Source organism: Phaseolus vulgaris, chromosome 10 (genome assembly GCF_051622355.1).
Source record: "Phaseolus vulgaris cultivar YP4 chromosome 10, ASM5162235v1, whole genome shotgun sequence".
NCBI lineage: Eukaryota > Viridiplantae > Streptophyta > Magnoliopsida > Fabales > Fabaceae > Phaseolus > Phaseolus vulgaris.
In genome coordinates this window covers 35,272,093-35,411,644 of record NC_143507.1, presented here as the reverse complement: position 1 = coordinate 35,411,644, position 139,552 = coordinate 35,272,093, and the positions used below count along the sequence as shown (strand labels likewise).

General features: G+C 31.7%; 5 protein-coding genes, 1 long non-coding RNA gene and 2 pseudogenes across 6 annotated transcripts; 4 read left to right on the top strand and 4 right to left on the bottom strand.

The window, feature by feature from the left end:
- Positions 1-29,144: 29,144 nt before the first annotated feature.
- Positions 29,145-32,186, bottom strand: SBTI1.1 (subtilase family protein). Its single transcript, XM_068623059.2, has 2 exons — positions 31,992-32,186; positions 29,145-31,628 (listed from the first exon to the last, which is right to left on the bottom strand). Exon 2 carries the CDS (start codon positions 31,621-31,623, stop codon positions 29,329-29,331), a length of 2,295 nt encoding a protein of 764 aa, XP_068479160.1. The 5' UTR covers positions 31,624-31,628; positions 31,992-32,186; the 3' UTR covers positions 29,145-29,328.
- A 17,025-nt stretch (positions 32,187-49,211) lies between these two features.
- On the top strand, positions 49,212-58,609 carry LOC137819009 (uncharacterized). Its single transcript, XR_011082214.2, has 2 exons — positions 49,212-49,495; positions 58,455-58,609. It is a non-coding gene; the product is annotated as an uncharacterized LOC137819009 (long non-coding RNA).
- A 200-nt stretch (positions 58,610-58,809) lies between these two features.
- On the top strand, positions 58,810-62,707 carry LOC137818887 (uncharacterized). Its single transcript, XM_068622529.2, has one exon. It carries the CDS (start codon positions 59,167-59,169, stop codon positions 62,485-62,487), a length of 3,321 nt encoding a protein of 1,106 aa, XP_068478630.1. The 5' UTR covers positions 58,810-59,166; the 3' UTR covers positions 62,488-62,707.
- Positions 62,708-71,489: 8,782 nt separating this feature from the next.
- LOC137817951 (uncharacterized) lies at positions 71,490-73,455 on the bottom strand (annotated as a pseudogene).
- A 2,585-nt stretch (positions 73,456-76,040) lies between these two features.
- LOC137818919 (putative receptor protein kinase ZmPK1) lies at positions 76,041-78,892 on the bottom strand. The gene is made up of 3 exons (XM_068622575.2): positions 78,876-78,892; positions 78,287-78,779; positions 76,041-78,156 (listed from the first exon to the last, which is right to left on the bottom strand). The coding sequence occupies exons 2-3, from the start codon at positions 78,754-78,756 to the stop codon at positions 76,227-76,229; spliced, it is 2,400 nt and encodes a 799-aa protein (XP_068478676.1). The 5' UTR covers positions 78,757-78,779; positions 78,876-78,892; the 3' UTR covers positions 76,041-76,226.
- A 4,582-nt stretch (positions 78,893-83,474) lies between these two features.
- On the bottom strand, positions 83,475-88,908 carry LOC137819486 (subtilisin-like protease SBT4.14). Its single transcript, XM_068623355.2, has 11 exons — positions 88,698-88,908; positions 88,189-88,280; positions 87,987-88,084; positions 87,748-87,891; positions 87,523-87,628; positions 86,130-86,643; positions 85,250-85,347; positions 84,950-85,174; positions 84,677-84,785; positions 84,347-84,560; positions 83,475-84,137 (listed from the first exon to the last, which is right to left on the bottom strand). The coding sequence occupies exons 1-11, from the start codon at positions 88,851-88,853 to the stop codon at positions 83,605-83,607; spliced, it is 2,289 nt and encodes a 762-aa protein (XP_068479456.1). The 5' UTR covers positions 88,854-88,908; the 3' UTR covers positions 83,475-83,604.
- Positions 88,909-105,444: 16,536 nt separating this feature from the next.
- Positions 105,445-115,456, top strand: LOC137818249 (calcineurin B subunit-like protein). The gene is made up of 14 exons (XM_068621548.1): positions 105,445-106,112; positions 107,222-107,402; positions 107,505-107,564; positions 108,121-108,284; positions 108,372-108,435; positions 108,541-108,606; positions 109,414-109,509; positions 110,716-110,760; positions 111,176-111,246; positions 113,929-113,995; positions 114,343-114,393; positions 114,581-114,691; positions 114,774-114,821; positions 114,889-115,456. The coding sequence occupies exons 1-14, from the start codon at positions 105,721-105,723 to the stop codon at positions 115,048-115,050; spliced, it is 1,578 nt and encodes a 525-aa protein (XP_068477649.1). The 5' UTR covers positions 105,445-105,720; the 3' UTR covers positions 115,051-115,456.
- An 18,941-nt stretch (positions 115,457-134,397) lies between these two features.
- Positions 134,398-139,340, top strand: LOC150024755 (uncharacterized; annotated as a pseudogene).
- The last annotated feature ends 212 nt before the right edge of the window (positions 139,341-139,552 follow it).

The following is a 139,552-nucleotide window of genomic DNA, read 5'->3' as shown; positions in this document are numbered from 1 at the left end:
TTTTAAAAGGACTTGCACTTAGTCACACAACATAACAAAATGAAGAAATAATAGTAAATGGAATACATAGTTGTTTTTCTTTAACTACCATAATTTTAGTGTTGAGCAATATCACATCTAATGTCAACACATCTCAATTAGCACAACACATAACTTAGATGAAAAAAATGTGGAGGAAAAATAATAGACCTACAAAATAAATGTAACCCTAAATAACATAAATTACACAAAGAATAACATATCATATATGAAGAATGATTTTGTACCTATCATAAATTTTGTTTTAATACTTTAAAACAAACATACTGTTGAGGTTAACACTGTAAGAAAACATAACATTAATTAAAATGAATTAAGATATATACTACAAGACCATCATGAAATAGAAACCAATTTTCAGATACCAAAATAATTAGTTGCAATAGTAACTAAATTAGAGACCATTTTAGAAACTAAAAAGAATTTTAGTTTCTAAATTAGTTTCTATTATTGTTAAATAGTTTCTAAATTGGTATCTAATTAGCAACCAAGGTTTTAATTACCAATTATTTAGAACCTCAATAAAATGCTCCAGATTTTTCAAACTTCAATAAATAAATATAATTATATTTATTTATAAATAAATATAATTAAATTTATTTATAAATAAATAATTAAAAACTACATAGTTTTATTATATTTTATAACTAAATTCTCTAAACTTTTGAAAGTGTAACTTTACATTACAAATAATTTTTCTAAAGTTTAAAAAATTTATTTTAAAAACTCACCAAAATAACCTTGGATAACAAGAATTTCAACAACTAATCTTGGATAATAAGTATTTCAATAGTATTTACTGGTAGTAGTTGGTTTATAAAATTTCTAGTTTTTTTTTTGTTACAAGCTCATTCTTCGAAAAAACTTAACTTATTTTGTTTTAGCTTTTGATGTACATATCTTTTATGTGCAATTTTAGTTTTAGTTATAATTATTAATATTTAATTCTCATAATTTTGAAATATTTTAAATTAAGGTCTTTTTATTTTAAAATGCATCTAATAATTAATTCACTGTGAAAGTGAAAAGTGATAAAGTTATTTTTTCCTCGCAATATGTTCTTGCAATCTTTGAAGCCCTCGAAGCCAAGAACACACATGGCTTTGAAGCCCCACATCTGATAGATAATGCAATTATTTAGGATATATAAAGCAGTAATAAACACCAACTGTTGTCAAGCTAGTTAACGGTGGCTTGTGACCAAGTTGGGGGGCAGTAAGGTGATGAAAGAAGCAATGGTAGTGCCTTATTTAGTGTTTCTTCTCCTTAGATATAATAGATATAAGTGTGGCTGAATTGTGATTCATTGTTAGGACTGTCGTCAGTGACCATTGAGTCTGTGCAAGAGAGAGTGTGTCTATGATGGAAGAGAGAAGTCATAATGATTGTTAGAGATGGTGGAAAATGGGGTGAAAGTCATTTTACAAAAATTTGGAAACTCATGGTATTTTACTAGGGTTCTTAAACCTACGGTATTTAACAGAGGTTTTGAAATCCATTGTATTTTAGGACGGTTTTTAACCCTATAGTATTTAACGGAGGTTTTTAAACTCATGGTATTTTACGGAGGTTCTTAAACTCATGGTATTTAACAGGGGTTCTAAAAGAATTTTCTTGAGGTTTAAAAAAACCCCAACGAACACCTTTCTCATGGATGGTTTAGTGGGGAAAACTGCAACCCTGGATAAATGACTTAATAGAGGTTTTAATGTAAAAATAAAGCCCTTAAAACCATTTTTCTTGTTCTGTTAATGTGAAGTTATCTAAAAAAAAAAAGTTTTATATCCTCTCCTAAAAAAGTTATTCTTATATTTCAAATAATTTATCTATCTGATAGTTAGGAATGAAAATTATAAAATCCTCTTAAAAATTATAAGTGATTTAAAATACTTGTAAACTTTATCTTTTATTAAGAGATTAACAAATATGCACTTTATGTCTTTTATTAAGAGATTAACAAATATGCACTTTATGTCTTTTATTAAGAGATTAACAAATATGCACTTTATGTAATCAATAAGAAGTAAACTGAGATTAGTTATATATAATCATTTTGATTATAGTGAAATTATAAAATTGTTTTGTGAGGAACTATTAAAATATTTTGTTTGAAAATAGGTTCAAATAGAATTAATTTCAATTTTATTAAAGATTTTTTTTAGAACTAACATTTTGTGAGGTTTTATAGAGGAAGTCCAAGAGTATAAATTGTTCTTTTATAAGTTTCAACATTCAGTTTCATCCAATAATTAAATTTTTTATTGCAAAATATTAAAAGAAATATAGTGTAATTGATTTTTAAAAATACAAAAAATAAAAAAAAACTAAAAAATATTAAAGAGAGAAGGAAATAAAAGTTTAGAAAAATATACTTTTACAGTAAATATATGTTTAATATTGATTTTTAAAAAAAAGTATAAAAATGATAAGTATTTCGGTTGCTTTAACTTTAAAAATGTTTAGAAGATTTAAAAAATAGTGATATCCGAAAACAAAACAAAATAAAATAATTACAATGACTTTTAATATAAATATGGATAGTTAAAAATAAAATAAAAACTACTCATTTATCTTATAAAAAGTTATTCTGAATTAATATGTTTTTTTTCTCTTCCACGAGCTCATCATATTTACCTTTCCAAAATTTCATTTTTCTTACTTGGTGTTTTATTCACACGATGAAGGAAAGACAAATTTGAATATTCCTCTAACCTTCACTAACAAATATACACTATGTTTTGCCAAGTTGGTGCTTTTATCTTCTTTTTTTTCTTCTTCCAAACACCATTGAAGACACACTTTTCATATTATTTATTTATTCAATCTTTAGATGAATTTATTTCACTATACCTTATACCATTTTTTAATGCTACTTCATAAGTTGTTTTGTTCCCATTTTTATCTCTCTACTATTTTCTTTTATCTTATTATAATCTTTCCTTCACCCTTCCGTTTTAAAAAACCTTAATATAACATTATAATAAAAAATAATCAAATTATTAGTTAAAACACAATATCATGTATATAATCTCATTTTATTTAATAACAATTTAAATATGAAAACAAAATCATAATTTTACTATCTCTTTTAAGATGTATTATTTGAAAATGTAAAATGTAATAATTGTTTAAATGTATGAGTAGTTACCAAACTTAATTTATAACTAAAATTTCGTTTTATATTTACGGTATAATTTAGTTATTAATTTGTAAACACTTTTAATTTTATTAGCTAGTTTATCATCAATTTTCTATACTTTCACTTAATTTTTTCCAACTTTAACAAACTAATTACATTTGAAGGATTTTTTATTTTAGAAGAAAAAATAAAATAAAATAAAATTAAAAACATTGAAATATGATTAAAAATACAATTAGAGCACTTCTAACTATTAAGTTAACTTTATAGGATCTAGAATTACAAGAAATGTTCTTTTACATAGACATAATATTAAGCACAAACTTGCTCAGTGTTTACGGTCCTTTCTAAAGTATTACTGGACTCTTGCTCAGTGTTTATGTTCCTTTCTAAAGTACTACTGGACTCAGCCAGAGAATATCTAATGGTAATTACATGTTCTGATTCGGAAGAATTTGATACTGACAATCGACATACTGGACAGGTTGAATTTTTTTTCAGCCACGTATGAATGCAATAAATGTGAAATGTGTGACCACACTTTGTGATCTGCAGTACTTCGTTGTCTTTAAACTCTTCCAAACAAATCACACACCTACAAAAAAAATTCACTGATTTATCAACATTTTGATTCTTTAGAAAATGTTTGTTTCAAAATAAAGGATAAAATACAACAATCCTTAAGAACATTGACTATAAACTAGACTAACTGTGTGCTTCCCGTTGAAACGAAGTGTTCATGGTTGAAACTCAACGTGGGGGTTGCAGCAACAATACCAGGTTCAGGGTCATTATCATGAAATTCTTGCTGGCAAGTAAACAGTGCAGAAGTTAAAATCTGAAGCACCCAACATGAACAGAACACAGGCAAAACAAAAGTTATTGGCTTTAAAAGGAAGTATACATGCTAATTAATACCAAGCATCCATTTCTTTATCTGATTAAAAATTTTCATCACATATTTCCTCTACAAAATTGAATGACACCTGAATCACAATAAAGATTTGACATAACATTGCTATATATCATTTTCTCAAATGAAGTTTAAAAAATAAGCACAATTGAAAGCCATAACTTTTAAGTAATAAGAGTTTAATATTTTGTTTCATTACCTATCACTAATCATGTTACTTAACTATCTAAATGAACTCAAATGAAAAAAAGGAAAAATATCAGTTCTACGTTAGTTCTTGGTATTTCGACTTGCTCTTGATCTCGCAGTAATTCACAAACTAATTTAAGTGTAATGAAGACAATAAAAATTACAAACCCCCCAAACATAATCATAGCAACAAGTGGATCGGTATGAAAATCCATTTCCTCTGATCAATCTTCAAAATTATGAATGACAATATATGTGTACACAAAATTAAATCAGAATATATATGTACACAAAATTATGAATCACAGGTATTTATGGAAGAAAACAAATATGATTTTGTTAAGAAAAATTTGAAATCCGTGTTGCTTTGCTTTGGTGTGGGAAAATCAGAATATATGTACACAAAATTATGAATCACAGGTATTTATAGAAGAAAACAAATATGATTTTGTTCAGAAAAATTTGAAATCCGTGTTTCTTTTGGTGTGGGAAGATGGTGTCGAAGAAATCATAGCATGTCATTTTAAGAAATTTGGTAAAGAGAAAGGACACCTTAAGTTTCATTATTTAAGCAAATTACTTGACAAAAAATTAGGCTCTTGTCAATCAAACACGTTGCCAACACATGTATTTCCTTTGGTATTATATAATAAAAAAATGGTAATGATTTTGTAATTATTTTGGTATGCATATATATTTTTTTTTATCAATTTTACTCTTATTAGTATATTTTATTTTATTATTATTTTGTTTTATTTTGGTATACATATCTTGTGTACACATTTTGATTACTTTTATCTTTTATATATAATATTAAAATATCAAAAACTGGAGAGTTTTTTACTTGAGAAACCAAAAATTTGAATTTGAAATATATTATGATAATATTTTTATAACAATATATAATAAGTCCTGATAACTAATATATAATTAAGATTCTCTTCATAAACTGTTTTGTAAGTGTTATTTTGGTATATATATTATTTTAGCAATTTTACTCTTATTAATATATTTTATTTTTATTATTATTTTGTTTTATTTTCGTGTACTTATATACATATGCTTTTTTCTACTTTTATCTTTTATATAAAATATTAAAATATCAAAAACTGAACCATTACTTATTTGAGAAACTAAAAATTTGAATTTAAAAAAATAATATATTTTTAGGATATATTATTATGATAATATTTTTATAAAAATATATAATGAGTCCTCGTAATATTTTATAACTCTTATTATGGCATATATATTTGTTTACCAATTTTATCATTATTTGTATATTTTGTTTTATTTTGGTGTACATTGTGTGTACATTTGTTTTACTTATATATTTTATGTATAATATTAAAATATCTAAAACTTGACATTTGCTTATTTTTTAATATATTATTTAAAAAATTTGGATGCAATTTTTTAAGATTTTTTTTTTCTTTGTGATTCTATCTATCCTATCAAACAAAATAACCATTGTACTCTTAATATTAGATTTTATACACATATTTTATTTATATATTAATATAAATAATAACTAGTTGAAAAATTCAAGTATATATGGACAATTCAAAGTGTAATATCTGACGCAATAATAATTCATTTTAGAAGTATATTAATTTGTTGTATTATATCGTATCTTTTATACCCAAACATCTAAAACACAAGATCATCTATATCTAATAAAATTAGCAGGGATGGGGATTTGAAGCCAAGTTCCTTCAGCAATCTTTCAATAACCAAAGAAAATTTAACCACTACACCAAACAAATTCTTTAGTTTTATTATGATTTTTATTATACTTATTATTATTAATAATACTAACAATACTAACAATACTAACAATACTAACAATACTAACAATACTAACAATACTAACAATACTAACAATACTAACAATACTAACAATACTAACAATACTAACAATACTAACAATACTAACAATACTAACAATACTAACAATACTAACAATACTAACAATACTAACAATACTAACAATATTAATTATTATTTTACGATCATATTGACTTAATTAAGTTCATTATAGGTAGTTGGTTTTACTTGTGTTATAGTAAAGAATATTGTCAACAAACAATATTATCTTTTAACATAAAATGATGACTTTTACATTAACTATTAATTAAATCTCTAATACATATTACTAGTTAGCATATCATTATAGTTTAAACTATATTAATTATTCCATAAATCTATGTAAAAAGTTGTTACTAAATAACCCTTTCTACTAATATATAAATCATAATGACAAAGTGATTAAATAATTTATAATTTAAAATATTTTAAAAATTATACATTATATCAATTTTAATCTATGTAAGTAAATATTTGAAAATAAGATTTTTTTTATTGACAAAGAATAAAAAAAATTAAAGGAAACATTTTAAGGATATTTCAATCCTTATACAAGAATCTCAAATCAGAAAAGAAGTGTAAGATACAAGCACCTATATAGCCATCTAACAAAAACTTCACAACTACCTATAATAACCTATATTTGAAAATAAGATATCAAATAATTTTATATTAATATATATATATATATAATATGAAAGTAAATTTAAATTTAACCATGAGTTTTAAAAAATTAATGATTAAATAAAGAAATATATTAATCAATATATATGTATTTATAGTATTAAAGTTATATTAATATTATATAATTTCTTCCTTTTTCTCTCTATCTATCTATATCCGGATAAAAGTAATATTACTCAAGTCAAATAAAACTACTATACACACACAATAAATATCTAAATGTATATTTATATCAAAATTAATATTAATAATATGAATATAATATTGATAATATGAATATAATATTAATAATATGAATATTAATACCAATAATATTAATAATAATATGAATATTAATACTAATAATATTAATAATAATATGAATATTAATACTAATAATATTGATAATAATATTAATAAATATTAATAATATGAATATAATGTTAATAATAATATTAATTATAATATTAATAAATATTAATAATATGAATAATATTAATAAATATTAATAATATAAATATAATTTATTTTATTATTATTATTATTAATAATTATATTAATATGTATAAATTATATTAATATGTATAAGTATAATAAAAATGATAATATGACCAAAGAACTTGTCTGGTCTAGTGGTCAATGCTTCCCCTGGTCACTGGAAGTTACCACATAGGTATCAATACTTAATACACATCAAATATCAGTCCATACATTATCCCAAATGTATGAATTTAATTCCATACCATTCCATCATACAATATCATTCAAACACCCCAGAAAATACACCTAACTATTATAATACAAGTTCTACCGATTTTTATACAGACTTGGGGTTTTTCAAAATATTTCTATTATAAGATTATGACTTACAAAAAATACAAATATTAACAATATAAGGTTTAAAACTACATCTTAAAGCCCTCTAGACCTTCCAACACCTGTATGATCATCTGTTTGTGTACGTAGTACAGTTGTTGCAGTTCAAACACAACAAGAAAAACAAGGGTAAGCTAATGAAAAAAAATTCCATAACGTATTTAATTCATGCAAAAAGAACCAATCAAACTAATCATTTATAAACATTTATTTAAATGTTGTCATCTAAAATTTCAATACCAACTCCATAATCATTCATATAGGCCACACATGGATCTATTTTCAATCATAATAATTGGATTTCATTTCAATCCCATAGTCTTCCGGAAGATTTATTAAGTATGCCCCTACTAGAGACTAACACTTGATCCAAAGATTACCAGCAAATCCAATAGAAAAGATCAAGGTAAGTTCAAACATCCAATATCGAATGTCTACAACGGGACCCAGTTTGTATGAACTCCCTTTCAGCTTCTCACCACTTGATATCTTAGTCTATATGACTTAGATCATCGGTGAAGTTAGAGGATCTCTATTAAATGTAGGTTTTTCATACTTAATGTCATCAAACAACAACTTATACATTATCCCAAATGTGTGACATAAATTTCATACAATTTTCATCATTCATATTCATATTAATACATATTATTCAATCATATAACATTTAAAAATTCATACCATTCAAAAACTTTTCCAACATCAAAAATAATATTTAACTTTCTAACTATCAAAATATAATATTTATCAAACAATTTTATCAACTAACATCCCTGCAATAGAAATTGAATATTGGGACAACGTCCCCTCCATGTACAAATCTTCTAGCCTAGGGTGTTATGAAAAATTAAAGTTAGCTTCCCTTACCTTAAATTCCTTATTCTGATGGAAATTCTACCTCAAACAGGGGAGAGCTACTCCAAAATTTAGGAACCTATAACAAATATTACCAAATTTTAGTATGAGCTTAATCAAGTTGAGAGAAACACTTTTCTCAATTGGGCCTGCTAAGTTTGATGACTAATCTGATAGGGTAGAAATGTAGCCTGACTCCTCAGCTACTGCATGGTGTGATTAGATTTAGAAATAGATGAATTATGAAAGAAAAAATTGAAGAGAGGAGGAAAAGGGAAAGAGAGAAAAAAAATAAAAAGAAAAGAAAGAAGGTGAGGGCAGTGGTTTTAGGTTTGACAATTATCCCCCAACAACAAAAATTTTCGTCCTCGAAAATTAGCTTACCAAGAAATATTATTCTGTTATCTTCTTTTATTTTTCAAGTGGAATCACATTACATGAGATTTCACAATACTTTGACTATGTTGATATTTCTACCATGAAGTTACCTTACTTAAGAACCCAAAATTTTAACTGACTTCACTTTAAAAGAGAGATCTTTTATTTAACTAAATCAGAAACTAGGAGATGATTGTGACCAATTATATATATTTCCTTAGTTATGATACACGAAGAACATGATGAATGTTGGTTAACGGAAGAGATAAACAATTTTATAAAAAATAGAACCTATTCTCTTGAGAATCTAGTAAGAACCTATGAATTTTGGAGTCATCTTCTTAGATATGATTGCTCTCCTTACACCAAGGAATGACGTAACTCTCATAAAATCATGCTTACCCAAGGAGAAACTTAATGGTCTTCTTCATTTATCTGCATTAGATTTCTGCCAGATCAAAGATGACTTCAGTCATCATAGTTCTCAAAATTTGGCTCACAGTTGTTGATAATTGAGGTGATGAAAAATACACTAATTGTTTTTTGAAACTTTCTCCTGGTGCATGTTAATGATTGCTTCAATGTCTTTTTTCTCCATTTCAAACAAATCATATAGGTCAACCCCGTGATCTTTGAGTATTTCGCAGTATTTGTGCTGAAAGGTTCTTGTCAAATTGCCTAAGAAATGTCACTTAACTCAATGATACACAACTTTGTTGTATTCTAACATGAACAAAGACATCTCACACCAACCTCTTTGCAAGCATATCTCTAATAACACTCATGTTATCCAATCCAAGCTTGTCCTAATATAGGTAACAAAAAATTCCAAAGAAATGGAATCCATAGAAACCCAAGATAGGTATAATTAAATCAAATGGATTCTTCCCATATTTATTGGGAGAACCTCTTTTACTTTCTAATGGTCATATGTGGTGACAACATCACTAGCTCATTTTATTCCTCTGGAAATATTCTCATATTCAGAAGGACGTGCAACATCAATTACTAGAGACCTCTACTTAGAACTAAGAGTAAAATCTACCACCATCTCACTCCACCCAATACCATGTGCTAAAGGATTCATTCCCAAGCTTATGAAAAATAAGAATGACGCAATCAAACACAATCTTCCTTAACATTAGTTACAATACCTTATGTCACTTCTTCACCACTTTTGTTAAATTGAAACCTCTTATCTCACCCAATTAATTGCATTACCTCAAGCATATCATTATCTTCCATAGGTAGAACATGCATAGTGTTTATTAATCCATACCATATTACTCATAAAATTATTTTTCTTCACTGTATGTGACAAGTAGGTGATAAACTTCATGGAAATATTATTACAGGGAATGTCAAACTATGTTAACATACTTCTTAGTCATTATTTTTCGGTCTTTGATTTTATTTTATTTTTAAACAAACAAGTAACTACATACTTGACTATATCTTCTTTCGTACCATGTCACCAAATAAACTTCCTTAAATCTCAATACCCTTGGTTCATACTTAGATGTAGAATGAGTTTGCTTTCATGACTCTTAGATAACCTGATGGAAAAGGGCCAAGCATCACTGCTACTGATCATGTCATATTGGGCCAATCACAAGGGCCATGGCTAGAAGGCTTGAAGAGCATTGGAACACTGCTACTGATGGCAGAAAGACTTATCTCTACATGCTCCAAGATGTCCAAATTCAATCGTAGAATAGCTTTTACATTTTTGTCAAAAGTAGCATAGTTTAATTCTTTTGTATTTGTGTTGAAACATGCAAAGTGGTACCTAGAAGGCTAACCTAAGTTTAATTAGAATTTCCTAATTCTAATTCAACCTAGGTCCGACCCACATTTAACCTAAATGAGCGTAAGGTTCTAGCACATGGAAGCATTTTAGAACCTACCTCACATGTGCTGAAAATAGGCGCCACTTTCACATGTGCAAACACTTTGAATTTCCCTCTCTTTTTCACTTTGTAAACCGGCCTCCTAGTGCTATTTAAGGAGTGCCCTGGCTCTTAGTTTTGCAAGATTAATACATGAGTGAATTGCTGCCAAAATTGTGCCAATATCACTCTTTGCCCAAAACCTCCTAGGTTAAGCTCTTAATCTTCCTAAACCGTCCCTTTCCAAGAAGAGTTGGCCTCACCACTCTCAGATCCTACTTCTCATGCACCTTTAAGGTCACCATCACTCTTAGGAGGACCTTGTTCCATCTTCAAACCACGAAGCTTCCGCAATTCATCTACAAAACCAAAACTAGGAAGGCACAAATCCATCATTTGGTATCTAGAGCCATGGTCTTCAAGAGCTAAGTGCCTTATTTCGTTTTAATTTTTGTGTTCATCTTGTTTCCGTGTTGTTCTTCAATTTTCCATATTGTCTTGCTGTTTTTGACATTTTAATTTGATTTAGGTGTTGTTTGGAGAAATCCAATCGGTGCATTGTGTTCAAATTGTTCTTGAGCTTCTAATTTTCACATTTGTGTAGGAATCCATATAGAATTGTGTTGTTGTTCTGTTTTTAGTTTAGTTGAGTCTTATTTGCAATTCTAATCGGTTCATATTGTGTGTCTTGAGTCATTTTAATTTTTTAATCCAATTGTGTTTTGTCTAGTCATGTTTCTCCTAAAATTGTCATCAATTCCATGTAGTTCTGTTTTTGATAATTTTGGTTTCTTGATTTGATTTGAGTCCAGATTTATATTTTGTGTTTGTTGATCCTTTGGGGCATTTTTATTTTTAGTTTGAGTTCATATTTCTGTGTTAGATCCATACAAATTCATATACATCCATTCCATTGTGTTTTTGAAGTTTCTTCAATCTGTTTTTAATTCTAGAATTAGGATTACTTTGTTTTTCAATTTTGTGCTGGCTATTTTTTTTGTTATGAAATTAAAATACGTTGAAGAAAAATTATGAAAATTCGGATCTATACAGTTTGATGTATTAGAAAATCAAGAAAAAAAAGAATCAGATCAAAAGACAAAATAGAAAAAAATGATAAATCAAACAAAAACAGTGTGCATTCTGGCGCCAAAAGAAACAGTAATTGGACAAGAATTTTGAAACATTTATCACAATTATTTGGTGCATAATTTTGGTGTGATTTCAGCGCCATAAGTTTTCTAGGACCTTGAATTATTTGTGGTTCAATTTTCAGAATCAGATTTCAAATAGCCAGCTCAGCATAAATTTTATAAGTCACGTTTTTTGGACCTAAAATTTCCAGTAGTACTGTTTTGGTTTTTCTAATCAATTCTAATGCCAATCTCTAGGTTCAATTTGTGTGCTACCTTTTGTTGCTTTTCCAATATTATTCAATACTCCTTCTAGTGGTATCTTATAAATCAAATCCATTTGTTGTTGTCCTAATTTTAAATTTGAATTGTTCTGTGCTTTCATTTCTTGACCTCTAAATTGTTGGTGGACAAAATTCAAATTGGTGCTTGATTAAGTGGAATTAATGTTGTGGTGAGTTCAATCCTACTTAGTAGGTACTATTTTGAAGATTTTAATTGGCTAACCATAAGAGGTTAAGGTAAGGAGCTGCAGCAAATACAAATACAAATACATACATTTTGTAGAACACAACAAGGAAGATCAATCACAAGACAATGAGTGCATAGTTTAGGAAATTTGAATTTTATTTTGTGTAATTCAATTTTATTTTTTTTGTATTTCCTTTGAGTTGTAATTACATTTAACTTTGATTAATTAGTGGATTAATTACGTATAGACGGTGAGTGTGTCTTCAATGGCTCCAAGTGTCTAGAAGCCTCACCTTAGGAATCGTCTAGCTTAAAGCTTTTTAGTTAGCAATCTTTAAGTACTTGTTTTGTATTGTTAATTGCTTTGTATTGTTTTCTTTGCATAAAATTGTGTTTACATTCTACTTGTGACTCACGTGGTTTACTTAGAAAAAGGTGTGAGACAAGTTTTGAGGGATAGTTTTTGGCAAGGAAAGACTTGGTACTTAAGAAGTCCTAGTGACTCACCTCTCTTTCCTGGAAAGTTACCTTCACTACTATCTTTATCTTTTTTGAGGTAAAATACTTAGGACACAAGTCTTTAACCATGTTTTCTCCATCTCGCAATTCTAATGAAAGTGACATGACAACTTTTAAAAACCTTTTGGAAAAAGTTGCCCAAGATGTCCAAGCACTTTCATTTAGACAATTGCATCATGAGGTTCCCTTAATATCTTTAATATATAATTATTCATATATAAGACTAACATTGGATCAAGGATCCACCACACTAGATTGAACACTAGACAATCTAGTGAACGAAATATAGAATATGTAAAGATAAGAAAGAATAATGTATTTTACACTATCTTCCAAAAGTCAATCAATGTTATAACCGGTAGAACATATGACATCAAACTTGAGACCATTTCAACCATGTTAAATTTTAGATAATGTTTTTTTTTTGTGATTTTATCTTTAAACCAAACCATGCAAGTCTTGTTATACTCCATCATCATTCATTTTTTTCAGTTGTCTCAGGTTTTTTTGGCTAATCTCATGTGTTATTAAGTATATTTATTGTACTTGCAACACTTTTTAATGAGATTTGGTTATCATATTTATAGATCATGTTGTGCCAAGATTTGGTGTGAAATCCTACAAAGTTAGCTTTCAATATGTACATTGAGTAAAACTTAATAGTTTCTTTTATAATGTAACTTTCAATTGTGAAAGCTTTTGGATTATATTGATTCTACACACACTTTTCAAAATCTTCACATAACAATTAATTGAATACATGCATCTTAAGTAGACTGGTCAACAAAATTTAATTTCTCTTATCGGATAAACAAGTAAAGTCACCATGACATGAAAAAATGATAGAGAAAAAAAACATATATAATTGACACGAGATGACATTCAACTTCTAAGTGTTAATGACTACTTTTAATTGAATTGAAGAATGAACACAAGTGAGTTCTAGTATGTCACTTTGTGTAAGATTTCATGAATAGTACAAGTAGTAATTATTACATAAAGGTGTGACAATCATCAAGCTTTAAGCCAAAGCTTCAAGTCCTACATAGACACAAAGTTTTTAACATTTAAAGAGTATCCTTACGGGTACCATCACACACTTTAGACATGACAAAAATTTATTTTCTCCTTTTTGGACAAAGTGTAACTTGTGCAAGCAAATATGTGCATTTACCTACCTCCCTTAGTGTCAAATTCTCTCGTATCTTTATTTCAATCGAATCAAAATGAGAATTTACATCATTCTTTATTTTCCATTTATTTTTAAGAGCAATTAAACTATTACATACATTTTGTTCTATATGCACTGTATTTATACAATATCTATCTTTTAACTTGCGCCAATACAAAAGATCAAAGAAAGTGAACTTCTTATTTCACATGTCTGACACAAGATTTGACTTCTTTTTCCATTTTCCAAAGACATTTTGCATGTTCTTTACCTTTTTATAAATTTAATTAGTCAATGAAATTGGCATATTGTCATTCTCTTGATGTCCATAAAAGGTTTTTCTCAACATGTAGTATGAATGATAACTTTTAAAAATCTTCAACGTTGAACGTATATTGTTTCAATTGTTGATATATAATGTCTTTTTCACGTACATATCATAATTTATGATCATTTGACAAATTATCATACATAGAAAAGTTATTGATAATACATGATAACATGCATTTGAAAAGATTCATTGTCAAACTCATCAAAGACTCCAACTCCCTCATTCACAACATCTTTAAATTTTCAATCAATGGACTTCGTAACCATTTTTCATTTTTCGATTGTTATGTATTAAAGATCACCATAGACAACATCATGTATTTTTCACTTTATACAGAACCTAAAAGGTAAGTTGTAAATAACAAGCAAAGCAAAAGTAAACCATGTACTGTGATTAGTACTAAAATTACCAAATAGATTCATTCCATTTGTATCTAGACAAAGCTTAAAATTTAGTGACTCTTCAAAATTAGGAAAACTTATAATCAATGTTCTTCTACTGCATAGAATTAATTGAAAGACATAATAGTTTATCACATTTCGTCTTATTTGCATATCATCTTAAGCTTTTAATATTACCTGGGTGTCCAAACAAAAGATTAATCCCTTGAAATGATTAGAAGATACCACAATCTTCATAAGGGTACATCATTTGTCATCTCATCACAACTACTGTTTTGATTTTTGTCCTTCACCTTGTAACATTTGTGACATTTTTTCAACCATTCAAACTCTTTTCTATATGATATGCAATAATTAGAACATGTGTGTATCTTTTTATATGTCATACTCATCAAAGAAAATACCTTCTTTGACTCATAATTATGATTAGGTAATTTATTTTTTTAGAAGTATGTATTTCAACAACTGAAGCAACTATGTGAAACTTTATTAGTCTACCTATTAATTTCCTTCAAATTGATCAACCTTAACATCGCTAAAACCTATGTCAAATTAGTTGAACCGAGATACAATGAAGTTTCTGCATCCCTGAACATATTCTCATATACATGCATTTGAAATGAAATAATGCTCCAACATCACAAATTGTGTCTTTGAGTTGTTCGTCCACGGTTGAATCAACGAACTCCTTAGCTTGACACATAATTGAAAAATATAATTTCAAATAAAACATCACATAGAAGATGTTCGTTAATTTTTGTAACAAGTAGTCACCTCATATTCAAACAATTTACACAAGGTCACATATAATGCAAGCATTATCTTGCACAAATTGTATAAACTCTTATACTCCTTTCTTATAGTCATCATTCAATCCATCTTTATTTCATGCATGTAATTATCATTTTTTAATCAAAGTTGTGACTCTATTCAAATGAGGAAGTTGTGTTATATTGCACAAAATTTTGGCAACATTTAACATTTAAGTGACATGAAATGAAAGAAGTGAAACAAAACCAACCATAATGATATATGCAACCAAATATCAACACAAAATACAATCGACCAAATTTTATGAAGTATATGAAATGTAAACTATAATATATGTACTAAGGAACTATTAAAAAATTATTATTTTTCTTAAGTTGTTCAATTAGGCAATTAAAGATTCAATAAATTGACTATAAGTACACCTTCTTTTTATTTTTATATAAAATAAATCGTACAAACATTTTAATTGGAGGTAATAATTAATCTTTGTATTGAATTTTAAATGAAAAACTAAGATTCACTTAATATAATATAATATAAAAGAAATTTCATTAAAATAATACTTAATTATGAAACTAGGTTTACTCCTTTAACAAATCAATCATTACAAACAATTATATTAGAAACATGGTTATCAAACTTGCTATTTAGAAAATTGAAAATGCAAACATGAGAAAACCTAAAAAAAACTTCTATGTTATCATAATTATTGAGTTCCTTTCATTTTGTAAAAGTGTTTTACTATGCAGTCTTTTTTTATTATCAATTTATTTCAATATATCGTTTTATTTTTATTTATCTATTAAAAAAGTTATTTTTTAAAAAATTGTCAATAACTAAAAAATTAATATCATAATTTAAATTATTCATTTTAAATATTATATTATAATTTATATATCCAAACATATTTACTATGAATTTTAATAATAATACAAGGGAATGCAACTAGTAACATATTCTTTTTCATGTGATTGCGCTCTAACTTGTGGAATTCAACAAAAGGATCATCTTGCCTGGTCATCCGGGTCTATCTTGGATAATACAAATTTTAATATCGAACTTAAGAGTTTATGATATTATGAAACTCTTTCGTATTTACATAGACTATTGAGTTTGATAATTTTTCCAAGATTTTGGCAAAATAAAAAGTAAAATACAAAAATCCCAAAAATAAAACAATGTAATTTGTCAAGAGTCGGACATCCCTGAACCCAGTACCAATGTGTTAAGAAAAACTAATCAATACAATTCAAATATATATGAAAACTTTACAAAAACATGTTATCGAAGTTCAACAGACCTTTTGTTTGGTTTTGATTGTGTGCTTAAATAACTGAGTGTAAAACTTAATTTTATGTGTATTAAATAATGTCAAAAACAATGGATTCAGTCTAACCCAACAGACACAAGTTGTGTGGTTGAAAAATTGCAAGTGCTACTTAAAATTTGTTTTGTCTAATAGACGCAAGTGTTGTGCACATGCATCGTCTGATAAACTTTAGCTCGAACAATTGCAAGAGAGCATACTTAGTCAAATAAACTTTTATTTGAATAGATGATAAGTATATTTCATTTGATAGATGCAAGCCTTAAATATTTTATAGTACATGTTAAACTTTAATAAATGTTTATTTTATGCTTGCAAGGATTATACGCTTCTCTATTTATTCAATAAGATCTCGCAATGTCTTATCAACATCAAGATATATTGAAGAATGTGTTGAGAGTTGTTTCATGCAAACAACTTTTCTGGAAAAGGAAAGATGTTAGTGGTTTGAAGTCAATAAACTATTTCAGGCCTTGCACTCCGCACAAAAGATGAAGAGAAGCAACATGTCCAAGCTTGTGAAGCTTTGCCATGTTTTAAAGGTGTTGCCAAAAAACCACACACATTCAATGGTAAGTCAAGAGTATTTAATCCGTCTTGAAGCTATAAAGCAGGTTTAGATGCAAGAAGAAGTAGTAGCCAAATAAGACCCTCACATTGACTACAAATGATGTTCAATAACTTTTTTACTCTCAAGCTCTCTATAAGGAAGGTTAACAAAAGTTTTGCTACAAGAATAAGCACAAGATCTTAAGCTTCTTAGCCTTCTAATTGTGAGGAAGAACGCGATAATGCTTGTCTTGTAAAACAACCTAAAATAGTGAATCTATCTTGTATTTGTCATGAGATGTAACTTCTATTTTAGTGATCAATCCAATGATTTTTTTATCACTTTCTTTGTAAGCTTTTTGGTTTCAACAAGGAGCGGATATTATCCATAACATACTTAGTCTTAGACATGAGTGACACGTTTCAAAAAATACTCCATGAATTGGTCAAGAGTGATTAAGTTCCAAATAATACATAGGATTTTAGCTACAAGTGGACGCAGTCAAAATAATACTATGTGTCTATAACCAAAAGTTATTGTTGTCTATTTTTATCAGGGGTGACCGAGGTTAAATAATACTCATTTGTATTTACACATCGTTAGTCTATTTAGAGCAACTCAATATTAAGAATTAGAAGTGGTCTCTATGAAGAGATAAATATGTATAAAAACTCATTGTAAATCTCTTTCATCCTTTTATCTCTAGAGCCTGCATGTTATTAATTTTCATCTAACTTTATAAGAAGAGATTTTATCAAATTAAAATTCCGAAAAGTTGTTAAAGAGATCTTCTGTATAATTAAGTTGTATCTCAAACATTATTATTACTAAAACAAAAAAAAAACATCTTTCACAATTGAAATCTTTGAAAATGTGTTCATCGACTTATTAACATATATTGATTTATGAAAATTTTAAAAGGTTGAAAATATAAAAATTTAATCATTCTTTACATCATAATATTAAGACACGCTTAAAAGAAATTTTAAAAATTAACACATTTTTTATATATAGAACAGAGGAGATCACATTTGTACAAAGAGACTGACACTGTAAGTAAAATGGGAGAGAGAGAAAAAGAATATAGTGAGAGAATAAGTGGGAAGAGAGAGGCTTTGTATTATTTTTCTATGTAAAACCAATTACACCAACAGTGCCATGCATAGTTATATTTATATATGGGTGTGAGTACAGTGGTTGGTATAACAGAGTAACAGAAGCTGTTACAGAGACTAAGTAACATCCCCCCGTAAACTAATGGTGGGATTAGAGACAACCATTAGTTTAGCCATAAACTTGTGAAAGGAAGACCCAGTGAGAGGCTTGGTGAGAATGTCAACAAGTTGTAGATGGCTTGGAACATGAGAGAGTTGAAGTTGATGTTGTTGAAGGGAGTCGCACACAAAGTGTAGATCAAGGTCAAAGTGTTTGGTCTTGGAATGCATAATGGGGTTAGCAGCAAGAAGAACAACTCCAAAGTTGTCACTAGAAATATTTGGTGCTGGAAAAGAGATGCTCAGTTCTTGAATCAGATTGGAAACCCATTTGATCTCTGCAAGGGCAGCGACAATGCTTCGATATTCGGCTTCAGTTGTACTGCGGAAGACTGTCTTTTGCTTATTGGAAGACTAGGCAACAGGATTGGATCCGAAGAACACAGTATAACCAGAGATGGACTTACGATCATCTGGATCAGACCCCCAGTCAGCATCGACAAAGGCGACAATGGTGAGATGAGGTGAAGGCTGCAGAAGAAGACCATGAGACCATGTTCCAGCTAGGTATCACAGAATGCGGTTTATAGCTTTCCAATGGTGAAGTTGAGGATTATGAAGATACTGGCAGACTTTGTTGACACTGTAGGATAACTCAGGTCTGGTGATTAGGATGTATTACAGTGAACCTGTTGGGAAAAACGGGTAATTTCCCCACTAAAACAAAACCCTAACAAAGCTACCCGACAAATAATATTGAATAAACAGAGCGGAATAATAAAAGAGATAAAGAGGAAAAAACACACCAGAAAATTGTTAACGGAGTTCGGCCAATTTAGCCTAATCTCCGAGCACAGCAAAAACAGCTCACTTTTGCTATTATGGGAGAAGATATTACAAATTGGGATATATAACAGTGAAGGAGGAGAGTTTAATTTATAACCCTCAAACATCCTTCCCAAACAATGAACCCACCGATGTGGGACTTGGGATTAAGCCAAAATCAACAAATCTCCACCTTGGCTTAATTTCAAGTCCCACCTAATACAAATCTTCTCAAAACATTACAAAAACAAACTTTGCAGTGCTTCAAATTTGCGCCTCCGGGCGCCAACTTCAAATGTGCAAGATATTAACCAAGTCTAAACAATGTTCAAACTTGGCCCTTGTAACCAACTTGGTGAGCATATCTGTAGGATTCTCCGTAGTGTGAATCTTCTGGAGAACAATCTCATCTTCTTCGAGAATCTCATGCACAAAGTGATAACGAACATCAATGTGCTTCGTCCGTGCATGAAAGACTTGATTCTTTGCTAAATGAATAGCACTCTGACTGTCAGAATATAACTCAAGTTGTTTCTGACCAACTCCCAAGTCTTTAAGTAACCCATGAAGCCAAATTGCTTCCTTCACAGCCTCTGTAATCGTCATATACTATGCCTCTGTCGTAGACAAAGCCACCGTAGACTGCAAGGTAAACTTCCAACTAACTGGCGCTTTTGCTAAAGTGAACAAATAGCCAGTTGTAGACCGTCGCTTATCCAAATCACCTGCATTATCAGAATCACAATATCCAACTATGCATTGACCAAGTGATTCATCTTGCTCAAATGTCAATCCAACATCTAAGGTATTTTGGAGGTACCGTAGAATCCATCTCACAACTTGCCAATGTCCCTTGCCCAGATTATGCATGTACCTGCTAACAACACTCACAGCCTGTGAAATATCTGGTCTTGTACACACCATTGCATACATCAAGCTTCCAACTGCATTTGCATATGGGACTTTCGCCATATATTCTCGTTCTTCATTAGTCGTTGGAGATAAACGACTACTCAATTTCAAATGAGGAGCAAGTGGGGTACTTACAGGTTTTGTATCTTCGTGTATACCAAAACGTTGTAGTACCTTCTGCAAATACTGCTTCTGTGACAGCCAAAGTTTTCCCCTCTCCTTGTCCCTGTTTATCTCCATGTCGAGAATCTTCTTGGCTTCCCCCAAATCCTTCATCTCGAACTCTTTACTCAACTGAGCCTTTAACCTGTCAATCTCAACTTGGCTCTTTGCTGCAATCAGCATATCATCAACATATAAGAGTAAGTAAATGTAGGAACCATCTTCAAGTCTGCGTAAATACACACAGTGATCATATTTGCTTCTCTTGTACTTTTGATCCTTCATGAACTTATCAAATCGTTTGTACCACTGTCTCGGAGATTGTTTCAGTCCGTACAACGATTTGCTAAGTTTACAAACCCAGTCTTCTTTACCATCAACCTTGTATCCTTCTGGTTGAGTCATATAGATTTCCTCCTTCAAATCACCGTGTAGGAACGCGGTCTTTACATCAAGTTGAGCAAGCTCCAAATTCAACTGTGCTACCAAGGCCAACAAAATTCAAATGGAGGAATGTTTAACAAATGGAGAAAATACCTCATTATAATAAATTCCCTCCCTCTGAGCAAAGCCTTTAGCAACCAACCTTGCCTTGTAGCGAACATCTTCTTTATTAGGAAATCCTTCTTTCTTTGCAAATACCCATTTGCACCCAATTGCCTTCTTACCTTTTGGTAATTGTGCCAGCTTCCACGTCTTGTTCTTCTTCAAAGACTGCATCTCCTCTTCCATCGCACCTGCCCAATTACCACTCTCTGAACTCAAAATGGCTTATGGGTAAGTGGATGGAATGTCATCAACAACTGGAAGTGCATAGGCAACCATAGGCAACTCAAAATACTAATATGTGACATCTATGTAGGCCAAACCATTTGCGGCGAAATGGCGTGTGAATCCCATTCGCCATTATGACCTCATGGAGGAGTTGTGGTCTAATGATAGAGCCACGGGAAGTCGGGTCAGGAAAGCCCGTGACATCAATTCACCTCCTGACATGAGCAATTTCAGTATCAACCTTAGGGAAAATAATATGGATTATATCCCAAGCAACCGAACTATGAGGAGGCAGATGACTATGTCCCACGATCACATGCTCCTCACTTCCAATCTAGTGACACTCCTTCAGACACCCCGTCAAACACTCATTCTATGTCGTCTGTTGGCTCTGCGGGCACATCCTCATCTCGAGGATCAAAGAGAAAAGGTCCTACTATGGATGACATTGATGAACATTTCGCAATGTTGAATACTAATCTTCAACAATGTGTGTCATCAATGAAGGATGGAAATGAAAATGCCTCTCAGTTGGTGAATATTGCTCGTGCACAGGCAACGGCAGCTCAAGATATAGCTGTCGAAATTAGACGAAGAAATGACCTATATGTTGAGCATGTACACCACCATCGACGCCATGCCTCATACCAATACTCAGAGTCTGATATTTGGGCAATGCTCGTGGAGCTTAACATTCAGGATGAACACGTCATGGATCAAAGCTACGAGTTTTTATGTGACCATCCCGGAAGAGTTAAGCAACTATTTGGGATGCCATATGAGCGTTGCATGACAAAGTTCTTTGGATTTATGACCAGGCGTTGATTTCATATCTTTGCGTCGGCGTTACCTTTAATTATTGGACATGTAATATTTGACTGTGTTTGTTTATTATTGGACATGTAATATTTTGCTTTGTGAACTTGTACTATTGTGTTTGAAAAGACCTACCATTATGTTTATGATATTATGTTAACTTCTGTTTAGTTATTTATTGTAGTAATTGCATTATACATGACATCATTATCCTAGAAACGTAACAGAACCCATAAGGGTAAATCTCCAGCAGAAGATGTTGTCGTTCCTCCTCAGCCAGCAACGAGGATTGAACAAGTTCTTGATTATTCAAGATACTTTAGTACAAGACGTCAAATGGTGGTGTTTGAAAAAAAGTTTCACGCAAGACTAATATTACCACCAAAAGTTATGCATACTCCATTTTTTGCTGCTCCAGGATTTGAATTCCAAAATGTTTTGAATTGGCAAGGTTTACAACCTTTCCTTAGAATTAATCTTCTGTATTATGAGGACTTCGTAAGAGTATTTTATACAAATGTAAAGATCACACTTGTTGGTCACCTTGCCATTGAGATTTGCGGAAGGATGATACATATTAAAGAAATGGATTGGATGACCATTGCTCATCTCAAGTATGACAGTGTTAAGTTAACCCCTGGGACGATCCCTGAGGAACTGAATTTTGATCGAGTACTGGCATTATCGTCCATGATTCGTGAAGATGTTGAAGGTGAAAATCTCAGAAATGTCGGTAGTTTGAAAATGAATGACCGACTGTTGCATTACACTTGGGTGCATATCTTGTGCCCTCGTGGAAGCAACTTCGCACAACTACTAAATGAAGATATTTTGATGTTGTGGTTAATAAAAAATAATGTAGTCATTAATTGACCTCATTACATCATGCAGCACATTATCAAATGTCGGGATAACAACATGCCTCTCCCGTATGCAAACTTGATAACGAGCATTTTGCAGGTGTATGGTTTCGACTTGTCGAATGAACAACCAATAATGCTAGGATGGAATCATTACTTTGGGAAAAAGAGTATGACAAAATTAAATATGTTCCAGTTCAATGGCGTATGACAACTTGGTAGGCCTCACCAATCAAACGAAGAAGATAATGAAGAGGATCAATTGCACAACATGTTGAAGGTGGTCAACCTGATCCGGCAATCCCCAATCAAACTAAATTGCTAACCCAAATTTTGTCCAGGATACAAAACATGAATACTCACATTGACAGGGTTGATCAAAGGATGGACCGAATTGAGGATACTCTGAATGACATTCGACGTTATTGTCATTGTTATTTTTATTTATAACTTTCATGTTGAACATTAATAAATTGTTATTGTTATTGTTATTTTTGACGTTGAACATTGACAAATTGTTATTTAATATTAAGGTTTACGCTACTTTTCATGCTACTTATTTACATAATCATATTGTTTTTTAATGTAACTTTTTTAACATGTTATTTATATTATGCATAAATCATATTTGGGTTCCATTACCTAATACGGAACTTCGACAACATTGGTTAAGTGCCCTTCAATGTCTGCGTATCAGAACACATCGTCATCTAGTTGTACTGGTTGCAGTGTGCAAAAACGTGGTACTTTTAACCATGCTACTGGGAGCACAAGTGCCTTCGTTGCTCTTATTTGTGATTGTGGACAGTTTGTTGTTTTGAGAATAACAACAGAAAAAAAATGCTGGAAATTTTTTTTGGGGTTGTCCCAACTACAAGGTAAAATTTATTCAATTAGGTTTGATACAAACTTAACAATGTTATTTTAAACTTATTCATTGTTCAATTTTATTCTTTTCTTGAAAACAGATTAGAAGTGACATGGTTCTAGGCTGTAATTTTTTCAAATGGTACATTGAAGACGTTGTCGATGAAAAAGATGCAATTATTATCATAGAACGGAATAAGATATGTGTTTTAGAAAACCGTTTGAAGGTCTCCACGTGAAGGATTAAAATTTTATTACTGGGGATGTCTTTTCTTCTTCTAATTAACATTATTATGTTCTTCATCTTTACATAATTTCTAAATTACAAACAAATTAAAATGTCTTTAATTATATCGTTTTCCGATCAAATGTAATGACTTTATATTATATATTTTGACAACTAGTTAATATTCATGTTTTGTTCTAAATATCTATTTTCTTTTTAAAATATATTCATTTTGTTATTCATAATAATGGAAATCTTTATTAAAATTAATTTTATATATTTATATATATACAACATAACATAATTTAAAGAATCATAAATAATATTAAAATTATGTAAATAAATTAACTTAAGTAAAAAATAATTTTCAATTAATAAAATTATAATTCATTATTTCTTTCAATTTAACATTTTTTTTATTTATAACTAAAATATGAAAAAAAATTAATCATTATTTATTCTTCTTTTATATACAAGGGTAAATTTGTAATCTTACAAATTTTACTATTCAAAATAATTTATAATATTGTTACAACCATCGCATCATTCACCAATTTCAATAAATTTTCCTCACACATCCACTCTAACATACCCCAATCCAAACAACCTCAACTTTCTTCACACTTCCACTCCCCCACAACCTCAACTTTCCACTCCCCCACAACCTCTAATCCAAACAAAGCCTAAGAGTGAAAGAAGGTATTTTCTTTGATGGGTATGACAAATAAAAAGATACACACATGTTCTAATTATTACATATCATATAGAAAAGAGTTTGAATGGTTGAAAAAATGTCCTAAGTGTGGGTTATCATGTTACAAGGTGAAGGACAAAAATCAAAACAGTAGTAGTGATGAGATGACAAATGATGTACCCCTATGAAGATTGTGGTATCTTCCAATCATTTTAAGGGGTTAATCATTTGTTTGGATACCCAAGTAATGTTAAAAGCTTTAGATGACATGCAAATAAGATGAAATGTGATAAATTGTTTTGTCTTTCAATTATATCTATGCAGTAGAAGAACATTGATTATGAGTTTTTCAAAATTTTGAAAAGAGTCACTAAATTTTAAGCTTTGCCTAGATTCAAATGGAATGAATCTATTTGGTAAATTTAGTACCAATCATAGTACATGGTTTGTTTTTGCTTTGCTTGTTATTAATACCTTACCTTCTAGGTTGTGTATGAAGCGAAAAATACATGATGTTTTCTATGATGATCTTTAATACATAACAATCGAAAAAGGAAAAATGGTTATCGAAGTCCATTGATTGAAAATTTAAAGATGTCCTGGATGAGGGAGTTGGAGTCTTTGATGAGCTTGACAATGAATCTTTCCAAATACATGTTATCATGTATTATCAATTACTTTTCTATATATGATAATTTTTCAAATGATCATAAATCATGACATGTACATGAAAAAGACATTATATATCAACAATTGAAACAAGTAAGTAAGACAATATACACTCAACATCGAAGACTTTTAAAAGTTATCAGTCATACTACAACTTGAGAAAAACTTTTTATTTACATCAAGAGAATGACAATACGCCCATTTCACCACTAATTTTCAAATTTATAAAAAGGTAAAGAACATGCAAAAATGTCTTTGGAAAATTGAAAAAGAAGTCAAATATTCTATAAGACATGTGAAAGAAGAAGTTCACTTTCTTTGATCTTTTGTATTGGCACAAGTTAAAAGTTAGACATTGTATAAATGCAGTGCATGTAGAAAAAAAATGTATGTAATAGCTTAATTGTTCTTAACAATAAATGGAAAGTAAAGAATGATGTAAATGGTCATTTTGAGTTGATTGAAATAAAGATACGAGAGAATATGACACTAAGGAAGGTAGGTAAATGCACATATTTTGCGTGCACATGTTACACTTTGACCAAAAAGGAGAAAATAAGTTTTTGTCATGTCTAAAGTGTGTGATGGTACCCCTAAGGATACTCTTTAAATGTTAAAAAATTTATGTCTATGTAGGACTTAAAGCTAGTTGACTTAAAGTCTGACGATTGTCGCACCTTTATGTAATAATTACTACTTGTGACTATTCATGAAATCTTACACAAAAATGGCACACTAGAACTCACTTGTCTTCATTCTTCAATTCTATTTAAAGTAAAGTCATTGACACTTAGAAGTTGAATGTTATCTTGTGTCAGTTATATGTTTTTTTTTTCACTATCCTTTTTTTATGTCATGGTGAATTTGTTTATCTGATAAGAGAAATTAAATTTTGTTGACTAATCTACTTAAGATGGATGTATCCAATTAAATGTTATGTGAAGATTTTGAAATTTTGAAAAGTGTGTTTATATAATCCAAAAGCTTCCACAGTTGAACGTTACATTATAAAAGAAACTATTAAGTTTTACTCAGTGTACATATAGAAAGCTAATTTTGTAAAATTTCCCACCAAATATTGGCACAACATGATCTATAAATATGGTAACCAAATCCCATTACAAAGTGTTGCAAGTACAATAAATATACTAAATAAGACACGAGGTTAGCAAAAGAACCCAAGACAACTGCAAAAATAAATGATGATGGAGCATAACAAGACTTGCATGACTTGGTTTAAAGATAAAATCACGAAAAAGTCAACAACATCTAAAATTTAACATGGTTGAAATGGTCTCAAGTTTGATGTCATATGTTCTATCAGTTTTAACATTGATTAGTTTTTAAAAGATAGTGTAAAATATATTATTCTTTTTCATCTTTACATTTTCTATATTTTGTTCACTAGATTGTCTAGTGTGTTGGATCCTTGATCCAATGTTAGTCTTATATATGAATAATTATATATTAAAGATATTAATGGCACCTAATGTTACTATTGTGCCAAATTAAAGAGATCAAATGCTATTAAATTATGTTTGATAGTTAGGTATCTAAAATTTGATGGGACCTTTAATGTATGTTCATTAAGGGGTAATTCTACTTTGTAATGGGTAAATAGAAATATCAAAGGAAGATTTCATCTGTTTATAAATCGGTTAGGTTTCCAAATCACAGTACATTGTTTACTATGATATCTCATCATCAATAAGAGATGGCGGAAATTTTTAAAGGTTTTTTCAGCATAGTACATGTTAGATGTGGAAGGCAAACCATTCTGCTCTCTCATCTTCATGAATTCAAATATGCTTTCGCATTTAGGTATAATGATTAACGTGATTATATAATTGATAGTTTTTTCATCAAAAGTTTTAAGTTTGCTTCTAACAATAGGTATCAAAGCTTGGATTATAATCTTGCATGCCATATCCCTATAGAACCCTTTTAATATAACCTTTTTGAGATAATCCAAGAATACATCGAGAAGAGCTCGACATATTTATGTGCCCATTGAAAAAGATGAATTACCAATATCTTTCATCCCAAAATTCTTAGCTAAAAATATCATGTTTCATGCAATAAATTTATATCATTGCTGACAAGAAAATCATCAACATACAAAATAAAAAATATACGTACTCCCAAAAGACTTATGGTATATACCGTCATTAACTAAATTCACTTCAAAACAACACGAGGAAATCACATTGTGAAACTTGAAATACTACTATTGAGATGCTTGCTTAAGCCCATAGATGAATTTATTATATTTGCAAATCAAATCATTTGAATCTTTTGCAATAAAGTTATCTGGTTGCACTATGTAAATTGTCTCATCGATGTTACCATTGAGAAACACTATCTTTACACCAATCTGATATAACACAAGATCGAAATGTGTCATTAATACCATTATTGTCCAAAAGGAGTCTTCAAAAGAAATTGAAGAAAAATTTTCTCTATAGTCAATGTTCTTTTTTGTGTAAATATTTTTGCAAAAACATGAGCCTTGAACATTTTCTATCACCTTTCGAATCCCTCTTGATCTTAAATATCCATTTGCAACCAATAGGTTTCGCTCCTTTTAGAAATGAAACAAGATCCCACACATCGTTGTCCCTCATGGACCTAATTTTTTCCTTCATGGCACCAATTCACTTTTGAGAATTTGAACTTTCCATAGCTTGACAAAAGTTAACATGATCGTCTTTCGTCAATCCAATTTCGACCTCATGTGATTAGAGATATACAACATAGTCATTTGTTATTGCATTCTCATTTCTCTAGTGGATTTCCTTAATGACAGAGGTTCTTGAGGAGTAAGAGTTGATTCTTCTGAAACAACTTCTTGCATAGAATGTTCTGCATTGTCTTGATTTGTTGTGTCTTGAATAAAGTTTAAAAAATGACCTTGAATAATGCCAATAACACATGTGGGAATATCAACATATTCCTCTCAAAGAAAAATTCTTTAATTATATCTCCCTTTCCCAAAGAACCGAGCATTTCCTGATTCAAAAATCGACTTAGGTACATATAAAACTTGTACCCCTAGATCTAGATCTAACAAAATAACAACTTATTGTTCTTAAGTCTAATTTCTTTTCATTTGGCCAATAAGGCCTTCCTCAATTGGACAATCCCAAACATACAAGTGTTTTAAACTTGACTTTTTGTCTGTCCAAAGTTCACAAGGATTTTTTTGAGTTGCTTTTGTCGGTACCCTATTAAGGATCTAGGCTGCAATTTTAAGCACTTTTCCCCAAACTGATTTTGGAAAAATAGAAGGACTAATCATACTTCTTATCATGCCTTCAAGCGTTTTGTTTCACCTTTCAACAACATCATTCAAAGTGGGTGAACTCGACATAGTATACTGTGGGATGATACCACGTTCCTCTAGAAATTTAGAAAATGATCACAAAATTTGCTCACCTAAAGTGTCATATCTACCGCAATAATCACAACCACGGTCAAATCTAACAAAAAAAACTATTCTGTTGCGTTGGTTCTCAACTTCAGCCTTATAATTCTTGAACACATCTTAGTGACTTTTCCTTCTTATGAATGAGATAAATATAGTCATATCTTGAACATTATAAAGTATTGTTGACCATAATAACCAAATTTATCCAGAGCAAAAATAGAAATAAGTTTCGTCTAAAAACGGTACAAATGTTCTTTTATTCAATAAAGTTTAAAGATGGTAACAAAGTTACAGTAATAGTGTGCTGCATCATAATTCATCAAATAAAGTTCCCCTACTAGCTATGAGCTTAAAAGTTATTGTTCTGCTTTTCTCAAATACCATTAAAAAGACCTTTCCTATCATTGCCATGTCACTGCTATAGGACTTCTAACAGCATATTTACCTGATACCCAAGTAATTGATCCAAAAGATGAACTTCCACTAACTGTTGTATTCTCATTTGAAACAAAACTCACCTTATAACTCAGTTTCTCACCAGTTTTTCTGAAACTAATATTCGTTGGTTCAACCCTGACAGATACTCCCTTTGGTTCTTCCACTTTCACTGCGTAAGAAATTTTTGGGTTCCCTACATTTGTAACTATCCTCTTGTATCTCACACTAGCATTTAGAGCACTAGTACCAAATAGCACAGCAAATGAGGGGTAGTTCAAGTCACCAGCCCGAAGAGCTGATTTTTTGGCGCATTTAAAATTACCTTTTGACAATAAAGCAATCTGGGAGGATGTGTATTTCAGGCTGCACAAGTAATTTAAGTAATCTTTGGTGGTGATGTCATAGACTAATCCTGGATCAGAAGCTCTTTCAGGGTTAACATGGCCTGAACCAAATGCAAAGGGGTCTGCAAATGCTGAATTTTTTGAACCATAATCAGCAATTGCAGAACCTTTGTTGTTTGATATAGAAGCAGTAGTCATCAGAGCAGATTTGATGGCTGCAGGTGACCAACCCTTGTGCACAGATTTGATCAATGCTGCTATACCACTAACATGAGGACAGGACATTGAGGTACCTGAGACTATGTTATATAGTGCACTTCTTTTGTCGCTCTTGAGCATGCTTGGACTCGTTGTGGGAGGCCAAGCAGCCAAGATGTTCACACCAGGTGCAGTAACATCTGGCTTGATCACATCTCCTCCTACTGCACTTGGTCCTCTGGAAGAAAATGCTGCCATAACCGGTGCAGGGTCTCCATATGCTGTCCCTAGGAAGGAAATTGAAGCTGTTGGTGCTTTTTCTGAGTGAATGTAGCTTCTAATTATTTTACTTGCTGAGGCCCCTAAAGATGTGCCTGGCAAAACATGAGGGTCAGCGAAAAGTTCTTCTCCCTGGTTTTCTGAGTTGAGTAGTATCATTCCTGCTCCACCTGCCATCTTCACTTCTTCTCCCTTTCCAGTTCTACTGTTTATTCCACGTTCGCAGGCAACTATTTTTCCTTTGACAAACTTTGGATCAAGTGAACCTTTGGTGCAATACTGTGCTGTCCTTTGTGCTTTTGAGGAATTTCCATATACAAGAGGCAATTGGTTTGTTTGCTTGCCCTTGTACAATGATGACCCTTTAAAAAACTTTCCATTTCCAAGCTTCACTTGAGTTGGAAAGCTCCTGTCAGTGTAGCTAGCAGCAACAGTCATGATCCACGGGGCAACATTTCCAACAGTGGAACTAGAGGGGCCTGAATTGCCGGCTGAGCAAGAAACAAAAACACCTTTTTGTGTTGCTCCAAATGAGGCTATGGCAATGCTATCGTTGTAATAAGGTTTGGCAATGCCACCTAATGAGAGTGATAACACATCAACACCATCAGCAACAGCTTTATCAATAGCTGCTAATATGTCAGAGTTAGCACAGCCTAAACGCCAACATACTTTATAAGCAGCTATTCTTGAGGTATACCTCATTCCAGTGGCTGAACCACTGGCCAAGCCGAAAAAGCTGGCATTATTCACCGTGTTTCCAGCTGCAGTTGAGGCTGTGTGTGATCCATGTCCTTGAGCATCTCTAGCAGAACGATAGTCCAGTGTTTCATTGATTCTTCCTGCAAATTTTTCATACCCTTGTAGAAAGACTCTTGCACCAACAAGCTTCTTGTTACAACTTGAGGCAGAGAAATTGGTGCCTGCTTCACAAGCTCCTTTCCACCGAGAAGGTACTTTGGACAAACCCGTGTCTTGGAAACTGACATGTTCAGGCCATATTCCTGTATCAAGGACTCCTATGATCACATCTGAAGCCAAGTTAGAAGCACTCCAAAGTCCTTTTCCCTCCTGTAGGCCAAGAAAATGTGGGCTGTACGTTGTGTGAAGGGTTAATAGTTCGTCAGGTATGGCTGCAACGAAGCCATCCACTTGGTTCAAGTACTCAAGCTGCTTATTTGAAAGTTGAGCAGCAAAACCAAAAAGGCTGGTTTCATAAACATAAAGGAGTTGAGGGGCTCTCTCTTCTTCTTCCAACGAAGCTTCAGAGATGAAATCAATGACTGATTTGAACCAAGGTTTTATGTTATCTTGGGAATGGACCGAGGCTTCGATCTTGGTCTTGTCCATGTGTACTATGTATGTCTGCTTCTCCATTACAGCTACTGATTTTACCACCATAAAGGCCAGGAAGAGTAGGAGTGCCCTGAAGATCATGTTGCCTACACAAAAGTGACACAAGACAAAAAAGAATGAACACTTTATATAATATTTTATCTAACAAACAAGAGTAGTATACCATATTCAAACTTCTATGAACTCTTTATTCCTTATTGCATATTTTTTTGTTTGGCCTTTACAGACATGATTCTTAGCAATTGAAACATATTTCCTAGTCTAGAAACATTGATAACTTTCAGTAAAAATTTCCCTGATTGTGTAAATCATACTTTATAAGTATACTATGCAAGGAACATTGTAAACCATACTACTCAAGTAAATGATACATAGCTAATTAGTGTTTACTCAAAAACTAGAGGCTATCAATAAATAGTGACATAGAGAATACAGGTAGAGGGCCAAACCTATGCTGTATTTAACACAAGAACACTAGAGAAAAAGATATGGGGAGTGAACAATGCCAGTAGCTGCTAACACTGAATCTTTAATAAGCACAAGAAGAAGCCAGTTCTGAAAAAGTGAAAAGCATTAAAATGTTGTGTTCATTGAATTGCAGTTCTGCAATGGCAATGAGTTTACCTTTTGTATTCTTATCTTCTACTTCACGACTGCACCATTTAAGTTCTTATATACTTATTGTGATGGGCAACAGGTCCAATCATGGGCCATTGTATATTAAATGGTACAAGTATTTTTCTACATTCTGTTGTAAGTTATATTATTGACCATGATGGTTGTTTCCACTTTTAATTTTTTCATTATTTTATCCTCTTATGAGAATCTTTTTAATTTCAAATTTACATTTATAATTATGACATCATTTCTTAATTATAGAATATTGTGGTATCTTAGAGACAGTTCTAACAATGTTCATGTGGGCCAAAAACAATCTTATTTTACTTAAGTCAAATAGTAAGCTCTGCAATTGGAAATGGCTCTACCCCATCATTGTCTTGCCAAGAGAGGATGTTGACACAATAAACACCAGTTAATTAAGTTCTAGCTAACAATTTACATTATGTTGACTAACCAGATACACCTCAGATTGCAACAATGAGTAATATTCATAAAAAATTTCATCTCTTATTGTCAAGAAAGAAAGAAATAATATAATTAATTAAATAAAATGTATCATTTACATAATAACTATATATAATAACAATAACAAACATACTAATAAATTAAACAGAAAAAACAAAAATGGAAAACATGGTTATATATAATATCTAGAATACCTAAACACTAAATAACTAATTATATATAATACTTAATTATATTTTATTCTAATATCCCAAATTAGAGAATGACTATAGATGATTCTCAACTTGTCAATGAAACAATCGAAGGTGGTAATAAGAATAGTCTTTATGAATATATCAGTTATTTGATATTTAGTTCTGACATGAATAAAAGTCAGGAGTTTCTTTTCAACAAGTTCATAAATTAAGTAACAATAAATATTTATATGTTTGGACATCTCTTTGGTAAGAGAAAAGGGATTAGAAACAATGTGCATGACAAATCTGTTGTCGTAAAAGAGTATAGGTGTGTATCTATTGAAACATCAAAATGTTTGAGTAATCTTTGTAGCCAAATTACTTCACTAGCCACTAAAGATAAAACACGGTATTTTGATTCTACTGAATACTTGGACATAGTAGTTTGTTTTACATATTTTCAAGCAATTAAAGAATCACTAAGAAAAAACACAAAAAATAGTGGTTGATTTTCTTGTGTTTAAACAACTTCCCTAGTATGCATCAACATATGTTGAAAGATGAAGTTTGTTCTTGGTCGTAAGAAAGAGACCTTGACTTGAAGTGAAATTCAGGTACTATAATAAGTGACGAACTGCAACTAAATGTGTGGTTAATAGATTTTGTATGTACCGATTAAACTTGTGAACAACAAAAAAGTAATGTTTGGTCTGGAAATAAATAAGTACACAAGTCTTCTAATAATATTCTATACAAAGAGGGATCTTAATAGGGTCATCATCATTGAAGCTAAGTTTAAATTGAGATCCATAGGTCATTAAGGATAAAAAGTAATAGAAATTTGATTGATAAAAGTTTTGTACTCATAGTCAGAAAAATAAGTTTTCTTCAAAATTTCCAATGCATACTTGATGAGAATCAACTAAAGGTGGCTTTTTATAATGAAGAACAAGATCATTCGCCTTCACATTTAAAGTTTTTCTTGTTAATCTTTTCAAAAGATAAAGCCCAAGCCCAAGCCCAAGCCCAAGAAGGCCAAAGCCCACAAAAGCCCAAAGACCATCCCATGAAGGGCAAGGCCAAGTTTTAAATAAATATTGTTTAGAAAGGTGCTTAGAGGGAAACATTAGAAACCTCTATTGTTAAAGCATCTTTTAGTCTTTAGTTAAGAGTCTTAGGGGGGGTGTGTTAGTAGATAGGTGTAGGAGTAAATAAGGAGGTGCCAAAGTGAGAGAAAGGATCACACCTTCCTCATGCTTTGTTTTAGGCGCAAATTCTAGAAGCTTTTTGGGAGGGAGTTTTTTGAATTTGTGTAGCTTACATTTCAGCACCTTAGGCTATAAATAGAGGTGCTCTCTTTGTAAAATTCAGATTGGAATTAATCTAAGAAAACTCTACTCAAATTTTGAGTGACCTTTGGAGAGCTTTTGGAGCCTTCTTCTCTAGTCTTATCTTGATGGATCAATGGAGTCCTCAAGTGGCGGCATCACTCTCATCTAGGAGCATTCCACACTTCTAGTGGCGAGATCATCCATCCTCCTTCCATCTTCATGAGCATTCTCTTCTCCTTCCTTTCTTCTTCTTCAATTGTTCATGTTGCTTTGTGTTCTTGAGTTTTTCAGTTTCGGTTTTTCTATTTTCCAGCACTATGTTCTGTTTTGTTCTTAATTCTGTTTGGTTCATATGAATTGTTGTTTAATTCTGTTCGGACATTCCAGCTTTCATTCCCTTTGTTGATTCAATTTGACAATATTTGGTTCATCCAAATGAGTTTGGGATTTGGTACTAGTTTTTGGTGAGTTCTTGTCTTAGAACAATGATCCAACTCTAAGAAAAGTGCCTCTATATTTTCCAGCTCAAGGTGATTCCTAAGAATGTCAAAAATCTTGTTCTATGTGGCTAGTGGAATCACATCAATACTTCCCCTCAGAAAATAACAATACCAATGTTTAATTGTGCTACCTCAATCCCTAAGAAATATTTGAGTTTGCTAAGATCTTTGGTCTGAAAGTGTTGATAAGGTGTTGTTTTACTTATAAGATGTCATGGTGATCACTGCTTGTAAGAACAATGTCATCAACATATACTACGAGATAGATGCACCCAATACTCAAGTGACGATAAAAACTAAATGATCCACTTCACTATGAGTCATACCAAATTGTTGAACAACTTTGCTAATTTTCTAAACAAAGCCCTATGAGACTGCTTGAGGCCATAAGGATTTGCGGAGACGACATACCAATCCAGAAGATTCCCTCCTGAGCAACAAAGTCGGGAGGTTGCTCCATATAAATTTCTTCCTGCAAATCCTCATTAAAAAAGATATTTTTGACATACAGTTGATACAAAAGCCATTGTTGAAGAGCAGTCATGGCACGAATAAGTGAACTGAGGCCGTCTTTGCTATTGGAAAAAAAGTATCACTATATAAACCAAAAATTTGGGTACAACCCTTAGCCACAATGCGAGCTTTGAGACAATCAATAGTACCATTAAAACCAACTTTTATAGCAAAAATCCACCTGCAACCAACAACAAATTTCTCAGAAGGTAAAGGAACAAGGTCTCGAGTTCCATTATTTTGAAGCACACTCATTTCATCAATCATGACCTGACGCCAACCAAGATGAGCTAAGGCTTCACCTACAGACTTTGGAATTGACACAGAAAAATATATGAAAGGCAGGCATAAAAATGTTGAGATAGTCGATGCTAGCTTAAAGCATTATAATGTGGGGAGGGATTACGGGTATAATGCATACCTTTACGGAAGGCAATGAAAATATTAGGTTTAACTATCGAAGCCGGAAGGGACGGGAGATCTGACAATATAAAAGAGTCATCATGTGGACGATGGAAGACTGACAACGATTGTAAACTTGGAAAGGTGGTGGAGGAGGAGAATCTTCAAGTATACTAGACATAACATAAGGATCAAAGACAACTGGAATATGTATTTGTTCATATGGAGACACATGTGGAGAAGATAAAGACTTACAATAAAAGAAGACTCAGTGAAGGTGACATCTGCAAAAATGAAATAATGATTAAGAGAGGGTGAAAAAATGTATATCCCTTTTTAGATCTGTTAAACCCTAAGAAAACACATTTGTGTGACCTAGCAGATAATTTATCAAGACCAGGACAAAAATTGTGAACAAAGCATGTATACCAAAAAAGTTTATGTGGTAAGGGATATAGAGGTTCATGAGGAATTAAAATAGAATGATAAATTTTATTCTCTAAAGCCAAAGATGTCATACAATTAATTAGATAACATGCACTAAGAAGTTGACTTTAAGTCTAACTCAACCTTATTAAACCAACTTATAAGGTGAGATTTGCACTCACTTATATACTATGAAATGTCCTTATCTCTAGTCGACGTTAGATCTCCAACACACTTCTTTACGCCGAGACCCCTAACTCGTGCGTGAGATTATATATTTATGGGTGATCCGATAGTGGGTGACACGATAGACCTAACAAACTCTTGCTATGATAGACTATAAATGACTCTAATACCATATTAAGAATGAAGAAAATAAATATAGGATTATGGGTGTTTATTTATAGATGAAAATAATAACAAAATCAATAACAGAATAATATAAACTATGGACTAAACCCGTTACACTCAATAGGTAACACAAAGGTTTTATTAGTGACACGTCTCAGAAATTGAGAACATAATAAGGAATGAGTAACATGAGTACTAACACCAAAAAAAGAACTAAAACATTGAAAAATTGAATAACATCTAAAATAGACATAATCATATTACTAGGAGGAAATGATCCTGAGACATTAGAATTTCCATCCATGACATCCATGGTAGAAAATAAAAAATTATTGGAATAAATGTGTAAAAATAACTTATAATAATATATCAAGAGAGAAAGAAATACTATAAGTCATTAATCAAATGTATCATTTACAAAAACAAAATTGATAACTATATATAACATCAAACATATGTTGAAAAAAAAAAGGGAATAATTATTTATATATAGTATCTAGAAACTTAATAAAACTTAAAATAACTGATTATATATAATATTTATTGTACCTATATAGGCAAAAGAGGACCTAAATAATACTTGGAATTGATTGTACAATTGTTGATGTGTCGGCGATCTTCCTAACTCCTTCCTTCAAGTCTTCTTCCTCAAGAGTTGATGCTTGGTTGGGGTTGGAAAAAGGTACTCCGACGATCAAGTAAGTACTCTATGTAAAGAGTGTGTATTATAAAATTGATTAAAGCGTACCTTACTCCTCTACAAAGGGTTTATTTATAGAGTTGGTCATGAGTCCTTGTGATGGGTTAAATATCAGTTATTCACTGATGTGTGTCGTAATCCTTGATTTATAGGGAGATATATTGGTATACAGGGTATGTTGGTATATATGAAGAATATCTTTAATATCTTTCGGTTAATCAGTATTTAGCTGATTTCTCATATATAATCTCCGCATAATTCGGGACATGAATATGGCTCATAAAAGACTCTCATAACTGTCATTGTTGTCATTTATTAAGTGTCTTGAAATATGTCATGACACGATCGGTCAGTCACCGAGACTGAGACTGACTCGTTTGGTATCGAACGGTAAATTTATAATATCTAATTATATTCTAATACTTATTTTTGGCACGAATTTCTAATTGACAGATATTTTAGGATTTAAAATCTATGCTTCTAAGTATTTTCAGTTTATTATCCTCTTTATCAATTATATTTTGTTTACTTTAGCTTAAATATCATATGAAGTTCCTTATATTTTGTTATTGGAATTTCACCTAGATAACCTATGGTTATAACTTGAGTTACCAAAGTGAAACTTAACTCCCTAACTCAGATTGAATTACATATAATAAACTGTATCTAAATTTAATATTTCATCTTAATAATACACTTGCACTCCTAATGCCACACTAAAACTAGTGTGCTTCAAACTGATCCATTATTCTGTGTATCTAAACTCAGATACATTAATCTTACACTTCATCTTAATACACTTGCACAGCTAATAGTGTGCTTCAAACTGATCCTTTATTCAGTGTATGAAGGTGAAAAAGGAGTTGATTTGATGGCATTATGCTTGCCCATTTAGTTCAATATTTGTAGTGGAATCTTATCAGATACACAAGGATGGTGAGTCTGAAATTTCATTAGGAGATTTCTAAGTGGGTTGACAACACTTTTCATCAGCACGCTCATGTTACAACTGTTTACTATTATTGTTTGCAGTTCTAGCTTTCTGAATAAGGGAATTAGTACGTGTCAGCTAAGCAAGAACCGAAGACTTTTTTAGGGACCACAGCTTTAGTGCTAGGTAAGCCTTGGAATGTGCTTATCAATCATATGCACTCATTGATGTAAGAACTTTAAGAGCTACAGATCCAAGGAGTTTTCCTTAGTTAGTGTTCTTCAACGTGTATCACGATCACCTTAAAACATATCTGTAAAATGTATAGCACTGGTGCATATACGGTGAAGTGGGTGTTTAGTGTGGAGTTTGAATCCCAAATATATTAAGAGAAGTGGATTTAAGTATAATTCAATTTTATAAAACCAATTTATAAAAGGAGGTTTATATTTACTTATATATTATTAGTTTAATCAGTTCAACCAAATTTTGATAAGATAAACTTTATATAAAATGTAAATTTTAAATCTAATTTAATTTTATAAAATCATTAATATTTACACTAAATTATTATATATTATGAAATATTTTTATTTATAGGATCTCAAATATTTACTACTTTAAATAATTTTTGTTTATTTGATATCACCTGTGTTAGTTCTATGCTTACAGTATTGTGATCATTAACATGTTGACATAAGAGTCTCAATTCTTCCTTTGAGTCAAATTTAAGGCATTCCTCACTCATTCATTCATATGGCAAATGAGGAGAGTGTTAATTGTACTAAGAAATTTGTGAATCAATTAACAAATTTTTTTTTTCTATGCTTGAGCCAATCTGAGAAGTTTTATTTACATGTATTCTAATTTTTATCTTGATACCTTATCAAATTTTTTAGAATTGTTTTTGAATTTGTTCACTACTCATCTTTAATCTGTGTTATAAATTTGGTGGAGAATCTCTAAAAAATTTCAAATAATATTTAATCGTTTGGGAAAAGTGTGATTTACTTTTTAAAAGTCAAAGTTTCTTAATAAAATAATACTATAATGGTTGTTATCATATCATTTCTTATTAGAAAATCAATAAATATAAACAAATTTTAGAAAAAAAAAAAAGTAATTACTTCATTAAATTAAATATTATTTATAAAGTAAAAAATTATTAGTTATCTAAAATAGTTTTATTATTATCACAAATTTATAAACTATTCCAAATTAAGTTTATAAACTATTTTAAATATTAATAATTTTTAATTTATAAAATAATATTTAATTTAATTAATATAGTAATTAATTATTTTTGTTTAATAATGTAATATAGTAATTAATTTTTTTAAAATTATTTTTTAATACGTTTTTAGTAGTGATAGATAGGATAATGTTTACCATATTATCATGTAAAAACGGAAAAGAAACAAAATAAAATGCTGCAAGAACGACAATAATGAAAAGACTTATTAAATAAATCACCAATAGCTAACATAAAAATAACTGAAAATATTATGATACATTTTATTAATTCTTAAAATTCAGGAAATTATAAATGTTAATAGTTTTCAATAGTTAATCTAACTCCTTAAATTTAACCACTTACTTTTACTTTTATTATAGACTAATTTAATTGACGGATTACATTTTATGAAACTTATTTTTAAAAATATACCCAGTAAAAAATACTAATTCTACAGTGTTGCAAGCTTTTAGGAACTAAAATATAGATTATCATAAACATAACACATTTGATAAATAAAAATAATAGATTAATATTACAATATAGCGATATCATATATAAAATACTAATATTATATGTTCTAATTTTTTAATTGTTTTTTAAGTACTTAAAAATGAAAATAAATAGTTAATATCACTATAATAATTAAAAATATAAAATAATTTATAATTCAAATAGATTAGTAAAGAGAATAAATAAAATAGTATTATGAATTTTTTAAAAAAAATCCCAAAAATAGTATATTTTAAAATTTTCAATATTAAATAGTTTCTTAATTACAAGTTTTTCAAATATTTATTTATAACATAGTAAATTAGTAAGAAAAATATTAATTATTAAACAATAGTTCAAAATTTAATTTTATATATTTATATTTTTTATTTATATATATGAAATTTAATTTATTTTTAAAAAGATTAGTTTTTTAAAACTTATACTTTTGGTGCACTCATTTAAATCGAATTTTTTTATTTGAATTAATATTTTAGTGTGTAATTTTATTTGAATTGTATTCTAAATTTGTTTTATTTGAGTTTGTATTTGAAAGTTTGTTTCTAAATATTTTTAAATAATTTTATTTAAAACTAAAAATGATAAAAAAATAAAAAATATTCACAGATATTCATGGGTATTTGCAAATGTAAAACAATATGTGATATTTCTTCGTGGATACCCAGCAAACAGTGGGACAAGTATTGAAATAATTTTTTTTAAACGGGACGGAACTTTTATTAAAATTTTGTCCACTCAATCTAGTATGCAAATAATGTTGATTGTTTTATAATTTTAATTATTTGGTTTTAATTTATATATTTAAAAATGAAGAATTTCAATATTAATTATAACATATTTTTTGTCTATTTTAATTGAAAATTTATTGTGTTCACAGTACAATTCATATAAAAAATTGTATGGTTTTAATAATTTTGGTTCACACATTTTATTTTGAAGAGGAAAAAAATTATATTGAAACACAAAAACATACCAAAAACTTGTTCACCCTTATTTGCATTTGGGAACAAAGTTATCATAACCATTTCAATGTAAATTGCCATCTCAAACCATAAGCTCATGTCTCTATATTATTAAATTTTATTCCATGAACATGACACTTAATTTTATCAAGTTAAGTTATTTAATACAAATATCAATTTAATATTGAATAAATTATAAATAAATTTAAACAATAAAATCACATAATTTCACTGTTGAACTTGAAATAAATTAAGTTTTAATTGCCATGTTAACAAAATTATAAAAAATTGTATTATAAATTAACGGACTAAAATTGTCTATTTTTATTGTAGGATCAAGATCAATAATTTAAAATCATAAATAAGTTTACGTGTAACATTCCAAAAATTAATTACCCATAATTTAAATCTATTAGATAGTCTCTACAAACTTTATATTAAATTAAAAAATATATGTAACCTTAGTAATAATAAAAACACTCACTAAAAATATCATGTTTAGAAAACTCAGTAACAACTCAGAGACACAAAAACAATATGACTAAGATATAAAAGTACGACGATTTTTAAAATCATAAAAATCATAGGACATGATAAATCACTATATAAACAATTCATGTTTGTCCCATAATTGAAGTTTTAAGCAATCCTCTCATTAATACATACTAAATGATATCTTAAAGAACACTTTCTATCATTAGTTGAAATTTCTATATTAGGTGAGACTCACCCTCTTTATTTAATACAAATACTTGTGCTTTCAATCCGTGTATAAAGTGTCTTAGAAAGTGTTTTTTAGGGTTCTTCATCTATTAAAGATTATAAAGTAAATATAAGAAACTGCATCAAATATCAAAGGAAGTTAAAGCAAAGAGATTTCATACTTCATCAATTCTAGCAGAAGGAGAAAACATTCTTAATACCAAAAGGGAAAAGAACAACATACATGAATACATGACATTGGAAAGATTTTGTGGCTTTTTGTTGCAATAGATATGGAAATACACTTTTAGAAAGAGCTATAGAGATATCTAACATGAATTTGAGGCAAAAAAATATTCCTATTTTTTAGTTTGATGACTTTATCTCACATTTTGGAGCAATTGTGAAGACCCATCTAAGTTGAGTAAAGGACTCTAGTAATACCCAACCAATATTCAATCCTACTACCCAACACTCATTTTGGTCCTATTTACAGCAGAAAAACAAAATCTCCTAACCACATCAAATAAAAAAAACACAGAAAAATTCAAATCAAAATTAAACCAACCAAAACAATAAAAAAACAACTTTTCAACTTTTCAGAAGGTGTAGCCCACATAACAACATCAAGAGCAATAATTTCCTGTGGGCAGTCCAACTATAATGGATTGAGAAACTGACAAAGGTGATGTCTTCGAAGCAAATTGAATTGTAACCTGAACTTGCATTCACAGTTTTTTCTATACAATAGAAACAAAAATAACCATACATTAATGAAATCTTAAAAATATATTTACATATTTAAATACATGTAAACAATAACAATTATCATCCTTAATAATAATTAAAAATAAACACACCAGCAGAAGTAAGAGTGACAGAAGATAGTTCATCTCATCCCAACGTGACCTTAAAATTTCAAAAGACAAAGATCTAGCGGTTAAAAGAATCTTTAGTCCATCATAAGTCGGCATATGATTTTTCAAAATCGTTTTAAAGTATTCTTGGATTTGCAAGCCATAACTTCCTGATGTGTTGTAGATGGACAAACATCTTACCTTATAAAATGTATGAACTTTAACTAATTTTAAAACTGAAATATATTTTCGAAGTTGAAATTTTAAATTTTGAAATTGGAATGAATGTGTGGTGCAAATCTCACTAATTGTCCTCCTCAAAGTTCATATCTTTTCTCTTACTGTGATTATTAAAGTCAAACAACAGTCACAATACCAAATGTAATGTATATCTTTGACAACATATCAGAGTGGTAAGAGTAGGTAGTATGCAAAATAGTGTTTCACAAAGAGGGAAGTGTTGTACGTTTTAAGATATAAAAAACAACTTTAAACTGCAATGTAACACAATTTGGGAAACCTTGAAACACCCTATTGTACAACACCACGATAGCATGTTTAGGTACGATAAGATTGAAAAGCTTTGTGAGTGTTAGAAGCTTGGTGAATGACACAGAGGAGGAAGAGAAAGGTAATTTTGAGAGACACGGATGTGGTGTGTGGTGTGTGGTATGACTATGGGAGAGGAAGATGAAGATAATTCTGAGAGAGATAGGATATATAGAAAGAGCTAGAGGAGTATGAGTGAGAGAGACAGAAATGGGACACAAGTATGAGTGAGAAAAAGGAAACATAATGTATAAGTGAGAGATGATATAGGCACGAGATTTTTTTTTTTGCTTTTGAAAGTAGGGACGGTTAGAATTATAGGGCTAAAACAAGAGGGGGTGAATTGTTTTTGAAAGATTTTCGCAAGTATTGAAGATAGAGTGAAAGACTATGAAGAATTAATCAATGAAAAATCTGTCCAGTCAAATATAAAATTGTTTTTAAGCTTGATGCAGAAAATCAACCGGTTGTTTTTACGAAACAGTCGGTTGTTTTTATGAGCACTTTATAAAAACAAAGTTAAAGCAGTTTAAAAGAGTGTAAGGATAGAGAGATTCACACAAAATGTTTATATTGGTTCACTCAACACCTGAGCTACATCTAGTCCTCAAAAACCACTGAGAATTCACTATGTAATCAACCCTAGATTACAAGCTACACACACCAAGAGTGATGATCTTGAACCTCTCAAGAACACACACCACTCCTTGTCAAAAACCACAATAAGAATGTTGATCTTGATCCCCTCAAGAACACACAACACTTCTTGTCAACACCAGTACATAAATACAATTATCAAGAAAGAATGAAATATAATACACCTGGGTAAATCTCAAGATCAAAGTTCAAAATACAAGACCCAATCCTATTCCACACTTGAGATGATCCAAAAGCTCTTTGAAAACTTGAAAACTGTTTTTGATTGATCTCTCTCACTTAGTTAATGCATAGGAGTGTAAAACCACCTTTTTATCTTTCAATCAAATGGTTAAAATAGTTACAACTAAAAACCAGAAGTTGTTGGAATCATTTAAAACAGAAAAACCACTTAACAAAATTCTATTAAGGATTTCAGAAAAACAATCGATTGATTTTTCGAAATAACCGATTGATTTTTGTTTGACAGCATTAAAATTCACTAAGTGTCAAACAACTTGTTGTTTCGAAATTTCAACCTGTTGAAATTTGTTTGACAGCAAAGGCAAAAACAAAGTTTTTCCAAATCATTTTAAAATCCACTAAGTGTCAAACAACCTGTTGTTTCGAAATTTCAACCTGTTGAAATTTCACTTCCTTTTATAAAACCCATCTTTTTACTGTTAAATATTCAAATGAACTTTGATGATCTTAAGGAGTGAATTAACAAGTTTCAAACAACTAGACACACACACACAACAACAGTAAGGTCTTCAAGCTTTCCACTTGCATTTCGAGACATCAAAACATCTTGTTCAACAGGGACATGCGACATATGATAAATGTGCCACATGTAGGTCACAGAGGAGGCTACATCGCATGTATAAAATGTGCCACGTTTTTGTTTGTAGATATTGGCAATTTTTTTTTTCATTTTTTTTATTTGTTTTTTCCAAATTTTCTTTGAATGACACATGGCAAAAGTTTCCATTTGTACTCCCTAAATTGTATATATTTATAGATAACAACAATTCAATTACCAAACCACAACATTGACATATAAATGACACATGGATCTATACATAAAAGATATTCAACAAGCGAAATATCAACTAATGTCTTCCAAAAAAACTGTATTAAGTATGTCTTACTATAGACTAACATTTGATCCAATCCAATACTTAGATTTACAAGCAAATCCAAGAATCACAATACCAGGGTAAGTTCAATTAATAAAATTCATGTTGTGTATCTACATATGTCACGGTGTGCAAGAATTACCCCTTAGCTTCTCACCACCTATTGTATTAGTCTATATGATCTAGATTATCAATGAAGTAAGGAGATCTCTGTTCAATCATAGGTGTCAATACTTAATACACAAATCATACAATAGTTCACATACTCTCTTACGTAGCCAACTCACCCAACAAATTAAGCACATAAATTCACCCAATCAACATGATGCTTGCCCAACCAAAGCCATCAACACAACCAATAAACTTTTAGTCATCCAACAAGCAAACTATTAACCCAATGACTACAACAGGAGGAGTTTTTCATAAAAGACCTATCGCGCAACGAACAAAGCTCTTAGGTTTTCAATTAAATGAATTTTGCTTGATGAGCAAACCATTGAGAGTTTTTATTTAAGCAACTTGCCCAATGAATTTGGATTTCCCACGACCAAAGCTCAAGCCAAAATGGAGTAAAAATTTGGCTTGCTCTCGGGTTTATTTTTGCTTAGGTGAAATTCTCGCTCAAGCGAAATAGTACTGGAACTAGACATGTTAATTTCTCTCAAACGAAGAAATGTTTGTTCAAGCGATGCCATTTTTTCTCAAGCTAAATTATTTTTGCTCAAGCTAAAAAAAAATTAAACTTTGAAATTTTCTTTTGAAAGACTGTTTGATAATTATTTATTGTTTTAATTAAAACTTATGTAAATTTATTTATATATGCAGTTGAAACAATTAGTTTATGTGATTTTCTTTGATATCTTTGGATTGTTTAAAAATATAAACTTTTGTGTGACTGAATTGTGTACTGATGTGTGATATGAAATATGAATGATGTGAAATATGATCGAAAAATAGTATTTTTCAGAAAAAGAAATATTGTGTTAAGAGTGTTAAGATGTGTATTGACTAGGGATTCATCTAGAAGGAGGTATCATAACTCCACTAGTATATTGAAATCATATAGATGAATAATATTAAATGTTGAGAGTCGAAGAAGGTTCATATTGTAGGTACAATTGACTCCGGAAGAGAGGGTTGAATGGAGTCTGAACTCAATTTTCCTTTTCTCAAACACGATAAAACACAAGTTATAAGAGGTAAGGTAATAGCATCCTCTTCCTCCGAATTGGTTTAACCACCAAAGCATCAATGTATAAGCTCAATATGGGCGTTAGAATTTCACAAAGACAATGTGCCAATTAATTGCAATAATTTTTTCAAATTCACTGCTCAATTCAAATTTTTGGAGACAATTATTTTGAAGAATGTCCATTTTTCATTTGTCATTTTTTACTATTTTGAATTTTGAGGTAATTATTGTTTTCACTTTTTCTTAACACATCAAAGTATTCAATTCCAGAGTTTCATATTTTTTTATCAACAACTCAAATTATGATAAACTTTTTCAACCAACATAGAATTTTGAAAAATAGAAGAAAGCTATTTGAATTTAAAAATAGAATTGAAAATTTGAGACATAATAGAATTTAGTGAAATTGGAACTTGTATGGAACTAACAATAGTATAGAACTCAATTATGCAAAAAAAATAAAATGAACCAAAGCTCAAATACATTTAGAATTAAGACTCAAATTAAAACAAACAACAAAAATAAATTAAAAAAGGTAATACACGAATTTAATGACAATATAGGAAGGACATGACTAGACATTACTTGAACTTGATTTCAAAATGAAAATGACTCAAATTAAAATGACTTATACCGAATAAAAATGGAATAAAACTCAAACAAAACTAAAAGCAACACGATATATTCCATAAAAATCATACAAAAATTAAAATGGATGGTTTAAGAACACAAATCATTTGAACCAAATAAAATTAGCACAAACATCATTAGACGGTTAAGAAAATGGAATTGAAATAATAAGACACTCAAGAACATCAATTAACACACAAAATTAAGAGAAGAAAATATTTAGCTCTTGAAGAACCAAAGCTCTAGATACCAAATGATAACATCCTCTTCATTGGTTTTCTTTGGAATTTGGTGAGAGTTTGATAAGCTTAACGGAAGTAGTGAGTCAAGGAGAGCTCCATTGGAGCCATGAATTCCTTGTAGTTGCAGTGAGGCGTGGGGAGAGTGATAGGTTCAGTCATATCACTTGGAAAAGATGAAAGAAGAGACCAAAGATGTCTATCCTAGAGAGGCTAGACAAGAGAGTGCTTAGGCTTGCAATTTGGAAACATAACACTCGTATATCTGATCTATCTTTTCAAGAGCCAAGCAGTCCAATTTATAGATTAGAGGTTCGACCATTTTCAAGCAAAAAGAGTGGGAAACTCAAATGTAAAAATGTTTGAATTAGGCGCCTAAACTTAAGTCACAAGGCATGCATGATCAAATGTGCACCATGACCTAATTAGGTCGAATGATCGACCTAGGGTTTAATGTGAGTTATAATTAAGCCCAATTATACCCTGGGTAGTTTTATGAACCTAACCATAACCCTAATTTAGGGTGTTTTGTGGTGGTGGACACTTTATTTTCTCCAATTACATTGGAGTCTGATGGTTCAAGTGCGTCATTAAGGTAGGTGTTTTATATCTTTATGGTTGTTTTTGGGATCTCAATCACAACAATGCATGGATGTCTCCACTAATTTTGTGTTTCTAATTTGTTGTTGTTATTGTTTTGCTTTGTTTTACTGTTTACCATTTTGTTTTTCGTATTCACTTTTAGTATTATGAATTTATTGTGTTTTGGTGTATTTTTATGCTTTTACTAATTACCTGATTTTGTAAAAATTATTAAAAATAGGTAGAAATTGATTTTTGACCCAAAAGTTTTTTTTTAATTTCTTTTAGTGTATATTTGATAGTAGAGTTCTTATATTTGATAAATTAATCATAGATTTTGAGATGCAAAAAATTATTAGAGAAAAATTCTAAACGCTCGTAACTTTTGATAGAGAACTCGAATCAAAACTCAATAATAAAGAAAGTTTTTCAAAATTATAAGAGAAATTTGTTGTTAGAGCAATTACGAAAGGAAATTGGGAGGCAAAAATATCCAAAATTCCTCCATTTACTACATGTTTTTAATTGTTTATAGTATTTTTGTGTTATTTTTCTAGATTTTTACTTTTTTGGTACATATCTATACTTCCTAGAAATTTTTTAAAATTTGTGTGGTTTTTTCTTATACCAAATTGAGATTTATTAAACTTTTACCTCTTAGATATTCTATACTTCCATCTTAAAAAAATCATTTTATGATTTTGTCATGCATACTTTTGTCATTTGTGTATAATGTATGTAGAACAAAGTCATTACAATTGGTATTTTTTCGGTATTTCAGATTTTAAGTTAAAACTAATTACATTTAAAAAAAAAACACCAAAAGTTTATGTTACGAGAGGTAAAAAACTTTTTTTTATGCTATACTCAGGTGTACGTTAATCATAAGTTAAATGTTAATATTATTAAATGTAAGTAGCTCAATATTTTCTCCTAAAGATTCTCGAGTTGTGATTTTGATTGCTTTTGAAGCAAGGAATGTAATTAAGATAATTATAAATGATATAGTATAATTATTAAGGTTTAGGGTGGTGGAAGTGTATATTTTGACTCTTTTATTTTTATTTGTAATGTATCTCTTGTATATTATTTATGTTCATACTATAATAATAATATATTAACATATAAGTAAAAGATGGTCATGGTTCAAGATAATCACTTCCAAGAATATCACTACAAGAAAAAAATATTTTAATGAAGGTTATTTAGTGGAGTTAATATAATCTTAAGAATTGAAGGTTTTTTCTAAAAGTTCTGCAAAATAACAAAGATTTTTTAAACCTTTATTAATTTTCAAAGGTTTATTTTAAAACCTCCACAAAATAACAAAAACCTTCATTAATTTTCAAAGATTTATTTTAAAATCTCCGCAAAATAACGGATGTTTTTTTAACCTTCGTTAATTTTCAAAGGTTTATTTTAAAATCTTCCATAATAACGAAGGTTTTTTCAACATTCGTTAATTTCCAAAGATTTATTTTAAAATCTCCACAAAATAACGGTGATCTTTTAACTTACATTAATTTCTAAATATTTATTTTATTTTAAAACCTCTTTAAAATAATGGAGGTTTTTTAAACCTTCATTAATTTCTAAAAAAATTATTTTAAAATTTTAACAAACTAACTAATAATCTTTCTTAAATTTCAAAGATTTATTCTAAAACATTAAAAAAAATAACTTAGTTCTTTTCGTAACTTTGATTAAGTCTAAAAATTTATGGTAAAACCTCAATACAATATTTTATATTTTTAAATCTCAAAATATAAATATAATTACCATTTTTTATATATAAATAATTAATTTTTTTTTTAATATTTTGATAACTAAATTATTTAAAGTTTTTTAAAAGTGTAAGTTTAAAACAAAAATTTAACTTTTTATCAAAGATTAATATAACATCAGTAATAAATTTAATTAAGGGAAGTTAACTTTTTAAACCTTCATTAGATTCCTGAGATTTATTTCAAAACCCCAGAAAAATTCTCCATTTTAAATTTTATTTTACTTTTAATTTTTCTTTCCATCGTTCTCATTCCCTTATTTCCTTCTCTTCCCTCTCATATACGAACTTCTTCCCTCGCTGCAATTGCGTGACTCCCATTTTCGCCGCTCACAATTCCGATCTCCGAAACTCGTGCAACACTGATAGAAACAAAACAGGATCTAGGGTTCCTTGCAAAGGGCACGGAAGATAAAGATTGCAGGAAGAAAACCCAATTGGGGTTTCTACACAGAGAAGAGGAGCATAATCGAGAATCGGGTTCGCACAGAGAAGAGAAAACAAAGGAAGAATCTAGAGGTGAGTAAAATCTGTATTATAATATTTCTTTCCATGATTAAAATATGTATTTTTATGTATGTAGCTAAGCGGTGAAAGCGGAGGATCACACTCACCGCTCACTTTACATCTAAAACTCACTTTACTTTATATGTAATAATACCTCTCCCATGAAAACATTCTTGTCCTCAAGAATGAAATGAAGGGTATTTTCTTTTGAAGTCATAGTAAAACTCCCGTGTAGCACTTTGGTTATGCTTCCTTTTCACAAGCACTTTGGTGGCTGTCATAGGAACTAGGCAATCCTTCAATGAAATCCATAGTAATATGATGCCAAATATTTTCAGGAATGGGCAAAAGGGCTGTAATAAACCTGGACTCGCAGCTGTATCACTTTTATTTTGTTGGCACATTGTGCAGCGCTGTATAAAATGTTTTATATCTCCATTTAACCCTTTCCAGTAAACCATTGCTTTAACTCTCTTTATAGTTGCATTTACTCCCAAATGTTCCCCACTAGCTGAAGCATGCAACCACTGCAAAATTTCTTTCCTCAATAGGGAGTCGTTTCCTACCACCAATCTTCCTTTTCTTCTCAATTCATCATGCTGCCATGTATAATGCTTGTGGGCAGTTACATTTTTTTGCACCTCTTAATCAATTTCTGTAAATTTGAATCAGCAGTCCAAGATTGTTTTATTCTAGTTAGCAGATGTGACTCTAATTGAAGAGTGATAAGGCTTTTGCATTCCACATTTTCCAGTCTAGAAAGGGCATCAACTACAACATTGTCTTGCCCTTTTTTGTACTCTATTGAGAAGTCAAATTCCATCAATTTCACTAACCATTTTTGCTGAAAATCAGTGGTCCACCTCTGGTCCAGGATGTATTTTAGGTTGTAATGACCTGTCTTGATAATAAAATGCCTATTTAATAGGTAATGCCTCCATTTCTGTACCGCAAAGACTACTCCCAGCAATTCCTTTTCATAAGTTGAATAAGATTGTTGTTGCTTATTAAAAGCTTTGCTAATATAAGTTATAGGATGACTTTCCTACATTAAAACTGCCCCAATTCTGTATCCAGAAGCATCTACCTCGATAACAAAATTTTGTGTGAAGTTTGGAAGTTCCAGAACTGGTGTGCTACTCATTAATGTTTTCAGCTTGTCAAAAGCTTGTACAACTATATCAGTCCATGTATAATTGTCTCTTTTTAACATATCAGTTAAGGGTTTAGTGATGACTCCATAGCCTTTAACAAATTGCCTATAATAACCAGCTAGCCCCAAAAAAACCCCTTAACTGCTTTAGGGTATGAGGTAAAGGCCAGTTGACAATGGCTGTAGTTTTATTAGGATCAGTAGAAACACCTTTACCTGATATGATATGTCCCAAGTATTCCACACTATCCACCACAAAATAACACTTGGATCTTTTAGAAAATAAAGAATTGAGTCTATGGATTACCAAGACTTGTCGCAGTTGTTGGAGATGTTCCGTCAAATTCTTACTATAAATGAGAATGTCATCGAAGAAAACTAATAAAAAATTCCTAAAAAATTGTTGAAATATTGTGTTCATGAGTCCATGAAAAGTAGCAGGTGCATTCGTGAGGCCAAATGGCATTACCAAGTATTCATAATGTCTTGAGTGTGTTTTGAATGTTGTTTTCCATATATCTGCAGGGTCCATTCTGACTTGATTGTACCCTTCTCTCAAGTCAATTTTCGAAAAGATTGTGGAGCCTTTAAGTTCGTCTAACAAGTCATCAACTAAGGGAATAGGAAACTTATTTTTTACTGTACCCTTATTTAACTCCCTATAGTCCACGCATAACCACCATGATCCATCTTTCTTTCTCACCAGCACTACTGGACTTGCATAGGGGCTACTACTGTTATGAATGATTCCAGACTTCAAATATTCCTGTATAAGTTTGTTAATAATGTCTTTTTGGGTTTTCGCATACCTATATGGTCTCTTATTTACTCGGTCTACTCCTTGACTCAAGGTTATTTGGTGATCATGTTCTGTCCTGAATGGAGGTAATTGAGTGGGTTCTTGAAACACATCTTGAAACTCTTCAAGTAACTCTTCTACTTCAAGCGGTAATCCTTATTGGTCCACCTGGGCGTGGGCATGGGTTGTTAAGGACTGTAATAAAGTTCCTGTTTCATCCGCTACTTGCATCAACGAGAGGTGCACTCCATCGATAAGTGTTTTACAAAACTGTTGTTTCTTAACATTTTTTACCTTATTTGTTGTCGCTCCTCTTAACACGTGTCTCCTTCCTTGGACTCTAAACTCCATAGTAAGGTTATCAAAGTTACATATGATATCTCCTAGTTGTATTAGCCATTCAATGCATAATACCAAGTCGCAACACCCTAAGGGAAGTAACAACATATCTGTTGTCTGAATAGTCCACTTGAAATTCTTGACCATAGAAGAAATTGAGATTTTAGATCCATCTGCCACCACAACATTCAAAGGTTGCATTTGTTCAATTGTACACCCATAGTTTTTAGCAACTTTGAGCATCCAAGAAATCTTGGGTACTGCCACTGTCAATCAAAATGTGCATTGGTTTTTTCTAATAATATCTCGTAATTCTCATGGTTCGAAATCATGTTACCCTCGTTAAAGCATTAACAAAAATTTGTGGTTCAACCGACTGTGTTGGCTCCTCCTCCTCACCTGCAGTGTCCTAAACGGTAATGTCATCGTTGTCCATCTCCATCACATGAATTTGCAATTTCTTATGAACCAAACTATGCTCCATGGAATAAGGATCATCACAAAAATAACATAGTCCTTTCGCTCTCCTCTCTGACATGTATGTCGGTGTAAGGTTTCTCTGAAATTTGGGCTGGGTATGTGAATTTGGTTGAGACCCCCTTGGAGACGTCAGTGCAGGACCCAATACTCCTCTTGGATTCTTGTTAGAATTAAAGACAGGAGTAACAACCTCATACATCCTTGCAAGGGCAAAAGCCCGACTCACAGTTGGAGGCTGAAACATTCTGACAATCATTTGTATATCTTTCTTGAGACTAGTTTAAAGCTTTCTAGTTAGAATTAAATTTCAATTGTGATTAATTGCTTTTAGTATTTTTGTTTTCTTGTATAAAATTGTGATTTCATTCTTGATTGTGCTCTAAGTGAATTACTTAGAGAAAGGTTTGTGAAAGTATTGAAAGATAGAATCTAGTTAGGAAAGGCTTGGTACTTAAGTGATCCAAGTGATCCACCTCCCTTTCCTTAGAATCTACCTACATTACTCCACCTATCTTTCTTGTGGTAAATTGCTCTTAACACATAACTTTAACCATGTCTTCTCATTCTCATCACTCTAGTGAAAATGATGGAGAGTCTATTAAATCATCTCTTTTGAAACAACTAGCACAAGACTTTCAATCACTTTCATATAGACAATTGCAACATGAGACCCAACTCAAAGAAATGGATGCCCATTTTTGCTTTGATGGAAGAAGAGTTGAAAATGGTTTAAGAAAGGAATGAATACAATAAATCCAAAAAAAATTCTCATGCATCTAGCTTTAGGGGAAATGATTCTTTTAGGGAACAAAGTCCTAGAATTAATGAATACTATCAACCACCCCCTAGGAGAGCTAGAAAAGAAAGCACTAAGGAGGTTAGGGTAGATCTACCTCATTTCTATGGGAAAGAAAATGTAGAGAAGCTTACCTAAAATGGGAAATGAAGGTAGAACAATTATTAAGTGAGGAAAGAAAGGTACCCTTAGCTACCCTAAGCTTTCAAGGAAATGCTATATACTGGTGGACTGCCCTTGAGAGAGAAAGGCGCCTTCATAAGGACCCTCCCATAGAATACTGGAATGATCTTAGGGCAGCCTTAAGATGCCAACATGTTCCTTCTTATTATAATAGGGAGTTAATGGACAAGCTCCAGAGACTCCAACAAAAACCATGAGTGTAGAGGAATATAGGCAGAAAATGGAATTATACATTATGAGAGCCTCATTAGAGAGGAAGAGACCACCACCATGTTAGAATATATGGCCTTTAAACAAGAGGGGGGGGGGTGAATTGTTTGAAAGAGATTTTCGAAAACTTTTGAAGGTTTAATGAAACTTAGTGAAGAAATCCAGAAAAGGAACTAAGTTAGCCAAGAATACAAATTGTTTTAAGATGAATCACAGAAAACAACCGGTTGTTTCTTTGATTCAATCGGTTGTTTATACCAGAGAATTTAAAATGACTTAAAAACATAATCTAAAAGAGATCAGAGTAAGAGAAAAACACACAAGCAATTTATACTAGTTCACTCTTAAGCCAAAAGCTACATCCAGTCCCTAGAAACTTCTGTGTTTCTACTAAGCAATCAAAACTAGATTACAACACAAACCACCAAAAGAGTGACGTTGAACCCTTCAAGAAACACACTCCTTTTGGCACAACAATCCACAGAAATCAGAACACCCTCTGATTCTGCACTTACACTCAATTACAGAAATACAGTAATCAAGAAAGAAGAGAATAGAATACACCTGGGTATTACAAAACTTAAAGATTAGAAGTACACCCCAATCCTATTCCACACACTTGAAAATCCAAAGCTTGAAGTGAATCTTGAAAACTTGAAATTCAATTTGCACTATGATTTCTCAAAACTGTTTCTTTCACATTTCAGAAGCGTGTAACAAACTTTTTATACTCCAAAGAATATTTAAAAACATTTAAAACAAGAGCGCATTCAGTTAGAAATCATTTAAGAGAGATTCACGAATCAAAACTGAATTTTGTTAGGATTTTCAAAGAAACAATCGGTTGAAAACACGAAACAACCGATTGATTAAATTTGACAGTTAAGTCAACCAAGTCAAACAGCTTTCAACCTTTTTCAAAACCTTCTAAGAACAAAACAATTGGTTGATTCGATCAAACAACGTGTTGTTTTTCCCTTAGTTGAAAAACATTCCATTTTAAAAAGGTTTTCAAATCAAATTAGTTCTGGATTCCAACAAGGAGTGGATTACAAATGATTCTACCCCAGACCCCACACAAACACACATCAGCAACTCCAGCCTTTCATCAAACACCTTGGATTTGGATTCTTCAAAGCTCTTGATCACTCTTGATCAACACACCATAGCAAGGTTTTTGAGTGGACTCAATCTTGAGATTGAGAAAGGGTTGAACTTTTACCCTATAGAGACTTGAATGATTTAATTCAACTTTGTATCAAAGTTGAACAAAAAAATTTGAGAAAAACTTCAAGTTGTATGGAAGGTTCATATTCTAACTCTTATCCCAAGAGAGAGTATAAAAGGGAGGAAACCACAAAGGAAAAACCTAAAGAAACTTCCAAAAATATAGATAAAGATGTGATAACCCCACAACCCCGTAGCAAAGACACCAAATGTTTTAAGAGGTCATATAGTTGCCCAGTACCCAAATAGGAGAACCATACTCTTAAGAGGGAAAGATGAATATAGCAGCCAAAGTGATGAAGTTAGTGGGGGAGAAGAAAAAGAAAATAGTGAAGGGGTGTATCCATGTGAGGGCGAGTTAATGATAATCCATAGAACCCTCAACTCAACAACCAACCTAATATGAATCAACAAACACAAAGGGAGAACATTTTCCGCACAAGATGTAAAGTTTTTGGAAATGTGTGTTCTCTCATTGTGGATAGTGGTTCTTGCTACAATTGTTGTAGCAACAGGATGGTTGAAAAGTTGAATCTACAGGTAAAACCTCATCCTAAACCTTATAAACTTCAGTGGATAAACGAAGATGGGAAGTTAACTGTAGATAAGCAAGTGAAAGTCGAGTTCTCTGTGAGAAACTATAAAGATAAAGTTTTATGTAATGTAGTTCCCATGGAAGCTTGTCATATTTTGTTGGGTAGACCTTGGCAATTTGATAAGAAAACTATGCACAATGGTCTTACCAATGAGATTACTTTCACTCACAAAGAAAAGAAGTTTGTACTTTATCCCTTGTCACCTTCACAAGTGGTAAAAGACCAAGTGCAAATGAGAAAAAAAAAAAGAGGAAGAAAAAAAAATAGAAAACCAAGAAAAAGCCCTTCTGGAAAAAGAGGCGTGGGAGAAGAGTGTTCCTTCCCACAAGGTCATTCAGGAAGAAGAAAAATTTTAAAACAAACTTCTTACTGAACAACCTTCAGGCCTCTTGATTTGTAAATGAACACTTACATGCACTGCGACACTAACTAAGACTTGTGTTCTACCTCCTCAAGTAAAAGAACTTTTAAAAGAATTTGATGATATATTCTCTAAGGAAGGCCATATTGGACTTCCACCTTTTAGAGGTATAGAACATCAAATAGATTTAGTTCCAGGAGCTAGTCTACCCAATAGACCAGCTTATAGAACTAACCCTGAAGAAACTAAGGAGATAGAATCACAAGCACAAGATTTGTTGGAGAAGGGCTGGGTTCAAAAGAGTTTAAGTCCTTGTGTTGTACCTGTCTTGTTGGTGCCAAAAAAAGATGGCAAGTGGAGAATGTGTTGTGACTGTAGAGCCATCAATAATATCACCATCAAGTACAGACATCCAATCCCAAGACTATATGATATGCTTGATGAATTGCATGGGTCCATTATATTTTCCAAGATTGATCTTTAAAGTGGATATCACCAAATTCGAATTAAAGAAGGCAATAAGTGGAAAACCGCTTTTAAGACCAAATTTGGATTATATGAATGGTTAGTGATGGCTTTTGCCCTTACTAATGCACCCAACACTTTTATAAGGCTTATGAATCATGTCTTGTGAGATTGTATAAGTAAATATGTAGTAGTTTATTTTGATGATATATTAGTGTATATTCAAAGCCTAGATGACCACCTAAGTCACCTTAGGGAAGTTCTTTTAGTGCTTAAAACTAATAGTTTGTTTGCTAATGCTGATAAGTGTACCTTTTGTGTTGATAGTGTAGTGTTTTTAGGTTTTGTAGTTAACAAAAATGGGGTACATGTTGACCCTGAGAAAATCAAAGCCATCCAAGAATGGCCAACTCCACAAAATGTAGATGTTAGGAGTTTTCATGGGTTAACAAGTTTTTATAGAAGATTTGTGCATAACTTCTCGAGTCTAGCTTCACCACTCAATGATTTAGTGAAGAAGGACACTCCATTTTGTTGGACTGAAAAGCAAGATCAAGCCTTCAAGAGGCGTAAAGCTCAACTCACTAATGCACCCGTTTTAGCTCTACCAAACTTTGCAAAAACTTTTGAGCTAGAATGTGATCATCAGGAGTACGCATAGGTGTAGTGTTGTTGCAAGGTGGCCACTCAATTGCTTATTTCAGTGAAAAACTTCATGGTGCCACCCTCAACTACCCTACCTATGATAAGGAGCTTTATGCACTTGTGAGGGCCCTGAAGACTTGGGAGCACTATCTGGTTTCAAAACAATTTGTAATTCATAGTGATCATGAGTCTTTAAAATATCTGAAGGGTCAGCATAAGTTGAATAAACGTCATGCAAAATGGATGGAATTTCTTGAACAATTCCCTTACGTTATCAAATACAAGAAGGGAAGTACTGATATTGTGGTTGATGCTCTCTCTAGGAGACACGCCCTCTTTTCAAAACTTGGTGCCTATATTCTTGGATTTGAAAACATACCTGAACTGTACAAAGAAGATCGAGATTTTGCATCCACTTTTGTTTAATGTGAACATAGAGCACAAGGAGATTTTTATGTGTCTGAAGGGTATCTTTTTAAAGAAGGAAAACTATGCATACCCCAAGGAACACATAGAAAACTTCTTGTAAAAGAAACTCATGAAGGGGGTCTCGTGGGCCATTTTGGAGTTGATAAAACTCTAGAGCTTTTAAAAGTAAAATTCTTTTGGCCACACATGAGAAAAAATGTTAAGAGACATTGTTATAGATGCATTTCTTGTTTAAAAGCCAAATCTTAAGCAATGCCTCATGGACTCTATACTCCTCTACCTTTTGCAAGTGCTCCGTGGGAAGACATTAGCATGAATTTTATTTTAAGACTTCTTAGGACAACAAGAGGTTTTTATTCTATTTTTGTGGTGGTGGATAGGTTTAGTAAGATGACACATTTTATTCCATGCCACGAAATAGATGATGCAAACAATATCTCTAGGCTCTTCTTTAAAGAAGTGGTAAGAAAGTGCAGGACACCTCCATGTTGATTTAAGGATGGTGAGAGTGTGCTGATTGGACCAGAACTAATACAATAAACCAATGAAAAGGTCAAAACGATTCAAGAAAAATTAAAAAATCTCTCGGTAGGCAAAAATCTCATTATATTAAATTTTAAATAATGAGATTGTTATATTTAAAGTGTTAAAAAAATTAGTCCAAATCCAACTAATATTAAAATAAAATAAAAAGTTTAAATTTTGAGAAGATTTGTTCACTTCAAACATTACATATTTAATTTTAAACTTAAATTTTATATATAACTTAAAATAGTTAGTTATTTGTGCATAAGAATACTAAACCCATAGTGTGGGTTACGTAACTTCTGATCTAAAAAATGTCTGCATCTCTGTGTTCAAATATTCTGTGTCGGTTATAATTAAGTCGTTACTCATTCATTCTTGTACATAATTTCACAACTCAGTCAAAACGTGAAAGATGGACAACTTCAATGTGGTCGAGAGTTCTTCAAAATTCTGATTTCCTCCAAAACCTTCCTACACTTCAAAATTTCACATGTACTTGGATTCATTCCACAAATGCTGACTTTATAATAAATAAATAAAAGAATTTTAAATATACAAATATTCAAATAAAATAAATATTAATAAATTTAATCTTAATTTTAAATAATGACTTGGTATATAATCTATGGTACATGTATATATTTTAATAAAAATCACTTTAATTTTTTAAAACATAATTATTAGCTTATAAAATGTGTTAATTCAACTTAAGTTTTTAGATTTTAGATTAATGTCTAACATGATTTTATTTTTTTTGCAGGTTTTTTGAGATCGATTTACTGGGTCAAATTTATTTTAAGTGTTCTAATAATAAAAAATTTGTATCGAAATATTAATTTATTTTCGTAAAATAATAAACAAATGTAAGATTATGTTAATGTTTGGTAACTATAAGAGAACATTTATTTTATGACATCCTTTTTATTTTTAAGGTTAGTAATTTTAAATACTCGAGAATATATTTACATAACCAACAATCAAACATGGGAATCGAAAAAAATGAGGAGAAAAGAAACACCCCTAAATGCATAAATATAATTCTTTTGTTCTGGTATTGACGAATACAAAATCTGAATCCTAAACAGTAAGGTAACTAACTAAGTTTAATGTTTGGTAGTTCAAGATTTTGCTGGTCAATAGTTGAAAGATATGAATTTCAAATAATATTTCAAAGTTTAGACTATATTGTTAGTGGTGGGATTAGGGACTCTCTTTTCTCCCCTCTAATTTTATTTTCAACATCTTATTTGTTGGAAATAACCTAACTATGATCATGAATCTGATTAATGTGATGTTTACATATATCTTGGACTTCCAATGAGACCAACACATCAAGTTAGATTTAGTCAACATATAAATTGATCATTAGGATCTATAAAAGGGAGAGATCATGTCCTAAAAGGCAAATAAAAAACACCTTCAACCTTAAACTTTGTTATATGTTACGGGGTTGAGTCTCATAATTATATCCAATGAGTATTATCTTGTGGCTTTTCTTGCTACCCTTTTGCCTCTTAAATTTGAGCACCAACATCATTTTGGTAACTGGTCATTGTCTTGCCCATCAACAGTCTTTGTTGCTCAATTTGAGAAACAATCTCGAATTCAATCCAACCAAGTCCAAAAAGCTGATTCATTGGAACCAAAATGATGATTGCTGTGAATGGATTGGAGTGACATGCAACAGAGGTCATGTTATAGCTCTTGACCTGAGCCAAGAATCCATCTCTAGAGGTATTGATAATTTAAGTAGTCTCTTCGAGTTGCAATATCTGCGGAGTTTGAATTTGGCTCATAATGATTTTCATTCTGAGATTCCTCCAGAGTTTAAAAAGCTAAAGAATTTGAGACATTTGAATTTGTCAAATGCTGGATTTGAGGGGCAAATTCCAATTGAAATCTCTTATCTGACGAAGTTAGTAACTCTTGATTTTTCCAGGACAGTTACTTCAAAACAAGCTTTAAAACTTGAGAGACCAAATATTGAAATGTTTGTACAGAACTTCACAGATATCAAAGAGCTACATTTGGATGGTGTTGCAATATCAACCAAAGGAGAGGTGTGGAGCCATGCTTTATCTTCACTTACTAGCATGCAAGTGTTAAGTATGTCATCTTGTAATCTCTCTGGTCCTTTTGATTCTTCATTAGGAAAACTACAATCTCTCTTAATACTTCAATTGGACCACAACAATTTAGCATGTCCAGTTCCAGAGTCTTTGGGGAGTTTGTTTAATTTGACCACCTTGCAACTCAGTGGTTGTGGTTTGAGTGGAGTCTTTCCAAAAAATATCTTCCAAATACCATCATTGCAGGTGCTTGATCTGTCTGATAATCCAGGTCTTCGTGGCTCTCTACCAAACTTTCCAAGTCAAGGTTCTCTCTACAACTTCAACCTTAGTCATACAAATTTTTCTGGACCGTTGCCAGAGTCTATTGACAATTTGAAACAGTCGTCTAAATTAGACCTATCAAATTGCCAGTTCAGAGGGACACTTCCTGGTTCCATGTCAAATCTCACCCAACTTGTTCATCTGGACTTGTCATACAATAACTTTACTGGTCCTATTCCATCTTTTAATAGGTCCAGGGCTCTGGTAGTTTTATCCCTTAATCATAATCATTTTATGGGTACAGTTCCATCTACCCATTTTGAGGGCCTTATAAATCTCATGAGCATTGATTTAGGAGATAATTCTTTTGATGGAAGAGTCCCCTCATCTTTATTCAGACTTCAATCTCTTCGACATCTCTTGCTTTATTACAACAAATTTGATGGTGTGTTGGACGAATTTCCAAATACTTTTTTGTCATTATTAGAGATGCTTGATTTGAGTGGCAACAACTTTGAAGGGCCTATTCCTATGTCTGTCTTTCAACTTAAAAGACTTCGTTTGCTTTATCTATCCAAAAATAAGTTCAATGGCACTACACAACTTGATATGATTGGGAGGCTGCATAATTTGTCTTCACTTGACCTTGCACACAATAACTTGTCAGTTGATGCAAGAATTGACGATGTGTCATCCTTTCCCAGTTTGAAAACTCTTTGGTTGGGTTCATGCAATTTGAGATCATTCCCTGACTTTTTGAGAAATAAATCTTCACTTCTCTACCTAGACTTGTCTAGCAATCACATTGAAGGAACAATACCCAACTGGATTTGGAAATTTGACAAAATGGTTATTTTGAATGTTTCTTATAACTTTTTGACAGATTTTGAAGGACCTTTCCAAAACCTTACTTCAAATTTGTTCAAACTTGACCTTCACTCAAACAGTCTCCAAGGGCATGCTCCTACTTTTTTGAAAAATGCCATTTATTTGGACTACTCAAGCAATAAATTCAGCTCTATTAATTTCGCCGACATTGGTAGTCGCATTCCTTTCTTGTACTTTCTCTCCCTTTCAAACAACAGTTTTCATGGAATAATCCATGAATCCCTTTGTAACATTTCAGATCTTCGAGCACTTGATCTTTCCCATAACAGATTCAACAGCCTCATTCCAATATGTTTGACAAGAAGTAGCAACCTCAGGCTACTAAACCTTGGTGGAAATAAACTCAATGGTTATATTTCAGATACATTCTCAACTTCATGTTCTCTAAGGTTTTTGGATCTTAGTGGGAATCTTTTAAGTGGAACCATCCCAAAATCTCTGGCTAATTGCCAAAAACTACAAGTTCTAAACCTTGGAAACAATCAACTAGCTGACGGATTTCCATGCTTCTTGAAGAGCATCTCTCCCCTCAAAGTCGTGATTTTAAGGTCAAACAAATTGCATGGGCATATCGGATGTTCCAATAACATTGGCAATTGGGAGACACTTCAAATTGTTGATTTAGCGTCTAACAATTTCAGTGGTACATTACCATCATCACTCTTAATGAGTTGGAATACTTTGATGCTTGATGAGGATGGACGATTTGGTCATCTTTATTTTAATCTCTATGATGACTTCAATCCTTTGAATTTCATAACTGCAATTGTAGATCTCAGTAGTGATCTACAAATAAAGTTATCTAACATTATAGCATCAGAGCCACGCCTTATAATAGACCACATAATCATTCATCTCTTTGAGGAGGGTGTTGGTGTGCGCACATATGAGGATTCAGTTACAATTGTCAACAAAGGTAGGCAGTTAAATTTGGTTAAAATCCTCATTGCCTTCACTTCCTTGGATTTCTCATCCAACAATTTTGAAGGGCCAATACCAGAAGAGCTTATGAATCTCACTGCACTGCATGCTCTTAACTTGTCACAAAATGCCTTCTCAGGTAGCATCCCTTCTTCCTTAGGCAATTTAAAGCACCTTGAGTCTTTAGACTTGTCAAAAAACTCTTTCAATGGAGAGATTCCAATAGAGCTTGCAAAGTTATCATTTCTTGCTGTCATGAATCTCTCTTATAACCATTTGTCGGGAAAAATACCCACAGGCACACAAATTCAGACATTTGAGGCTGATTCATTTGTAGGCAATGAAAGATTATGTGGACCTCCACTAACCCAAAATTGTGATGATGGAGAGAAAAAGTTTTCACCACCACCATCTGAAACACCTGATTCTCATACAAAGGGTTTAATTGAATGGAATATTTTAAGTGTGGAGTTGGGGTTTACATTTGGCTTTGGAATTTACATGTTCCCCCTCGTTTTCTTCAAGAGATGGAGGATGTGGTATTCCAACCATGTGGAAAACATCCTTTGCAAGATTGTTCCTCAACTTGATTTTGTTTATGTGCATAGTGGGGGACAAAATTATAGAACTATGAGGTGGAACCCTTATTGATTTTAATTTGCAATTTTTCTACTTTTTTATTTTTTGTATTTGGCATTTACTTGATATTATTTGTTTATGATGAATTTGGGAAAAATGAGTTCATCAATACAATATAGGTATAACCTACTAATAAGATGTAGCATGAATTGCTTTTCTAAATATTTTAGGATTCTCATTTGAGCATGTTCAAGACTAGTGTGTGTATACATATGCTTTAGTGTTTAGTATTGTTCTGCATCAACCAAAAAGCTACAATTTAGTAGCTTCTGCCTTATTTTGTTGGAAACGTGCTTATCTGTGAATCTACACAAGAGACTTCATAATATAGACTTGATTTGTCAATCATTAATTAGACTTTGAACCAATTTACTTCCTCTTTAAGGCCTTATTTTCTTGGTCTCCAATGTTGGAATTTTGAGTGCTCAAGGAAAAAAAGTGCTTTTGACTTCTGTGTATAGAAAAATATTTATTTAACCTCTTTAAAATAAATAATATTTTTTAAGTCCTTCATTTATAAAAAAAATATCATATATATAATTCTTATTTTTATAAATTAGCAAAAATAAAATAAACATTAAACATACTAGGCAACAAAGGTTTAGGAGGGGATACTAACAAACAAAACGTTAATATTTTAAATATTATTCCACCTTTTCATCACAATTCAATGACTTTTAAAAGATAAATATAGCATGTATATAAAAAACTAACACCCCACTCAATCAAATAAGTAACAAGTAATTAACAAACAATACACGCTACATCTCAACAATATAAAATTTTACAACATAACTATCATTTAATTATTCACATACAACTTTCATATATACATATACATCATAAGTTATGATTATATTCTAAATACCAGAACAGTAAATTATTTACGTAAAAATATTTTGTTAACTTATAATTCACACCCTTTATAATTAAGACTGATCAAATACAATATCTAAAATTATATTAATTCTATTAAATTAGTTTTTATTTTATTTTAAATATATATAATATGTTAAATATGTAACCTCTAGTTTAAATTAAAATGTTTCAAATTAGGCATAACTTAAATAAAAGCAAAGAATATCATAGTCAAATGTCTTACACAACTATGTTTACTAATTTTAATTGATGTCCTCGTTTGGGTATTAATCATCTAGATTTGGTTAACACAGAAAATATGTTTTTACTTAAAAACTATCTCAATTGTGTATTATATATATATATATAATGTTTTAATTTTCAATAATTTATTTAGACGATGTTTTAATTTTTCGAAAGTCCAAAGAAAGAGACACGAAACATTTAAAAACTTTGAAAAATATAATAAAGCAAAATGACCTTGTGTTCTGAGCAAAGAAAATGAATATGGTCTTACTAAAATAAGATTGATAGGATATGAAAAAACTCAAGTAAAAAGTACCATAATTTCACAAAGTATAGAATTCACCAACAACTTTTCTGATGAAAAAAAAAAAACTCAATTACAGAGATTTTCGGGATGTCTAAATGTGTCTGACTATAATCCAAATATAAGAATGATAGCAAAACCACTATTTAATAGATTAAGAAAAAACTCAGCCATGATAGTGGAAACCGATGAGAAATATTGAAACAAAAAATTAGGAGAACAAATAGTTAAATTTTATTCGAGAGCATGGAATGAAACACAAAAGAAGTATAGTAAAGTAAAAAGGGGAACACATCCAATAGTTTTATGTATTACTGAATTTCAAAAGGAATTAATAAATAAATTTTTTTGTTACGAATTGATTGTAAATTTGCAAAAGAAATTCTTGAAAAAGATGTAAATGTAGCACGGACACGGATATTGATACGACACGAACACGGACACGGATATTGATACGACACGAACACGGACACACGAAGATACGTATAATCTCTAAAATATAGGACACAGGACATTGACAATAAAGATTTATGTGCATTAAGTATGTTTCAGTTTTTTTTAGCAAAAAGATGTTTTTTATGGCTGGTTCGAAAGGATTTGTTCCTTATTTTTATAATCATAATAAAAGTTTATACAATAAGTTTGAGTTTTTCGAAAATTAATGTATTTCTCCTTTTTAAAATTGGGTTATATCCGTGTTAGAATTGTCAAAAATCAAACAAATATTTTCTGAATTGGACACTTAATCAATAAGTGTCCTACTAGAGTCGTGTCCGATACGAGTGTCTAACATTCAAATATATTAAGTATTATCGTCTAGGTCAGAACCTTAGAAGTACTTTCTAGTCAAATCTAAGATTCTAAATCATGGTAAACCAAGCATTACAAACAAAACAATAATATCAATCATCAATCAAGAAAAGAATATTGTGTTTAGATATCGGGTAGAATTAGCCACAATGATGACTATTACAAGCAGGGAGAGCAAGAAAAGAAGATGATCTAGGATGTTTCTCCTTAACGACTGCCTCCTTTAATGTTTCTAACACCTCATATTCCCCCAATTGAGTTATAATTCACTTAATGGTGTTTTCCCCTCGATCTTGCACACTAAGGTTTTGCCTCAAGCCTCCTATTTAACCTAATTTGCTTGGGCTTAAGTGACTTCTCGCTTGGGCGCTAATGGGCTCGCTTGGCCGAGTAAAACGTAAAAAGACCCAACGTTACTGGTGCTTTCTCGCTCAAGCGAGATTCTACTCGCTTGAGCGAGATCCACTGGTGGCATCTTGGCTTTTTGCAAATTTGGGCAACTTTGGTGAATGTTAATGCATTCCAACTTTCTCTTTTTAGCTTTGTATATTTTCCTTTTGCCCAATTGTCTCCATTCTTCCCTAAAATCCTGAAATTAACACAAATTTGGGAATAAATCGTTCTTATTCAAATAAAAATCATAAAATATGTAAAAAAGGTATAAATTCATAAATTAGGGGTAAGTTTTTACTTATTTTAGAAATTAATACTCATAAGTGCCTATATTTTAATATGAAATATTAGTGAAATTTGGCATTTGTCACCCGTTCGCGGTGTGTGGAGCATGTTTATGGTGGTGGGTGGTGATCGTCCGTACAACGCGTGGAAGGGCGAGGTTTCGATGGAGGAGTGGTACAATGTGTTGTACCATAACTCTGCAAGATGGAGAAGTTTATACCATGAGAAATTTTACTGGTGAAATTGGTATGGTTACTGTCGAAGCAATGGAGGAAAGCTTTTGATCTCCTATTCAAAACCTTTGTTTGACCATAGATTTTGGGAATGGTACGATGAACTGAAATGAAGTTTTGTTCTTTGATCTTTGAATAGTTACGCCAGAAGTTGCTAATGAAAATTGGGTTTTGGTCCGAAACAATGGTTGTGGGGAGTCCATGAAGGCAAAAAATTTGTGTGGAGAACCTGTTGAGGGAGCATTAGTCAAGCCAAAAGGCATGACTAGAAATTCATAGTGCTCATCGGTAGTTCTGAAGGTTGTTTTGTGAGTGTCATCTGGGTTAAGCCTAATTTGGTGGTACACTGAGTACAAGTCAATCTTAATAAAAATTGTAGTTGACCTCGATTCATATAGCAATTCATCAATGGTGGGTATGGGAGAGCGGTCATGTATGATGACTACATTTAGTGCTCTATAATCGATATAAAAGTTCCAAGTGCCATCTTTCTTTTTATGAGATGTATTGGGAAACAAAAGGGGTTGGAACTGAGTTTGGTAAACCCTTCTTGAAGCATCTCTTCAATTAAGTGTGTGATGGTATTTTTTTAGAATGGGGGTAACGGTATGGGCGTACATTAATAGGGGCAATGTTTGATAGAAGGGGAATATGGTGGTCATGTGGTCTTGGTAGGGGGTAGACCTTGGAGTGTTTTGAAGATGAAATGATGTTGGCGTAGGATAGATTGGATGGACGAGGGTAATTTGTATAATGGGGAAGATGGTGTTTGAAAGGTACATTCCAAGGATAGGGCAAGTGGTTTTAGGCTTGGAGTCCTTGATTTTGTCTTCTTTGAGCTTAGCTAGGCCAATAGCTTGTGAAATGGAATAGGGGTTCAAGATGATAATTTCTCTGTGGATTTCATGAATAAGACCTGATATGATACAATTGAGAATGGTTTTAGGGCTCCAATCATGTACACAATTGCATAATTTTTCAAATATGGCTTGGTAACCAATGATTGTTGTTTATTGGTGAAGTTTGAATAATTCTACTTGGTGGTTTGTGTACGAGGAATGATCAAAACATAATTCTAACGAACGTGTAAAGGAAGGCCAGTCAGTAAGAACATCTCATTTCATGTGAAAAGAAACCATAGATAATCTATTTTCTTGAGAAATATGGTAAAAATCAAAGTATTTTTTCTGCTTGGAATAACCAGTTCAATGGTTGTGGTCCTTTAAAAAGAGTTAGTTGTAATTTGGGTGGTCTGAGTTAGGTGTTAAATTATTGGGTTGCTCATGTGGAAAAATAAATGGTGAAGACCCAGGAGGAGGTAATGTAGAAACATAGTCCTATAACATGGTGAGAGAGTAATGGAGGAGGTCATTACATGCCTCAAGGTTGGTCTGGTAGGTTTCATTAGCCTCCGGTTGATATTGGATGGTTGTGGTGCATTTCTGAATGGTCTGAAGAGGGTCTTCGAGGTCTTTGGATTGAGGTTTGGGAGACATGAAGCAAGACAATGAAAGCACCAATAATGGAGTATGCTACAATAGCTAGCTAGTGCAACTAACGATACTCAAGAGAAATAACTACTAGGATAAAAGTTTTGTCTCCTTTTTATTCCCATAATATATCACTTATATAGGTGATGTTTTAAGTTAACTGAACTTGAGCTTACCTGAGTCCATTTACTTTCACTAACTGCACTACACCTATTACATTATATAGTCATCCATCCACATCGGATGTTTCTATTATCTAATGGGTCTTCCTGTGGCATTACTTGATATACTTTTCCATGGATTTTTAAACCACCATCATTCTGATTATAAATCATTTAAAATATACCACGAAATGTAGTTTATGATGGACAATAGTTTGTTGTATGCAATACTTTGTTATATATAATAAAATAAAGAAGGATACTTATTTGACAACTCAGTTTACATCTTTTCATATAAAGTTCACATTTTAATAAAAAATTATTTCTCTTTGAATCTGATACAAATTGTTAACATATCAACACTTATTATAAATTAACAATAAAGTCATTATAAATTAACATTAAAGTCTTCAATCATATGTTTTAGAGATAAAATTGTTTATAAGTTGTCACAGATTATCCTGCATATGTTTAATATAAAGATTTGTAGTAGATGAAAAAAATTATTACACTACATAGGTTACTTAATTTTTTAACCACATCAAACATATAAATTTGTTAAGAACTAGTAATACATAGTTTTGGTCATATGTGGAACAAATTTTATTACTTTACATAGGTTATATGCTTCTTCTTTTTTTCCACATCAAACATATAAAATTGTTAAGAATGAAGTAATAAATAGTTTTTTCTATTTTTGTGTCATATATGAAACCTATTTTTCTGTATGGACCCCTATATTTCATTTATGAAACCTGTTATTTGTAATTTTTTTATATATTGAAACTGTTGTAGTATTTGTAACCCTTTTTTTTAATAAGTTCACAAGGTTTTTCTTCTCTTTGAACGCATTTATTTTATTTATGCAATCTGTTTTTTTTTAGTGTTTTTCTTATATACTTAAACTGTTATACTTTTTCACCCCTTTTTTAATATGTGGACAAGGTTTTTCCTTGTTTGGAACCCCAATTTTTTATATATGCAGCTTCTTTTTTGTAGTGCTTTTTGTATACTAAAACTGATGTAGTTTTTCTGTTAGGACCCCAGTTTTATATATGCAAATATTTCTATAACCCTATATTTTATATATGAAGACACTTCTTAATTATTGCACTCATTCTGATGATATATGCAAACAAAATTTCCTTCAACTATTTTTTTCAGTATACAAACTACTTTACTTTATGCACCCCCTTTATTTTACATATGCACACCGTTTTGTACTTTTTGCACCCACTGTGATGATATATGCAACCTGTATTTCTCCTTGAACAACTTTTTTTATGCAGGCAAACTGTTTTACTTTATGAACGCCTGCATTTTACGTAAGTACAACTTTATTACTTGCTGCACCCATTGTGATGATATATGCAACCTGTTTTTGGAGTTTTTTTTTTAATGTGGCAGCTGTTTTACTCTATGTACCCCCTATGGTTACTATATGCACAGCCTAGTTACAACATTCGAAGTCCACGTGTTGACATAAATGGTATTCAACTGATGCCTTCCATAGGATATGTCCCTCTTGTAGCTTCAATAGAAACATGTGGCTAAGGTCATATGGGAGGGGAATGAATGGTTACTTAGGCCTCAATGTCATGTGATTTGGGTGTTGGATTTGGATCCTTACTAACCTTAACACATATTGAGATCAATCATCATTTGGTGACCGCTTTAGTGGAGAGGTGGAGAACAAAAACTCACACATTTCATCATCCACTAGGAAAGGAACAATCACACTAGAATATGTTGTGGTACAACTAGGTCTTCCAATTGATGGAGAATCGGTCACCACTGTTGTAGTGGTGACGTAGTTTCCTCTGTGAAGGATTGTTAGACTTAGTGCCATCTGAGATGGTCGTGAAGGGAAACTAAATTAAATTGTCTTGGCTAAACAATTCTTCTCAAGATGTTTCAAATGATGCAGATGATTTTGTGCTAGCACAACACACTAGAACACATATTTTGACATTGATTAGTAGTTTACTCATGCCTAACACGTCAGCTAGCCGAGTGTACCTAATGTATCTATTATTGCTAAGTGACCTTAACAACGCCTCAAATTATAGTTGGGGCTCAACTATCTTGGCCTGCCTTTATCGTGCTCTAGACCACAGAATCAACTTCAACCAGACAACATCAGCGGACCGCATCACATGCCTTTGTCCCCATCTTGAGCCCTTAGTGATGCAAACATTGATGAAGACTTTGGTTTCCCACTTGTTAAAAGGTTATTTAATGTTTTTCCATAACACATTTTACAACTTCAAACCATATTACATGTTAACCTATAACATAATTACTATAGTTGTCCAATTTCATAAAAACATTGGATGACCTAGAACTAGGACAAGTTTGAAACTTCAACTACTTGTTCTTCTTCATAAATTTTTCATAATATACCACTTATGCACATGTGCTAACCAAATTGTTAACAACTCTTGTGTCCTTATCGTGACAAGGAACTGAGTTGTCTGATTACGATTGAGATTTCTCCATTGAAGTTGTTAACCTGCCTTGGTTGTAGTTGATCCAACTTTTGTCGTAATTGTACAATTGTGGTGGCTGAGGTGTTTGTCCTTTATTGCACGAGCTAAGCCCACCTATGCAAATTAATTTTCTTATAACTAAACATATACAAACATGTACAATGGTTTCCGTTTGAAACATGTTAAGAAAAAATGAAATTACCTTTTAAAAAGTGGGAAACCAAGACTATCAACAATATTCACATCATTAAGGGAATCAAGATTGGAAAAAATAAATGTGATGTGGTCTCATGCCCAACATTGTAAAAGCAACATACATCTTTCGATGTTGTCTTGGTTGAAATCAATTATGTGGTCTAAAGCATGATAAAGGCAAGATAAGACAGTTAAATCCCAACTTTAATTTGTTGTTCAAGTCACTCGGCAATATAGATACACTATGTGCACACGACTAGAAGATGTATCAGGCATTTCCTATCAACGTCAAGATGTGGGCCCTAATGTGTTGTGCTATGACAACATCTACTTACACTAGATCGAATTTTATTTTAGACTCTGATATGAATCCAAATAGAAATGACAATAAAATTGGGAATTTAGGATACGGAACGGAATAAATTCAAAACAGTAACAATAGAAACTTGGATAAAGGAAGGCGCCACAAACAAAGTTTGATAAGCCTAAGGATGATCGCCACAAGAATTGGTGGATTCTTGATAAGATCGCAAGATACAAGGAAAAACCCTAACAGAGAAACACTCTCTAAAATTGTCAAAATATTTGTCCTTATTCTGAGTTTCAACAGTGTATAAATTACAAAGGTCTTTTCTTGTTTGTAAGAAAATAAGATGATACTACAATCCTTATATTTCAAGAATGATCATTTGTCCCAGTGGTTAGGTTGATACTCTATACTTGGTCCTGATTTCAAATCCTAACTCCAAATAAAATAATAATATTATTTTATTTTAATATTCCAATCTTGTTGTGTGTGGTCCTTGGGCTTGGATGTTCGCATCATTCCCTCCCTCTTGAGAAAGACCTTGGAGGATGTCTGCATCATTCCCTCCCTCTTGAAAAAGACTTGAAGTTAAATTCAAAGCTTCATCACCTGCAATAAAAGGAGACAAATCAGACACATTAAAAGTGCTACTCATATTGTACTTACTTAGTTAAAAGATTACTTTCTTTCTTCCTTTGTTAACTTGTTTAGAATAACATTCACCTTTTTCTTCAACTTGTGCTTCAACCTTTTTATGTTGCTTTCTCACATAGTCAACCTTAGCCTGTGTATCTTTATGCTTTAAAACAGAAATGTTAGGCATAGTTAACAAGTCTATTGGAATTAAAGGATTTAATCCATACAAAATTTCAAATGGATCACAATTCGATGTGTTGTCAACAACCATATTATAAGCAAACTCAACATGATGTAAACATAATTCTTGGATAGCCGTCACCTATTTATTATCTACATGAACTCCTTTGGCACTTACCACAAAACACAAGAATGCAATTTGTTCAGTACAAAATGTGCATTTCTCAAAATTAGCATACAACTTTTTTGTTCTAAGAACATTTAAAACAGCACACAAATGTTCCTCATGTAATTCCAAACTAGTGTTATAGATCAAGATGTCATCAAAATACACCACAACAAATTTGCCCAAAAATTCTCTCAAAACATGGTTCATTAATCTCATAAAAGTGCTTGAGACATTTGTTAACCCAAATAGCAACACACGTCAGTCATACAATCCATATTTTGTTGTAAAGACAGTTTTCCATTCATTCCCATTCCTAATCCTAATTTGATGGCAACCACTTCTTAAGTCAATTTTTGAAAATATACAACCACCATACAATTCATCCATTAAATCATCTAACCTGGGAATATGGTGTTTATGCTTAATGGTAATGTTATTGAGTGCTCTACAATCTGTGCACATCCTCCAATAACCATCATTTTTAGGCACCAAAATTACTGGAACAACACATGGGCTCATGGTCTCTTGTACCCATCCTTTGTTCATCAATTCTTCAACTTGAGTTTGGATTTCCTGCAAAACAGAATCAACACTAGGAAGAAAATTAATTTGGTTAGAATGGTTAGCAACCAAAGTGTTGTTTTTGCAATAAGGTAAATAACGAGGTTTGCTATAAAGTAGCAACTTCTTCACTTCATTCACTTTCAGTAATCCACTCATTTTTCTCTCATGTGTTTCTCTATTTTTAAGTGTTTCACTCTTGCTCTGTTTAGGTGTTTCACTTATCTCTCTTTTCTCTTGGACTCTCTTTTCTCTCAATTTGATTTGATCCTCACACACCTCTCTAGGAGATAAGGGTTTGAGAATGATCTTCTTATTATTCTGCATGAAAGAGATTTTATTGGTGAAACCATCATGAATAGCCACGGCCTCCCTAACAAAATGTGAGTTGCCTCCATTGGAACCACATCACATAAGACATTGTCATTATATTGTCCTATGGATAGGTGCACCTCCACTTGCTTACTCACTGTCATTTCTCCATCTTCACTAAGCCATTGAAGCTTGTATGGCCTTGGGTGCGGTTTTGTCTCCAAATTCAATTTGGTAACTAGTCTTGAGCTAGCTACATTGGTGCAACTTCCTCCATCAACTATGAGTGAACATATTTTCCCTTGAATGGAACATCTAGTATGGAAAATATTTTCCCTTTGGGTTTGGTCCAAAGCTTGCATTTTGCTTCCCATAAGCCTTTGAATCATCAACAAATCACCCTCCAATGTATCCAACTCCACCTCTACCTCTTCCTTCTCTTCTTCACTTGAAGGTTCACTGACTATTTGATAAACTGATCATATTCTTTTTTTGTTGGACATTCTAAAGCATAATGTCCTCTTCCCAAGCATTTGAAACATTTTACCTCACTTGTTTTCCTTTTAGGTGGTGAGTTACTATATCTATGAGGTGACTTCCCACTTGAAGATGTGACTGAACTTGAGGGAACTCCTTTATCCTTCATCGCCTTATCCTTCCAATTGAAATTTTTATTATTGTTAGAACTCCTCATGATTCCCTTCCTCTTGAGTTGTTGTTCTACTTGGCTAGCCTTATGCAACAACTCTTTCATGTCAACATACTCTTGCAGCTCCACAACATCCCTAATATCATGATTCAATCCATTAAAAAATCTTGCCATGATTGCTTCGTTTTCTTCATTCTTTCCAGCTCTAATCATGGTCACCTCCATCTCTTTAAAATACTCCTCCACACTTCTATTCCTTTGAGTCATTCTTTGAAGTTTGAGTTGCAAATCCCTATTGTAGCTTGCTGGAATATATCTCTTCCTCATAATCCTTTTCATTTTTGTCCAAGTGTTCACCATGGGTTCCTCAAATCTAATTCTCTCCCTTTGGTATTTATTCCACCAAGTTAAGGCATAATGTGAAAATTCAGCTGCTGCGAACTTCGTCTTCTGCTCCTCATTATACTCATTGCAAGCAAACACATGCTCTACTTTAATTTCCCACTCCAAGTAAGCATCAGGATCACTTTTCGCATTGAATGTGGGAATATTTAATTTTATTCCATCAATTCTCAGAGTTATTTGTTCTCCATCATTTTCTCTTCTCCTCCTCCTATCTTCCCCTCTATTTTCTGGATTTACTTGTTGTGCTTGCTCCATTTGATCCAACCTCTCATGGAGTCCATCACTTTGTTGTTTCATTATCCTTTCAAGTGTTGTGTTAAGGCTTGCATCTGTAGTTAAGAAAGTCCACTATCTGACGATTCCCCTGCCATGCTCAAGTAAACAGATTACAAATAATAATAAGTTTGGGTCTCACACCACTTTCTCACGTGTTTACACTCAACACTCGTGTTTCACACAATAAGGCTTTTTTTTTCTAATGATCACACTGCCTTTTACCACTCTTTCTCTACTTAAGATTCTTACAAGAATCAAGCAATCAATAATCCAGAATCACTTTCAAAAGTAGCAATCAGAATCAATTAAAAATAATAGTAAAGAACAAAATAGTGAAGAACAATTTCACTATCAACAAACAAGCAAGACAATTAAAAAACCGCAAGCAAAAACAATATATGGAGAAAATAAAATATGTAGACAGGACACTTTTATAACTTTTAACAAACACCAAGTATGCACTCAATAATAACTATTTTTTTCCCTCTTGTTCTTTTTTTTTCTATTTCTATTTTTTTTTTCTATTTCTTCTTCTTTTTTTTCTTTTTTTTTCTGTTTCTGCTTTTTTTTTTTAAAATAAATAAATAAATGAACAGTACCGTGAACAGCACCCGTGAACAGTAACGTGAATAGTACCCCGTGAACAGTAATGAGGGAAAAAAAATACAGGATGCACAATTATATTATGACTCAAACCTTTGTTATGAATACCAACTGATATGAATCCAAATAGAAATGACAATAAAATTGGGAATTTAGGATACGAAATGGAATAAATTCAAAACAGTAACAAAAGAAACCTGGATAAAGAAAGGTGCCACAAACAAAGTTTGATAAGCCTAAGAATGATCGCCACAAGAATTGGTGGATTCTTGATAAGATCGCAAGATACAGGGAAAAACCCTAGCAGAGAAACACTCTCTAAAATTGTCAAAATTTTCGTCCCTATTATGAGTTTCAACAGTGTATAAATTACAAAGGTCTTTTCTTGTTTGTAAGAAAATAAGACGATACTACAATCCTTATATTTCAAGAATGATCATTTGTCTCAGTGGTTAGGTTGATACTCTGTACTTGGTCCTAATTTCAAATCCTACATGAAACATAAGGAATCTAGAAGACCAACAACTAAAAAACTACTCTATCATGATAAATATATTCTTCTTTAAGTATAATTTTTTATTTAGCATATTTACATGTTATCAACTATTTCACAAATAATATACTTCAAAAATCCTAAACTAAAACCCTTACTTTCATCAACCTCTTTCAACCTTTTTCCCCTAAATCCTAAAGTCTAAAAAATAATAACTAACAACTTAAAACCTTGATAGTTAACTTAATCCTAACTTCTACAACCGTACAACCAAACCCCTCATTTTTTTATTTTCTTAATCACACAATGAATTTGTAATTTTAAATTAAAAAATATATAACACTAAAATCATGCATGGTTTGCCAAACTTTACTTAAATGTTAAATCGGAACAAATCAAAGTCGTAGAGGATAGGGACGAGTTTTGTGTTATTGCATTAAGTCAAAGTCGTGCAAGTGTGACACAACCTCTACGTAAATTAAATTTGTCCCAAAATCGTGTGTACCGGACACAACTTTTATATGTAAAATCGTTTAAATAAAACACAATTTGTCTAATTTTATAATAATTTTTTTCCCAAACGGGTAATATATGAAATGAGTTACACTAAATCTATACAAAAACCGATAAATAAATGAAGATAAAAATGTCTAAGAATTTGGAATTTTACTCCTCTCAACTAACTAGTTGACTTTTAATGTCTAGTGCTTTTGTCTTCATGAGCTATTTAAGGTTTCCAATACTTATCATTAACTAATGGTCCAAAGATAAAACATGTCCCTATGTTTATTACAAACTATATTTGTAATTCAAACTAAAATTTGGTTGTAAAAATATAAATGAAGATAATCTTCATTTCTTAAACTAACTCCTTGGGTTGAATTAAATTCCAAGAAATGGAAAGAAGTTTACTTTGTTATTTCTCTTATGAAATTACGGCACTTGTTAGAATAACAAAATGATTTTGGTAAAGTTACCATAAAGCTCCTACATTACTTTTATCAAGTGGTGTTTAGATTGATATTTTTTTTCACACGAACAAAAATCATTTTTTTGGCAAAGTAATTGAATGTAATTTCTTTACACTGAGTCATCGACGTCTATCGAATTGTCAAAAAAAAATTGTTCTTTTAGAAAAAAATACTTCTTACTTTTTGTCTTTTTAAGAGAATAATGTTATTTTCATAAGAGAAAAATATTATTTTGACGACTTGTTCCAAGCTTTCTACTGTGCATGGCTTAGTTTAGAGTGTGAAAGGCTCCACCACCTTTTTCATCACCATCTTTCAAGACGATTCAATTATGGTGGCTGATACGTCTGACTCAATTATTGCCCCCACAAATTACGACGTAGCTCTGTCACTTGGAACACCCTTCCATGTGCAATGAAATGAAGGTTACTGCTATAGGCCATAGACCTCAAGATCACCCATTGACCCCGTCCTCGTAAGTCACATCTCAGAATTTACAACTCCATGCAATTTTTTACTTCATTCCTATTTAAATCATATTGGTTGCAAATCCACACTTCATATATTTACATCAGAGTGTAACTTCAAGATCAAGATGAATGGTTTTACATTAAGTAGAACTGACACTAAGCAAACAATTATTAATCTAACTCTAGTGTTCAACCACAGAAATAAACACTTTTTTTCTAAACTCATAGGAAAGTGAAATGTGCAGAAGAGATTAATTAAGAACCATGTTCATGACTTTGGAGCCTCTCAACGACTTGACTCATGCTAGGTCTCACATCTTTCTCTTCCTCTACACAATCCAAAGCCACTTTTGCCAATATCTCCAACTGCTTCACATTGTAATCTGATCCTAAAGTGGGGTCAACAATTTGTTCAACCCAAGATGCCCCTTCTGGTGCTTTCCTCCTTTTCTCCCTCACCCATGTTGCCAACCTCTCATGCGACTCTGCCCCTGGTTCTGTGTCTTGGACACCTATCATTGGACTCCTCCCAGTTATCATCTCCAACACAACAATTCCATAGCTATAAACATCCACCTTGGAAGTGATTTGCAAGTTGAAAACCCACTCTGGTGCCATGTAACCCCTAGTGCCTCTTATTCTAGAGAAGCTTGAGTTGTTGAGGTTGTTTCTATTCAATGGCTTGGACAAGCCAAAATCAGCCACCTTGGGTTGGTAATCAGAGTCAAGAAGTATGTTTTGAGGCTTGATATCACAGTGTAAAATCCACTCCAAGCACTCTTCATGTAAATAGGCCAAACCCTTTGCCATTCCCATGGCAATGTTATACCTCTTGCTCCAATCAAGTGAATTTGACGAAAGATTATTAGCCAAAGAGCCATTTTCCATGTACTCATAAACCAGTATCCTGTGTTTTCCGTCTACACAATAACCCCACATGCCAATTAAGTTCATGTGATTAAGCCTTCCAATGATGCTCATTTCAGTGAGGAACTCACTCTCTCCTTGGTCTGCAAATTCGTGTAGCTTTTTTATTGCTGCAATTCGGTTATCTGATAACATACCCTTGTACACTGTCCCCCCGGCACCCCTTCCAATCTCTTCACTAAAACCCTTTGTGGCTTGTTTCAGTTCAGAATAAGTGTACCTTCTGCACCCTGCAGCTGCGGCAAGAACATACCCTTGTTGGTCTTCCCTAACCAAATGGTTGCTACTCCTAAACAAGAAACACCACACCATAAAGATGCACACGACCTCAAACCCTCCTAAGCCAACTGCAAACCGAAGCACGAACTTAACGGACCCATTTTCCTTGCCTTTCACATATGGTCTTTCTAGTACTTTTTCTGCATTTCTCGGACAAACCAAGCCCTCATTGTTTTGCAAGTTGTTCTCTTTAGCACTTCCTTTTGGCAGACGCAAGAAAAATTGTCCCCGGAAACCGGGTGAACGGTGTCCATTTAGCAACTGCGTCTTTGGGTAACACCAAAAGGGCCCATTATCTTGGGGAAAGCTGAACTGAAAGCCCTTGCACTGGCACAATTCCGAGCACCATTTCTCACATTGTTTATATGTGTAATTTGAAAAGGAAGATCCATAGTCATATCCATAAAAATCTACTTCATACAAGGCTACAAACCGATATTCTGTCTTGTTATCACAAGTAGGTTGAAAATTTGGTTTGCAACCCAAAGACCAATCTTGACTATCAATCCAACTATACCCTTCAAGACACACACACTTTCTCCCAGTTGCTTGTTCATGGTTGCATATACTGTAGGGTCCACAGATCCCATGAATGAAACAAGGTTGTGATTTAAATTGCCCTGTTATTGACCAATCTTCCTGACCATTTTCTCTACTATAGATACGAACATTGCCATCATAGTCAAGGGTCAACCTTCGTTGAAGGAGTAACCCATAATCAATTGTCTTGTAACTGAAAGCATCAGAAGCACTGAATTTGCCCAACTCATCCAGAACTGCAACTCTGCTACTATTGTACGAGGATCTTCCGTTACCACTCCCAACGTTGTTGCTAACTAGCCAAGGATCCGGCCAGTAAACGCTTGAAACTTGAGGACCCTCATACAGAAGACGGAAAACGTTGTCGTTGTCGAAGAAGAGTTTGTAAAACCCAGAGGAATAGTTTCCCTCACTTCTCGACGAAACAAGCGTCGTGAACCTGCCATCAAGTTACCAGTGTGAATCAATTCAACTTTAAATTATATAAATGCATTTTAGCGAGTAATCCAAACGTTCAACATATAATTTCACTAAGATAAAATAAAAAGTGTGAAAAAAATCGGTGATACCTGGTCAGAATCTGGCCAGGGAGGAGTGTATCAGTGGGAAAATTGAAGCTCTGCCACAAAACAGAGCTTCTATTGGTCTGTTCCCGGAGCACGAGATTGCCGGTGTCGTGTAAATGCAACTCCAACGGCTTCGCCGACAGAGTCTTCGTGTCCCAAACGTCGAACTGTCCGGCATCAGACAACACGAGGTTGCCGTTCTTGAGGAGGGAGAGCGAGGAGCGTTTCCCGTTCACTGGAACGTCGCGGTTGGCCATCCACACCACGTGCTTCTCTGCCTGCGAGAACCACACGCCGAAGCAGTACGCGTTCTCTCCCACGCGCCTGAACCCCGCCGTGAACGTCCCCTTGGGCCTCGAAACTATGACGTCTTCGTCGGGGCTCCCCACGGAGAGAGGAAGCGCTGCCGATGAGTGGAGGTGGAGCAGCATGAGGAGGAGGATGGCGATGAAGGTTGGTGAAGAAGTAGCCATGAAAACGTTATTCCAGATTTTTGCTAGAATTTCAATGAATTTGTAGTGCTATGCTGTTATATTATATAGTGAAAATAGCAACGTGTGCAAAAAAAGATGAAAAAGAAAAACACTCGTACCTTGAATGTGGGCAAGACAAGTAGGTGATTAATTTACGACCATCATTGCTCCTTCTGCCTTCACATTCATATTTCTTATTCTTATTTATTTACACACAATAAGATCATTTGGTCATACGAGGATTTGGAGTAACTTTCAACTTTCATTATCATGATTTTATTTTTTAAAAATATTTTAATCGAAAATGAATGACGTACTATGTTGCAGCAGTTTTCTGTGAAGAAAAAAAAGGTTAGTTTCACAACTTGAAGAAAAAAATACTCCTTTCCAATGGTAACATGGTATTGGGTGTCTACTTGGGAAGGGTAATTTTATTTTTTAAAGAATTAAAAAATTGAAATTTGCAATAAGGTGACGATCTCAAAACTAGAACATTGAATGTAGTTAAGAATAAGTGTATTTTTAACTCAGTGTGTTATTTGTCCATTCTCCTTATCTTTTTCGATATATATATTAGTCTCCTGCATCTAGTTCTGTTATACCTGATTTTGTTATTGGCCTTCTTCCATAATAAATGTTCTCCTTTACTCACATATTGATTGTTCGGGATTTCAACTATTTGTGCTCGTGAAGCAAAAACCCTTTAAGACGAGATCGACAGGTGATCCTTCAACGCATTGCATCGGGCTCAGTCCAAGACTCTACAGTCCCCTAACCTCAGACGTAAGCCAATGAAACTAAGAAGCCTTAATCATCTCGACAATCTCCGAACGACCCTCGGTGTACCACGTCGAATTCGGCCCAAGACTCTACTAAATTGATAAAATATATTATTGGTAAAATATAGGAGTCAAATTTAAGTAAAATATACTATTGGTAAGATATATATAGACTCAAGTTTAAGTTTGAGGAATTTAAAAAAAAAAAATTAAGTGGATGAGTACTTATATTTTGATTCGATGGATATTTGACTTATGATTCAATTTGAATTAGGAGGAAGAATGTTTGACTTTTAATTCAATTTAAACTGAGAAATAGTTTTACATAAAAGATGAAGAAAAAAATAGAGAATGCATGCAAAAGTCTCCTATACACATATAAAAGATTGAGAAAAAAAGTGAAATCACCAACATAAAAAAAGAAGAAGTTGTGTGTAAACATAGAAAAAGAAGAGGTGAACATTGATAATATATTTTCCTTATTCATTTTCATTAAAACATCATCTTGACATATATTAAAAAGATAATAATCATAACAGTCTCATCGGTTGTCATACTAGAAATTCTAGATGGTTGTTAATTTATTAGGACTCTATTGAATTTGACCTTTGATAATTTCACATTCAATCTTCTTTTACATTTATTTAACAACAAACAATATTATTATTTTAATAACTTTTAAAAAATAATTTTCCTTAATGAGTAAATGGCAGCATTTTGGTTTAAGCGAAGTGGATGGCGTGTATGACTGCGTGTTTAAATTTGAAGCATGCACACTTTCCAATTATAGAAAAAGTTAAACAAAGTAAAACACTACTGCATAGACTCTGTTATTTTATATACGATCCACCAAGTCAAACATTGCGCACTCCTTTGCCCCTCCAATTCACTATCAATCTCTTTCACTTTACTTCTTTAGGTAATAATAGGATGATATCTTCCTCATCCACAATGAATATTAATATTTATAATAAAAAAATTAAAAAAAAACATCTTTTTAATAAAAATACAAGTCAAATATAAAATATTTTAAAATTATAATATTTATTAGGGTGTAAAGTGAAATATGGATGTCAAATAAAAAAAATTCATACGTAATGGAAGAACTCAAAGCCAAGTCCCTTGAGAAATGTCCATAGAAACTTTAACCATTACACCAGTTAAATTTTGTTGTCATGTTATGATTATTATTATATTTATCAGCATGAGTGTGATTATCAATATTAATATAATTAATAAAATAAAAATTAAATATTATTAATATTAATAATATTATTAATATTTTAATATTATTAATATTATTAAATATTATTAAATATTATTAATATTATTTAATATTATTAATATTATTAAGTATTATTAATATTATTAATATTATTAAGTATTATTAATATTATTAAATATTATTAAGTATTATTAATATTATTAAATATTATTAAGTATTATTAATATTATTAAATATTATTAATATTATTAAATATTATTAATATTATTAAGTATTATTAATATTATTAAATATTATTAAGTATTATTAATATTATTAAGTATTATTAATATTATTAATATTATTAATATTATTAATATTATTAATATTATTAATATTATTAATATTATTAATATTATTAATATTATTAATATTATTAATATTATTAATATTATTAATATTATTTAATATGATTAATAAATATTTATTAATATTAATAAATATTATAAATAGTTTTAATATTATTAATATTATAAATAATGTTAATTTTATATATATTTTTATTAATAGTATTTATATTATTAATGTTATTATTACTGATATTATTAATTTTGTTATATTACTAATATCATTAATATTATTATTATTAATATTATTTTTATTTTAATATAATACTAATTATATTATTTAAATTATTATATTAATATTAATAATATGTATAAATTAGTTATGATTATTATTATTTATGAATATGAATTGTGATTTTTCATATTATATTAATATTTTTAATATTATATATATAATTATTATGATAATAGTCGGTAGGTAATAGAGGTCAGTGGATGATAGTTCGTAGGTAATAGAGATTCGTGAGTAATAGTTGGTAGGTAATAGAGATCCGTAGATAAAAATTGGTAGGTAATAAGATCCGTAGATAATAGTTGGTAGGTAATGTTGAATTTACCTACGAAATCAGAATTCGTGGGTAATAGTTGGTAGGCAAGATAAAAATTCGTAGATAATACTGATTTTTTTTGTAGTGAACCTGTATTTCTACTATTAATTTTTTTTTCAGTTTCTTCGGTTTTTCAAGTTCTTTTCAATATTTTGATCTCTTGATTCAGTCTGATCCAGATATCTATAAAAATACTTGATATTTAAGTCAGCGAATAAATATATTTAAATTACAAATATTATAATTAAATAATCATTATCTTTTATTTTTGAAATTTTCACATTATACATAAGATTATTTGATGTCCAATGAAGATCCTAGTACTCAGTAACATCAGGAGTGATTAACTACTTGTATTATGATTAAATTTTATTTATTTTCAAAAGTAAAAAATCATGTTTTGGTATTTAATATTGTTTAAGAGGAATATCAGTGTAAAAAATGTTTTTTTAATAGTTGAAAGTATAAATTATGTCTATACATATTACAAAATCAAATTATAGAAACAAACACGTTTGTTATTTGGAAGGTTAGATAAATATGATTATGGCTTGTGAGTAGAAAATTTGATTATATTTTAAAAACTGTTTTTTTTTTATATTTGTGAAATATGGACGATGTGATTATTTTTAGAAAATCGCTATTTATTAATTGCGTTCTATGGATTATGTTTACAGAGACTTCATATTTAATATTAGCAAACATGTTTATTTTATATTAGGATAAATGACATGGTGAAATTAATATATTTATCTCTAATTATTGTGTCTATTGATTGAGGATGTATATTTAAGTTAATAGCGATAAGTATTATGTCTATTTAATTAGTTATAGACTTGTATTTAGACTCTAATTTGAATAAATAATATACTCATGATTAAAGAAAAAATATTGTATAATAAAACTGTTTAGGAAAGGCACCACACAAATGAAAAAAAAAATAGTACGGAATTAGAAGAAGAAATCGATAACCATGTTATAAGAATGGACAAACATTTTCTGGGAAATTTCTTCCTTCACCTTCATAATTTCTTTCTACTCCTAACTTTTCATGAAAAGTTAGTTTTACCTTTAATTAAATTAAAAATTTAGTCTACGTCCATGCATCTTTCATCATCTTCTCCGTTTTAATACGGACACTATTTTAAATTCTAGAATTCATAATCAAAATAACTTTCGAATTATAAAAAATTCAAAATACAAAGTTGATTTTTAAATTATAAAATTCAAAATATAAAGTTGGTTTTTGAATTTTATAATTCAAAAGTAATTTTCTAAAACAACTTTCGAATTGTAAAATTGGGAATACAAATTCAGAAGAGTATTTCCAAAATTACAATAAATATGATGGTACAGGAAGAAACTATGGAGGTGCATGAATAAATTGCCTAATATTTGTATGTGTTTTATCTTTTACTTTCTTTCTTCTAATACAAACATCATTACTTTCTACCTTATTTCACTTTCTTTATTTCTGTTTACACTCCTCCACTTTCATCACTTCTTCCACACAAAAGTTACATGAATAAAAATTAAATTATTTTGTTATTAAACATTACCTATTAATATACTTTTATTAGGAATCTAATATATTTTTTACATGAATTGGTGTATTTTTTTTATTGGTACAAATTAATGTGTACCTAAATAGAGTATTACCCTTCTCCATGCTATGAATAAATTCACAACATTGTGATTGCAAGGTTTGATTTCATGAGTAAAGCACCTACACTGAAGCTTCTATAAGATCATAACTAAGATTCTCATTTGATGCTTAAAATTATAGGGTCAAAGAATTATTATCACATTATTAACAAAATGTCAACATTGAGCACAAGAAGAGGCATATGTTTTAGCACACAGGCAATGAATGCTACAAGCTTGATTAAGGCCACAGCTTAACAGTAACCTTATGGACTATAGATAACAATAGGGCTCCTAACAATGTAACGTGTGCTTCTCCAAATAAGGGAACCTGATACAATTTTCATGCTGGCCATAGATTTTGCTTTCACCACTACCTTGAAGCTCTTCTTCTGCAGGGTGTGAGAGAAAACAAGGCTTGCAGGTTTCACAGTGATTTCCACTCCTTTGGGAGATTTGATGGTGGCATTGAAGATGGTTGGAGCAGGACCAACATTGGTCACTCTTCTCCTGAAAACTCCTACTGTTGTGCCTGAGTTGTTTTCCACACTTAGTTGCATGGTGGGATAGTTGAGAGCATCATGACCAAGCCCTGGAAGCAAAGAGGTGCAGTTCACAGGAGAGCCAATTAACACTGATAGAGTGGAACCATTATAGCCCTCATGGCATAAGAACTGGATATATGCAAAGTCATCCACGTCATAGACTAAACCAGGGTTCACAGCTCTTGTAGGGTTCACTTGACCAGCACCATAGGCAAATTCTGCCTCCTTGTTAACTCTCTGGCTCATAGGTTTAGCTTAACAAAGAAGTACATAGACAAGTCACAAGTCAAGCCATCTTAAAACATAGTGTTTAATTCATGTTCGTGTCAGTGTCATCGAGTTTAACCAATAAAAAATTGTAGTTGGTTTGGTACAACTAAATATGAAAGTCTTTTACACTATTTACTCTACAAGATATGAAGTTGTGACTTTGAGGCACAAAGGCTTCAGATTTGACTTTCACCTGTGGTAATAATGGCTGATCTGATTGCTGCAGGAGACCAATCTGGGTGAAATGATTTCACATATGCTGCTACTCCAGAAACATGAGGGCATGACATTGAAGTTCCAGACATAAGTGTAAATTCTGAAAATTGGGTATCTCCTTTTTCTCCAGTAATTGACTTTATAGGTGTATAAGATGCTAAGATGTTAAGGCCAGGAGCTGTAACATCAGGCTGCATCAAATAGATTATAGAACTTACTCAGTTCCTCAAATAGTAGCTGAATGGTCAATATACAAACAGATAACAATAAGTCTACTAAACATATAAATTATTTCAGCCTCTGGTACCTTGAGAATATGTTTAGATGCTGGATTTGGACCCCTAGATGAAAATGAAGCAGTAAATGGAGCTGGAATCTTTACTTCATGGGTCTTATGTATTACTGCTGATGGTGATCTTAGTTTAACAAGAAATTAAAATAAGTTATCTAGAGATAATTAAGTAGAAGAGTATTGTAACAAATATTCATTTATGATAAGATTTTTAAGGAAAAAGAAATAAGTAACTAAATATGGACCTAAGAGGTCATTCAGAGAGCAATCAAGAGAATGTTATCATACCTTGTGGAGTGTGTATAATTGGTAATAATTTTACCTATGCTACTATTCACAATGGTAGCCGGAGCCATGAAAATTTGGGCAATTTCAAAAACTTGATCACTTTCCATTATACTACCAATGCCACCAATTTTTTTCACAACAGCTTCACTGCCCCAGCTACTTAAACTACAGTATACAAGTTTTCCCTTCACTTTATTTGGATCCAAGGAGTCTTCATAGCAGAACCTGTCAATGCATTGAATTGTTCATTGTAATATGAAAAGCTTAACTATGTGCTGTCAAAGGAACAAAAAAGAATACCTAGCACTTTCCTTGCTACCAGAGCTTCGGGCCGCATCAGTCCCATTAACAAGGGGATACTGTTTTTGTTTTGGATTGAAGGTGGTCAGTCCTCCCCCCTGCATTTTCACACAGTTGGATGTGTAGGAATATAGAGTGAATTTTAGTAACCATAAGGGTGGTTCTATGATTATATTTATAACCAATCTAACTTCAGTGGCTAGTTAAGAAGTATTGTGTTAAATATTTGGTCTGTGAACTAACTACATTACTTGATCTTGGATATTGATGTGTAAATTTTTGTACACCATGTTTCACTTTCGTTTTGCATGCATTTTCTGTTAGGTTTTGACCTCATTCCATCATTATTTGTTTAATATCTATTGATATGTTTTTATTGCATTAAGGTGTGTTCTTCTGGATTTTTGAAAAGATTGCTTGTGGAGTGTAATAGAGGAAGAGAAACTGGATCAGTGACATATCATGATACAAGTTTAATGTATTTGACCTGAAATGAGATAGTCTTCTACAAAGTGGATATAAAAGATGACTATTAAATAAGGTATGATTGCCTCATTGGGGTAGATTGTGCCAGTAACTTGTACATGCATCATGGGCTACATGCATGTTATAACAATGTAGACTCACCTTAAATACTGAGCTACATGCATCATGGGCTCACCTTGAAGTCTATCAGAATTACATAAATTTCTCAGTTCTCATACAGAAACAATAATCTGAAAATCTCCTCTACATTCACATAATTGATTTCAAATGTCAAGATTTACTCTGTATGGTTAATTATAGCTGTATGTGAAATTGAAATTTGGTTAATTGTGAACACAAGCGTTTTCATTTTAATACATGGTAGAGTTATGTGAGAGCCAAACTAAGAACTTACTGAAAAATTCTTCCCATTCCCCAACTGAATAGTGCTCTTGAAATCCCTATCAATGCCACTAGCAGCCACTGTTACAATCCATGGCGCAGTATTTGTGACAGTTGCCATAATTGGTCCATCATTTCCACCTGAGGCCACTGTGATTATGCCTTTCCTCATGGCATGAAATGATCCAATTCCTATAGAGTCCTGCACATAATTTGGATCCCCTCCACCTATGGAAATGGATATGATATCCACACCATCATGTATAGCAGCTTCAAATGCTGCAAGTATGTCCGTGTCTGCACATGCATCACTTGCCCAGCAGACTTTGTAAACTGCCAACCTGGCTGATGGCACAGCACCACGAGCCGTGCCTTTGGCTATACCAAAGAGACTTGCATCTGGGACAAGATTGCCTGCTGCTGTTGATGCAGTATGAGTTCCATGACCAACCATATCAATAGGGGATAATATGTCAGATGGATCAGGCTTTCCACCAATCTTGAAGTATCTGGCTCCTATGAGCTTGCTTCAAGTATTCCATGGAGAGTTTCCAAGAAGAAGGAATAATGCATGATGTTAGCTTAAGTCATGGTAAAACTTGTGAAGTTTATGTTTAGAAGAATGCTGAACAAGGTATAGGATTGATAGTAAGACCTCCTTCATAAATAATCCTTACTGAATTTTCAAGAACTCAACTTCAAGGATACACATGTATTTGTGCGCTACAACTTCATTTGACAAAATATATGCATTAACTAGAAATATCTGTGCATTGCAAAGGTGCTACAAAAATTGTAGTGCCTTTTTTTTACGTGGTAAGTTCCATGTGAAAATGAGTCATGTTTGAGCACCAGAGGATTCTGTGTAAAAAATGTTTGATGGAATTTGTAAGGCATTCACAGAACTTTTGATTCACCAAAAACTGATCATAGAAAGTGCACATCCACCTCTGGAAAAGTGATATTTAATTTATGAAGAGCTTCTGATAAAAATCAGAAAAGGAGATCCAAATTACTAAGTAAATCACTGAGAATGTGGCTCCTACTCCTATCACACATTGTATGCATACATCTTGTATTTCAATCACAATTATGTGTATGTAAGATGTAACCAAACTAAAATACCTTTCCAATACTTTAGGAAAAATTGTTGACACCGAATAATAGTATTTAATTCAACTATTAAATGATAAATTTTAGTAGTTATTTTTGCATCTTTTTCTCTATCCACTTATGTCAATAGTTTGAAATACTTTCAGTTAAGTACATATAAAATTTAACTAAAACATGATATTATTAGTACTACCAGTTATAAGTTAAGTCCACTAATTCAATAAAACAGTGACACAAGTTAAGTCCACAGATTCGAAAAAGTGACACAATGTACAGAAGAATGGGAATGTTACTTATTGCAGCCCGAAAAATTCGCATATTTATCACAAGTTCCTTTCCATTTAGCAGGTGGGGGACCAAATCCATCGTCCTTGAAGCTTTGAAGCTGAGGAGTGACCCCTACCCCCATCAATATGGAGAGACACAATGTCAGTTAAATCATGAAGTGTCCTTAGGTGTGTCATATCAAGAACAAGGAAGTATGAAATATTGAAAATGGAAAGTAAGGTATGATGAACCTGTATCCAAAAGAGCCACAATTATGTCACTTTCTGATTTCAGTTTTCTCTTAGCAGTCAAAGGTAATCCTATAAAGTCCCATGATCTTGTTGTGTGTAGCTTGCGGTACTGATTTGGAATAACGGAAACCACTTCATCCATGGCTAAATATAGCAAACAAGAGAGTAAAAAAAAAATAGTAAAAGCATTCACTAATTGACAAATAACATGAATGAACTAGAGAAAAATGATCACATGCCAGATAAGTTTTTAGCTTCATCCTCGGACAAGCTAGCAGCAAATGCGTTAAAGCTCTTTGTGTAGCTGTATACCATGGATTCTTTGGCTTCAAGATGGCTGCTAAACAAACACAGTTTAAACAAGAGCTACATGGTCACTTTTATGTGCTTTATGCTAGAAGAGTACAGCATAAGAAAAAGTTCTTGATTCAATTAGGCCACCTTCCTTTAACAGCAGAGAGAATATTTAAATGGGTGTCTAGAGCTATGTCTCTACTCCCAGCATGATCTCCCAGGAAAACAATGTAAAAGTTCTGCATACATCTCAAATGTTGTGGTCAAGCCATATACAATAGAAAACATAACTTTACATGTTAGAACCTAAGCATAATAGTGTATATGTGGGTTGGTACCTCGTTATAACGAAAATTATATATTAAAAATTAACCTTTGTAGATAAAAATAATATATATATATATATATATATCAAGTGAGAGGAGTAGATATAATCATATAACATACAGTCATACATGGATGGTTAGAATTAAATCACAAAGTTATGTGACTTTGTAAGTGTTCATGTAATCATAAATCATCTATGAATGCATGTGTTTAGATTTACTTCTCTTACTCTCTCATACAAACCTCCCTCTCACTTTATAGGCCATCTCTCTTTTTATGTGTATATATATACAGACATAAAGAATGAATGAGGAGAATAAATTGATTGCCTTTTGTTTGACACCATTAGCTGAAGCATTGCTCAGCAGAATCAGCAACAATGGCAACCAAAGAAAAGGAGTTGGGAAGTTTCTGTATGAACATGGTGACATCTCAGGCTTATAATTCAATAGCATATGGATAAACAGTGTACAGATGGTCTCCATTCCAAGAAGAAGCTTATATATACCATCAAAATTGTAGAAAAGAAAGAATACAAAAGCAGGTTTCAACTAGTTTTGCTTCTTCCAATTTATTAATCAAGGTTTTTGGTAGGGGAAACTTGCAAGCCAGATTACAGAATTTCTGATTCCACCTTTGGCTACAGTCAACATCACATATTAGCCTAAGATTGCTTCTTGAGGATAAACTTCTACTAACATTCTCATTTTCATTATGTTTGTTGGTCTTATCATAGCAGTGTTAATGAAGATTAATCTCCCATCATGTTTTTCTTTGACTCTTTTCATTAATTTTATCTAATTAGCTTTGAAACACTAGGGAGGTCACAAATTAGGCCAATGATGAAAGTATTCAGCAGGGGACTAATGCTGAAATCTCATTGTTTTTTGTCTTACAGGTTCAAAATCAACAGATGATGAGAAGCAGAAGAGTTTGACAAGTTTGATTTTGGAAGCTCCAAGACACATATCACTATTAAATGCAGTAGAGACATTGCTTAGAAAAAAAGAGTCATTTGCATTAAGAACCCCTTGTTCCTTGAATTCCAATGCAAGAGAGTTAACCATATAGAAAATATTATTTGTTTTTCATTAGCATAGCTTGAAGTTTAACCTAAATGAGTCACAACTTGATATTAAACAAGTGGGAGTACCCCTCTCAGCTTTTCTTATTACCTTATAAAAACAACAATGTTTAAGAACTCACATTGATTTTTTTTTGTCTGGATTAATTCATGGATCTTGCTAATTGATGCATAAAAAAAGTAACTTTTATTCCACATTCATTTGCATTAGTTTGTTCTTTTAAAGAATATTTACTTTATCGAAAACTATTTAAAGAGTATAAAAAGATTATGATTTAATTGTAATTTTAATCATTATATTTTTAAAAATATACAATTTTTAATTTGTAATTACCATAAATTTATTTCATTTCTTTTATTAAAAATTACAAGTTTTTTAAAAAAAACAAATATGTGTATGTCACTATAATAAAATCATTAAAAAATAATTAGTTAATTGTTACGTTTATTAGATTAGATATTATTTTAGAGACTAAAAAAATATTAACATCTAAATTATTTTTTATTATTAATAAATAGTTTCTAAATTGATATCTAATTAATTACCATATTCTAAATTTGGTACCCAAAATTTTGGTAGCTAATTAGATACCAATTTAAAAAAATATTTATAATAGAAATTAATTTACATACTTGTTATTTTTTTAACCTTTAAAATAATATTTAATATCTAATTTAGTCAAAATTGATTTCTATTTAATCAATATAATAACTAATTATTTTTATCTCTAAAATTGATTTTTATTTAATAATTTTTTAAGTTTTTTTTTTGAATAATTTTACTACTTTCGTAAAGGAAATTATTATTATATTAATTTATTAATATATGTTTGGTCACTTGTATATGAAACAACTCTTTTTACATGTACTCCAATGTAATAAAATGATGTTAATAACCTTTTGAGACAACAAGACTTTTAAGACTTAAGATAAAGGTTTCATACTTGTTCTACACCCTTTTAAAGATTTTTATAAATTATTAAACTATTAATTCTTTTAAATAATTTTTTTATAATGAAATTTATTTATTTATCTAAAATTATAACTATTTATATTTCAAAAATATTATTAACATTTTTTACATTAAATTTTTCTTCAGATTTCAGTTAATTTATAATTAAAAAAAATTACGTAAAATTGATTTGTTTGTTGTGAAAAAAAAAGTATGATAAAATGATTAATATTTCAATCCAAATTATATATATATATACTATTCTCTATTTTTATTTAAATATTAAAAATATAATTAATTAGATAAGGGACCAGTGCATATTATTTTTAGTTAATATACAAAATTTTAGAATTAACTACATGATGCATAAAATAAATATTTATAAGAATACCAAAGTCAAAAAATAATTAAAAAATGTAATAATAATATTAAATAATTTCAAGTTAAAAATTAGTAAATTAGATATGTTTAATTGTCTTAAAGTCTAAAAACCAATTACAGTAAACAAGTTAGATTGGATAATTATTTGTCCGTCTTTAAACTATCGTATAAACTAACCCATAAAATATAGCAATTGTGAACGAGGATTCTCGTATTTTCTCGTTATTTTGCTTAAAGTATAAAAATTAAAAAATTATGAAACAAATAAATTTAACATAAAATAATGAAAGAAATTAATTTGAAATCAAATTTATAAAAATAGGGGGAAGATTAAATATTAGTTTATACTTTTATGTTTCCTTAGTGATTTTGTATATTATAATATAAAAAATTATAACATCTAAAATATAAAAAAATTAAAGGAAAGTAATTGGATTTGAAAAAGCAAGAAAAAGTAAATATTTCTTATTCTTCTTTTTTTTAACTGATTCGGCTTCAAATTTAAAAGAAGAAATCAAGACCTAAAACAAAATAGTAAAAAATAAAGAAACCTAAAATAAATCAAGTATAAAGAGAAAACATTAGTTTCAATAACCTTGTAAACAAAATGAACTTTCAAATTTCTCTACTTGTCATAACTTATTTTCTCATGTGTGAAATACATCAATATAAAATGTTTTCAATCTTAATTTATAATAGTATGAAATTATTATTTTAAATTTAAAACTGACTTCAATTATTTATTAATGTCACATTTCATTTTTCAATTATTAATCTTAACTTTTAAATGTCATATTCCATTTTTTTTTAACTTGCTTTCACTTTACATAGTGAATTAGCATGTAGATTTCAGTTTGAAGTAGGTTTAGGCTCTTCAAGCTACTTATTCTCCTTGCATCCATAACTCATGGTCCTTATTCACCAAACATTTTCACACTGTGTTGCATTTTTTTCATCAAAGATTAATATGGATAAAATGGAACAATGAAATAAAGTGGACAATATCTTAGATGCGTTGATTGATCCTAATAATGTTATCTTAATGATGTTATTTGTGAAATGAAAAATGATTCCAAAGAAAAAATCCGCATTCACGTTAGATCTTGATAGTATGTTTTGTTCTATTAGATATCTCATTTCAATTAGAAATTAAAATATTTCTAGTATATAAATAGGTACAAACCTCTTTTTATAACATAATTTTATAATATTAACTTAGACTTAAAAGCAATTTTTTAATATGTTTTGATACAAATACAAATATAAACATCAAATTGACTATTAATTTTATTAAAAATAGAAAATAGTTTTGCACGGTTTTTATTAAATATAAAAAACTTACAACGATATAAATCATATATAAAATTAACAAAATATATTGATTCTAACGTAAAATAAATACAACTTTGACCTAAAACTTTAGAATGAACTAAAACAAAAGAAATAAAACCCAACTAGTCACGTGGATAGGAAAAACTTTAAATGCTTACTTAATTAACGTAACTAATACGGCAAAGTTTAAAAAGTTATGAACTAATTATTTAAACTTATCAATATTTAGATATCATAACTAAGTATGAACGAAAAGTGCTTATGAGAAAGCCTATTGAGTTCTGAGGTGTGAGATTCATATTCAAAGTCAATTATCCCTTCCATACGTAAGTCCTACAAGAAAAAAAAATATAGTCTTTTTTCATAAATATGAATTCAACTTTTAAATCTTTTATCAAAATTTAAAATAATATTTAATTACTTATTACACAACTACATAATTCAAAAGTGTATCGTAAATTATACAATTTATAATATATTTTCGGATTACATAATCTAAAATATATATTTATATTATATATAAATTATACTATTCATAATATATTTTCAGATTACATAATTTAAATATATATTTATAGATTTATATTCTAGATAGAAAATACAATTTAAATTTTATAATTCAAACATTTTCAAATTCCACAAACAAGGATATTTTAAATATTTCTAATATTCCTATAAAAATTGTATAATGCGGAAGATGTTTTCAAAATCAACAATCCAAGTAAAGTTATTTTAGGCGTTTTCAACACCTCCATAGACGTGCAAGAGAAAGTGAGGGTGCAAAAAGTAATTGCCTCTTTAATTCTAAAAAAACCCAACCCATTCCGAAATATACAGCAGGTGTGGTAAGAAAATTAAACTGTGTAAAAAGAAATATTTCATTTACTATTGAGATGACATTGGCAATCATGTTTTCTTTATTTGTTTTTATTGCTATCTATTTTTCACAGTGTTAATAATTATGAAATTAAATTATGTAAAATATTTTTATTTTTATTTTTATTTTTTTGGTCGGCAAATTATGTAAAATATATAACAGATCGTACATTTAATCAAATCATATTTACATATTTTCAATTAATATTTTATTTAAACAAATAATGTTTATTCACCTATATGTGTATTTTGTATAAAAATGTTTCACATTAAATATCGTTGTTTTTTTTATCATACACATTACTTGTCATTGTGTTGAATAGAGTTTGGTATCGATTAGAGGTGTTCTTCATTTTTCACATATTTGAATGTAATATCTTTAATATTTTTTCATATATATTTTTAATTTATTTTAGATTTAAAATTGATTTTAGAAAACATTAGTTTTAAAATTAATATCAACATTAAAATTATTTTCTTTTAGTAATTATGAACTTGAATTTCAACCCAATTATTTAGATTAAGATATATTAAAATTTAAACTTTTTTTTATAGAAAATATAAATTTGAATTTAATTTTGATCCAATTATTTGGATCTATAGTGAATTGTACTAGTAATAGAACAAATTAGGTATAATGATTTCCCCTTTTCCTTACCTTTACTTATGGTTAAGCTTTGTTTTGCATTATTTAATTATAAGTAATTGTTGCTTTAAATATTAATAAATTTTCTTAACAAGGGATTTGTCAAGAATTCAAAATATTATCACTCGTTGTTCAAAGTAATTAAATGCTTAGACATGATATAACTTGATAGCTTGAGTAACGTGTAGCACAGTTTCATAATTATGTCTAGTATAACTTATATTATTATTTAATGTCTAATACTTATATTTAGTAAATAGCTATGCTTACTTTGTGAATAAAACTTAATGCTTATATTAAGGATGTGTGCAAGTATATCAAATTCATAAAGTAAACTGAATTTTTAAGTTGAAATCTATAATCACAAGGGACAAATGCAATACTAAGTTATAAAATATAAAAATTAAATATTTTTTTAAAAAATAAAATAAAAGTAAACTACTATAAGATAAAGAGATGAAAATAGAAAATTAAAGACAAAGATAAAATAAACAGATAAAAAAAAAGACAAAATATAAGAGATAAAAAAAATAACTTAAGTTTTAAAAAGATAAAGATAAAAAAATAAAAAAATAAGATCAATTAAGGAGAAAAAAAATAAAGACAAAGATAAGAAAATAAAGATAAAAGTTGTGATAAACTAAAATATATTAGGATTTACTTTAAAAAATCTCCATTAGTGTAAATCACTTATAAATAAACTAATCTTAATAAATCTTAATTATATCATTAACTTATTAAATTGGAGCAATACAATTTTCCAGGGTTCTATACAGAACTTAGAACATTTTAAAATATTTATAATATATAATTAAAACTTATAAAATGCAAATATCTACAAAACTAACGTCCAAAATAAAATTTTCTAAGGCCTTCAAGATGTTCCTACACCTACATGCTCATGTACGTAGTACAATCATTATAGTTTACAACGTAACAAGAAAAACAATGATAAAATAAAATAAAATAAAACATAACATGCTCAATATATGTAAAAAGAAAAAATTAAAATAGTCATTTATAACATTTTTTTCAAATGTTGTCATATAAAATTTCAATATCAATTACATCATTCATATATACCACACATGAATTTATTTTTAATCACAATCATTGGATTTCATTTTAATTCATAATACTTTGAGTTTATTTCAATCATATTGACTACACATGGATCCATTTGATATCGTAGTACCCTAATTTCCTTTTAATCCCCAATACTTCGATTTCTTTTCAATCATATTGACTACACATGGATTCATCGTCTTTCGGAAGACTCATTAAGTATGGCTCTATAAGAGACTAACATCTAATTCCTACATTAAGGATAAGAGGTAAGTTCAAATATTCAATAGTGTGTGTCTGCAGCTAATCACGATGTGTATGAACTCTCTTGTCAACTTTTCACCACCTGATATCTTCACTACAAAAAAACGTGTATGTAATGGCAGTTATTTTTGTATAACGTGACGTTTATAACCGCTACAATATACATGTGAGGCGCTACTGCATACCGCCACAGATCTGGCCGTCACAAAGTATAATGTGGCGATCAATTGCAAATCGTTGTAACATATGTCATATAATACATTATATAAAGTGACGGTTTTAAGCATGTAATTTATATAGTATGACGTTCATAATAATCATTACAACTGTCGTAATTCGAGTATTAAATATTTAATTTAATTTTTATAATTTTAATAATTTATTAAATTCAGTTTTATAATTTAATTTCATAATATAATTTAATTTCATATTATAATTAAATTTTAGTGCACAATTAAATTTCATAATATAATTAAACTTGATAAATATTAATAATTGAAGAATATAAACAAAATTATAATCAAAAGATGACTTCATTCATTCATTGAGAGAACAAAGTTGATAATGTCAAACTAATCCAAACTACAAGTAAATCAAAATGATGACATTAAATTGTCAAAATATCAATTATTTCATATTTGAACATATTACAAGTGAAGTCATAGTCCTAGTTTGTTTTGTTGCCTCTACTTGATCTTATAATATTTTGGTTTGGTGATGGAGTACCACTTCCAACATCCGGTGCCTAGAATACATAAAAATATGTTTAAAGTTAATTTTTAATTTTAAAAAAATAAATGAAAACAATAATATAATAAAATTTTAGGTATAGTAATGTATACCTCATTAATAGATGTTTATACCAAATTTGTTGTCATTGTACCAAAATGTTTCGACACGTCTGGTCTAGAAGCAATGTAGGTTAGCAGGGTATGCATTTGGCTCCTTACAGTTGCAAGCTTAGTTGCCATTTGGTCTACCTTTTCTTCAACATTTGTTGAAGACCCACTAGAGAAAGCATGATTCATATTGCTTAACCTTGTTGTAGATTTCTTGAAAGCAAGGATAGGACAAGATCCATATGAAAGTCCTCTGACTCTCCCTAAATGCTCATTTCCAAAAATGACACCAACTAGATCATTGGAAGATATATCTGATGCAGTGTCTTGATTTTCCAGCATTAACTCATTAATTTTTTTTTCTAGATATGGAAGCAATGATCAATATTCTGAAGCGAAAGCAATGTGTAAACATCAACAGTTGTACCCAAAACAGTTCAAAAAAATCCAACTTACAAATAGAAACCAAAAAGCAATTTCAACATAGTTGTGGTTTCTATATTTCAAAGCAAAAATGATATTGCAAATGCATACCCAAAGCAGTTTTGATTATTATTGTGAAACTAAACATTTCAAGTGGGTAATATTTTTGTACGAAAAAATAGGGGCAACAAGCAACAAACAACAAATGACTTGGTCATATAGATACAGGTGCAGAGGTGTAGGGAATTATATAGGCAGATGTGCATGGAATACATGTCCAGATGTGCAGGGAATGTGCAAATCTAAAATATTGCATACATCAAATGCAGGGAATGTGTAGGGAATAATACAGGCAGAGAATAGAGTAATGAACTGTATAGCTAAAATCAATGTGTCATCCATTAACATTTAAAAAGGCAACTCTCCAAAATCTAAAATTGTTAAGCCTATGAACAATTTAATTCTCTATAGACCTATATAAATTAATCAGTTAGAACCAATCAACAATTTCAATACAGTTGCAGATTCAAGATAATTCACACCTCAAAACAGTTCTTGTTCCAAATTTATAACTGGTTTTTTTATTATCATATGCATAATTATGGTTTCCATTTTCAAAGCACAAGTGATATTGCAAATGCATATGGGGTGGTTTAATATTTTAAAAGCAAGACTGATATTGCAAATGCATACCCAAAACAATATATATCCATGGCAGTGTTATGATTATCTAAGATTATGAGTTATCTAACTCAAAAATAAGTATCTAACAATCAAAGTTGCTCATTTCAACATAAATAAGCAAATCAGACATTCAAAACTGATCATAATAATTAGAAATTACCCCAATCTCCATAGATTCATCATTAACATATGTGTCATTCTTCCTCTTGTCATCCACATCTTAGCTCACCCAATATTCCTACCACTCTCGTTTTTCTATATGTTCCAAAAAAGACAATATAATTACAAAAATTCAGAATATATTATAATTTAGAGAGCTACATACTTCCTTACAATGACATAGCGCCACTAGTGCGAGGAATAATTTATTTCTTCCTTATATCTCTATTTCTATTACATAGTTTCTACAAAGTGAAATGAAATCAGTTTTTGCAAATTTAAAATCAAGCTTATTGTAAATATACCTAATGAAAGTATGTACCATTGTGGAAGGCTTCAGACGATAATCAACAAATATAGCCCATTGCTCCATGTTAAGCCCATATGGAACATTTTTATCATGTAATTTTTGCTTAACAGTGGGTCATAAAATTCATTCCAGAGCTTGCATTTATACTCCCTCCATAGTTTTCCAATTTTGAACATAACATCTCTTTTAGCGAAATCTTCAGTACCTTTAAGCAAAAACGAGACTTCAAATAATATAATAGTTAATCCACGTATATATTGAAAAAATGAAATAAGAATTTAGATATTTAATGTTGTGTTCAATGTAGTGTCAATAAACCCTAAACCATACAATATCCTTGTAAGTATTAGGCACAAATGACCAAGTTTCAAAACTTATAGGAAATAATATATGATTTCCTGCTAGTTGCCCACAAACTCCAGCAAGCAAAACACATGCTTCTCCAATTGGTTGAAAATTGTCATCATAGTTAACGACCACAGGTAATCCAATGGACAAGTTATGAGCATCCCTAACCTTTAGCTTCATTTTCTGAGTAACTTCATGCTCATCTATAAAGTATAAATACATTAAAGTATCTGCATTGAAAGTAATTAAATGAAAAGAAAAACATAACATCAAAATTATATATCTTTACTTATAGTATGAATAAACCAATAGTGGTTTGACTGCCTACCTCTTTTTGGTGGCACCCTTTCAAATTCAGATTATGATGTATGTGGTTGTGAGAAGACTGAGGGGTATGTGGTAGTGCAAACTTAGATGTATGTGGTTGTGCAGACGCATATGTTTTTAGTTGCAGAATCAAGGATTGCTAGTTGAGTAGACTTAGTTTGTGGATGTGTTGTTGATTCAAAAGTAGGTTGTAAACTTCGTGGTTGTGCATATTGTGAGATTTGTGGTGGTGTAGTCCAGATGTTTGTGGTAATGGTGATCCAAAATGTGGTTGACCAGATTCACTTATTTGTTGGAGTGTAATTTGAGGCGTGTCATTAAGTTGAACATAGTTTCCCACATATGTGTTTGAACTATTTCCACCAATTGCCTTAAGCAAGTTTTTAATCCTCTCAAGCCTAGACATATCTACACATAAAAAAGAAACAATAAAGTACACAAACAATCAAAGAACTATACAATGCATATTAAAGTACATAATCAAATACATGTACAATTGACAATAACCATACATGTGTAGTTGTATTAATAGTGCAACCGGACCAAGCTTATTGTTACTCTAACATTGACTCATTTCATGAGGTTTGTGATCGTTGTTGCCCTCATTTCAGTCTAATCCTTATTGATTTCATCATTAACATAATATACCATTTCAGTTTGTGATGCTTCAATATATGGATCATGTTTCTCACAATCTCCCATGTGAATTAATCTTGAAAAATTAATAAAAGTAAAACCCCACGGATCCTTTCTACCTCCTGTCCCTTGTGGTGTCAGCCCATTTACATTTGAATAATGTAACTTTAAAATGACTGTAATAATTAAGTTCAATTATATCTTCTAATTTCCCATAATATGCAAAATATGCTTCCCAATGTTTTGATCTACCCTATTTGCAACACATGATGTAGATGAAGTTAAAAAAACTCCATTGTTCTGGGTTTTTAACCCATGTTCTCGACTTTTGGTCCAAAAATTGAATCCATTTACAACAAAAAAAAAGTTTTAATGGAGGTTATTTAACAAAGGTTAATATAACCCTAAGAATTGATTTAATTGACGAATGTTTTTTTAACCTTAGTTAAGTTCCAAAGGTTATTCTAAAACCTCAACAAAATAATGGAGGTTTTTTTAACTTTCGTTAAATTTCAAAGGTTTATTTTAAAACCTTAGACAAATAATGGAAGTTTTTTAACCTTTGTTAAATTCCAAATATTTATTTTAAAACCTCAGCAAAATAACAAAGATTTTTTTTAACCTTCATTAAATTTCAAAGGTTTATTTTAAAACCTTAGCAAAATAACATAGATTTTTTTAACCTTCGTTAAATTCCAAAGGTTTATTCTAAAACCTCAGCAAAATAACGGAGGTTTTTTTTAACCTTCGTAAAATTCCAAAGGTTTATTCCAAATCCTCAACAAAATAACGGAGGTTTTTTTAACCTTCGTTAAATTCCAAAAGTTTATTTTTAAACCTAAAAAAATAACAAAGGTTTTTCCAAAGATTTATTGTAGAATCTCAATAAAACACTCCAGATTTCTCAAACTTCAATAAACAACTATAATTAAATCTATTTATAAATAAATAATTAAAAACGGTCGTACACAGTAGGCTATTCCTAACTACATTGATAGGAGTAGCCTTATAATGGTATTACTATTTTCCTAGGAACTTGGTTGACTCTTTCAACACCCTATGCATAGTTTTAATATTTTTTTATATATTTTATAACTAAATTCTCTAAAATTTTGAAAGTGTAACTTTACATTATAAATAACTTTTTAAAGTTTCAAAAATTTATTTTAAAAACTCAACAAAATAACCTTGGATAATAAGTATTTCAACAATTAATCTTGGATAATAAGTATTTCAACAACTAATCTTGGATAATAAGTATTTCAACCGTATTTGCATATGTTTTATGATTGATGGTAGTTGGTTTATATAATTCCTATTTTTTTTGTTACGAACTCATACTTCAAAAAACCTGACTTATTTTGTTTTAGCTTTTCATATACGTATATTTTATGTGCAATTTTAGTTTTAGTTATAATTATTAATATTTAATTCTCAAAATTTTGAAATATTTTAAATTAAGGCCTTTATTTTAAAATGCATAAAATAATTAATTCCCTGTGAAAGTGAGAAGTAATAAAGTTAATTTCTCCTTGCAAAATGTTTTTGCAATCTTTAGTCAAGAACACACATGGCTTTGAAGCACACATCTAATAGATAATGTAATTATTTAGGATATAAAAGCAAGTATAAACACCAATTGTTGTCGAGCTAGGTAAGAATGACTTGTGATCCAATTTGGGGCAGTAAGGTGATAAAAAAAGCAACATTGGAGTAAGAAGAAGATAATGTCTTATTTACTGTTTCTTCTCCTTAGATATAATAGACATAAGTGTGGTGGAATTGTGATTCCTTGCTAGGAAGATAATGTCTTATTTTGTAACCCATGGTATTTTATGGAGGTTCTTAAAGACTTTTCTTGAGGTTTAAAAAAACTCCCGGGAACACGTTCCCCAGAGATGGTTTAGTGAGGGAAACTGCAACCCTAGGTAAATGACTTAATAGAGGTTTTAACCCTAGATAATGTAAAAATAAACCCCTGCTAAAACCATTTTTCAGTGTATATTGAACACAAAATTACTTAAGATCATTTGACAATGTACTCGAAATGTCTAGGTTATTAATCTACAAAAATAAGGATTGAAGGTGTCAACATATGTTACAAACTTTAATTTCACAATTATAAAAGCATATTCTACGTACCCTTCGAGGAAACCAATTTGATAGTTGTCGTTTTGTGTTCAAATTAAGATGATTCTAGTGTAGACTTTCTAACGCAAAGTAGTCTTCCAATGAATCCAATAGTGAAATCAATAAATAAATGTTCAGAATCTATTTGCTAGCAAGAAAAGTTAGCAATAACAATAAAGATAAAAAGGATTGAGATTGTTTAGCATAAAATATAAAAGAGATTAAAATAGCAAATAAAAAGCGATTGGTCTCTAAGTTCTTCCACCAATGAATTCTTCAGAAGTCATTTAAAGATTATCATCCTTTAATTCTCACATAGAGCTAAACTAGATTGAACATGCGTCAATATAATTCAACTTGAAGCTCACCGGTATAGCATGTGTCTACTAGTTTAATCAGTACCCACTTTGTTCCATGCGTATACTCCATGGGAATGCTCATCTCTTCTCTCTTGAATCATGCACCCAAGAAATTAATTAGAACAATGCGAACTAACTAAGAAACCAAAGTTTAAGATAAGAAAGACTCTCAATCAAGCGCTCAAATACAACCTCTCACAAAAACCAATTTTTTAGGAGATTAGAATATTAAAACAATTGCAATAGAGAATTAAAAAAAATGAAACTTTTATTGATCAAAACCTCAGAACTCAATGTGGAATTACAAAGGAATCAAACAAAAAGGTTTAACCTTCCATGCGAAGGCAAAAAAAGAATAACACAAAAAAGAAAATAAAACTAGGTCTAGAATGTGTTTGCTCCTATCAAACACAATCCCAAAAGCTCCATTTTCCTTCTTTTGGAGTCTTTTTTATAATCTTTTTTTCCTTGCACAAAATTAGAATAAAAATATGCCTTATGATATTGTTTTACAATTATCATATGCTTCCTTTTTTTGTTTTAAATTATTAAACATATATCTTCATTCTCAAACAGTCATAGATTTTATTTTTGCTTCTCTTCCATATATTGTTTCCAATTTTCTTCAAATTTGTGCACGCACGCACGACCTCTACTCCATGCAGGTTGTTTAAAAAAAATGAATGTGAACTGGCCCATAGACCCACGGGCTAGCCCTTATGCGGGGTGGGGTAGAAAATCCAGTTTGCGTTCATTACGCGGGACGACCAACCCGAACCACATTTTGCGGGTCTAGTGTGGGGCAGGCCAACCCGCTTTGCCATCCCTAATGTTGAGTGCATAGGTTGGTGCTTGAAAGCAAAAGGAACATAAAGCACTTTAAAAGTGTAAGTTAGGCTAAATAGATGAAGTCTTTGTTTATACATATACTAGTATGTTCCATTTTAAAAAAATTGTCACAAAGTTAAAGACTCAACTTTAAAATACAACTCATAATAAATCTAAACAATCTACCATCCCTTTCAAATTTTTTAAACGCCAAAACATTTTTATGAAATAACAACCCTTTCATTTTACAAAACAAAACTTGCAAGGAAAATTGAAATTTGTGACCACGTCACCTCCACATCCATATCCTTTAATGTAGGGTATTATTGAAATATTAAGTTAGCTTCTGTTACCTTCTCATTCCATTGTAAGTTCCAACTCAAGTAGGGGAGCCACCTCAAACTCTAAAGATCTAAAACAAGTTATCCAAACATAATCAAATTTAATTAAAAGGTTAATTAAGTTGAGAGGAACATTTTTTTCAATTAACCCACCAATATTGATGATAAAAACATCAGAAAAAGGAGAAAATAAATAACTTTTAAAGTAAATAGAAACTTGCTCTATTTTCTATTTAAAAATTTGATCGAGTAAAAATGATTCGTGATTCCTCAACTAGTGTTGAGTGTGATTAGATTTTGAAATAGATGAGACATGAAGAGAGAGAAAAAAGAGATTTAAGATTATAAGATGGTAGAAATGAAAAAATGAGATGTAGTGACTAAGGGGTACATAAATTATTTAATTTTGAATTCCTAATCAAATGAACTTAAATTAACCTCAAACTATAACTAATTAATAAACATTATAGATCAAAAGTTTTAAATATACTAATTAAAATATGTAGCACATACACTAATACGACATATACACGGACACAGAGATACGTATAATCTAAAAAATGTAAGACACGAGAATACGTATATTTATATATTATATAAATTTATAATAAAGATTTATGTGCATAATTATGTTTCAATTTTTTTTTGTAGTAGAAAGATGTTTCTCATGGCTAATTCAAAAAAATTTGTTCCTTATTTTTATAATCATAATAAAAATTTATACAATAAGTTTGAGATTTGGGAAAATTATGTATTTCTCCTTTTTAAATTTGTGTTAGAACCGTGGTCAGAAATCCAATAAATATTTTTGAATTGGACACTTCAAGGATACGTGTCCTACGAGTGTCTTACGAATGTTAGTGTCCGATACGTGTGTTCGACACGAATACATCATTTAAGAGGTGTGCCCAAACGTTATGTCTAATATTAATTTCAACTGGTAACTTGTGTACTTAACAATAATATATATGTTTATAAACAATTTTCAATATCAATCAAATCTCAATTAATCAATTAAAAGGTTGTGAAACAAAAATAACACTAAACACATGGAAAAAATATAACTAAAATAAAATTTAAATTGTGTTTATAAGAGTTTAAGTATTATTATATAAAAAAGCAAGAAGTTAGATATCCATGTTCTCATAAGAAAGTAATACCTAACAATTGAAAGTTAATCTTTCAATAATGTTTCTCAACAATTAAGATGACGATAATTTAAGATTTATTATGTTTAATGAAAAATAGATTTAAATATTTAAATTCAGAATTAGATATGAATTAAATTTTTACAAAATCGAATCCATATCAGCCCTTAGATAAACGAATTAACTTTTTTTATTGACATATTTTATAATAATTATGCAATCACATGATCTAATTTTTCTTTTGTTTTTTAATGCAGGCCAAAGGGCTTACTCATTACGCCCCACACATAAAAAAACCATATCCAACACGATTAGATCAAACCAAATCACATGCTTCGTTTAAATATTTATTCCAACACTTACTTTACTTTTATCATTACAAAACATAAGACAAACTACAAAATTGTTACTTCCTCCATATAATTATTTCATATGCATCATTGCCAACCGTCCATTTTATCTTCAAATATAAAAATAGTAATAGTGTGTTTGAGAGATAGGAATAGAAATATATGAGATCAAAAAGGAGTTGCTTGATTTAAGAAAAATAAAATAGAATATTTTTATATTTGAATTCTTTTATTCACTTTTGGTGCATAAAAAATACAACTATATAAAGTGATTTTAGTTTAGATGTAGATTATATATTTTGGTATCAACTTTTTAGATTTTTTTAATTCTAATTTTATTTTAATTTTAATGTAATTTTTTAAAAATATATATTTTATCTCGTTACAAGACATAAATATGAATAATAAAATATTTTGATAGGTTGTGATGAGTTGAGGCTAAAGATAATTTAAATATATTTTTTTCATCTAAATACGTCTTTTAAAAATAAAAATTCTGAACTCTAAAATGATTAGTTGAAATAATTGACCCTAATGAAACTATCTGTTGAAATGGAAAAATACATAAGATTCAACATTAAACACAAATCTATTTCTAAGATAAAACGATATAATTATTTAATAAATAGATTAATTTAAAAAGTAATTTATTACATCGCTTATAATTTATTTTTCTTATTTTATATTTTGTTTATAATATATTTTTCTTCATTCAAATAATTTCATTTTCCAACTTTTTTTTTCCAATCTAAAATCCAAACAAAAGCTAAAGAATATCCACTACATAGATTCTCATCAATACTCCACCACCGATCAAAACTTTTGTTTTTTTCTAAATACTTTAACATTTCTTCTCTCTTTTTCATTTTTTAATTTATAATTAACACCAAACAAATATTAAACTACGGATACTCTAAAAAAAGAGTAAAATGAAACAATACAAAATTAAACTGTTGTGCTAACGTTGACCTTTTCTTTTATAATATTTATCAAAGAATAACTCACACATTTGAATTATTTTTACTAGAAAAACTATTTATAGTTTATACTATATAGTATCAATAAATTAATCATTTTCAAATATAGTTATATTTTTTAAAAACATTTTGTTGTTCTTTAGTTTTGCAAAATCCAAACTATTTTGCTGCCCAAAGTACAAACAAACTACCATTCCTCGAAGCATAAAAAATATTCCTTTTTATTATACAATTTATATGACAATAATAGTACATAAATATTATTAATTTTTGTTCCCAAATCCATATGAAAAGCAAGTGGCTACATCCATGTCAAGATCCACAGAACAAGTGGCCACATCGTGTTCCTCTCTGCAAAACCCTTTCTTAAATTAATAATTCATTCATATATAAATATAAAAAAATAGAAATAAATATATAATAATATAATAATATACTAATGATAACACCAAGGAGACACATGCTAACACGAAAACATATGGAGACATATGTGAAGTTCCCACTTGCCCACACCTGCATTAAAAAGTGACTAATTTAATTTTTGTAAATTATCAACAAATTCATAATAAATACAAGGAATGAATAATATATTGAAAAAGGAATTTCATATAATGAATGAAATTAATTTTGAATATTTTGGGTACAGTGGCACAGCGAAAAAGCCATCAAAATCAACGATAAACGATGAAATAAAAGAAGGAAATAAAACGATGCAGCACCACAAATGAGGCATCATTGAATCGCAATTTGCATTTTCTCATTCCTCACACACTTTTTCTTCTTCGTTCTTTTGCCGTTTTCTTTTCCTTCTTCGTTACGTTTCGCTCCACTTCCTCTCTACTGTATTTATACGGTATCTCTACGGTTCTGCGCTTTTCCATCTCCACCGGCCAATGGCGGATGCTGATCTCACCTCCCCGCTCCTCGCCTCCGATCACATCGTACTCACTGTGCACTCCTCTGCCGCTCCCTCCGCCGATGGCAACCCCTACCGCGCGCTCGGATGCGACGACGAGCTCGTCGTGCCGCCTACCGCAACCCTGGACCCCTTCCGCAACGGCACGCCGGTGGTTGAGGGGCTTTACGAGTGGGCGAAGACGATCCTGTGTCTGCCTGTGGCGCTGCTGCGGCTCGCGCTGTTCGGGATGTGCCTCGCCGTGGGGTACGTGGCGACGAAGGTGGCACTGCAAGGGTGGAAGGACAAGGAGAATCCCATGCCGAAGTGGAGGTGTAGGGTTATGTGGATCACAAGAATGTGCGCCAGATGCATTCTTTTTTCGTTTGGGTATTCTTCTTGATTTCGCTTATGGTTCCTCCTTCGGTTACGATTTTTTCAATTGATATTAGATCATTGTTAATTTTGTGTCCGTGGCTTTTTTTAGATGCTGTTTGTTATGCTTTTAGGATTAAGTGCTTTCTTGGAAGTTGGAACGGTTTTTTAATTTTATTTCCAAAAGTTGTAGTTTTAATTTAGGGAGAATGATTATTAAGCTAACACAGACTGATTTGTTTGCTTATTCATGTGTTTTGTTTTTCATAAGAGGGGTTTTGGGGACGTTTTTCTTTTTTCAGTGTATGCTAGGTAAAACAATTGTTTAGGGTACGAGCAGTGAGTACGTTGATGTGGCATTTGGGCACATGCAATTATTGCTCAACATGGTAATTTGTTACGTTGTGATGGGAATTGCTTAATGATGACTGGAGGTCGTGAAGATCATAACTGTGGTTGGTGAGGAAAGTGACAGCTTAAAGTTGAGTGAGGATGGGGGAAGGGGCATTTTTTTTTTGGTTGTTAATGGAAATGAGGCCGGTGATTTTCTCGTTATTTCAGCAGATACGTTTTAAAATAAGTTTTTTGGTTTTATTCTTGGGTTAGGCGGTGGGAAATGATGGGGAAAAGCAGGTGAAATGCATGCCAGAGAAATGCTGGAATTGGCTTTTCTGCAAATAGTTATGGTAATTGCTTTGTTTAAGGGAGGACAGGGACGAGTAAAAAAGAAAGAAGTATTCTTTATAATTTTATGAATAAGAATTGGAGGTTTCCTTGTAATGTTTTGTTTTATGGAAGGGAACATATGGGGTAGAGTGTGCCATGTATGTGCACACGTGTGTATATTCGTATAAGAATTTTATTAGAGAGATCAGTTAAAACTAATAGTAAATTAGAAAAAGACTGAAGGAAACAAGTAAGTGCCTTCGCGTATTATATGACTGCAAACCTCAGGTAGATACTATTTACCCTGTTTATGCTGTCTCATGCAGATAAGCATATGGTTATTCGGTTGTTTTTACTTGAAAGTTCATTTTGTTTTTTACATTTATTTACACCCTTGCCTTATTTTGGTTCTGAAACATGAATATATTTGTATTATTGTCTTCTTCTGCTAATTGCAGCTATCAGTGGATAAAACGGAAAGGAAAACCTGCACCAAGGGAAATTGCTCCTATAATTGTATCCAATCATGTATCATACATTGAACCTATCTTCTATTTCTACGAATTATTTCCCACTATTGTGGCATCTGAGTCTCATGACTCCATACCTTTTGTTGGCACAATTATAAGAGCAATGCAGGTAATCTCATTTATTGGTTACGTTTTATGTATGCACATTCACAAATACAAAGTATACTTGCCATTCTGCCATTTTCCATTTCTTCCACTTCTATGTTTTCAGGTCATATATGTTAACAGATTCTTACCATCATCAAGGAGGCAGACTATCAGGGATATAAAGGTAAAACATTTCTATTTTTATGCCTATTGTTATTTGGTCTATATGTGGAGATTGTTGTTGTTTGATTATTGATATGTTGTCAATTGATGCTCTAGAAAACTTTTTAACAAATCTGTAGAAAAGTTTTGTAAAATATATTTGATGATTTAGGAAGTGTATGGCTGATGTGAGTAGCAAGAGACGGTAATAGAAGTTTTTGTTCATGTGCGGTGAAGTGTTTCCTCTTTTTTGTTTTCTTCTGTTGGCCTTCAGTAGGTGTAGTTAAATATGTTATTACTATAGAATGTGTTATGTTAATTATTGAGATTGTAAATAAGTTAGGAAAAGTCTAGCCCATAATATCTTGAAAGAACCACGGAGCTGAGTGGGGGTTTAGCTAGTTGTAAAGTAAGTAACAGTAACTTCTGATTGTGGAATTGAATAGCAAAAATTATTCAAAACTAACTGGGCTGAACAAAAGATATGTTGGGCATGAATTACTTCATATAATTTTGCATGTTATCAATTTTATAAGCTATTTGATACAGAAATCTGCTTTCAAGGAACTGAATAACAGAGAAGGGCCTCTTGTGATAAATTTCCTCGAGTACTTTTATTTCCTGAGGGAACGACAACTAATGGCAGGAACCTTATCTCCTTCCAACTTGGTGCATTTATCCCAGGATACCCAATCCAGCCTGTGATTGTACGCTATCCTCATGTGCACTTTGACCAATCCTGGTAAGAAATTATATGTGAAACCCCTAGCAATTCGTTACTGTTGTTTGTAAGAATAAAATATCATTCTAGTTTTTTTAAAATTGTTAGGGGTGATGTTTCTTTGGGGAAGCTTATGTTCAGGATGTTCACTCAATTTCACAACTTCTTTGAGGTATACTCTCTTATGGATTGGGTTTTCTTAATAGTGTTTAATCCATCACTTTCGGAAACTCATTATTTTTGAAGTAACTTTGAACTTTTATCTTGAATTGAACAGATAGAATATCTTCCAGTTGTTTATCCCCTGGATGATAAGGAAACTGCTGTACATTTTCGGGAGAGGGTGAGTTTTCTGGTTTTGTTGTGAAGCTCTCATATAAATTTTAATATTTATGCTCATATATGCTAAATTCAGAAACAATTGTAACAGTACGATCCTTGAAATCCATATTGGTATATAAATTTATGCTGTGAATTCAGTTGAAGAAGATTTGTCTCTAGGAATCTTCATTTACCTATATGGGTAAATGTGGTGTTTTGGTTTCCTTATGAACGGGTGAACATTCAGGGATGAAATTGATGTTAAAGATTGTATAAAGTTTATCTTTGAATTTTTTTCACCCTAAATTTCAAGGAGGCACTAATCTGCCTCAGCCTAATCTTGTGTGAAAATGAAATTTCTGTAATATTCCAAATAGCAACAATTTGGAGATGAAAATTAGAAATTGCTTTATGGAGCACAAATTGCTGAGTCTAGATCTCTAGGATCCATCTTATAGGCAGGATTGATGGGGATGATGCACTTGCACATAGGATTCCAGTAGACATCATGAATCACTAGTATTACAAAGCGCCTACATGTTGGTTAATGTTTGTAAATGGCATGCTAACAACGCATTAAACTGATGCTGAAGTGTGTGTATATATATATATATATATTCTTGTATGCATGTATGTGTAAGTGAAAGTTGGAGTACACCTATCTAAAGGGATTTTGATCAAAACTTGTGTAATATTGCATCCTTTTTACCCTTTTTATCTCTTCTATCACTGTCTTGTTACAAGGAAGTATATTGGATGATTTGAATTTAATCCTTCCTTATGTCATTAGTTAGTAACTATTCAACAACTAATAAGTGGATAAATGCAGACTAGCCGCGCTCTTGCAACTGCATTGAATGCTGTCCAGACAGGACATTCTTATGGAGACATAATGCTTAATTTGAAAGCACAAGAAGCAAAACAGGTGTGCTTTTTTTTTATTGGTTTAGATTATATCTTGATCCTAGTTACTTAATTGTTTTTTCCACTTTTAAATTTTGTTTGTTTTCTATTATATTTAATTCTCAAATTCAAACTTCAAAATCAAATGTCAGGATGGTGTGCATTTATAGATTATTGTGTATAAGATCAACTGTGACGATGAATATTCACATATTTAAACACATTTGATATTTCAGTTACTGTTGTCTACTGCATGTAATCTCCTTTTTACTCTTGTCAATATCCTATGAGTAAGCCTCTAATCACCTGCATACGTCTGTACATTAAAAGCCAACAAAAAGGGAAAACCAAGAATTATGCCACACAGATGAAACTTGTGTGGAAGAGAAAACAAGTAAACAAATCTAGCATTGTATTTACTTTTTTACTTACTGTTTTCTTCTTCTTGAAGATTTATGATTTCAATGTGCTGTGTTATGGGTGAAGGACTCCTCTTGCTGTTGAATGACAATCTGGGTTAAACTGAAATTCTCTTGTGTACCAAAAATATTTTTGTTGGCTTGATATTAGGAAATCATTCTTGACGATGAGACAATTGCCATGGATTTTTAATGCAACTACTTGAATTTCTACTATGAGATTGAAATTCAATAATTTATCAGGGAAATAGTCGTTGGCTGATAATATTATTATTTTATCTGAGAGAACAAGCTTGTCAGTTTTTAATCTAGTCATGTTATTTTCTGCTGCATCAATCCTTATTATCACTGTTTAATTATTTTTTACTACTAACATAGATAATACCCAACAGTTTTAGCATGCATGATTTAGCCACATGCTTCCATTGAAGTCCTCCTTTTTGTTTATTTAATTATTGAAGTGATATAATAAAATCAAATTTCTCAGTGGTTAACTTATCTTTCTTTAATTCTCTCAGTCCCACAACTATTTTCTCAATCTCCATGAATCAATACACTCTTCCAGTGACTTGCGTATGTTTAGGTGCCTGCCTTGAGTCTTTGTTTTTTTAGGATCAAATCAGTGTATTTCTTTAATTAGACACCTTAAGGAATAAAAGCTGCAGTATTAATGTAAAATATAGATACCTTGGGTACCTGGGTTATGTTTAATATTTCCTTTCTATTACATCATTGCTTTAAAATTTGAAGTTATGCTCAGCATTCCAATTTTGTTGTTGCTGACATTTTAACTGGATTGAATTTTTCAGGAGAACCCTTCGAGTTATATGGTTGAAATGACTAAGTTGGAAGAAGTGAGTCCCTTAAATAAAACAAGTTTGAATTGATGTTCTATTTTTAAAATATACCCTTGACTTCTTTTTCTCTTTCCTGTTATTGTCAAGTCTCTGGTAAGTTATATTTTTGCTCAGCTTGTTTAAGACTAAGTAAGCTTTTGGGTTACAGTTTTTGAATCTGTTTCTTTTTTATTATATGCAAATGCCACTGTAACCACCCTTTGTCTATGTCAATGGATGATATAGGTAACTGATAAGTGGCTCAGATTGGCTCCATAATTTTTGAGCCTAATAATAATCCCGGTGAAAGGGATAAAATATTATGTATCATGGTATATTAAAAATGGTGTTAGTATGACATATCCTGTCTTGTTGACTGATAATCCTATGTGGTATTACTGAATAGTAATAGAGATTTTGTATTTCTTTTCAGTCATTTCATGTCAGCAACACGGAAGCTGTGGACTTTCTGGATAAATTTTTGTCCATGAATCCTGATCCCAGGTACTAACATCACATTCGTGTAAGTTGTAATTGTAGCTAACTAGAAAAACGTGTCTTGCTCTAGTACAGTGGGAGGGAAACATTATTAGTTAATTGATGTTTATATTTGGTGTAAGCAATTGAAATATTGATGATAATCAATGTTGAGTTTTTACTTGAGTTGATGGTGTTACTGTATCGTTCACAATGAAATTACCTTCTTTGTGGGAAATGATTGTTGAAATACTTACGGTTGCTAACTTCATGTAATTCCATGCAAGACCTCATGAAAGAAATTCTTCAGAGGAAGTCTTAGGAACCAAGAATTGAAATGAGAAAGAAAATATTTTTTTTTGCTGAATATGATCAAAAGAACAAGAGATGGGGAGAGCACTCTCTCCGATGGTTTCTCCTTTGCAAAGGGTTTCTCCTTTTACAAAGAGCCAATGCTCAATTTACAATATCATAATCTGAATTTCTCCTATCCTTCCTCTATTTATATCTAACTACCCCTCTAACTAATTAGTAACCTATTAATGTTCAAATTATGTTAACTAAATTTGTCCATCTCCTTATATCCCGACAATTCATCCTCCTAGCAAATAACCCTGTCCTCAAGATTGGAATAGTAGAAGTTTTATACCATGGCCCATCTTCATCTGCCCTTCTTGAAAACATTGTGATGTTTTCCTGCCATAGGGAGAGCCAACTGGCCACTACATGCAAAGCTTCCGAATCTTCCTTCTGTCATGATTCCATTGTTAAGCTATCATCGATGTATGCATCAAAGTTTAGTGCTAAAGTCCAAGGCTATTGTTGTTCCAACCTCCTTCATGATCAAATCTAGGTCCAACAATGATTGCATCTCAGCTGTTGGCTTCCTTTTTTTCATCAACTCTGCCATTGGGTTATCGAGAAAATGCTCTTCACAGCTTTATACCATGGCCCATCTTCATCTGCCCTTGAAAACATTGTGATGTTTTCCTGCCATAGGGAGAGCCAACTGGCCACTACATGCAAAGCTTCCGAATCTTCCTTCTGTCATGATTCCATTGTTAAGCAATCATTGATGTATGCATCAAAGTTTAGTGCTAAAGTCCAAGGCTATTGTTGTTCCAACCTCCTTCATGATCAAATCTAGGTCCAACAATGATTGCATCTCAGCTTTTGGCTTCCTTTTTTTCATCAACTCTGCCATTGGGTTATCGAGAAAATGCTCTTCACAGCTAACATTCTTCATTCTCTTTATTAATGCAACAACTTTTTCCTCCATCATAATATTTGTTTCCCTGGTTAATTTTGCTTCATTATTTTTGGTTGCTTCACCACATAGTATTGTTCTTGATTACTGAACCTTCTTTACATTTACTTATACTTTTTTATTTCAAGAATTGCAATTGATCACTATCACACCCAAAATGGCTAATATTTTAATAAGTTTCTATACTTCCCTCAAAGGTGGGAAGTTTCACCTTTCTTGTCTAAAGAGCTATCCTATGCTTCAATGCATTTTACCCCTTGTCTTGCTTAGTCAAATGTGATCACCCTCCTGTTCCATATATTGCACAACATGTGTTTTAGCTCAGAAATGTTGGTCCTCTCTTTCAAAAGCACCGTGGAAGACTCCTTTTCTTTGATGTAAGTTTCCATCTCAGATTGCTCTTGGTTCAAGGCAGTCATCTTTCAAAGATGTGGCCTACCATATATTTATCTTTGAATATTTTTATTAAATATGTGGAAAATTGTTCCCAAACTAAACCCAGGTTCTCTTGGCACCAATAATAGAACCAAAGCATTGCCACACTCTCCATTTTCATGAATGCATATTGCAGCTTGTGGAATTTATGAATTTCTTGTACCTTAGAATTTTTCAGTCCTAGCAATCCACCCAATTAGATTTGCCCCGACAAATGGAAGAAAATGCTCTTGGCCCAAATTTGTGCTTCCTACATCTCTAATTGACTCTCCCTCAAAGATCTGGAAGTTTGGACCAATTTGTTCAAACATAGAATTGAAAATAGAAAGAAAATAGCTTTTTTGTTGAGCAGGAGAAAAAAACAAGAAATAGGACATGACTCTTCTCCTATCCTTCTTCCCCCACCCTAACTTGCTAACTAATCCATTAATTACATTTTCTCAAATTGGAGATCCGGACAGGATGTTTATACGATTGATACATGGGTCTCTTGTCTCTTATAGATTACCAGTAGCATCTCAAATTGCCTTTATTTTTTCCTTAAGGTGCCTTAGGTGTACAGGCACATGTTGCTATTTCAAGCTTGGGGATCTTAGATTCTTGCACATGTGATCTTTACAGATTGAATTTTAAGTTTCCCATTTCCGTCAAACAAGGGCATTACACATGCCTAAGAACATGCAAGACAATAAACAATTTTCATACAATGGGAATCTTTAACCATAATCAATAAGGTACCTGTTCTCCAAGTACCTCTCCATAGAGCTATAGAAACCTATTGCAAGCTAATCAATCCTCCTGTCCAGGAGTATTGCTGGCAATTCTCAGTGAAAAATCTATACATCCTTGCATTTATACACATTGGGGCAAAGACATTAGGGTAACATTAGGGTAAGATAATGTTTTAGCATCCATAATTTTGTTTAATTTTTTGTGTGCATTTTTTACTAGCATTGTATTTGGTTAACTTTTCCAATTGTATCACGGAGTCTGTATCTTGCTTACAGTGGTCGTGTCCAATATCATGACTTCTTGAGGGTTTTAAGACTTAAGGCTTGCCCGCTATCTGCAAAGGTTAGTCATGAAATAGATTTCTTTAATATCGAGGATTAAATCAAGATTTTATGTTAGAATCTGCATATTTTGTTACATTCTCTAATTCCATTTGCGTGACATGGTTTATGATATATTATTATAAGAATGGTACGAGATTTTTACTTCAAATTTTTGAAACAAGTTTCTGCATTCAGTTTTTCTTCCCTTTTTGCAGCATTTTTCAGCTTAGCAAAATTTATTCTAACTTCCTCTTTGCCATTTTTCTACTTTCTGTTGCCAAAACCTGAACTTGAGCGTGACCTAAGTTCACTTTGCGGCCTTTTTCATCTTTTGTTGATTATATTATGTTTTACATTTTATTACAGATATTTTCATTCATTGATGTGGAGAAGTGTGGGACAATTACTTTCAGACAGGTAACTATCTGTGATGATGTACCACGTTTCTGTGCTATATAGAAGATTGGAAGTAGCAAATAATGCTATGACATCTGTATGCACTGTTGTTTTTGACCAATAACTGCAACACAAGGTTCAAAATGTTCTTGTTTGATTGCAACACTTATGTCTTGTGCACTTGCTTGTAATTGCTTGTTGCTTCCAGTTCTTGTATGGATCTGCCCATGTCATGTCGCAGCCAGGGTTCCATCAAGCCTGTGAAGAAGCCTTTGCTGGGTGTGGTGGTGCAGTAAAGCCCTATATTGTGGAACAAGAGGTATTGTAATCTTTCACCTTCCTATTTTCCTTTACAAAGTGTCTGGTTATCTCTAACATGTTTTCAATTCCCTTCAAATCAGTTTCGAGATTTCATCCAACCTGTTATCATCAGCTGGAATGCGGATGAGGTGATTATTTGTCATAAAAATTCTTAAACTCTTTGTAGCTTGGCTGACTTAAACTGGTTACTTGTAGGTCCATGAGCTTTTTATGTTATTTGATAATGATGATGATGGAAGGATTGCCGAGAATGATTTTGTTTTATGCCTTAGAAGAAATCCTCTTCTCGTAGCATTTTTTACACCTCAACCAAAGCAAAAGGAATTTGAAGGTAATGGGGTGATAGAGATAGTGTGATTGATTGATGGATTTCACATTTGATAAGATACTCTGGCTTTTTAGGGTGTTGTCTTTTTTTTTTTGGACTACAAAGAAAAGAAATCAATAGGGGATTCTTGGGGAATACATAGTGTAGCAGTTCCCTCATTTTTTTTTACTTTGCTCTTATTAATTACTCATGAAGCTTAAATATTTTGAAGATCTATGCCATCCTTTAATTTTTAGCTATAGGTCAGTTTTGCACAGCTAGATGTCAGTAACCTAGGTGTTGTGATCACACTGATCCAACATTTGAGTTTTGGTTCAGGGGCAATACTGGCATTTAGGGTCAATCTGGTTCATGTAAAGTTTGAGCCATGGTGTCAATTTGTAACAAACATTATATGCTGTATTTTTCAAAGATGTGAACTTGATTTCAGTATCATTGAAGGACTGGACTGATATGCTGCTTTAGAATATATCATGATTTCGTTATATTAATTATTATTGTTTTGAAATAAGTCTGAGATTAAAAGTGGATTGTATTTACATTACATTGAAAGAAAACAATATTAAAAAAAATCAAATAATATGTATTATCATGTTTTAGTTTGAACAATGTCAAATTTCTTAATATTTAAAAATATGCAAATATTTATTAATAAATAGTATATATGAATTTAAATTATGTAAAATTTAATATATATGATTATTAAGAAATAAATAAAACATGATTGTAACAATAGAACAAGTCCAATTTTCAATTGAGGATAATGGACTGTGAATAAGTTAAGTGTGTAAATAGATAATTACTTTTGTGATAAACATTTAGTAAAATATTACTAAGCACGTGACTTATATTTTATAAAGTGTTTCATTTTATTTATATTTATATTTTAACCAATTATTATTTCAAATTTAGTTAAATTTCCGGTTAGATTAAACTTTCAATTCTGGCATGCTGCAAGTGATTTTAAAATTCTTATATCATTTTAACTTATTCCTCTACAATAAAGTATTTTTTGTTATTACAGAATGAATTAAAACTATAAAAATATTCAATCCATCATATGCAACATATTGAAAAGTTATTGGACCGATCGTTTTTTTTTTTTTTAATAAAAACTTTCATATTAGATATTATTATATAACTTGACATCTTAATTTGGCTGAGAGACACATCAAATTTGACTGAGAGACATCAAGTAACAACAATCATCTGTAATCACATGAAAAAAATATTATTTAAAAGATATATATAAAATAAATGAAAGAATTAGACTAAAACTCATGTTAACAAAAATGATACATAGGTAGACTATACGTATTCTTAAAGAATTCTAAGAAGAGATTAAATGGAATCCTATTATACCAATGAAATAATTCTTTATAAATAAATATTAAATTAGTCAACTTATCAACACACATTCCCTTCATGAAAAATGAGTAACTTTAAATCTAATTTTCCCACAGTAATTAAGATAAGTATCCAAAGCATCCCATGAAACATTAGTCTTTGCAGTAAACACAACACAAATCAAGGCAAAATCACATTCAAGCCATATATTAGTAAGTCCTATCTTTTTAGCTTCCTTCAGAGCATGCATAACTTCATAAAACTCAGCAACCATAGTAGTCTGAACTTCAAAAAACGTAAAAAAAACACCAATAAATTTCTCCATACTTCCATGGAAATACCTCCACAAGTATAAGACCAAGATATCCCCTAATAGCCCATCAGTGTTAATTTTAACCCAGTCTGGTAAAGGAAACTCTCATCTAATAGAAAGAGGACGAAGAACTTTACTAGTACGAGTATTAATATCAAAAAACTTAATCACGTTGAAATCCAACATATCATCTTTCATCGAAGCTTTAGAAGAATTTTTCACTAGACAAATTAAATCTTAAATTACCGAACTAGCCTTAAAAACATCAATCTTATCTTGAAATCTAGCATAATTTCTCACACGCCATATCATCTAAATAGAAAAAGTTATCACAACAAGCTTAATCAATTTAACCAAAGGACTACCATTACTCTTAATAAAAGAAAAAAAATCATCCTTATTAAAGAAATGAGAAGTAAGAAAAATGGAACCCAACTCCAAATATGCAAAACATTAGAACATTCAAAAAATAAATGCTGAATAGATTCCTCGTGCTTTTCACAAAAAATATACATAGAACATATATGCAAACCTTGCAAACCTTTATTCTGAATATGATGATTTGTAGGAAGCCGTCCATGAAAAACTTTCCAGAGTACTAAAGTTTGGAAGGCGAAATATATGAAGATAAAATGAATTTACCCAATCATAGGAAACTCCTGGTTCCAAGAAAAAAGTCCTAACCGATTTAAGAGTGAAACGACCAAACTCATCAAGAATCCAATTAGGAATATCTTGTTCCTCCCTAACCATGTTATGATTAAAAAAAAGAGGCATCTACTGTAAAGACAAGGAAATATGCCAATCACAACCAGAATATTCTAACTAACACCCCCCCTCAAGCTGGGAATATATATTTTGCATTCCCAGTTTGGACTTGAGATCAATAAAGATGGAAGGAGCCAGTGGTTTAGGGAGGATATCGACAATTTGCATGGAGGAAGTGATTGGAAGCAACTTGAGAAGACCAACATTAATTTTTTCTCGGACAATGTGGCAATCAATCTCTATGTGCTTGGTGCGGTCATGAAAAACCTTATTTGAGGAAATATGAATTGCTGACTGATTGTCATAGTATAGGATTGCAGGTTCAATGTAAGGGACATCAAGATCCTTAAGAATGTAAGTCAACCACTGGATTTTACAAGTGGTTGCTGCAAAGGCTTTATACTCGATTTCTAAAGAACTTCTTGTGATAGTCTGTTGTTTCTTAGACTTCCATGATATAAGAGACTCACCCAAGAAAATGGAGAAACCAGAGCCTGTTTTTTTGGTTTTAGAACATGTGACCCAATCAGAATCACTGTAACCTCGAAGCTGGTTGGTACTATTCTTGTGAAGAAAGATTCCCGAGCCAGGATTACCCTTAGAATGCGAAAAACAACGTTTTGATGGTGCTTTGTAGGAGAAGAGACGAACTGACTTAAGTTGTTGACACTAAAGGCTATGCCAGGCCGTGTGTTGGTGAGATAGATCAGTCGTCCAATAAGTCTGCGGTAGGTAGATGATTATTCTTCATTGATTTGGATGTTGTTAGTGGAAGAAAGGCGAGAAGAATGAGGCATGGGTGTAGGCATGGGGGCACAATCCAACATTCCCGTTTCATGGAGAAGATCTGTAGAGCATGAGAGCTTCGATGTTTCAAATCTTTGATGAAGGTTGAAGTTGTGCTGCTTTTGGTTTGGGCTTAGTCTAGGTTGTTTAGAATTCTTGTACAGATCATTCCTAGTCCCTTACACAAGCTTGCTCAATCGTTTTTAAACAGAGAAAAGTGATTTTCTAAGCAAAGAGAAAAATAACCAGTTGAATAGCTTTGCATTGGTTCAAGGTCTGATCTTAGGAGCTTTGTGTTTCCTGTAAACTCAGGTGTATTCTGTTCCTTTTATGATTATTGTATTTGTTCTTTTATAAACTTGTAAAGTGTGTGGAAATCATGTAAATTCAGAGGGTGTTCTGACTAGAGGTGTGTGTTTAGCAAAGAGGGTGAATGGTTCTTGTGGTATCAAGATCACCTCTTTGTGGTTGTGTGGTTGTAATTTGTGGTTGATTACTAGTGGAACCCAGTGGTTGTTTTGGGAACTGGATATAGCTCAAGGTTGAGTGAACCAATATAAATTGGCTGAGTAATCTCTTTCTTTCTCTCTCACTCCTTATAAACTGTTTGTTTTAATTCTGTTTTTGCTGCTGCTATAAACAACCAGTTAAAACGAAGTTCCAACCGATTGAAATTCTGCAAACAGTTTCTTTTACATTGTTTGATTACCTTCCTTGATTGCTTAATCTGTGATTGTTTGATAAATGTTCATTCTTATTCAATATTTGCGAAAATCTTTTGATAAACAATTCACCCCCCTTTTGTTTAAAGCCATTAACTCCAACAATTGACATCAAGAGCTAGGTTCTTGAAAAATTTTCAAGTTCTGTTTTTTCGAAAAACTGTTTTAATGGCTGATAAATTACCTTTTAGGGAAGGTGCTTCCACAAATAGGTCACCACTGTTTTGTGGTGTGAATTACCAATTTTGGAAGATTAGAATGAAGATTTTATGCATTTCGCAAATATAGGTATTTGGGAAGCAATTGAAAATGGTCCTTTTATACCTCAAGTTAAAAGAGATGATGTCTTAATTGATAAGCATCCATCTGAATGGACTGAGGCTGAACGTAAGAAAGCAAAATTTGATTAGATTGCTAAGAATATAATAACCTCTGCTTTGAGTTGTGATGAATTTTTCAGGGTATCACAATGCATTTCAGCAAAGAAAATGTGGGACATCCTTGAAGTCACACATGAAGGAACAAATGATGTTAAGAGGGCAAGGAAGCATGCTCTCATCCAAGAGTATGAGCTTTTCAGAATGAAAAAAAGGGGAAACAATATGTGATGTGCATAAATGGTTCTTTCATATTGTGAATCATTTGAAGAGTCTTGGAAAGATCTTTGATAAAGAAGAGCTAAACATCAAGATCTTGAAGTGATGGAGATCAAGTAAGAGAGGATTTCACTAATGGAGAGTCTTCTAAAAAATTAAAGAAGAATTAAATAAAGAGAGGACCAAGCCTAAAGCCAACAAGAAGACTACAAGCATTCAAGAATGGACTCCAATTAATATCTCTCTTTGTAGTTTCTTTTGTATAAATTTGTAAATAATATAGAATAGCTTTAGGATGTGCTAAAGAGGGAAACCTTAAAGACACCTCCATTGTATAGCACTTTAGACGCTAGTTTTAGGAAAGATCTAGAAAGGTGTCTCTTCACACTCCTTTAGGCGCTAGAATAGGAGGAGTTAGAAGGTAACCTTTCAAGCTTCTCTTGCAAGCTTCTCTTGTACATTTGTGACCAACCCTCTTTATTATAAAAGGGGTGCTTAGGTCTTTGAAATAATAAGATTGATTTTTGAGAGTAAAGAACCTCTACCAATTTGGTGAGTGATAGAGAGACTTGTGTCTTCTTCTCTTCTAGTCTTATCTTAAGTCAATTCTTGGGCTCTCAAGTGGTAGCAACAACACTCATCTTGAAGCCAACCATCCTTCAAGTGGCGTGCACATTCCAAGAGCTTCATCCACATAAGTCCATTTTCCCCTTCATTTTCCAAATTACCCATTTTTGTTCTACTTGTTTGTTTTCACTTTCAATCGGTGCAATCTCTTCCTCATGATGTTCTCTTTCATTTGCTGCACTTATATTCAATTTTAATCGGTGCAAATTGGTTGTTCTTGCTGTTTTGGTCACGTCCTCCATGGGTATAAATGCTATATGTTGTGTTCTTGAGTTTATATCCATGGGTTTGTTGTTCAAAATGGGTTTCTATATGAGTTTGGCTTGGTTCTTGTGATTTGGTGAGTTCTTGAATGTTTAAGAACATTGATCCAATTCTTAAAAAGTGTCTAATCATATTCCAACTCTTGTTGAATCCATAACATGTTCATATCATATCCCTATCATGTTTTTGGGTTCACATCATGAAGTGTCTTGATAGAACATGGCAACCAAAGGTCACTGCCATCTCAAAATCAAAGGACTTAACATCAATGACAACTGCTTCTTTGTTTGGTAAGCTAAGGGAGCATGAGCTTGAGATGAATAGGTTGGTTGTCCAAGAGAGTGAGGACAAACACAACAAAGGCATTGCACTCAAAGCTATCAACCAGAAAAGGCAACAAGACTCAAGTGATTGTGATGAAGACACCATGAGCTTGTTGTCAAGGAAGTTTAGCAAATTCTTGAAAAAGAATAAAGGCCAAGCTTCAAAGAGGTACAAAAAGCCAAATGATTTTAATCTTAACAAATATACTTGTTATGGTTGTGGTGAACAGGGTCACATCAAAGTTGAGAGCCCCAATAATGAAAGCAAGGAAAAAACAGATTTCAAAAGTGAAAGAAAAGGAAAAACAAAGAAGGCATATATAGCATGGGATGATAATGAGGTATCCTCCTCTAGTTCTTCTGAAGATGAAGAAGCAAACTTGTGTTTGAAAGCATCTGTATCTAGAAGTGTGAGTTCATCTTCTTCAATCAAAGGTAACCATTACTACCAACATTGGAAGAAGAGTTGGAAAAATATAAAGTTGATTTTGAAAACCTTGATTTGATTTACAAAAACTCCACTTGCAGTTGTGACTCAAAGTTTTGTGAAAATTGTGAAAATCTTGAAAGAAAGATTCATTATCTTTTGAAAACTATGGATAAACTTACCACTGGAAAATCAAACTTTGAGAATGTTCTTGCATCTCAAAATTGTGTCTTTGGAAAAAAAGGTTTAGGCTTTTATCCAAAAAAAAAAGGAAATGGAATGTCAAAATCTTTTTTATCAGTGCTAGACAAACAACCGGTTAAAACACTAGCACAAAATGTATAAACAACGACTATTTATTTAATGCGGTTTTAGGGTTAGTCGCTGTCATTCAAAACGCGGTGGCATTTTTTAAATTAATTTCATTTACGAATGCGGCTATTTAAATAGCCGCATTCTTAAATCAAAACACATGATTTATGAATGCGGCTATTTAAATAGCCGCATTCTTAAATCAAAGCGCATGATTTACGAAAGCGGCTATTTAAATAGCCGCATTCGTAAATCAAAGAGCATGATTTAAGAATGCGGCATTCTTAAATCATTTTTTACCCTAATTTTGAAGCGCGCCACTTACGCTTTCATACTTTCTTCTTTTTTTGCCTTTCTCTTTGTTTCTGCTATGATGTTCCTCTCTCCTGCGAGTTTCATTGTGTTCTCGTACCAATGTAAGTTCGTTTTGATTCGCTCTCTTTCTTCTTCACCAATGGTTTATAATTTTTTTCTGTTTCACTTGTTTATTTGTTTGTTTTCTTGCATTGGTGAAGGGTTCTCTGATGCTTCATTTTCTCTTTTGTTTATGCTCTCGTGCTTTCTCTTGTTTTCTACGAGCCTTCATTGTCTTCTTTGTGCCACTGTAAGTTCTTTTCGAGTTCCCTTTCTTCTTCACCATTGATTTATATATATATTTTTTGTTTCTCTTATTTATTTGTTTTCTTGTATTGACGAAGGTCACCAGCTTCATTGCCTGCTGTTTGGATTTTTGCTATGCCGTATTTGCTCCGTTGTTGTTGCTGCCACCGCTATTGCTGCCTTAGGGTTTAGGGTTTTATTTTTATTTTTTAAATTAAATAAGAATGCGGCTATTTACCATAGCTGCATTTATAAATCACATTTACGAATGTGACTAAATAACCGCACTTGTAAATCTCTGATTTAAGAATGCGTGCTGATCAAGTGCGGCTATATAACCGCCCTTGTAAATGTAAAATAGCCGCACTCATTTGGCCTGTCTGCACTAGTGAATGAACGAAACAACCGGTTGTTACATGTTTTTACTGTATGAAGAGAGGTCATTCAGTTAGATTTCGCAAGTTTCGAAAATCTCTTGTTCCTAAAGGAATATTTAAATGGATTCCAAGGAACTTTGATGGTTCCAAGGATAAATGTAACATAAAAGGTCCCAAGTTCTTTAAAGGATCAAATCTTGTGATTTAACAAGTTTTTTTTGTTTCAAATTTTTTATTCCACAGGGTCAGTAAGATCAGGATCTCTTGGAAGCACTTTTGCAAGACAATGCCTTATTATGACATTATGTACTACTTTGATATGTGTACTTTAAAATCTTGAAGAATAACTCTTTGTTCTTCTTATTGTTGAACATTTTATTCCAAATCCAATTCTGAATTTTCATCATTTTGTGTTTGGATTATGTTTGCTTTGTGTTCATTCTGTTTCTACACAAATCTATGCGCTTTAAAACCTGAATGCTTGTATATCCAATGACTATTAATAGAATTTGGTATTTTAAAAAAAACAAAAATAAAAAAATTATACCAATACAAAAAATCAACTGATTGTTTCTGCTATGTCAGTCAAATATGTTTTAAATTTGTGAGCTCTGATTTTATTATTCTGCTTAAACCCAATGTTATTTTTTTGGTCAACAATACCTTAATTACTGCTTTGAAAACAAAATATCTTTGTAATAACTGCTATTTAAGAATCAGATTCTTCTAAATCTTGGAAATTAAAACTGCTCTTAAAGTTTGGTCAAATCAACATATGTTTTCTGTTTTGACTGACAAAAACAACTTTATAACTATGATTTGATTCTCTTTTATGTTTTTAAAAAATAACCCAATAAATGCCAACTTTGACCAGATGTTTTGGCTATATATGTAGAAGTGATTTGTTGTTATTCTCACAAAGAGCAATATGTTTTTCTTCCTTTTTCTCTCTGCTCTAAATTTGTTTTTGCAGTTTGCTCATCCTTCTCTAAACTGAACTATGGCTGCAACTCCTCCATCCTCTAAGAGAATGAAAACAAGAGCTGTAAGGAGTGGTGAAAAGCTGGAAGGTTGGTTCTCAAGAGAATCAGAATTGATTGACAAGTATCTACATGAAACAAGTAGGAAGATTGTGAACACACCAAAGCTTGTCTCTTTCACATGGATGAAGCAACAAAACTTGACTGTGGTGAGAAGTCTTCTCAAGGAGCAAAGGCTGAAAAGATTTCTTGAACTCTTTGGAAACATCTATCCAGACTTGGTAAAGGTATTTTACACTAACCTCCAATTCAATGGTGACACTCTTAACTCTCATGTGAAGGGGGTGGATATGGTTATCACCAATGATGTGTGGGCTGCTGTAACTAGACTGGAGTTTTCTGGAGTAAGGATTAAAAAAATGCAATCTAGGGGTGATAAAAGAGTTCAATAAGATGCAATTCTACAAGAATTGTCTCAAAAACCCCCTCTCCAAGGTAAAAAACTTTTCTGTTGGAGGGCTGAAACTTGATGAAAGGCTCATTGCCTTCATTGTGTCATGGATTATCACACCAAGGGGGAGCAATCATTCCACTCTCTCTGAAGAAGACTTGTTGTGAATCTACTGCATTATGAACAAAGTGAAGATCAACTGGATCCACACCATCAAGGATGATATGCAAAAAGCTACAAGGTTAAGTGACTTCCACTATCACTATGCAATATTGATTTCTAAATTTCTACATTATTTTGAAGTGGATATTGAAGAAGAGCTGGCTGAAATTATCAAGCCTTCAAGTGAGATCAACAGTGGATCCCTAAGCAAGATGAGATTTACTAAGATTGGTGGGAGATGGGTTAGCAAGGATGGTGACCAAGCTGGCCCTAGTGGAACCAATGATGGCGAAGAACCTGAAGCAGCAACAACTCAAGAGGAACCTTCTGCTGAGACTCATGAGGCTAGTGCCAATGGTGATCACTTTGGAGAAAGGATGACTTCAATGTCTCCTTTTGAGAGGCTTATGATAAACCGCATGGACATTTTTGCTGAAAATCAGAGAAATCTCCATGATTTTTGTGAGTCAAGGTTCAAAAATATGGATTCAAGGTTCTAGACCTTGGATGAGCAGATTGAAGAAATCCAGAATCAACTTATGGACCTACAGTATGGGGAGGTAACAATCCATCATTTTAAATTGTTGGTTTATGTTTATAAACAATTTCTGTTTCCATTTTATGCTGTTTTTTTATCATTCCTTTTGTCTATTTGTGAAGACAAATAGGGGGAGAAGTGTTTGGGATATGTAATGTTCTAATATTTGCACTTATTTTTTCTTTTGAACATTGCTATAACTGGTTTTTATTTGAAATTGAAACTTTGATACAAAATTTTAACCGATTATTTATCTATGTTGCACCTTTGTATTTTTGACTGGTTTCACACTTTGATTTGGCTTATGTTCCTCTTTGGAAATCACCTAGTGGAAACTGGTTTGTGGTGCCTGTTTGATTGGAATAGATTATCCTGTATGTCTATGTTTGCTTATGAATGCAGGTTATATAGATTCTAAACAAGAACATTCCAAAAAGCATACCAAGGATTTGTCTCCATCAAATAGGCGGAGATTGTAGAGCATGTGAGCTTTGATGTTTCAAATCTTTGATGAAGGTTGAAGCTATGCTGCTTTTGGTTTGGGCTTAGTCTAGGTTGTTTAGAATTCTTGTACAAATCATTCCTAGTCCCTTGCACAAGCTTGATCAATCTTTTTTAAACAGAGAAAAGTGGTTTTCTACGCAAAGAGAAAAACAATCGGTTGAAACCACGAAACAAGCGGTTGTTTGTCACTTGGATTGTTTGAAGGTTTTAAATATGTTTTTGACTTGGTTAAATAACTAACTAACTGATTCAATCAGTTAAAACGAATTTTCAACCGATTGATTGTCATATTTTTATAATAGCTTTTTGAAAACCTGTTAATCTATTTTGCAATCAAATCTTAACTGTTTTGGCTCATGATTGCTGCCTTGAACGACTAGTTTTGAGAGCTATAAATATGGCTTTTCTTTCAAAGCAAAAATAAAACAACAAGATATCAAATACAGTGAGATAGGGATTGATTTTAAAATTTTTTTTCAAGAGTTTTTTTGCAAGATTGCTTAATAGCTTTGCACTGGTTCAAAGTCTGATCTTAGGAGCTTTGTGTTTCCTGTAAACTCAGGTCTATTCTGTTCCTTTCACGATTCTTGTATTTGTTCTTTTATAAACTTGTAAAGTGTGTGGAATTCCTGTAAAGTCAGAGGGTGTTCTGACTAGAGGTGTGTGTTTGACAAAGAGGGTGAGTGGTTCTTGTGGTATCAAGATCACCTCTTTGTGGTTGTGTGGTTTGTAATCTGTGGTTGATTACTAGTGGAACCCAATGGTTGTTGTGGGAATTGGATGTAGCTCAAGGTTGAGTGAACCAATATAAATTGGCTGAGTAATCTCTCTCTCTCTCACTCCTTATAAACTGTTTATTTTAATTATGCTTTTGTTTATGCTATAAACAACCGGTTAAAACGAAGTTTGAACCGATTGAAATTCTGCAAACAATTTCTTTTACATTGTTTGATTGCCTTCCTTGATTGCTTAATCTGTGATTGTTTGATAAAGGTTTATTCTTATTCGATATTTGGGAAAATCTTTTGAAAAACAATTCACCCCCCTTCTTGTTTAAAGTCATTAATTCCAACAAGATATAATGTGTACTTTCTTTTTTGCGTGCCACTTCCAGTCCCAAGAAGTATGTGAGGTTCCCTAAATTCTTAATTTTGAATTGTTGATCCAACAACTTAGTGATATGTGTAAATCAAAACATGAATAAACGTAAATTGAACACATACAATTATGTTCACAAATAGATCTTATCATTATCATGATTCTCACTTAATCATACAATCAAGAAGGAATAGGACCTTGATCCATGAGTGATCCTAATTGAGCAGTTACTTTATCTCCTTTGTCCCAATCTATCTCTTAGCAATTCCGTACTTGTCACACACTTTCGTGATGGTTAACAGTGAGACAACTATTATTTGCAGAGACAGAACCCTATAACCTTTAGTACCCAATCTCCATCAGATGTAGGTTTTCATTAGGTATATCATCAAATATATATTTCTCATGTTAACCAATGGGCCCTTTATTCTATTATTATTATTAAATCATATTTGGGCCCAAAGCCCAAACTCTAAGTCATGTGAGTCACTTTATAGAAATTAATTTACATAATTTCTTACATTCTCCCACTTGACTCATATGAGTTATAATACTTTCATGATTTAATAATTACATAAATGCGCATTTAAAAGGCCTTACATAAATTGGTTCTATCATTAATCATAATCAAGGATACATAAATAATAAGAGTCATGGCGGTTACATGTCATTTCAATCGACACATTTCCTTCCATGTACTACTATATCATCCTTTCTCCTTAATATGACTTTATAATGAGAAATCCATAATAGGTTCAAACATAATGTCATTTTCATCAATAACAACATAATTTGTTTTCCACAACATAATTTACATGCATATACATAAGTAGAAAACATAAATTTCAGAAACTTTATTTATTCAATGAGCTCAGAGTGTCAAATAAGCATTAATAACAACATTCATCATTCACTAGTAGACATAATGCCCATATTTACAACATGACCAGTAAATGTTTTGGGCGGTAACCCTTTTGTTAAAGGGTCAGCAATCATAAGATCAGTGCTAATATGTTCTATTGACACTCTATGTTTCTGAACTTCTTCTTTAACGGCAAAGTATTTCAATTCCATATGTTTAGCACCTTTGGAATACTTGTCATTTTTAGAAAAGAAGACAGTTGCGGAGTTATCACAATAAATTCTCAGCGGCTTGGCAATACTGTTAACAATTCCAAGTCCTGAAACAAAATTCTGCAACCAATTAGCCTGAACTGTGGCCTCAAAGCATGCCACAAATTCAACCTCCATCCATGGTGGATGCAGCAATGACTGTTTGCTTCGCACTTTTTCACGAAATCGCTCCTCCGGCTAAAAGATACACATAACCAAAAGTAGACTTTCGTGTATCCACACAGCCAGGAAAATCTGAATCTGTATATCCAATCACCTCAAGATGATCAGATCTTTTATAAGTAAGCATGTGATCCTTCGTTCCTTGCAAGTATCTTAAAACTTTCTTTGCAGCTTTCCAATGATCCAATCCTGGATTACTCTGGTATCTACCAACTGCAAAACTAATATCTGGTCGTGTACAAGTTTGAGCATACATTAAACTCCCAACAATAGATGCATAAGGTATATTCTCCATTTGATGAGGACATCCAAACCAAAGGGCATAGTGAGGAGGAACTTGACCAAGCCATTCCAGACTTAGGCGGACCCATGACAAGAGGAAGGCTTAAAAAGGTCCAAGAGACTTTACAGCACAAGGTGGCTAATATTTTGGAGGCACAATTGTCGAATTGCCCACAACTTAAAAAGACTTCGTTGATTACATGCACAACATGTTTGGATCCTTAAAAATATAAGGATATTATTATTTTTGCCTCAAGTAGGATTTGAACCCATAACCAGATGGAAAGTATCAACTTAACCACTGGGACAAAAGATCCTTCTTGAAATATAAGGATTGTAGTTTCGTCTTATGTTCTTACAAACAAGAAAAGACCTTTGTAATTTATACACTGTTGAACCTCAGAATAGGGACGAATATTTTGATAATTTTAGAGAGTGTTTCTCTGCTAGGGTTTTTCCATGTATCTTGCGATCTTATCAAGAATCCACAAATTCTTGTGGCGATCATCCTTAGGCTTATCAAACTTTGTTTGTGGCGCCTTCCTTTATCCAGGTTTTTATTGTTACTGTTTTGAATTTATTCCGTTCCGTAACCCTAAATTCCCAATTTTATTGTCATGTCTACTTGGATTCATATCAATTAAACTCCCAACAATATATGCATAAGGTATATTCTCCATCTTTTTCCGTTCCAAGTCATTCTTTGGACATTGCATGAGACTAAATTTGTCTCCTTTCTGTATTGGAACAGGAGATGTCGAACATTTATCCATTCTGAATCTCTCTAAAACTTTATTAATATATGCTTTCTGAGACAAACCTAACAGTCCTTGTGATCTGTCATGGAATATTTCAATTTCTATCACATAGTATGCCTCACCCATATCTTTCATCTCAAAGTTATTAGAGAGAAACTTCTTAGTCTCACTTATTAGACCAAGATCATTAGTTGCAAGCAAGATATCATCAACATACAGAATCAAGAATGTAAACTTGCTCCCACTGACCTTCAGGTATATACACCGATCAACGATATTTTCCTTAAACCCAAAGGACAGAATAGTATCATTGAACTTAAGATACCATTGCCTAGAAGCCTGTTTATGCCCGTATATTGATTTCTTAAGTTTACACACCATGTGTTCCTTTCCTTCTTCAATGAACCCCATTGGTTGGTCCATATAAACATCCTCTTCTAAATCCCTGTTTAGATAGGCAGTTTTGACATCCATTTGATGCAACTCAAGATCATAATGAGCTACTAATGCCATGATAATTCTAAAGGAATAATATTTCTTAGAAACAGGTGAAAATGTTTCCTTATAATCAATGCCATCCTTTTGAGTAAAACCTTTGGGAACAAGTCGGGCCTTGTAACGTTCGATATTGCCATGAGAGTCACGTTTAGTCTTAAAGACCCATTTACACCCGACTCTCTTGCATCCTTCTGGCAATTCTATAAGGTCCCATACATCATTCTGTGCCATTGATTTAAGCTCATCTTTCATGGCATCTAACCACTTATCAGAATTATCATCATTGATGGCGTCTGAAAATGAAACTGGATCATTATCAATACCTAAGTCATTTTCTGACTCTTGTAGATAAACCACATAATCATTCGAAATAGCAGACTTTCTTTCTCTTTGAGATCTTCTTAATACTATTTCTTGTGGTTGTTCTACTACAGGTTCATTGTTAACTTCATGATCATTAATTTGTTGTTCTTCTTCATCGTTGAGTGATTCAACTACATTAGGAACAACAATACTTGAAGTAGAGGTACTAGTTAAAGGAACTTGTACTCTAACTTCCTTAATCTCCACATTCTGTGAAGTATCACTCCCATTGGTTTCACCATTTTCAATGAACCATGCATTTCCAGATTCAACAATTCTTGTGCTATGGGTAGGACAGTAAAACATATACCCTTTTGACTTTGCTGGATAACCAATGAAATATCCACTGATTGTTCTTGCATCCAATTTCTTCTCTTGCGGATTGTATATTCTGACTTCTGCCTGACATCCCCAAACATGCAGGTGTCTCAAACTGGGTTTCCTTTCTGTCCATAATTCAAAAGGTGTCTTTTGAACTGCCTTACTAGGAACCCTGTTCGACAGATACATGGCAGTTTTTAAAGCATACATCCACAATGAAACAAGTACAGTTGACTTACTTAACATGCTCCTAACCATATCCATTAAGGTTCGATTACGCCTTTCTGAAACACCATTTTGTTGTGGTGTACCTGACATTGTGTATTGAGCACAAATACCACGTCTCTCAAGGAACTTAGCAAACGGACCAAGGTGTTGTCCACTTTCATCATACTTTCCATAATATTCACCACCTCTATCTGACCTGACAATTTTCACCTTTCTGTCTAATTGTCTTTTCACTTCATTTATATAAACTTCTAAGGCATTCACTGCTTGCGATTTTTCATGCAGTAAATAGACATAACCATAACGTGAAAAATCATCAATAAAGGTGATAAAATACCTTTCTTTATTGAAAGAACTTGCATCAAAAGGTCCACATATATCAGTGTGTATAATTTCAAGAAGCTGAATACTTCTTGTGGCTCCCTTCTTTGTGTGTTTTGTTTGTTTGCCTTTAATACAATCCACACATACATTCAGATTAGTAAAATCCAAACTTGGAAGTATTTCATTCTTTACCAATCTCTCCATCCTTTCTTTGGAAATATGTCCCAAACGTTTGTGCCACAAGAAAGCAGAACATTCATTCACTAAACTACGTTTAAATGATGATGCGAGGTCATAAGAGTTTCAACATATAGATTATCAAGGTTCAATCTATATAATCCATCATAAAGAGTACCAGATACAATCAAATAGGTATGCTGATATAAACTGAAACATCCATTCCCAAATTTAAAAGAGTATCCGGCAACATCAAGTTTAGACAATGAAACTATATTCCTAGATATACTAGGTACATAAAAAGCATCCATCAAGTCTAAAAAAAATCCAATGTCGAGGATTAAACGATAAGTCCCGACTGCTTCGATTGGAACCTTCTCTCTATTCCCCATGAAGACAAACTTTTCATTTGGCTTTATGGTTCGGGTTAAAAGGAATCCTTGCATCATGTTAGAAACATGAGTTGTGCATCCAGAATCAATCCACCAAGAATTATGTGGAACTTCAGTTAAGTTTGATTCAAAACATACATAATAAGCATTATCCTTACCCTTCTTTTCGAACCAAACATTACGTTTCAGACAATCCTTTTGGAAATGTCCAGATTTCTTGCAGAAATGACATTTGTCATTCTTCTTCTGGAGCTTAGTAGAGGACTCATTTATCTTCAGTGGTCCTTTACCCTTTCCATGTTTCTTGAAGACCTTCTTTCCAGCTCCCTGATTGTTCACACAATGTATAGAGTGGTTTCCTCGATTTTTCAATCTAGTCTCTTCCTGAACTAACATGTTATAGTTCTCATCCACTGCCATTCCAATAGACTTAAGTCTTGCCGCAATATTAGTCATTTCAATGACATGTTCGTGCATAGTACGAGAACCATCAAATTCCATGGTGGTTAATGTACTCATTAATGTCCCAACAAGAGACTTATCAGTAGTTTGGGAGCGCTCTTCCACAAATTTCATAAATTCTTTTGCACTATCAGTTTTGGGAAGAGTCGACTTAATATTACTTGTTATGCTCTTTCGCATAAAGATACAGGAACAGATACTTGATCACACATGCTTAACATTAATACTTTGAGTCATAAACTAAACATACAATACAGATTCAGAAAACATTCTATGTATACTAATGTTCTCCTTTGGGAGATTCATTAATACACAAAACATAATGATGCTAATAGTATTAAATTTATTTGGTAAGATATATGCATTAACTAGAAACACTTGTTATCTTTGGATATACAAGCAAAACTAATAACACATACTCACTACCAACAATCATATCCATCAATTATAAGGATAACTAATCAACCTTTGGGTGATCCAAAATGCCCTATAATAATGAATTTCCATTTACCCATATATATAAATAATTTAGCATCCATTCTATAGGTAATTGGAATAAAATTTATCAGTAATATGGAATTAAATAAAACTTAAAGATTTGATCACTTTGGTGATTAACAAATCTATCATACAAATAATTCCATAAATTATATCATTAATTGAAATAAAATTCATCTATAATTTGGAATTAAATAAAACTTAAAGATTTGATCACTTTGGTGATTACAAATCTATCATACAAATAATATCATTATATGAAATAAAATTTCATCCATAATTTGGAATTAAATAAAACTTAAAGATTTGATCACTTTGGTGATTACAAATCTATCATACAGATAATTCCAAAAATTATATCATTAATTGAAATAAAATTCATCCATAATTTGGAATTAAATAAAACATAAAGATTTGATCACTTTGGTGATTACAAATCTATCATACAAATAATTCTAAAATCATAATCTAAAAAAATAATACATAAAGCGAAAAAATTAATTTTCCATTCCTCACTTTCAATCAATAAATTAAACTTTAATTTAATGCAAATTAAATTACATTATAACATAATAAAATTTTATTAAAACCTTAATTTAATGCAAATTAAATTACATTAAAATTAATACATAAAGTGGAAAAAATAATTTTCCATTCCTCACTTTAATAAAATTTTTAATTGAAATCATTAATAAAATAAATGAGGTAAGGAAATTAATTCATAAGTTTCAGTAATTTAATTAAAAATAAAATAACATAAGATGATAAGGTGCAAGAATGAATTCATTGCTATTCATAAATTGAATTCAACATTATATTATAATTTAATCTAAAGTGCAGCAAGAAACAATTCATTCAACATTATATTATAATTTAATCTAAAGTGCAGCAAGAAACAATTCATGCTTTTCATTAATTTATATTATAATATATATTATATTATAATTCCATAATCAGAAATTGAATCCACATCATCATCTTCCTCATGCCTTTCTTTCCGAAAGGCTCTACCAACATCACAGCACCACCACCGTGCAAAGGCTTGCGGTCCCACTAATAGGTCCATAGGATTTTTAACACTGTTAATGGCGTTGGGTGCAGGAAGATTAGGGTTATGTTAATGGAAACCTTAATCCATAAACCCTAATTTTAAAATTAGGGTTCTTCAATTGGGATTATTTTAAAATTAGGGTTCTTTGATTTTGGATGGTTTAGGACAATTAGAGATCTATTATAAAGGAATGAAAACCTTAATTTATAAATCCTAATTTTAAAATTAGAGTTCTTAAATTGAGAATATTTTAAAATTAGGGTTCTTTGATTTTGGAAAAGCATTAATGGAGAATCACAAAAAATGAGCAACGAGGCTCTGATACCACATGTAATTTTAAAACATGAATAAACGTAAATTGAATACATACAATAATGTTCTCATATAGATCTTATCATATTATGATTCTCACACAATCATACAATCAAGAAGGAATAGACACTACTTACCTTGATCCATGAGTGATCCTAATTGAGCAGTTACTTTATCTCCTTCTTCCCAATCTATCTCTTAGCAATTTCGTTCTTGTCACACACTTCCGTGATGGTTAACAGTGAGACAACTATTATTTGCAGAGACATAACCCTATAACCTTTAGTACCCAATCTCCATCAGATGTAGGTTTTCCATTAGGTATATCATCAGATATATATTTCTCACATTAACCAATGGGCCTTTAATTCTATTATTATTATTATTAAATCATATTCGGGCCCAAAGCCCAAACTATAAGTCATGTGAGTCACTTTATAGAAATTAATTTACATAATTTCTTACATTCTCCCACTTGACTCATATGAGTTATAATACTTTCATGATTTAATAATTACATAAATGCGCATTTAAAAGGCCTTACATAAATTGGTTCTATCATTAATCATAATCAAGGATACAGAAATAATAAGAGTCATGGCGGTTATATGTCATTTCAATCGACACATTTCCTTCCATGTACTACTATATCATCCTTTCTCCTTAATATGACTTTATAGTGAGAAATTCATAATAGGTTCAAACATAATGTCATTGTCATCAATAACAACATAATTTGTTTTCCACAACATAATAACATAATTTGCATGCATATACATAAAGTAGAAAACAACATAAATTTCAGAAACTTTATTTATCAATGAGCTCAAAGTGTCAAATAGGCATTAATAACAACATTCATAATTCACTAGTAACATAATGCCCATATTTACAACATGAATCGTAAAATTGATTAGTCTTGTGATATAATCCGCAACTTTGTAAGCTGTAAAAGTTAATCAATTTGTCTCTGCTATTCTTGCTGGTTGATCTAAATCTTGTTGATCAAGTTCTGTTTGTTCTAAAATCATTTGGAAAATCAATTTGTTTCATTTAGAATCAATCTGTTCTTTTTACCTCTGATATACTGAAAACAGTTTGTGCTTGCGAAAATTTGATAAACTCAATTCACCCCTCCCCTCTTGAACTTAGACACTCTTTAACTCTAACAATTGGTATCAAGAGCTAGGGCTTGTAGGTTACTCAAGTGTGTGCAGAAATGTCTGAATTCAAGATGCCTTTTGCTGAAGGAGCGTCTATCAACAGACCTCCCATGTTCGGTGGTGTTAACTATGCTTTCTGGAAAATCAGGATGAAGATTTTCATGGAGTCCATTGATATGGGTATTTGGGATGCAGTGGTCAGTGGACCTTTTATACCTATGTAGGTTGTCAAAGAAGAGACTGTGAAGAAGCCTTGGTCTGAATGTAGTGAAACCGAAAGGAAGAAGGCTCAATATGACTCTTTAGCCAAGAACATCATCACCTCTGCATTGAATATGGATGAATTCTTTAGAGTGTCCCAATGCAACTCAGCTAAAGAGATGTGGGAAGTACTGGAGGTAACCCATGAGGGCACAGATGATGTGAAACGTTCGAGGAAGCATTCACTCATTCAAGAATATGAGTTGTTTAGGATGTAATCAGAAGAAAGCATTGCAGATGTGCAGAAACGGTTTACACATATTGTGAATCATCTCATCGGTCTTGGTAAAGTCTTTGACAAGGAAGAGCTCAACATAAAGGTGCTGAAATGCCTTGATAGGAGCTGGCAGCCTAAGGTAACTGCAATCTCTGAATCCAGAGATTTATCCTAGATGTCTACTGCAGCACTCTTTGGAAAACTGATTGAACATGAGTTAGAACTCAAAAGATTGAAAGAGAAAGAAACAGTGGAGAAAAGAGCCAAAGGAATTGCTTTAAAGACTACCATGGAACATGATACAAGTGAGGAAGAGAAGAATTCTGAACATGATGAGATATTGAATCTGCTCACCAGAAAATTCAGCAGATTTCTTAGAAAGAAAAACCGTGACAGAACTCAACAAAGAAAGAGGTATTCTAAATCCAATGATTCACATTCTTCTAATTACACTTGCTTTGGGTGTGGTAAACCAGGTCATATAAAGGCTGATTGTCTAAACAATCAAAATAAAGAAAAATCAGCAAGCAAGAAGAGTGAAAGAGGCAAAGGCAAAAGAGCATACATCTCTTGGGAAGAAAATGATGTATCCTCATCTAGTGATTCCTCAACCGAAAGTGAAGAAGAAAATCTGTGTTTCATGGTGAATGATGAAGAATCGAACTCTGATTCAGCAAGTGATTTTTCCACTGATTCTGAAAATTATGATCAGTTGTTAATTGCCTTTAAGGAAACACATGATGAAGCAAACAAATTAGCTGTCATTTGCAACAAATTGAATAGAGTAAATAGGGTACTTGAACCTAAGGTCAAAGCTCTTGAGGAAGAACTACACAAAGCTAAAACTGGTTTAGTTAGCCTTGAATTAACTTGTCTGCATGCATCAATAAAAACCTGTGAAAATTGTAAGAAACTGGAAAAACAGGTGGAATATCTGCTAAAAACTTTATCATGTTTCACCAAAGGAAGAGAAAATCTTGAAACACTACTAGGTTCACAAAATGCTGTTTTTAATAAAAACGGTCTAGGATATAATCCTAGAATGAAGAACAATGTTAAGAAGCTGTCCAGGTTTTTTGTTCCTTCCAAAACAGGTTTTTCCTCTTTTAGTTGTTCAAAAACAATGCATACTGCAACATGTTTTTACTGTATGGAGTTTGGGCATATATCTAGAACATGTAAAGCTAGAAGGTACCTTGTTCCTCAAGGATTGGCCAAATGGCTTCCTAAGGAAAGGTATTAATCATGCTGGACCCTAGACTAAAAGGGGTACCATATGTGCTAAATCTGTTTTTTGCAGAAAAACAGCAGGAAAAATCAGTGGTACCTGGACAGTGGCTGCTCGAAGCACATGACTGGTGATGTGACCCAGTTCATAAGTTTGAAACTCAAAGCTGAAGGGCATGTCACATATGGAGACAACAATAGAGGAAGAATTCTTGGAAGAGGAGATGTTGGTACTAAGGACTCAACCACTATTGAGAATGTATTGTATGTTGAAGGGCTAAAGCATAGTCTTCTAAGCATTAGCCAGCTGTGTGACAAGGGATACAAGGTCAATTTCGAAGCCAACACTTGTACAATCTCAAACGAAATTTCTGGTAAGGTGCTGTTCACAGGAAAAAGGGTAAACAACATCTATCTCTTATATATTATGAATAGCTGTTCTGAAAATGAGTGTTTGATTTCTAAAAGTGATGAGTCTTGGCTATGGCACAGGAGGTTAGCTCATATCCATACCAATCACTTGAATAAGTTGAAGTCTAAAAATCTTGTGTCTGGTTTACCAAATATAAAGTTTCAAAATAACAGATTGTGTGATGCTTGTGTAAAGGGCAAACAGATTAGAACTTCCTTTAAATCGAAAGATATGGTTTCTACAAATAAAGCTTTGGATGTTTTGCATTGGACTTGTTTGGACCATCTAGGAGTGCTAGTTTAGCTGGAAATTACTATGCTTTGGTAATTGTTGATGACTTCTCAAGATATACATGGACTTTGTTTTTGGCTTCTAAAAATGATGCATATAAAGCCTTTAAGAAACTAGCTAAGGTTCTGCATAATGAAAATAGCATTAAACAGATTCGTAGTGATCATGGGGGGGAATTTCAAAATGCAAAGTTTGATAGGTTTTGTGATAAACATGGGATCATACATAGCTATTCTGCTCCTAGGACACCCCAACAAAATGGTGTAGTTGAAAGGAAGAATAGATCATTAGAGGAATTAGCTAGGACCATGTTAAATGAATCTGATTTACCTAAATATTTTTGGGCAGATGCAGTATACACTGCCTCTTATGTGCTTAACAGAACCTTGATTTGACCCATTCTTAAGAAAACTCCCTATGAATTGTATAAAGGTAGGAAGCCTAGCATTAGTCATCTTAGGGTTTTTGGTTGTAAATGCTTTGTTCTAAATAATGGTAAAGATAATCTGGGGAAATTTGATCCTAAATCAGATGAAGGAATACATATTGGATATGCTATAAATGGACATGCTTATAGAGTGTATAACAAAAGATTGCTTGCAGTAGAAGAATCTATACATGTTGTATTTGATGAAACAGATTGTACTGTGCCTAAACCTATTCTGGATGAACCTGGTGTGGATGATTTAAGAACCATTTTGTAAAAGAGTCAATCTAGTGAGTTTGATGCAACTAATCCAAATACTGTCAAAGAATCTACTGTGAATGCAGGATTGCCTAAAGAATGGAAGACTCCAAGGGATCTCACACTTGATAATGTAATTGGGAAAATTGAGAAAGGAGTCTCAACAAGGAATTCACTTAATAATTTTTGCAGAACAGTGGCCTTTGTTTCACAGATTGAGCCTAAAAGTCTGGAAGAACCACTACAATACAACAATTGGATAACAACAATGCAGGAAGAACTGAACCAGTTTGAATACAATGAAGTGTGGTCCTTAGTTCCCAAGAAGACATGAAATGAATATCATAGGAACCAAATGGGTGTACAGGAACAAGATGGATGAACATGGGGCTATCACTAGAAATAAAGCAAAGCTGGTTGCTAAAGGTTATAACCAAGAAGAGGGAATAGATTTTGGTGAAACCTATGCACCAGTAACACGTCTTGAAGCTGTCAGATTACTCTTAGCATTTTCCAGCATACAAGGTTTCAAGCTGTTTCAAATGGATGTCAAGAGTGTATTCTTAAATGGTTACATTAATGAAGAGGTGTTTGTATCTCAGCCTCCAGGGTTTGAAGACCATAAAAATCTAGAGCATGTGTACATGCTCAATAAGGCTTTATATGGATTGAAGCAGGCACCTAGACAGTGGTATGAGAGGCTAAGTGAGTTTCTGCTCTCTCAAGGATATAACTGTGGCAATTCTGATAAAACTCTGTTCATAAAGAAGAAAAGAGAAGACATTATACTTGTGCAAGTCTATGTGGATGATATTATCTTTGGATCCACAAATGAAGAGATGTGTGAAGACTTTGTGAAAACAATGAAGAGTGAGTTTGAGATGTCAATGTTAGGGGAAATGAATTTCTTCCTTGGACTACAAGTGAAACAACTCAAGGATGGAATTTGCACAAGTCAAGAAAAGTACTGCAAGGAGCTGCTTAAGAGGTTTGATATGGATCAATGCAAAGCAATCATCACTCCTATTTCAACAAGCTGCCAGCTGGAACAAGATTGTGCAGGAAAATAAGTGAATCAATCTAAGTACAGGGGTTTAATGGGTTCTTTATTATACTTAACTGCTAGCAGGCTTGACATTATGTTTGTTGTGTGCTTATGTGCTAGATATCAATCTGATCCAAAGGAATCACACTACAGTGCAACAAAGAGAATTCTAAAATACTTGCAAGGGTCTAAGGATGTTGGACTATGGTATCCTAACAATGTTTCTTTAAACTTAACTGGTTTTTCAGATTCTGACTTTGCAGAGAACACAAGTGGGACTTGTCACATGCTTGGGTCAAGTCTAATCTCTTGACATTGTAAGAAACAAGCCTGTGTTGCTCTCTCTACAGCAGAGGCAGAATACATAGCTGCTGGAAGTTGTTGTGCACAAACCTTATGGCTAAGGCAGCAGCTTAGTGACTATGGGATTCTCTTAAACAAGATACCTATAAATTGTGATAACACTAGTGCTATAAATCTGTATAAGAATCCTGTCATGCATTTAAGAACTAAACATATTGAAATTAGACATCACTTTCTAAGAGAGCATATAGCTAATGGAACTTGTGATATCAAATTCATTGGCACTGAATTTCAATTGGCTGATCTTTTTACTAAACCTCTTGTTAAAGATAGGTTTTATTTTCTTCTAAATGAATTGGGTATCATTAGCTTAAATTGTCCCCTGCAGTAAAAAATTTCAATCTGTTATTTTATGCTTTAACATGTTCTCTCTCTGTTTCAGAATCACAGTCGTGACTAGGAAAGAGAAATATTTACTTTTCTCCCTCTCCTTGATCTTTGACTGCTTTTACGGTTATTAACCAGCAGGTTTATGACAGTCATGTGGGGATATTCTAACTGATTTGATATCTTGTACGTGCAACAAATTTGATTTGCTAAACTGAAATATGGTTTCAATATATTCTTGCGTCAATCAACACCTGCACTTGCTGTACACAAGAATAAAATCTATAGTATATCTGACTGTATTGATTTTTTTTTAACTCGTGATTCTTGAAATCTGATTTAAGCCCTATATAAATCTGGTATTGATCAATTGTTTTTCACAC

Bases quoted from the DNA above. Each gene is read 5' to 3' on its own strand.
- SBTI1.1 (XM_068623059.2), bottom strand. From the start codon at position 31,623: ATGATCTTCAGGGCACTCCTACTCTTCCTGGCCTTTATGGTGGTAAAA.
- LOC137818887 (XM_068622529.2), top strand. From the start codon at position 59,167: ATGAGTATTATCTTGTGGCTTTTCTTGCTACCCTTTTGCCTCTTAAAT.
- LOC137818919 (XM_068622575.2), bottom strand. From the start codon at position 78,756: ATGGCTACTTCTTCACCAACCTTCATCGCCATCCTCCTCCTCATGCTG. The intron at 78,157-78,286 runs GTATCACCGATT...ACTTGATGGCAG, and splicing joins CCTGGCCAGATTCTGACCAG to GTTCACGACGCTTGTTTCGT.
- LOC137819486 (XM_068623355.2), bottom strand. From the start codon at position 88,853: ATGGAGACCATCTGTACACTGTTTATCCATATGCTATTGAATTATAAG. The intron at 87,892-87,986 runs GCATGTGATCAT...TGCTATATTTAG, and splicing joins TGAAGCTAAAAACTTATCTG to CCATGGATGAAGTGGTTTCC. The intron at 85,175-85,249 runs GTATTCTTTTTT...ATGCATTGACAG, and splicing joins GGTAGCAAGGAAAGTGCTAG to GTTCTGCTATGAAGACTCCT.
- LOC137818249 (XM_068621548.1), top strand. From the start codon at position 105,721: ATGGCGGATGCTGATCTCACCTCCCCGCTCCTCGCCTCCGATCACATC. The intron at 111,247-113,928 runs GTACTAACATCA...TCTTGCTTACAG, and splicing joins TCCATGAATCCTGATCCCAG to TGGTCGTGTCCAATATCATG. The intron at 113,996-114,342 runs GTTAGTCATGAA...ATTTTATTACAG, and splicing joins CTTGCCCGCTATCTGCAAAG to ATATTTTCATTCATTGATGT.